This window comes from Culex quinquefasciatus, chromosome 2 (genome assembly GCF_015732765.1).
Source record: "Culex quinquefasciatus strain JHB chromosome 2, VPISU_Cqui_1.0_pri_paternal, whole genome shotgun sequence".
Taxonomy (NCBI): domain Eukaryota; kingdom Metazoa; phylum Arthropoda; class Insecta; order Diptera; family Culicidae; genus Culex; species Culex quinquefasciatus.
This window is the reverse complement of record NC_051862.1, coordinates 65,188,209-65,324,868: the sequence shown is the minus strand read 5'-3', so window position 1 is coordinate 65,324,868 and position 136,660 is coordinate 65,188,209. Positions and strand designations below refer to the sequence as shown.

At 36.6% G+C, this 136,660-nt stretch overlaps 5 protein-coding genes and 1 long non-coding RNA gene across 7 annotated transcripts; 3 read left to right on the top strand and 3 right to left on the bottom strand.

Moving 5' to 3' along the window:
- The first annotated feature begins 44,026 nt into the window (after window positions 1-44,026).
- On the top strand, window positions 44,027-44,870 carry LOC6049084 (39S ribosomal protein L21, mitochondrial). Its single transcript, XM_001865865.2, has 2 exons — window positions 44,027-44,182; window positions 44,267-44,870. Exons 1-2 carry the CDS (start codon window positions 44,125-44,127, stop codon window positions 44,812-44,814), a joined length of 606 nt encoding a protein of 201 aa, XP_001865900.2. The 5' UTR covers window positions 44,027-44,124; the 3' UTR covers window positions 44,815-44,870.
- Window positions 44,871-45,315: 445 nt separating this feature from the next.
- On the top strand, window positions 45,316-49,609 carry LOC6053964 (POC1 centriolar protein homolog). Its single transcript, XM_038256975.1, has 3 exons — window positions 45,316-45,414; window positions 45,476-46,353; window positions 49,002-49,609. The coding sequence occupies exons 2-3, from the start codon at window positions 45,484-45,486 to the stop codon at window positions 49,275-49,277; spliced, it is 1,146 nt and encodes a 381-aa protein (XP_038112903.1). The 5' UTR covers window positions 45,316-45,414; window positions 45,476-45,483; the 3' UTR covers window positions 49,278-49,609.
- A 67-nt stretch (window positions 49,610-49,676) lies between these two features.
- Window positions 49,677-50,627, bottom strand: LOC6049082 (copper transport protein ATOX1). The gene is made up of 3 exons (XM_001869924.2): window positions 50,386-50,627; window positions 50,103-50,181; window positions 49,677-49,994 (listed from the first exon to the last, which is right to left on the bottom strand). Exons 1-3 carry the CDS (start codon window positions 50,392-50,394, stop codon window positions 49,861-49,863), a joined length of 222 nt encoding a protein of 73 aa, XP_001869959.1. The 5' UTR covers window positions 50,395-50,627; the 3' UTR covers window positions 49,677-49,860.
- Window positions 50,628-54,427: 3,800 nt separating this feature from the next.
- Window positions 54,428-87,881, bottom strand: LOC6053965 (bestrophin-4). 2 transcript variants are annotated; one of them, XM_038253438.1, is made up of 5 exons: window positions 87,725-87,881; window positions 70,201-70,311; window positions 64,800-64,971; window positions 63,304-64,209; window positions 54,428-55,642 (listed from the first exon to the last, which is right to left on the bottom strand). In XM_038253438.1, the coding sequence occupies exons 1-5, from the start codon at window positions 87,793-87,795 to the stop codon at window positions 54,710-54,712; spliced, it is 2,193 nt and encodes a 730-aa protein (XP_038109366.1). In that variant the 5' UTR covers window positions 87,796-87,881; the 3' UTR covers window positions 54,428-54,709. The 2 variants fall into 2 exon arrangements, with proteins under 2 accessions (XP_038109366.1, XP_038109367.1); XM_038253439.1 differs by having other exon boundaries at window positions 63,379-64,209.
- A 128-nt stretch (window positions 87,882-88,009) lies between these two features.
- LOC119766925 lies at window positions 88,010-108,255 on the bottom strand. Its single transcript, XR_005277211.1, has 3 exons — window positions 107,992-108,255; window positions 107,769-107,930; window positions 88,010-88,665 (listed from the first exon to the last, which is right to left on the bottom strand). It is a non-coding gene; the product is annotated as an uncharacterized LOC119766925 (long non-coding RNA).
- Window positions 108,256-112,239: 3,984 nt separating this feature from the next.
- Window positions 112,240-134,210, top strand: LOC6049079. The gene is made up of 6 exons (XM_038250391.1): window positions 112,240-112,729; window positions 115,810-116,278; window positions 126,581-129,198; window positions 129,258-129,864; window positions 132,170-132,929; window positions 132,963-134,210. Exons 1-6 carry the CDS (start codon window positions 112,702-112,704, stop codon window positions 134,178-134,180), a joined length of 5,700 nt encoding a protein of 1,899 aa, XP_038106319.1. The 5' UTR covers window positions 112,240-112,701; the 3' UTR covers window positions 134,181-134,210.
- Window positions 134,211-136,660: the final 2,450 nt, after the last annotated feature.

Below are 136,660 nucleotides of genomic sequence, written 5' to 3'. Positions count from 1 at the left end.
GTGGCTACCAGACCGCAAACTTTCATGAATACTACATCGTTATCGTATAGCAAAAGAAGACAGAAGACTATCTGTACAATTAGTATATTCCAAATCGCCATCAATCTACGGTTACACCTAGAGAGCCAGATCTCTCGATGTGAGAGACCCGCTGGGTATAACATTAGGTGGCACTACCCGCGATCAGAAAGGGATACTCCACGGAGGTGGTGACGGTAGACGGCCGGCCTGTGTGGTGACAACGTGTGGGGTGTGGAGCGCAGCCGGATCGCAACTGGATCTGGAAAATGCGTTGGTGTCAGAATTGCCCTCGGCGGTAACTCCACTCTGCTCTACCTGGCTCAGGCTTTTTGGATGGTACGCCCCAATATTATGGCCACAGTTTAGCGTTGTCTCCGTACGTGAAGTTGTCGATATCGGAGCTGATGGGTATTGTAGGTACTTTAAAAATGTGCCTGGAACTCTTCAAACAAAACTCGAGAAATCAAGAGCTGAACACTCGAAATGAGGCTCCGAACGGGACACTCGACACTGGACCAAACAAATCCTCCAATTGACTGGGTAAATATTTACTGGCTTAGTCGATGGCTCAAGAAGAGGATCGACAGGTTACAGGTTTGGAAAGGGATTGGGACTCTGTCGTGGGCTGACTTCTACTTATAAGGAGATTGAAACGCTATTTTGGTTGAAACCTTGTTGCTTTCAAAGTATGATCATGATTCATGAATAATGATTGGCATACTTGCTTAAATTCTACGCAGTTCTGAAAAAACATTAGGGATTTTTTGAAAAAACTTTATGAAAATTGTAAAACATCTATAGCCCAAACCCTCTAGATTAACATCGATTTAAAAAATCACCAAACATCTATTTTGGAAAATAATTTCAAATATCCAAGAAGCATTGGAAAGAAGAACTTCTTTATTTTTAAATTAAATCTTGGGTATGATGATTTCACTTAGGCTAGTAAAAATGTTATAGAAAGTTTTTGTCCCTCGGCTTTATTTATGATTCCAAGCCTAATTTAAGTTTATTTCATAAAAAATTATCACAAAATGCTTTTACATTGTAACAGTCGTGCCACAGTAAAAAAAAAAAAAGAAATGTCAATAATGTCATGAACATATTGTTTTCCTAAAAGTGTTGTGTCTATTTTTCAGTGTGATCCCAACGGTAAATAAAGTGTGAAAAGCCTAAAAATGCCGTAACCCGTAAAAGTTTTTATAATTTATATTTTTAAGTATTAATTATTTTTGCCCCGATTTTTTTCTGAAAATTTTAGAGGGGAGGGGAGGGAAAAAACTTGGTATAAAATAGCAATGGCCTTTAATGTGACTTGGGCAATGTTTAACCCTCTACAACCCAACCCCGTCTCTAGACGGTTTTCGATCTACAAATTCACCAGAAATACATTTTTCAACCAATTTTTGATCTTTAAAAAGCATTTGACAGAAGAACTTTGGGGTTGGAAGTTTGACTTGTTTTATGTGACTTTGACAATGTTTTAAAAAATGTAATTTTTTTAAGGGGGTAAAGTTTGGCTGCATTTTTTACTAACATTTCCTATATTTTAAGTAAAAAGAAGTATGCAGTAATTTTTGTAGTGTCCCAGACTATGCCTCTACGCATTTTTTTTTTTACAATTTAAATAATAATGAGGCCATTCTATAGCAGAAAATGTCAACAACAAGCAAAACATTTAAAAAGTGACTGTAAAAACATGAAAAAATTAGATAGGCCAAATTTAATGATAGGTAAGTGGCAGAATAGGCCAAATACTATCAAAAACAAACATAAACAAAACAAGATAAATGCAAATTAAGATACTAAAATTAAATCAAGAAAAACATAACACAAAAGAAGTCAAGTTTTTCATAGAACAAAAGTTGCTCATAATGAGCTCCTGAACACGGGAAAAATAACTAAAATTTGCAATTCTTAGTTTCATGAATTTGTAAGTATTGACGAATAACTTTTTTTTTCGTAAAAAACAACTTTTTGTGGTACTGTACTACTGTACTAAAAAAATAAGTTTTTTTTTAAAACATATCATTTGCCCTCTGATTATCCTGGCCGATTTTGAAGGAGGCAGTAATTTTTATTATAACTCACTTTTTTGCGACTGGTTTAAAATGATATAAAAATACTCAAAAATCGAAAAAGTGACGAAAAATAAAAAAACAACTCAAAGCCAACAATAGTTTGTTGAATAGACTTGTAGGCTACAAAAAATAACAAAACTTAACTAGATAAATGTAAATAATTTTACCAAATAAAGTAAAACATAAAACAAGAGAAGAAAAGTTTATCGTAGAACAAAAGTTGCTCAAAATGACCTCCAGAACATGAGCAGTAAAGAGGTAAAAATACTGGAATCTTGATGAACACGTTCATAATATTAAAATCCAAATTCTTATTTAAAATCCTCACGATTTTTTGTTAAATTTTGTTTTTCAATTTATTTATGTTTTCTGCGCTAATGTTTACATGAAAGTACCATGCTTCTCCATCGAAATGAGTACCCAGTATGTTTAGGTAGAGACGCATGATGCTTCATATTCAATTAATGTATCGAATTCCGATAAGTTCTTTTTAAAAAAATCATATCTAAGAATCCAATTGATAAAGGATGTTGACTTTTTTGAATATGTTACGTAGAACATCCTGAAAATCATAAAACAATATTAATAGTTGTGAGCACTTTGGTCCCGAGACCTTCAAATCAGCAAACAAAGTTGTCATTTGATCTGTAAGTGTATTCAGCTATGTTTAAGATGTTTTAGTATTTTTCTTTAAAAACCCAACTTATAACCAGTCTTTTGAAACAAGTTGAACTTAAATTGGTTCAGCCGTTAAGGAGATATGTTTTTTTGAAAGTGGTTTTTGGGGAAATCGTTGAAAAGCATCATTTTTTGGGCCACCCTATTTCGGGTAGAACCACCCGAATCGCCAAACAAAAAAAAAAAAACGGGTTTTATTATTTTGGCTATGGAACCCCGTTGTGAAATTTCTGAATTTAAAAAAAATCCTGAATTTTTGAATAATTATGCACGTCATATTTGTTTTTATTCTGTTTTAAATTTAATTTTTTAACACTAAATTCTGCATTCTTCAAATAGCTGTGATCAGCGATAATCAAGTCCCATTTCTATATCGTCCAACTTCACCTCGTTAGCGGGTGTGACCCTTAATCCTGACCATCCATCCACAAACGGAAACGATAATGAGCATCACCCCATTCTTGCTACAAAGTATTCCTGAAATTCAATGATATAACCACATTAATCGGCCAAATCCCGCCACCAAAACCGAGCCGAGCGCAATTGTGCGAATCGCAACTCTATTCGCGACAGAGAGCACACACAAACACACGTACACATGCACACGTACGCGGTGGCTTTGGCTTAAGGTGCCGGTGGCGATTTTGCGGCTAAATTTGTAATGCAGGAAACCTGAACCCGCGCGCGATCCAAGAGCAACAAGAACAGACACTGAGCAAAACGAGAGAGAGAGACCAAAGAGAGCGAAATGGCAACAATAATAAATGCACGTGGGTGTCTAGCTGGTTTGCATCCTGCCTCACCTCCTGCTCGGGCGGATCGTCACCGTGTCAGGTTTGGATTTTCTTCACGGGGAAAGAGAGAGCGTGAGGAGAGGAACCCAAAGAGACTCGTTATTACCATATACGAAAACAAAAACGACAATCCACGTACGCCGCCGCAGAAATAAACGCAAGGCACACGTACAAACACACATACATACTTGTACGTAAGAAACATACAAGATACACAGCCACTCCCGAACAACGGTAAAGTGAAACAACTCACTCACTGGATTATGGGAAAAAAAATTAAAAAACAAGAAATGATTTGAAAATAAAAATATTTGTCAAGTTGTATATAAAAGAAAATAAAACAGGACAATGAAAATTGCCTTTTAAATTAAGCAACCTGTATCAACAACAACATTATGAAACAAAGTCAAAATAAAACAACATAATAAAAAGGTTGGTGTCAAAGAGTTTATTTTATAATTTCACTTTTTATCACACAAAGTTAATTCCCAAAAAGTATTTTTGCAATTCCGTCGTAAAACTACTTACTTTTCCTGTCATTCTTGAACGACGAAATAGCCTACTTTTCTGTACCAAAAATAACAGAATCGAATAGCAACACATTTCAAAATAAATGCTGAAAAGTTCTACTTTTCAGCACTGAAATGGGTGCTGAAAAGTTGAACTTTTCAGCACTTGTTTTGAAAAGTAATACTTTTCAACATTATTTTGTTTTAAACGGTTAATTGATAAAATACATGAACATTTGACTTATAATTCCACTCAAAGGGTGTTTTTCGGAATTGCAAAAAATGTTGTATAGAACTCGTAGCAAAAGTTGATCTTTTCAGCACTTGTCATATTTATCCAACTCGGTGAACCTCGTTGGATAAATGTATGACTCGTGCTGAAAAAATCTTCTTTTTGCCACTTGTTGCATAATAGTAGTTTATGCAACAAGTTGCAAAAAGAAGATTTTTTCAGCACGAGTTGTACATTTATCCAACGAGGTTTACCGAGTTGGATAAATACGACGAGTGCTGAAAAAATCAAGTTTTGCAACGAGTTGCCTACAACATTTTTTGCAATTCCGAAAAACGCTTCTTTAATGGAATTTTATGTCAAACATTCATGTGTTTAGTAAATTCATCGTTCAAAACAAAAAAATATTGAAAAATGTTACTTTTCGATACTAGTGCTGAAAAGTTCAACTTTTCAGCACCCATTTCAGTGCTGAAATGTTGAACTTTTCAGCACTGTTATTGAAAGGTATTAATTTTCCATTCTCTTATTTTTGGTAGGGAAAAGTAGGCCGTTTCGTTTCTTCAGAAGGACAGGAAAAGTTGTCAGTTTCACAGTGGAATTGCAAAAACTACTATTTTGCAATTCCGTCGTGAAACTACTTACTTTTCCTGTCATTTTTGAACAACGAAACAGCCTACTTTTCTGTACCAAAAATAACAGATTCGAATAGTAACCCTTTTCAAAACAAATGCTGAAAGGTTCTACTTTTCAGCACTGAAATGGATGCTGAAAAGTTGAACTTTTCAGCACTTGTTAGGAAAAGTTATACTTTTCAACATTTTTTTAAATTTAAACGATTCATTGACTCATTGACTCGGTGAACCTCGTTGGATAAATGAACGACTCGTGCTGAAAAAATCCTCTTTTTGCAACTTGTTGCATAAACTACTATTTTGCAATTCCGTTATGAAACTAAATACTTTTCCTGTCATTCTCACATGTCGAAAAGGCCTACTTTTCTCTTTTAAAAATAAATGAATCAAAAAGTAAGCACTGAAATGGGTGTTGAAAAGTCGAACTTTTCAGCACTTGTATCGAAAAGTTATGCTTTTAAATATTTATTGTTTTGATTTTATCGGTTAATTGACTAAACATGACTTAAAATTCCATTCAAAGGGTGATTTTCGGAATTTCAAAAAATGTTGCATGGAATTCGTTGCAAAACTTGATTTCTAGAGTTTTTTTTTGATTAGGTTTTATAAACATATGAAAGACAATAGTTTATTGGTCCTTTTAAAAAAATGGATTTTATCAGCACTCGCCGTATTTATCCAACTCAGTAAACCACGTTGGATAAATGTACGGCTCTTGCTGAAAAAGTCTTGTTGCATGAACTACTATTTTTGTAATTTTTTCTTTTTATACATGTTTTAGGAAATCAAAAGGGAAACTTTTGCGCTAGAGTTAAGGGGTTACATACATGTAGAAAATCAAAAATAATCATTATGCGGAAAATTTATTAAATCCGCTCAAAAGATGATATTCAATAACTCCTCAAAGTTTCATGAAGATATTTCATGACTGAACAGAGTAAAAGACGAGTTAAGCTCAAAATTTTGCCAGGCGCAAAGCAAACTGTCAAACCTTGTAAGCGTTTTTCTCTGAACACCAAGTTGATTTACCCTTCGTCATGCACACGGGACCGGTTTAAGGAGTCTTCACCAAAATTTTGAGCCGATTTGGTCAAAACAGTGTTGAGATATAGCGGCACCCTTTTTTTGAAACTGCAAACTTCAAAAAGCTATATTTCGGCGATGGTACTACCAAATGTCTTCAAATTTGTTTTGTTAATAGAATAGATGAAAATGTATATTTTAATGCCATGAAAACAGATTTTAAAAAATGTTTAAGTATGTACTCAAAACAACCTCTGAAATTTTTGTCGATTTACATGTATGTAACCCCTTAAGAATGGTGTACAATTTGATACCCAAATTATTGAACAGGCTTTTTTTCAAATCATTTTTTTTTGTGACATGACATGAAATAATATTTAACACATCTGCAAAAAAAAAATATTTAAATTGAGTTTATGAACTGAATGCTGAGATTAGAGGGTGACGATTCTCGAGATTTCCAATTTCCCGGGAATCGAGAGTTGAATTTGGAAATTTCCCGGGAATTCCCGGGACCCGGGAGTGTTTTTAACTATGCCAATAGTGCCAATAATGTATAAAGAAAAGTTATAAATATGTTTCTTTTCAATGAATTCAGTTACGATTTATTCATACTTATTCTATGAAACGATAATTAGTAGCCTCATTATTTTTGGGAACTAGGTTTGATCTACCTTTTAATGTTTTCCTGAATCTGCAAATACAACTTGTTGTTCGAATTTATTATTACATTTTTGTGAAGTAAAAAAATAGCTAATATAATTTCCCAATATCGGGATTTTTGCAATTTGATAAATAGCGACTCAAAACAACAATTTCAGAGTTTTTTTTTAAAGGACCAATAAACTGTTGTATTTCATATGTTTATACTGCCCATGATCGCATAAATGTCCCATATGCATTTCCATCACTTTTGAGTTATTGATGCAGTTTGGTTCAAAATCGTGAGCTCTTTCAAAAGAGCCTATAACATCCAGTACTTTCTCCTAGAAATCAGTAGGAAATCCAGTTTTTTCGTGAAAACTTAACACGTAGCCTTATGTGTGGGACAAACTTCCCTCGCGTTTTTCTCAGCTTGCTGTTTTTGCATATGGGACATTTATGCAAACATGGGCAGTATAGCACCTAATAAAAAAAACTCTAGAATTTAAAATTGTTTTTTTAAGGTCAACTGTAAATATTCATTGAAGAAATAGTAATCAGGAAAACCCGAATGTTCACATTTGGCGGACCTTAACTTTACAAAGATTGCCAAAGTTTTTTTCTTCCAAAATATAATTTAATATTGAGGTTGAAGCGAAACACAAAATGACTTATTGACATGAAAGAAGGCGAAATTAAATTAGTAAGAATTAAAAAAAAAACTAGATTATAAGGATTGCTATGCTTTAAAGAGGATATGGAAATTATACTGATCTTGAAAAGGCTTTTCCCTCTTAGAAATAATAAATAAAAAAATATATTTAAAAAAACATTAGACTTCCTTCCTGGAGTCTAACTGCTAAATATGCTTTAACCCTCTACTGCCCAAATTTTTTTTTCGAAAGTATTTATTTTTCCCGTGTTCAGGAGGTCATATTGAGCAACTTTTGTTCTACGAAAAACTTTACTTCTCTTGTTTTATGTTTTTCTTGTTTAATTTTTAGTATTTTAATTTACATTTATCTTGTTTAGTCTATGTTTGTTTTTGGTAGTATTTGGGCTATTCTACCACCTTATATAATTACATTTTGCCTATCTAATTTTTTCACGTTTTAACAGTCACTTTTTCAATTTTTTGCATGTTTTTCACATTTTCTACTGTAGAATGGCACCATCATCATTTAAATTGCAAACAAATGCGTAGAGGCATAGTCTGGGACACTACAAAAATTACTGCATACTTCTTTTTTACTGAAAATATAGGAAATGTTAGTAAAAAACACAGCCAAAGTTGACCCCTAAAAAAAATACATTTTTAAAAACATTGGCAAAGTCACATAAAACAAGTTAAACTTCCAACCCTAAAATTTTCTAAAATTTTAAGAGTTCTTCTTTCCAATGCTTTTTAAAGATCAAAAATCGGTTGGAAAATTGATTTTTGGCGATTTTTTAGAACGAAGCCCGTCTAAAGGCGGGGTTAGGTTGTAGAGGGTTAAGGTAAATTATAGAATCCACATTATTTTAAGTTCTCTCAATTATAGTTATTGGAATTTTTGATAAGTTTCTTCTTTCTGAATAAGAAGATAAGAGAAGCATTAATGCCAATATTGGTTCATTCGAACTTGAACATCTTATATTTAACATTCAATGTTCTAAACAATTTCAAAATTTCAAATGTTTTTTTCTGGTTAGCTTCGATTTGCATTTAATTAAAATTTCTCGGGAGTCTCGACCAAATTTCCCGGAAATCGAGAGGTCCAAAAATGGCCGATTTCCCGGGAATTCCCGCTCGTCACCCTCTAGCTGAGATACAGCCTCCAAACTTAAAAAAAATGTGCAAAATGAGTTTTCTCAAAAAATCAAAAAATCAAATTATTCGCTCTACAGCTTTGCCTTGGCATTCTCGATTGCGAGATTCCTACTCGAAACTAGGTGTCCGAAGGCTTGATTGTTGAGGCGATTGCAAACCTCTTTTAACACCTTAGCTTCCATCCATCCCGGGATTTGAACTGACGACCTTTGGATTGTTAGTCAAACTGCCTACCAGCGACTCCACCAAGGCAGGACCCAAATCTCGACAGACAAATCTCGTCTCGAAAAATGCCACCGGGATCGAACCCAGGCCGGCTGGGTGAGAGCCAATCACGCTTACCCCTACACCACGGTTACCGGCAACTCAGTGGCACCTAATTAGTTTTAATTTTTCAACAAACGAAATCTCGTAAATGCTTGTAAAGTTAAAATATCGTGAAATGGTGAGCTCCTGAAGATTTTAATGGGAAAACTTAAGATGCAGAACCTGTTTTATTATGTCTATGTGTAGTGTTCAGTCTGAATTTTTTTTTTCAAGGTTTTGATTTCATTGCTTCAATTTATTTATGACACAGAGTTGCACTCCTCTCCCACAGTGCACCCAAAGCAACGAAACGCTAAACTCTACCTGTAAAGATCGCAAACAGCTCTAGTAGATGTAGGGGGGAAACGAAATCCGAATGGCTTCGCTACACATTACCGGCCAAATACCTCATTGTACACAAATGGCGTTGATTATGGTCAATGGACATTCCCGTGTTCACCTCCTGCGGCCACCCCTCTCGATGAGCATACAGCTTTGATCGCACCTTTCGCGCGCGATTTTGCGATGATCATAATAATTGTTCGACTCAAAATCCTCGTTCAAGGTTAGCCGCGAGTTTGACCGTTTAACGATCAACGCGGGAGGACGGACGGACAGGGGGATACCCTTTTTCGCTACGCCCCGGCGATTAATACCAAGTTTGGCACTTCCTGGACGCGGGATTTAAGTCGATCTCGGCCTGAAAAGAGCTCTGAGAACGTTGCGTGACGATGCTGTTCGTGATCGCGCCGGGTTTCATTCGCAAATCGAACGCGATCGAAGCTGCACTTTCTTATCGAGAGACGCTTCTTCGTTTAGGGTTGGTTGGGGTCATTGGTAGACGTTTGGACGACGTAGAATGATTGTCATTTAAAAAATTAAAACAATATAAATATTGAAATAGCGAGCCATAGATTCAACATGTACAAAGTGTTTTAAAATGCATTTTACACTAGTTTACTGACCCTGATCGCATAAATGTCCCATATGCATTTTCATCGATTTCGAGTTTTTGATGCAGTTTGGTTCAAAATTGTGTGCTCTTCCGAAAGAGCCTATAACATCCAGTACTTTGTTCTAGAAATCAGAAGGAAATCCAGTTTTTTCGCGAAAACTGAACACGTAGCCTTATGTATGGGACAAACTTCAAATGCGTTTTTCTCAGCTTGCTGTTTTTGCATATGGGACATTTATGCGAACATAGGCAGTTTAGTTGTTTTGCAATCATTAGTTTTCAAAAAATGAAAAAAGAAACATTTCGTGATAATAAACAGCGAAAATTTTTAAAAATTCAAAAGATTTGTAAATCAACCCAATCATGCTAAATATGATTTTAAACGCAGGGGAATGCATTTTAAATTGAATTTAGCTGATTGCAGTTCAATTTCCATTGAAATTTTGAAATTCTTTGAACAAATAATCCCGCCCGTGTGGATCAATCGGACCGCGCACAGGACTCACAATCCAGAGTTCGCTGGTTCGAATCTCGCGGCGGGCGCTCTAAAATTCTTCGTGTTAATATGGGTATTCGGCGCCGTCGCTCCGTGCAACACTCTCGTACACTTAGGATCCCAGGGCGGCGAAGTCCTTGTAGATAAAAAGGAAGACACTAGTGAAGACACACTTCGTTGAACAAATATTTTTTTGCCCCCTGATTTTTGGGCCAGCTTTGAAGGGGGGGGGGGGAGGGGGGAGACAAAAACTTTAAATAAAGTTTGTACCAGACTTATAAGATTCTTTTTTCTGAATCACATTGGACAAACAATTGGAGTTAATTTAAAATCCAAAGCACAACAAGGTACATAAAGAATCAATTTCAATTGCTTTTAACCTACACAAAAACTGCTGTCCATGTTCAGATTTTAGTCTAGATTATCACCAGTTAATGGAAATCAACTAGAGCGTCAATTTCCCGTCCCTGAAATTTTTTTTCCAGGGTAAAAGTATACATTTTCTTAACTTTTAACAATTTTTTTTCTAATTTACAAAAAAAATAATGATAGAACTCAATTTTATTTTATTCAATTTAATTTACTGTTCTTTTTGAACTTATCAGTTCTTCTGAAAATTTCATGTCAAGGTTAATTTAAGATGATATTAGTTTCTGTAGTATTCACAACTGGGAATAGTTTTTGCTTATTTTTTTTGTATAGTTTTTTAAACATAAAATGTTGTTTTATCACTTGAAAATAAGGTACCTCTTCCCGCCAAAATCAAAATTGAGTCTATTTTTACGTTTTTCTATACTATGACAAAATTTGATGAAAATTGAATTGGTATCATTAAATATCTCAAAGATGGTTGTGCAAGAAGATTTAGGTTAATTTGTATTCAAGTGTTCGAGAAATCACAGAGTCAAGCAGAAAAGAACTTAGAGCACTAAAGCTACCAAGGGCGTTAGAGGTTTCAATATGAAACCACCAAACTACTTTTTTTTGCTTTGAACATTCTTTTAATCGAAGTCATTTATTAGGCTGAATCATTAAACAATAGGGTGGGTACGTTTTTCAAAAAGTTCTCCGATCAAGTTTTAGTATGGTTCCCCTTGTAGGGCATGCCCATAGGGACTTTCATGCCAAATATCAGCTCATTTGGTTGTAAACTGGCTGCGCGCATCAGGGTTAAAGTTTACATGGGAATTACTATGGGAAATTGGAACTTTTTGTTCAAACGCTCCTACAGGTCTGGGAAAATCACGCGCCAACTTCTGGTATGGTCAGGCCTGAGGGGAATGGTCTGGAGAACACTCTCCCGAAGAGAGCACACGGATTCGTTGTCCCTAGACCTGGCGCATCGGCAAACAATCCGATGTCTCCGGAATCAACGGTTTTCCCAGAAAAAGCATCAAATTTTCCTTAGCATGCTATGAAAGCTTGATGCACACCGCGACGCCATACGTCAGGCAGCTACCACGTGGGAGAAATATCATCAACAAAACACAAATTAGCTATGCAAAGATTCTGAATTCGACTAAATACTATCAGGATTGCTCGAAATGACCATTTTCTAGTTAAAAGAAGGTTTGCAATTGAATATTCCAGCCGTTTCTCACCCACGTGGTAGCTGCCTGACGTATGGCGTCGCGGTGTGCATCAAGCTTTCATAGCATGCTAAGGAAAATTTGATGCTTTTTCTGGGAAAACCGTTGATTCCGGAGACATCGGATTGTTTGCCGATGCGCCAGGTCTAGGGACAACGAATCCGTGTCTCTTCGGGAGTGTTCTCCAGACCATTCCCCAGGCCTGACCATACCAGAAGTTGGCGCGTGAGACCTGTAGGAGCGTTTGAACAAAAGTTCCAATTTCCCATAGTAATCCCATGTAAACTTTAACCCTGATGCGCAGCCAGTGAGCTGATATTTGGCATGAAAGTCCCTATGGGCATGCCCTACAAGGGGAACCATACTAAAACTTGATCGGAGAACTTTTTGAAAAACGTACCCACCCTATTAAACAATCATTTATAACTACTTTGTATTATACATAAACTCGATCCAAATATTTGAAAATTTTGAGTTGTAATTTGCATAAAAATGCTTTTTCAAGTGAAAATGCAGATTTTTATGGTAAATACAATGCTTATATATTTATTCATGAGCTCAAACCAGTAAGATTTGCTCTGAATTTTATTTTGCCATGAACAACATATTTTATCCCTTATTTTTTTCTGCCTCATTATCAATAGTACTCTCTCAAACTAATCACAGAGGCAAATACAAAAACAATTTTATAGTTTTTAAGCATGAATTTATTTTAATCACTGTCACAAATAAAAACCCCGGGAAATTGGACGCTCTAAAATCAACTGATTTTATGAATGCTTAAAAATCTAAAAAATAATTTGATATATGTTTTTGAGATCATTTTAAAAATAGCCCAGGATCCCGGGAATTCTCCAAGGATTTTGAAAATATTTTTCTCGTTTCCTGGGACATTAAAAACTCGGGAAAATTGTACACCCAAGTTTTAGAGATATCGGCATTTGAATATTAAGTGTAGTTAGGTAGGGTGACAAAAACTTCAAATGTATTATTTCTTTATATGTATTTGATTGGCTATATCTTAGAAACGAAATGACCAATCTTTCATGTTTCTTAAACAAATTTATAAAACATTAGACCGATTCTTAGCACTTGTTTACCAAGCAGTAATTTTTCAAGTTGAACTTTGGATGGTTCTGATAATTTTCCATGTTTTCCAACTATTTGAACCACACAAAAAACATATTTCCACACCAAAGTTCCTATTCTAAACATATATGTGAGCAGATTTTGTAAAATGTATAAACGCTGGGAATTTTTAATTTTCCCAACTGTTTTTAATAATAGCTCAAATTAATGGAAGGAATGCAGATATTTAATCAATACGTATTTTATAGTTAAATGACTCTTTTATAAGCCCTCTTATTGACAGAAGCAGATTCTGTAGGTATAAAATTATACAGGACATTTGAAAAGGGGGTATATGGAAGCGTTGTCCCGTCACGAAAAATGACAATTGTTTAATTTGCAATAGTTCGTGAAATCGGTTTTGCATCATATTTTGGATTCTCTTCGTACTCAAAAAACCCTTTAAAATGCTTATTAGAAATCGAAAATTGGCCAAAAGGATCCAGAGTTACGGCTGACGCAAGTCAGTGCTGAAAATGTCAGGGGTCATGACGCGAAAATCGGCGACGCTGACACGAATTTTTCAGATCCAGTCACTGAACCGCAAAACCGTGACATAAACAAACCCGGCGCAGTCGTGAGTGCCCTAGTTCATTGAGCAGCTGCAATGCGAGGCAGTTGTCGACCAACGCTCATTCGACGTTGCACGCACACACATAAAGAAACAAGTTTTTACACAAAAAGTTTGTATTTATACTTGGAAATGTATTTTTGAATATAAGTTATGGTTGTTTTAAGTGTTTTGCACAGTCTTGAACCATTCAATTGTTTAAAAATAGTCAAAATAGTGTTTAAAGAGGATTTTACGAGTCAGTCATATGACACGAATTGAGTGAGTGTAGCTCATTTTTTCACGTCTCGCATTCTCCAGCAGCCGACCGGCACGAGTCAGGTGGCAGTGGTTGAACGGACACAGTAGGTTTACAGTCACATGCTAGCAGTGAACTGAGTTTTGGTTTGCTTCATGTGTACGCTGGGTTGGAAACTTTTTGCAGGCCTGACGCAAGTTTGCGTTGTCCCGTCACGCCAATTTTTTGGTCAAGGCACGAATTCAAAAAAAAGATGCTCATTTCTCGTGTCTAGAAGCAAATCGTGTAACAGGCCAGAATTTGATCGATCTAGACTAAATCGACCCTCCAGAATCCAAATTTGCCTGTTGATTTTCCTGAGTCTCAAAGGGAAGCGAGATATTCAAGATGGCGGCAGAATGGAAAAAAACACCATAAAAGGATTTTTAAGTTCAATCAACTAGTCAAATTTAACTAATCTGGGGTCGCTGAACTCGAATATGAGCCATATAATACTCCAAAGTACTCAGAGAATGTGCAATCCAAGATGGCGGCCAAGATGGCGAACCTAGAATATTGGAAATTTTTATACAGAAATGTAACAGGCAGTCAACAGGTCAAATTTAATTAATTTGGGGATGCTGAACTCGAATATAATCCTTAGAATATTCTAAAGTCCTTAGAACAGTCTGTGCGGCATAATGTAATGCCAAATACGATGACAAATAAATAAATAAGTACTCAGGGAATGCAATTCAATTTTCTAGCTTCGCCATCTTGGATTGCACATTCCCTGAGTACTTTGGAGTATTATATGGCTCATATTCGAGTTCAGCGACTCCAAGTTAGTTAAATTTGACCCGTTGATTTCCTGTTACAACCCTGAACTAAAAAAATCAAATTTTCTAGCTTCGCCATATTGGCCGCCAACTTGGATTGCACATTCCCTGAGTACTTTAGAGTATTCTATGGCACATATTCAAGTTCAGCGACCCCAAATTAGTTGAATTTGACCCATTGATTGCCTGTTACACATCTGAAAAAAAATCAAATTTTCTAGCTTCGCCATATTGGCCGTCATCTTGGATTGCACATCCCTGAGTATTTTGGAATATTCTAGAGCTCATATTCGAGTTCAGCAACCCTTTGTTAAATTAGACCTGTTCATTGCCGGTTACATTTCTTTATAAAATATCGAATATTCTAGCACCGCCATATTGGCCGCCATTTTGATTGCACATTCCCTGAATACTTTGGAGTATTCTAGGAGTCATATTCGAGCTCAGCGACCCCAAATTAGTTAAAGTTGACTAGTCAGTAGAGATTTTCACAATTGCTTCATTTCGTGACGGGACAACGCGAGCAAAACCCTCTTTTGCAAAATATCTGCGTTGTCCCGTCACGAAAAAGTACCTGTCAAATCAACAAAATTTGACGAAATTGGGTGATCCAGGAAGCAAAATCTTCGTTTTTCATTTTAGAAACAACTGTAGAAAAGGGTTTTTCCAAAAACTTACTAGGAGAGCAGAGTTCTTCACTTTTGTGTATGAAAATCAAAATGATCCAATTGTACGATGTTGTCCCGTCACACTACATTTGTAACTCTCTTGACTCAAACTTTGTGTTTTTAAATGTTTGCTGGAGTGAATCTTATTGGAAATTTAATGTACTTTCCAAATTTGTATAAATATTGGTACCTTTTCTCACAGATTTTGAAGTTATCAGCAAAAAACTGAAAACATATGCGTACAAACGTTGTCCCGTCACGAAAGAATCGGTCATTAGCACATCTTTTAAAATTTATAAAATTGATGATCTTTTTCCAAATTTAAATGAAAGAGGCTATAATTGCAAATTATTTACATTAAAAATCGTTAAAACATTTTTAAATTCGATATTTTCCTTAAAAGTTTATAACTTGGAGCCATTTTTTTCTGAAATGTCCTAACCAATACCTTAAACTTCGCCAAATCAAATTAAATTCACCCTACATTAATATTGTATCATTCAAAAGCTGTGTTTATGGTTAAACTAGATCCCCACCTTCCCTGAAGCTCTCTGTTTTGGAATGCTGCTGCAGTTCATTATTCAAAAGAACATAAAAAAAACAGCGCGTGGTGGCACGGTGAAAAACGGAAATTTATCGCCATGCCACCATAAATTTTCGCTGCTCCAATATTCTTCGCATTATACGCGCGTTTAAGGCCTTCCAAACGATGACACTGTGTTTAGCTCGAGAGAGTGGCCAGATTTCATCAACCCCGCAACTATGGAGAGTCGTTTCTTTTTCACCTGCTCCAAGCCTTTTTTGTGTGCTGCGGCACCGTGCTGGGGGTGTGAAAAAACAGCTTTGATAAAAAGAAATAATTAATTATCCAATTAGTATTTCCGCGATAAATAGTTTATGGTGGCTGGGCTGGTTTGGTGGCTGTATTAGAATATATGACCAAATTTGGGTTCGCGACCGCTGATATGGAAATCAGAGGTAGAAAGAGGTGGGCTATATTTGACATAGCGGTTCCCGGTGACAGCGGGATATGAATGAGCATTCGGGGCGAAGAAATTCGGGTTGTAACCTAAAGACTCAATTAGCAGCTCATCCGTGTAAGGAAGCAAAATAAATCGTTAACATTTATAGCCATTTGTGACATATGAATTCCAAAAATTATTAATCTTTTTTTCAGATTGCGTTCAGATTAAAAGTTTTCAGTATATATAAAAAACATAGGAAATGCAAATACAATAGAAAAATGCTATTATAATTAAAATTGCGGGATTTAAGAACAGAACAATATCCAAAATATTTATGTTTAGCAAAAAAAAAAGACGCAAAAATACAAAATAATGTCTCATTAGTTCTCAACAGAAGTGAATTTAATTGAATGGCCCAATCAAACTTCGTTAAAGCCAACTCAACCAACCTCCAAACAACAACTCTCGGCATCCACCCTTAATTGCCACCTGAAACGCCAAACAGAAGAAACTCCCACGCCGTCTGGGCGAAACACGCCATTCAAGTTATGGTGTACCACGTATGTGTGCTGTACACCACGGATTGAAGAAGTGATATACAGCAGAGCTACCTTCGCTACCTCCAAGACTCTCAAGATGGATTAAAAATAATTACCAACCCGAGGCCTCGCGACCTGCGACGTCAAAGATAACAGCGCCCGATGTGACTTTGGTGAGCAACAATTAAGCAACACGCTCGAAACATACCACCTTTACTCAGGACGGGACAAAACTGGTTGAACTGAATTCTAGGCTGGAAACCTTAATTACTAATACCACTTCTCCTGATGGGGTCTTGATTCAAATTAGTAGCCGACAGTAATTGAAATAAATTGCAACTAGCACCTGGCGGACTTGCGGAGCAGAGCATTACGACCACGAGAAAGTGGTCACAACGATATTTGCATGTTTTAAGTTAAGGATAAAGGCCAGATTGCATACGTAAAATGTCATGAATTCACGAAATCCGTGTAAATTACTCCTGTGGAGGATTTAATAAAAAGATAAAAAACATTGTTTCCGGCTTGAAACTATTGAAAATACTAATCAAAATAAAGGAAATGTGACGAAAAATTCGTAGTTTAGTTTTCTGTCACCGTGAAATACCACAACATCCAACAAATTTGCGTGCAAGCTGCAACTTAGAGCAAACAGAGTACTCCCAAGACTTGATCTACTGCAAATGTTCATGACATAATCCTAAGCCGGCACACCACGCGGCGATGTGGTGAAGCAGGTGTCCGTTAATTTGCTGCAATTTTTCAATCCGTTCTCCTTGGGCTGAGCAAACGAGTTTGCCCCCCTGTTGTCGGCCCAATCCGCCTCGCAGTTAGGACGTGCAAAAATTATGTTATTAATTATATTAGATAACATTAATTATGATACTTTATGATGATATTCAAATTTTATTCGATGAACTACTTCTGGGCATGGACCATTAAAAAATATTGAGTCGTATATTTTTTGCGAAAAGAGGTTGGTGTTTCGTATTGAAGTCACCGCCAGGATGCAAACCTCGAAAAACCGGGTCCACGGCGGTGCGTAATTGTTCGTTAAATTGAACATTTATGACAAATATGATTACGTCACCCTCTGAAACGATATATTTGCACTTTCCCAGTTCACTCAGGTACATGATGTTTTTTTTAAATCTTGTAATTTAGATTTAATTTGAATCAACTCAATTTTTCTGATTGGTTAATCATATATAATTAAAATTAAAACAACATAAATAAAGAAGCATTAAAGCAGAGTTGAGGATAATGATGTGTTTTACCGTATCATCAGTAAAAATACCACCAGTCAAGCTTTCTTTTTAAATATGAATTGAAACAAGTTGTCCGATTTTTGCCAGCGATTTTCTCGAATCGCGGTTTTTGGTTTTGTGCCCTAATGAAATGTTTGGCTCGATTTTATCAATGGCATCAAGTTAAAACTATATTTTTTTAAAGAGATTAAAAACAATTTATTGATGAGATGTTCTCTACGATTTCGCAAATGTTTTCACGATTTTTAAATTTTTATTTTTTGATTTGGAATAGACTTTGTCCTTGCCATCCCTATATCAAAAGAATTGCATCAATTTTGCATCATTCGTTTTTCCATACAAGTCTCCATACAATATTGGGAGCTGGGCAAACATAATTGGTATGCAAATGTATGCAAATGTATGTATCTTGAGACGCGATATTTTGATCGATTTGGTATCTTCGGCAAAGATATATGTTATGATTTGAACTTTTCGTAGAAAAATTGGTACACGGAAAAACATTTCGATTGTTGTTTTTTACCTTTCATCACTAAAATTCTCAAAATACATATTTTTCATTTTCGATTTTTTTGTAAGTTTTACGTCAGGGGTGACCAAAGTATGGCCCGCGGGCCAAACGTGGCCCGCGAGGTGATTTTTTGTGGCCCACGGGCCCATTTTGAAAGATCATGTAAAATGGCCCTTTGACCCATTTGTAAAGTAGTTTTATAATTTTTAAAAATTAAGGTTTAGTTTTATTTTTTGTGAACATTTATATTGATGGTATCGTCATCAGAGGTGAAATTATGTCTGGGGGTGAGATTGAGTCATACAAATTTTTGTGTGACCTAATCTCACCCCCTAGACCCAATGTCACTCCTGATGACGGTAATGTAAAAGTCGACACAAATAATTTTTGTTGAAAAATTTATCTTAAATGTGATTGAAAATTGTTATTTAGTCTAAATTTTCATCAAACATTTCTGAAAATGTGTAATAAATCGTTCAAACTCGATTAAAGTAGAAAACTTTAAAAATAGCATTCAATACTTATTAACATTTAATTGAGGCAGACCAAAATTTATTCAAATTTTATTGAAATTGAAGGAATAATTGTTAAAAATATTCATTTGCAACGATTTATCATTATAGTTGCACTTTAGGCCGTTGCAATTACTTTTTAGTTTATGGGGCCTCCTTCAAAATCGGCTCGAAAAATCAGGCAACAAAAAACATGTTTTTTTTCAAAAACTGCTAAATTTAAATGGACCTAGACGTGCAATCGATTGAAAACAAATGAAAATGCATTTTCCTGTGTTGCTAATAATTTTTAGCATGATTAAACCATTTAAATTTGTCTATGTATTATTGTTAAATTCAATGTACAGTTACTGTTCCGCAAAAAAAATCCTTCAAAACTTTTTTTAAACATAAGATTGAAAACACTGGCCTACATAAAATGACAAAAAATACGCGCAGGCTCAACTCGAGGGGAAGCATAAAGTTTTTGGTCCCCAGAATCACACGCATTTTGATTTTTTCAAAAATAGTTTATCTGGATCGAATGGTTTTTCTCCAAAGTTGTATGGAGAATTAGGGCGGTTCGTCGCTCTTCCATACAACCCAAAAATTGCATGCAATATGTAGGAGAATCCCACTAATTCTCCATACAAACTTTGGAGAAAAACCATTCGGCCCTGTCTAACTATTTTTGAAAAAATCAAAGTGCACGTGTTTCTGGGGTTCATGCTTCCCCTCGAGTTGAGTCTGCGCAGAAATTTTGTTGGTCGGTGAAATCAAGTGCACTGGTGTGTCATGATCTTAAAACACTTTTATTCATGGAAATGTTGATTTCGTGGCTATTTCAATTTTTCATTAAAAAACTGTTGGGAGAATGTCTTGTTATGTTCTCTAATATTTAAATGATGAAATTTTTAAAAATTATTTATTTCATTCAAATAAACACAATTTTTCACATATGGCCCGCTAGCTCATGTTAGCTTGAAATTTGGCCCGCTATTCAAAAACTTTGAGCACCCCTGTTTTACGTGATGGTGCCAAATTTGATTTAGAAGATATGATTTTTTGGAATAATCGTGTTTTTTGAAAATTTCGAAAATCTGGACAAAAAAAAATACTTAAAATATTTTTTTGCAATTCCGTCGTGAAACTACTTACTTTTCATGTCAACGACGAAATAGTCTACTTTTCTGTACCAAAAATAACAGAATCGAATAGCAGCACTTTCAAAATCTACTTTTCAGCACTAAAATGGGTGCTGAAAAGTTGAACTTTTCAGCACTTGTTTCGAAAAGTAACAATTTTCAATATTTTTTTGATTTAAACGATTTATTGGCAAAATACATGAAAATTTGACTTAAAATTTCACTCACTCATTTAAAAACAAGGGTTTTATAGAAAACCTGGATGCTTGGGTATCAAAAGATCGGAAATTTTATGCCCTTTCCGATGCCACATAGGTTGACTTGTAAATCGTGGACCGGTTCGGATGCCGGCAGATTTTCCGACGACGTGATTCCGGGTTGGTACGAAATTCCAACGAAAAATCTATTCTATCGATACAAAGACCCCCAAAACGGTGTTATACCCACTCCAAAATGTTTATTTAGCAATTCTATGGTAATATATTAGCATTTAGTTGAATTAAAAGTTTGCAAAATTAAGTTTTGATAAGTTTTATATAGAATTTCCAGAGTTATATAAACTTTTATATTAAGTTGTTAGTAAACTTTATATTCAATCCAAATTATTTTTTTAATTAGTCAAGGATGCCTATTTGGAGTTCGTAGACTGGATTTATGGTGACTTGTCAACAAATAACTTTATTTGTGATAATTTTTCGAAAGGTGTACAATCTTTTTTTGCACCTTTTTTGATTTTTGTAATAGTATTAGTTATAGAACTTTTTATAGAAATCATCTATTTATGAACTTTTTGTAGCAAAATGTTTGGCATGAGTTTCTGAACAAAATGTAGTACTAGGCTTATGTCAAACTTTAAATTGTTTACATGTTTCATCACAAAATGTGCAGAGTGCCCAAGGGGTGTAAATACTTTTTTTACATACTGTACATACTCGTTTCCCCTCAAGAATGACCAAATTGTTCCCAGGGAAAGCTTTAGAAATAGTCATCTTGCGTGTCAATCCATCCAGCAGGGTAGTCTGGCCCAGTAAAAAATCTAATTTAAATATTAAAAATAATGAATTTCACAGCAATTTCGAGGCACTCAAAACCAAAACCAAACCAAAATTTGAATCTGGCAATTTTTAACAACTGAGTTCAGTGTCAGTAAACTCGCTTCTCACCTTCTGTGTAACCGAGTCCTCTCATCGCGTTGAGCCCCGTCGACTGACCGACCGTCGCTGATTCATATCGGTCATTTCCTCCCGCGCGCATCGCAACCGAAAAGGTTCAACGCGGAGAAAATTATTAATCGAAATGAATTGGGAATAAAAATAAATATAAAAATTAAGCTCAATAAAATAAAATATCCTGCCTCGCCATTTCCATAAATCCGACGACCCTTGGGCCCGTCTTCGGCGCGGAATTGCGTGAAGTTGATATCGTGGCGATGGCCCCGCCTCAGGTTCCCAGTGAGAGAGAGAGAGAGAGAGCGCGAGATCGAGCTTATCGAAGACCACAACCAGGCCAGGTATCGCTGACGCGGTTCATGGTATCGTGGGTGGACACACCATGGACGGATAAAAGGACGGACGGTCGGTCGGAGGGGACAGATTAACTGCCTTTTATGGAATTGGCAGTCATATATACAAGATGTTGGGAAGTCATCCTACACACAAAACGAAGCACTTTACAACTTGCTTGTTTATGGAATGAATGGCACCAATGAATATCAGAGTCTCAACAACTTCGAGGTTTGAGCCTGAGAAAGACAAATATACCTCGCGATGTGACTTGGGACTGGGAGTTCAACGAGGAGTTCGACGGGGTTGGCGGAAGGTGCAATCCTACAGTTCAGGGCAAAATGGTGAAGTGGGTATACGGAGGGGTGAAGATTGCTTCTGGGCAATGAAATTTTAATTAGTTTCGAGCGAATAATAATTGCCTTTGTAGTTTTATTAAGCATTTTACGAAGTTACGGAAGATTCGGAATGTTATTGTATTTAATCCTCCTTTGACGCAAAGGTGCTTTGTGCTCTATCGGTATTATACAAAAAACTATTTGTTTGCTTTGTATGGAAGAACATAGCGTAGCAGGGAGCAGAACCGACTCTCTATTGGAAACTTATGATTCATTCAAAATTCACAACTCGGTGAAATAATATTCTTCAACACTATTCTTATGCTCAAAATATTTGTGATTAAACTTGACATGCTTAAAAATGTTTATGAACGCAGAAAATGCTATTAAAATAGTTTTTATTTGATTGCAATAAAAAAAAAATCAAACCATCCACATTAACGACCCCCGGGTCTTTTGTGGTCTCTATTGCAAGTTTCTGATCGAACCTAGGAGTCCGAAGGCTTGAATGGGGAGAGCACCCAAACCTCTTTCTACTCCAAGGAACCTTCCACCCCAGTGTTTGAACTGACGACCTTCGGATTGCGAGTCCAACCGCCGTCAGCAATTCCACCGGAGTAGGCTTGGTTTGGTGTGTTGTTTGTCTTTATAGCAGGGAGACGACTTCCACACCTGGAATGACTTAACGGCCTAACATTTTACTTCCTCATCCGATGGAAGGTTGGAGCAGATGGGAATCGAACCCAGAATCATCCGCTTACAAAGCGGACAGCGTAACCATTCGGCCACGCACTGCCACATCTTGCACATCTATTTAAATATTTTTTGTGATTTTTTTGTTTTCTGAATTTTGTTGCGACAACTTTATATTCATATCGGAAAAAAAGTTTTTGAGGATTTCAGTTTTTGTGAACACTTTTCAAATGTTTTGTAGGCATCGATTTCATTGCTAATCAGAAATAGTTTTGTTTGTAATTTTTCAGAATAGATGTGTTTTATAAATTGAAAAAAAAAACTAATTTGAAACATGAAATGATTGTCAATGTAATGAAATGTTTTCCAAATTTATCGCTTTCGGTTTAAACCAAGCATTTTTTTTTAATTTTTTTTAGCTTCAATGTTTATTTTATCAGATATTAACTGGCAAAACTTATACTTAAATAGAGTTTTCTGTTCTATTTGGATAAACACTATTTTTATTTGGCGAAAATTTCAAAATTGTTTCATAAAAATGTTAATCAAAAAATCAAAATCAAATTATTCGCTCTACAGCTTTGCCTTGGCGTTCTCGATTGCGAGATTCCTACTCGAAACTAGGTATTCGAAGGCTTGATTGTTGAGGCAATTGCAAACCTCTTTTTACACCTTAGCTTCCATCCATCCCGGGATTCGAACTGACGACCTTTGGATTGTTAGTCCAACGGCCTACCAGCGACTCCACCGAGGCAGGACCCAGGGAGACGACTCCTACACCTGGACTGAGCTAACGACCTAACCTTTTTCAGGTTAGTCCGGGGCCAACATTTACTTCCCGTCCGACGGAAGGCGTGATCAAACAAATCTCGTCTCAAAAATGCCACCGGGACCGTCTGGGATCGAACCCAGGCCGACTAGGTGAGAGGCAATCACGCTTACCCCTACACCACGGTTCCCGGCAATGTTAATCATAATATTTAAGAGGCAGTATTTGTAGAGTCTGCTCGGTTTGTTCTAGAGGTCGTATAGAGGTGCTCCGATTTGGATGAAACTTTCAGCGTTTGTTTGTCTATGCATGAGATGAACTCATGTCAAATATGAGCCCTCTACGACAAAGGGAAGTGGGGTATAACGGGCATTGAAGTTTGAGGTCCAAAACACATGAAAAATCTTAAAATTGCTCGCATTTCCGTAAAACTTCATCAATTCCAACTCTCTTAGATGCATTCGAAAGGTCTTTCGAAGCCCTTCAAAATGTGCTAAAGACATCCAGGATTAGTTAAACTTTTTCTCATAGCTTTTGCAAATTACTGTTAAAAATTGATTTTTCTAAAACCTTAATATCTTTTTGCAACAGCCTCCAACAATTTACGATTTTTCTAGAACAAACATTTTACAACGTTAGTTTTTGCCCTGTAGGCTAAGAAGACGGCACTTTTTGGTCTCAATTTTGTCATATTCGGAATCCTCGGTCAATTTCACGTTAGTTAGAAGTATTGGAGTTGTAATTTTGATTTAAAAAATAATTAAATAAAACATTTTTGAAAAAAGAAATAGATCTTATTTACCCTATGATCAATACGTCAAATGCTGTATCAAGTAGGCGAAAACTTGTTTTACCCTTAATCCGACAAAATTCTAAATAATATTTTAATTAATTCTAAATGGCATTTTTTCCAATCAAATTCAAAACTCCAACACCTCAATCTAATGTAAAATTTTCTGAGGATTCCGAATATGACAAAATTGAGACCAAAAAGTGCCGCTATGGCGGCCTACAGGGCAAAAACTAACGTTGTAAAATGTTTGTTCTAGAAAAATCGTAAAACTATGAGAAAAACTGCGATTGGCCAAAAAGCTAATACCGTAGGCTTATAGTCCATGAAATTCCCTAACTTTTGACCTATGGGAGTATGGGTGTTGAAGGCTGTTGCCAAAAGTTATTAAGGTTTTAAAAAAATCAATTTTTAACAGTAATTTGCAAAAGCTATGAGAAAAAGTCAAACCAATCCTGGATGTCTATAGCACATTTTGAAGGGCCTCAAAAGACCTTTCGAATGCATCTAAGAGAGTTGGAATTGATGAAGTTTTACGGAAATGCGAGCAATTTTAAGATTTTTCATGTGTTTTGGACCTCAAACTTCAATGCCCGTTTTACCCCACTTCTCTTTGTCGTAGAGGGCTCATATTTGGCATGAGTTCATCTCATGTATAGACAAACAAACGCTGAAAGTTTCATCCAAATCGGAGCACCTCGATACGACCTTCACATCGGTGAAAAACTCGCTCTTAAATTAAATTTGTTTTAGAGATATCACTTAAAAGTATCGTTGAATGAAAATTTAATACTAGTTATACTGCCGCTCTAATCGTGTCCGTCCCATATGTAAAAACAGCAAGCCGAGAAAAACGCAATTCAATGTTGTCCCGCCCATAAGGTTACGTGTTAGAATTTTTCGAAAAAGTGAATTTTCTACGGTTTTCTAGAATAAACTACTAAATTTTATTGGTTTTTCTGATAGTTCAGATGATTTTGAACCCGACTACATCATTAACACAAAATTGACGAAATTACATATGGGACGGACTTGATTTGAGCGGCAGTATACTACTATACTAAAACTATTTTTTGACATCATACAAGAATATGGGGTGGGGATATATTTGTTTTCACTCATATCGCAGGCTGATAACAAAATATGTAATTAAAACAATAAACTTGATTGAATTAAGATTCTTAATAATAAAAGAAGAATACTTAGCAAGAGGTAGTTTCCGAAAAAAACATCATGCTTAATTTAGCTGGTTGTTGTTTTATAAAACGCCAACTAAACCTTGAATGATCTAAAAAACAATGTCAAATATCTAAAAATATTACTGATCATTATGAAGTCACCGCAGCTCCAACACTTCTGTTCAACGGGTTACTAATGGTTAGCAATAAATCAGACCACCAAGTAAAAGTTTATTATGGCCATATATGACAGTCATATTCAATTAACACATCTTATTTCAAAACTCTGTTGAACTTCCCCGGCTTAGTTCACAAACGTGATTTATTGTTATAATCTGGTATGTACACTGTAATTCATGGGTACCAAGAGAGAGCGAGATCTTCCGAGCTCCAACATCACCAACCTTCAGCCAGCCGGTTGGTTGGTTGAATAGCCGGGCGTTTCTCGCATTTGTTTGTTTGTCCGTCGCGATTGTCGACTCTTGAACCAAATACGACCAACGCAATGTTAACACGCAAAGGACCATGTTAGGCCACCCTTGGTACTAGCCGCCGTCGAACTGCCATTCATTGAACTGTTTGTACAGGGACTCAGGGCAGCCGCAGACCAGGTCATTACCGGATCGTATTGTGGAGAGGAGTGCACAAATCTACGCGCCTCTGGTCAGGCCGGGACCACCCAGGCTATGAGCGCTGGAATTGTACATGTACATGAACTGACCGCCACGGACAGACTCCGATGTGTTTAAGTCGTGGTCGCGGTCACACGATTATTAATATCGCTTAAATCGCGCACACTTTTGTCACAGATTTGGGAGAGAGCTTTTCATTTGTAGAAATTCGAAATAACGTGCAAATTTGACAGCTAACATTTCCTGTCATCTTTCCACGTTTATTTCGATCTTCTTATGATGAAGGTGTCACAAAAAAAATCTAATCTGCTTATCTATGGCATTACCTCCGCGAAGTCTCCCATAAGATGCCGTTTCGGAACCAGTTCCCTAAAGGGAAGAGAGCGTTATGGTTCGCATATTCTTGCAATAATAAATGTGCGATCAGTTGTAAAAATTGTCATCGTTTCCACTTCTTTAGGGGAGAGGTTATATCAGTAACGTGTAGTTTTGCATTGCGTTTTGATCATCGAGGATGCGGACCAATATGGCAAAATCCGTATTATAAAGCCCTCAGAATCCGCGGGCCCCTGGTTGGGCAATTCATAAAAATGGCAAAGACTCCTTATTGAGGTCCAAAAAGTAAGAATTGATTCGCGCAAAATGAGCTCCCATTACGGAATGCCGATGGCTGCTGCTGGCCCGAACAAACGAGTCCGTGTTCAATGAATGTTTGGCGGGGGAGGATTGGCCGAGAGTCCCATTTTCGGATTCATTTATTTTAAAACCCCGCGGTTCAGGTAACGAGGAACCGCCGTTCCGTTTTTGGGGCACTTGAAGCACGCTGGTTTCGCTTGTCCATGTAGCGGGAATAATAAAATTTTCTGGATTACTATTTGGTCCCAGCTCCACACTGCGAAAGCGAAACAGGAAACTTTGAATCAGTTTTGTGAGACTATATCCCGGGTTGTAGAAGATTGCCGAGGCAATATCGTTACCATAAATGAAATCACAAAATATAAAGACTAAAGGCGAGGTTTGATCTTGTACCGATCGAGTGTTGGAATCTGCAAATAAACTAAGATGATTTTTGTTTGCTTAAGGGGTTACATACATGTAGAAAATCACAAAATTTCATATTACAGAAAATTTATTAAATCCAATCCATTTTCAATCACTCCTGAAAGTTTCATGAAGGTATTTCATGATTTAACTGAGTTAGAGACGATTTAAGCTCAGAGTTTTGCCATGCGCAAAGCAAACTGTCTAACTTTCTGAGCGTTTTTCTCTGAACACCAAGTTGATTTACGGGTGCCACGATATCTCGAGATGGGACGGAGCAAATTGGCTAAAATTTTGGGTGAAGACTCCCAAGACATATCCTGTGTGCATGACGAAGCCCAATTTTGAAATTTTGAATTTTCAAAAAATACAAAGATCAAAAACTGGCGATTTTTTATATGAAAAACAGAAAAATATTTTTATCTTTTCAAAAAATGAACTTTTTGAAAATCAGCCTTCGTCATGCACACGAGACTGGTTTCACGAGTCTTCACCAAAATTTTGAGCCGATTTGGTCGAAGCAATGTTGAGATATCGCGGCACCCGTTTTTTGAAACTGCTAACTTCAAATAGCTATATCTCGGCAATGCTACAACCAAATGTCTTCAAATTTGTTTTGTTAATAGATAAAAAGGAATATTTTAATTTCCTGAAAACAGATTTTGAAAAAAGTTTAAGTGTGTGCTCAAACCAACCTCTGACATTTTTGCCGATTTACATGTATGTAACCCCTTAACAGTCACTGGTAAGGTTGGTTTCATTTTTGTTTGTACTTTTTGTTTTGTTTATGTAGTCCGATTTGTTCCAAGGTACAAACTAGTTCTAAATGGTAATATTCGAGTTAACACAGACGCTGATAGAACTATGAGAAAATTCACGTTATTTTTGAATGTTTCCCGACCAAATCAATACAAATTTACAAATTTATGTTAATTTTTTTTTTTTTGGCAATCTGAACATTATTTTCTAGGAATTCTTCATGTTTCCATCAATGACACACAAACAAGATTTTATCACAGACTGTCTGTGGTTTTATTTTGATCAATTTTCTGAGACTTCGGACAAGAAATATTTTTTTAATTTTTTAGATAAATTTGTGTGTACTTTTTCTATGACCAAAAAGTCATTTTGCATCATTTTCTCATACCAGCCTCCATAAAATTTCCTTTCTTACCAAAAGTCTGTATCTTGAGAACGGTTTTCCTGATCAATTTGGTGTCTTCAGCAAAGTTGAAATTTGAACACTTTGCTTGTGGTTCTCAAATTCATGAACGCCAACCAAACCTCGACTCTTGACGGGCTTCGATCTAAAAGTTCACCAAAATTCATTTTTTCAACAAATTTTTGATCTTTAAACGGCTTATAAAAAAAGGAAGAACTCTTAAGATCTAAGGGGTTACATACATGTAGAAAATCACAAAATTTCATATTTCAGAAAATTCACTAAATTCACTAAAAAGATGATTTTCAATCACTCCTGAAAATTTCGTGACTGAACTGAGTAAGAGACGATTTAAGTTCACAATTTTGCCATGCGCAAAGCGAACTGTCAAAATTTGTGAACGTTTTTCTCTAAACACCGAGTTGATTTACGGGTGCCACGATATCTCTAGATGGGATTGATCAAATTGGCTGAAATTTGGGGTGAAGACTCCCAAGACATATCTCGTGTGCATGACATAGCCCGATTTTGAAATTTTGCTTTTTTAAAAAATACAAAAATCTAAAACTGACGATTTTTCATATGAAAAACATAAAAATATGTTAATTTTCTTAAAAAAATAAGTTTTTAAAAATCAGCCTTCATCATGCACACAGGACCGGTTCAACGAGTCTTCACTAAAATGTTGAGCCAATTTGGTCAAAGCAGTGTTGAGATATCGTGGCACCCGTTTTTTGAAACTACTTACTTAAAATAGCTATATCTCGGCAATGGTACGTCCAAATGTCTTCATATTTATTTTGTTAATAGATGAATGTGTATATTTTAATGCAAAAAGATGTTTGAAAAAGTTTAAATGTGTGCTCATACCAACCTCTGAAAGATTTGACGATTTACATGTATGTAACCCCTTAAGAAAATTTAAGGGTTGTTTTATGTGGCTTTGAAAATGTTTTAGAAATTTTGAATTTTTTGCAGGGGTCAATTTTGGCTATATTTTTCACTAACATTTCCTATATTGTGATTTGATTTGATTTGATTTGATGTTTTAACCAACAGGGCCACAAGGATGACCTATGTAGCGGTTGCCTAGACTAACATTTCCTATAGGGTATAGATATTGTATACATAAATAAGTATACAATATCTATACCCCATATCCTATACACTTAAAAAAATGCTTGGTTTTCACATTTTCTACTACAGAGTGATGCCATTATCCCTTAAATTTAAAAAAAATATGCGTATAAGCATGGTATGATACATCACATAAATTACTGCATTAATTTATGTGATGTCTCATACCATGCTTCTACGCATATTTTTTTTTTTTAATTTAAGTGATAATGGTATCACTCTGTAGTAGAAAATGTGAAAACCAAGCATTTTTTATGTGTCTGTAAAATTTTGAAAAAAAGGCAAAATGTTATAATAGGAGGGGGTAGAATAAGCCAAATACTATCAGAAACGAACATAAACTAAGCATGATAAATGCAAATTAAAAAATATTTAAACATTAAACAAGAAAAACATCAAACAAGAGAGGTGAAGTTGCTCAAAATAACCTCCAAAACACGGAAAAAATGTGCATGCGCATGTTCATGCATGTACAGGGCTAAGTGACGAGTTGTGGTTGATTTAAATGTTTCGAAAAAGTTTTTTCTTTATTTATGTTAAGTGCTATTCGATTGCAAATTTAATTTCACGCTTTTAAAAAATCATGATTGACCAATTTGTGCGATAGCTCAAAAGATGGCAATTGTTGTCATCGAAATCAGAAACTTAAATTTCGGTAAGAGATTGAGGCCTCTTCAGAAAATCTTGTTTCTTGAATTCAATTAATAATAAATTTCATTTCTGTCCCACTGCAGAAACATTCCAACCCAATACGAACCGATCCGGCGCAAACCTCCTAGCCTTCGGCTGACAATGAACATATCGAGGATCCGGCGTGCCATCGCGACCAAGAGATGTCTCTTTTTACCCCGAGGCTGCGCCACAGCCTAGCTCTGGCTTCTGGTCGGTTCCTCGCCCGGTTTGATATCCAATCCGCGAAACTCGAATCGAATCTCGCAGACATACACACATATACAAACTCACTCACACGTGGGGGACATAAAGAAACATGTTTTTATACAACAATTTTACCGTCGCACCTACGCACGGTTGCCCTTATTTGGCAGAAAAGTTCAACTTCAAGAATGTATAATTTACCTACGGACGACGGCCGACCGACAGGGTAATATTCGTAATAAATATAGACGACAAACGGAACTGGTGAGCCGGTTTAGGATTACTTCTTTGCGATGGGTGGTGTGCGATGGTTCCGAGGTGCTGTTAAAACGTAAGATTTATTACATTTGCTTGCAATTAACTAGGAGTTTGGCTTTTAAGGGGGCTGTACAAACATTATTACAAAATTCGTGGAAATTATTGATGAACTCTGTTTCTTGCTATCTGTTTTTTTTTTCTATTCTTGGCAATTGCAGCACCATTTCACATTGCTCTTGAAAATCATCAAAATGAAAGTAGAAATTTTCAAAACATTTCAAAATTTGAACTATTTATAATTTACACAACAAACCATCCACATTAACGACCCCCAGGTCTTTTGTGGTCTCAATTGCAAGTTTCTGCTCGATCCTAGGAGTCCGAAGGCTTGAATGGGGAGGGCACCCAAACCACTTTCTACTCCACCCTACTCCACCCCAGGGTTCAAACTGACGACCTTTGGTTTGCGAGTCCAACCGCCGCCAGCGATTCCACCGGAGTAGGCTTGGTTTGGTGTGTTATTTGTACTTAAAGCGTGGAGACGACTCCCACACCTGGAATGACTTAACGGCCTTACAACAACCAAGGCCGGGACCGACGTTTTACTTCCCCATCCGATGAAAGGTTGGAGCAGATGGAAATCGAACCCGCATGATCATCCGCTTACAAAGCGGACAGCGTAACGTGGCGTAACCATTCGGCTAAGCCTGCTGTTTATAATTTATATAGAAATAATTAAAAAACATAGCTGAGGTTACTTTTTTCTTCTTAAAAAATTTTGGCCAGCCTTGACGAACATGGATGCATCAAATGTTAAATAATTAAATAATTTAATTTGCGAATATTAAGTGTCAAAGTCTACAAATCTGCAATTATATTACTTCGTTTTTCACTTCTTGTTAAATTTGGATCCACACTAAAAAAAAACAAAAATAAAGATTAGAATGTCCTTAGCACATAAAAAAATTGAAAATCGGCTGGATTACAAACTAAGGTTTTCCTTTTGTTTAAAATAAAAATAAAAAAGGCTTTTCCTATCTGCGATTTTTCTTATTTTTCAATCTTAAAAGTAGATAAAAAATAGAATCATAGGGGAGAGTGGGGAGACTTGATCCCCGGGGAGTCTTGATCCCAAGCCTGTATCTCGTCAGCATGTGGGTAAAACAATTAGCTTTGCTCTAGAAAGTTGTGCGAAATTAACTAAAACTCATTGTAGAAAACAAAGAAAAAAAAATAAAAAATGTTTAGATTGACACATTTTTCTAAAACAAACTGCAAAAAACTTCCAAGAGATCTTTTTTTCTTTGTTTTGATATGTATAGAAAACACTCAAAAATTATTCAAAAAAATATGTTTTATACATGAATTGTTTGATAAACTTATCAACTCCAAAACCCTTACGCATTTGATGTTAAATTTTTCGTCATACTATTTTTACAACCAATTGTTTAAAAAAGTGCGTTTAGGGAGACTTGATCCCTGCATTTTTACATTCACTGGAATCAGCCTCAAGATTTATTAATTGGTCTGGGTTTTCATACATAGTTTCCTTTAGTATAGTTGTACATAACTTACTGCAGTTTGAACTTTTTTTCAAAAGTTTTGTAAACAAAAATTCCCAGCTTTTGTTAACATGCTTAATTTTGGTCTAAAAAATAATATATTATGTTTTTAAATATTTTACATACTAAACTTGTTATATTTTGAACACAAACGTACAGGTTTTATGTGAAATTGCTGTAACTTATAGATAATTAAAAGTTTGGATGAATAAGAAACATTTTGCTTAAGATTTCTTCAAAATGTTGAAAGGGGGATCAAGTTACCCCTAACATTTTTTTTAAAATGCCGGTATAAAATATTTTTTTAAAACGCTTGGCATGATTCGAAGAGTTTATCTGATGAAATACCCTTATTAGCCAAACATAGATGAATGTTTAAGCTTTCAATTCATGCAAAAAGTTTATAGTTTTGTGAGAAATTGACAGAGTTATTTGCGAAAAAAGGGAATGAAGTCTCCCCACTCTCCCCTAAATGCTTTAAAACCCATCATGAATACTTTAATTAAATTGTAATATAACTTCAAGGAAAATTGTAATTTTCAGCAAAATAAATTTTAATATGTTTTCTCTATTTTTTTCAATTTTTGTCTTGTTTGTTGTTCACGAAAAAACGGGATTAGTCTTTAAAGACTTATTTTTAGCCTATTTTGAAGTTCGGTCAGAATTGTCAGAAATAGGGCTAAAATTTAGTCTCTTAAGGCCTGAATTTTAGGCTTTTTTTAGAACAAGGTAGGAAACTATGAAAAAGACTAAAATAAAGGCTTTTTATTAGAACTTGAAATTTTGTTCGAAACTTGACTTGTCAGAGTTTGTTTGGTTGTTGCGGGGTGTGAAGTTGTTGTTGTCAGGAAAGGGAGCGTTCTTTTATTACGTAACGCAGTTGAGGGGAGGGGGGTCGGAGGCTGTTTGTTGTTTGTTGTTTGTTGTTTGTTGTTTGTTGTTTGTTGTTTGTTGTTTGTTGTTTGTTGTTTGTTGTTTGTTGTTTGTTGTTTGTTGTTTGTTGTTTGTTGTTTGTTGTTTGTTGTTTGTTGTTTGTTGTTTGTTGTTTGTTGTTTGTTGTTTGTTGTTTGTTGTTTGTTGTTTGTTGTTTGTTGTTTGTTGTTTGTTGTTTGTTGTTTGTTGTTTGTTGTTTGTTGTTTGTTGTTTGTTGTTTGTTGTTTGTTGTTTGTTGTTTGTTGTTTGTTGTTTGTTGTTTGTTGTTTGTTGTTTGTTGTTTGTTGTTTGTTGTTTGTTGTTTGTTGTTTGTTGTTTGTTGTTTGTTGTTTGTTGTTTGTTGTTTGTTGTTTGTTGTTTGTTGTTTGTTGTTTGTTGTTTGTTGTTTGTTGTTTGTTGTTTGTTGTTTGTTGTTTGTTGTTTGTTGTTTGTTGTTTGTTGTTTGTTGTTTGTTGTTTGTTGTTTGTTGTTTGTTGTTTGTTGTTTGTTGTTTGTTGTTTGTTGTTTGTTGTTTGTTGTTTGTTGTTTGTTGTTTGTTGTTTGTTGTTTGTTGTTGTTTGTTGTTGAAATTATCGAGAGGCCAATGGATGTAACAATCAAGTGTAGTAAATAAAACATTTCTTTAAAGTTTTTGTGAAAATTCAAGTCACAATTTTGGGAATCTTGCAAAATTGGCTCTTAACACAAATTTAAGTAACTTTTAGTTATGCATTTTACTGTGAAAAAATAATGCATTGATTATTCCCCTCGGCATTTTTCGTTTAGCCCAGTTAGCGAACAAGTACTGTAGTTCAACAAATGTTAAAAGTAAATCAGTTTAAATTTACTTCTTTTCTCATATTGTTTCCTACTCATTTCCAAATCCTTTCCGCGTTATTCACAGCCATTTTTTTCGCAGCCATCTCCTTTCTGGGACACTTCTTCTAGTGTTTTTTTGTTTAGTATACCGTTTCGGAATAGGATTAGGTGAAATTTGCGATGAATGAATGGACGTATATGAATGAATGTTTGTTTTGGACCGCCGCTCGCTCCGCCGAGTTTGTTTGCACAGCCATTTGGCAGAGGCTTGCTTCCTTTTTGTTTCTCTTGAACGAGCGCGTCTTGCACCTATTTTGGAGGATTTGATTTATTGAGACACAAACGCGAGCACTTTTGCGCGACTGGTTTGAAATGCCAACCAACCAAAAAATTTCGTTAATGATCTGACCGTGTGTGCGTTCTCATGAGAAAGTCAACCATTACCGGGGAGATCGATCGATTGCTAGCCCAGGTACGTATGGGGTTACACACAGAAAGAGAGTACAAGTTTGGGTGTCGTTAGATATCACGATTACACGACTGGAAGACGAATGAGTAATGTCTCTCAAGTCCCCTTTTAGTTTCGACCCCCTTGACTGAGGTCCAAAGAACTTGAATGCCAACACAATGTATTTCACAAAACGCAAGCAAAGTTGACGAACGCGTGGGTCGCACCGCGGTGTCATTTTTGGACAAGTTTTTTGGAGCGCCAAAAGTTGAACAAAGAGGGTCCAATTTCATTAAGGCAACACTTATCGATTGTTCCGTCAGCAACACACACACACACACACACACACACACACACACACGTTTAAAGTTGCTCTAAGGAGAGCTTTTTTAGTCGTTGCTGCTGCAAGTGTTGTGTACCCGGATGATTGATGAATGTCTCACTTTGCAAGACCTCCCTGTACTCGTCGGAATCGTTGAGGAAAAAGAGCGGTAATGGCCAACGATTTATTCCGTTGATGAGGTGAGTTTTTTTCTTCACTTTTGTGGAACCACAAAATTGGGAAACAAAGTTGACAGTTAGTGATTTGAGCAATGAGATTTTAAACAGATATGTATCGACTGTGCGAGGGAGGATGAAAACTTGTTCAGAAGGAAACGGATGGTATTTTAAAAAGAATTGATTATGCTAAAGATCTACCCGTGGACCAGATTCAACCAAGCGATTAAACCGAGGGATTGAAAATGTAGGTATGTAATACAACAAGTTAAAAAATATTATGTTGGATTCCTTGTGGGTTGTCAACTCAAATATCACTTTTCAAGACTCAACTTAGTGCAATCATGTACTTTAAGTATAAATGTAATTTGTCATGAATTTGTTTTTTGAGTTTAAACTTGATTCATCCTAAACTACACAGTTTAAGTAAACATGAACAATCCTCAAAAACCCATGATCACGGTGTCCCCATTGAGAATTGTCACTGACTCAGAGAAAAAAAAGACTGATGAATGAATTGGCTTTATGAATGAGTAAGCACGTCCGTAAGCCCATGCTGGTGGCCGGCCCACCACTCCCAGCATGACCCGCCGGACCAGCACGTGGGGTCACAGTCGCTCATAATGTTCACATTTTATGGGAAATGACCAAATTTCCGGAGCGTGCATTTCGGTGCCCAATTTACCGCCAGGTGAGAAAAGAAGGTGAAAGCAAAAGAACCAAACCCGCAGAGTAGAGTAGCAAAATGGTGCGGGAGTGGCGATTTGCTCACTTCATCGGATTAAGTATGACAAACTACCGCGCGATCAGCTGGACGCTAATGAAGATTTATCTCCGTACAAGGGGTTCAACCAGCGGGCATGGCGCATAGATAATTTAAAACGGGCTTTCACAGTTTGGTGGAGGCGCAAGCACGCACGCGCGGTAAATCCTCGAAAATAATGCAAAATCTGTGAATTTATGGGACAAGTGTGTCGTCAGTGCCGGGTTTGGACCGTAAACAAATATCGCGTAAATTTAGATTTTAAGATGAACAGCTACGAAATGGGCCATTGATTAGATGTTTGGTAACATTAGCGTTTAATACTGATAAATTTCTCAATCAAGTAGTTTTGTATATCAGATGTAATCATGATATATCTATAACGGCGACATGAGCACAAAGGTGGTCCATATGCTGGTAAAAAAAAGTCAAAGTAATTATGTCACAGACATAACCGGAATGGCGTAGACTTACGTAAAATTTAGATATGTGGACATGTGGGTTTTCCATATATTAATTTGAAGAATTAGCTATATATATTGGAAGGAACACCCATTCGAACGGCAAAGAGAGGAAAGAAAGAGACGAAGGAATTTTAGCGAGCCGAATGGGGGGAGAGGGGGCATAGGGGTTGGGGGCGAGATCAGCCTCAGAAAGCTGTGCAACCCGTCGCCCCCGAAGACCAAAATTTGTTCCTGAAATTTAAATTCAAATTAGCTCGCTGCCTCGTCCCGGGTGGGACGAGGGCAACTCTTTCAACACTAGAATTTGATGAGACGTAAATCTTTCAGAAGCGCTCGCCGCGAATGCGACGAGCTAGTTGGATGTCCCGATTGTTTAACAACCAAGGCTTGACCCACGAGAGGCTTTTCGGCGGAAGGCAGCAGGCGCGCGCCTCATCTTGTTGATGCCTCGTCCCGGGTGGGACGAGGGATGGGGATTGAAGCACCTCCGAACCACAGCAACCACGAAAGATCCTAACGGTCCGGCCATCGAGAGGCAACTGGCTGACGGTGACGACGAGAAGGCGATGCGCACTTCTTTTCCAGTTCTGGTCCCTCTCTCTTCTGCTGCTGCTGCTCTGGTCTCTCTCCTGCTGCTGCTGCTCTGGGCTGAGCTTTCCTGCTGCTGCTGCTGCTGCTGCCAGCGTTGCCAGGTTTTGCCGGAGATCATTCCGTAGACTTTTATTTTGCAACGCCACCTATATTTGAAATATAGTACTCGCGCCAAATGCCACCTATATTTGATTTTTGATACTTCATGCATGACACTTAATTTTTTAGGATTTTTAAAAGGATTTTTTATCTTTTTTTATACTATTTGAAATATTGCATTATGCCATTTGAAAGAACGGTTTTTTGTCATTGATTTTTTAATGTCATACTCATTCGATCCGTCTTGGGGTCGCTATTAAAAATTATGAAGTTTAGTTAAGTACTTCAAAAGTTATGCTAAAAAACGATTTCAACTAAAGTCCAGAAAATTGTAAAAGGGTGGTTTTCGTAAGAAAACATTTCATGTTATACAAACATTTTATAAAAAGTTACTTTAAAGACCTTTCTAACGAGCCCAAAATATTGAAGATCTGGCCACCCTACTAATAGTTATAAGCACTTAAGTGTTATTTATACACTTTTTTGAGGCTGGATCTAAAATATTTTGATAAATGTAATGTCCGGATCTATAAAATCAAAAGACCTTTCAAACGAGTCCAAAAGATCTGACCACGATATCAAATATTATATGCACCTAAGTGTTATTTATACATTTTTTATGCCGGATTTTGAAAACTTTGTCCGGATAATCAAAAGATCAACCACCAAAAGGTGGATTAAGTAACGTTTTTCATGCCATGTCGGTAAATTTAAAGAAACTTTTTTTTAGAATTTTCTAGACCATTGTTTTGCCAGTCTGCCCTTGCATATTGAATGAAATTTTAAAGGCATTTTCAAAATGGGACCCCAGTCTGCACTGCGAAATCCTAAAAAATCACAAATACTTAGATATTTTGGAAACTAATGATTGCTGAACAACTGGATAGGTGTATAATGCATTTTAAAACACATTTTTAATTAAAATGTTGAGGCTAAGGCTCGTAATTTCGGTTTTCATACTTTTATTTATTTATTTTATGTGCAACTAAACATAAAAACGTTTAACTTATTTTGTACTAAAAATCGTAATTGAAATACGCAACTTTTAGTACCCAAAAAAAAGTTATATTAGTGAAAAAATCTTGAAAGGCCAAAAATATAATGGTTTTTTTTGGTCGGAATAAAGTAAACCAGACAGAAGGGCAAAGAAAAAGGTCATTTAATGTTTTGCCAACAAAAGTTTTATGTCTTAAAAAATTCTAAATTATTACAAAAAAAAAAAACCTAAGCATCACGAAATCTTAAAATTCGAAAATTCAGCAGCGAAAAAAAGATAACATAAAAATTATAAAAAAGGATTTAATATTCAAATTGAATTAATTATTAAAGTCCTCGCCAAAATTTCACATTTTTTTCCATAACTTCAACTTAAACCAATACTTTAAAAAAACTCTAATGTGATCTGAATTTTTGTAATCTTAGGTGGCGGCATTGGAATACTGTGAAATATTTTATTTTGTAATATATCAAGCAACCAACAGGTCTAATAGACTTATTTAGAATTACCGAACTCTTTTGATTTTTTTTTAATAATTTAAGAATTAAAAAAAATAATTTGAGAATTTCAGAATTTTATAATTTTATAATTTTATAATTTTATAATTTTATAATTTTATAATTTTATAATTTTATAATTTTATAATTTTATAATTTTATAATTTTATAATTTTATAATTTTATAATTTTATAATTTTATAATTTTATAATTTTATAATTTTATAATTTTATAATTTTATAATTTTATAATTTTATAATTTTATAATTTTATAATTTTATAATTTTATAATTTTATAATTTTATAATTTTATAATTTTATAATTTTATAATTTTATAATTTTATAATTTTATAATTTTATAATTTTATAATTTTATAATTTTATAATTTTATAATTTTATAATTTTATAATTCTATAATTTTATAATTTTATAATTTTATAATTTTATAATTTTATAATTTTATAATTTTATAATTTTATAATTTTATAATTTTATAATTTTATAATATTATAATTTTATAATTTTATAATTTTATAATTTTATAATTTTATAATTTTATAATTTTATAATTTTATAATTTTATAATTTTATAATTTTATAATTTTATAATTTTATAATTTTATAATTTTATAATTTTATAATTTTATAATTTTATAATTTTATAATTTTATAATTTTATAATTTTATAATTTTATAATTTTATAATTTTATAATTTTATAATTTTATAATTTTATTTTAAATTTTATAATTTTATAATTTTATAATTTTATAATTTTAGAATTTTACAATTTTAGAATTTTAGAATTTTAGAATTTTACAATTTTACAATTTTAGAATTTTAAATTTTAGAATTTTAGAATTTTAGAATTTTAGAATTTTAAATTTTAAATTTTAGAATTTTAGAATTTTAGAATTTTAAATTTTAAATTTTAAATTTTAAATTTTAAATTTTAGAATTTTAGAATTTTAGAATTTTAAATTTTAAATTTTAAATTTTAGATTTTAGAATTTTAAATTTTAAATTTTAGAATTTTAGAATTTTAAATTTTAAATTTTAGAATTTTAGAATTTTAGAATTTTAAATTTTAAATTTTAAATTTTAAATTTTAGAATTTTAAATTTTAGAATTTTAGAATTTTAGAATTTTAAATTTTAAATTTTAAATTTTAAATTTTAGAATTTTAAATTTTAAATTTTAAATTTTAAATTTTAGAATTTTAAATTTTAAATTTTAGAATTTTAGAATTTTAGAATTTTAGAATTTTAGAATTTTAAATTTTAGAATTTTAGAATTTTAGAATTTTAAATTTTAAATTTTAGAATTTTAAATTTTAAATTTTAAATTTTAGAATTTTAGAATTTTAAATTTTAAATTTTAAATTTTAAATTTTAGAATTTTAGAATTTTAAATTTTAAATTTTAAATTTTAGAATTTTAGAATTTTAGAATTTTAGAATTTTAGAATTTTAGAATTTTAGAATTTTAGAATTTTAGAATTTTAGAATTTTAGAATTTTAGAATTTTAAATTTTAAATTTTAGAATTTTAAATTTTAGAATTTTAGAATTTTAGAATTTTAGAATTTTAGAATTTTAGAATTTTAGAGCTTTAGAGCTTTAGATCTTTAGAACTTTAATTTAGTACGATATGTCCACGCAACCTTCTTCCCCTATAGGTTCTGTGAAATGTGATTCGTTCACATTTCTGCGTTTGATGCAAAGAAGCAGGCGTGTCCGCTTCAATGAGTGTAATACAGTTCGGTATGCTCGAATGTATTAAAATCATTTTTTGTTGACAAGAAAGAATATGGGACGTAATATAAACACATGTTCTTCCACAGCATGATGTTCTCACAGCATTCTAGCAGAAATGTTCTACCGGCCTAGCTGGATTCTGGCAGAACCAGCTCTGCCAGAATATTTCGTGACTGGGATTAAACACTCGCAAACCCTTTCCGCAAATTTGAATTCCCAGTCAACTCAATCGGAATTCTGAAACGGATTTCTATTCGAAACCTTCACGTATTCCGTTTCAAACGCAACTACCGATACGTACACGGAATCGGTTGTTGCGTTTGAAACGGAATACGTAAACATTCGAATTGAATTCCGTTCAGAATTTCGATTAAGTTTACTGGGATACAGCATATAAAACTGCTCACAAGTCAAAAAGGACAAAATTAGGTTTTACGCCGGCTCGATTCAGAGGTTAGAAAGGAGTGCACTGTTTACATGGGCATAGCACAGTTCGATGCGGTCGTCAATTTTGTTCGGATAAATTCATAAAAAATCGACGAAGACCACTTAAACAATGCACATGAGCTGTCAAATGACGTAACGGCGTAAAACCTATTAGGGTAATAGCATCTAACTCTATAGCAGGGGTGCTCAAAGTTTTTGAAGGCCGGGCCAAATTTGAAGCTCAAATGAGCTTGCGGGCCAAATTTACAAAAAAGGCTGTTAAAAAATAAATTACGTTATTTTAATGTAAAAGATCGGACATTTCTGTTATTTAAAAAAATATCTTTTCAAAATAATAGAAACCACAAAATAACGAGTTTCTATCGGTATTGTTGTTTCTGGTATTTGAAAAAAAAAGTTCTTAGCTGAATGTACTTGTGTTTTAAAAAAAATAATAAAGTTTTGTGTTTATGTTTCGAAAATTGATGTGACATTACATGTTGAACAATTCTTCTATAAGTTAAGTGTGGTTAATGAAAAATCGTTGAGATTCCAAAATTTTTGAAAAATGTTTTAAGCTTCCGTATAGTTAACCTGCAATCATTATTTAAAAAAAACGAAACAAAATTTATTTATTTCATCGAAAATTCACTAAAATTCTAATTATTTTTAATAAACCCAAACATGCTCAAATGATTTTAAATGCAAAGGAATGCATATTTAATTAATTTCAGCTGAATGCTCTTAAATTTATTTTTTTTTTTATTTTTTGAAAACATATTTTTGCTCCTGGTTTTTCGAGTCAATTTTTGATAATGGTGGAGGGGTGGGTTGATCGACGAAAGCTTTGTAAAATATTTGCTGCAAACTTGATCCACCGATTTCCACATTTTGTCTGCCTGAATCATTTGATAGTCAATCAGATTGGTTATCTAACTGTAATGAGTTCGAATCCCTAAGGAAGTGCAATGTAAGTTTGGGAGTGACTTGCAAATTAATAAAGAAAACTTTTATTTTTGCAGCTATTATAGAATTCTACCAAAATCAAACTTGAACGTCTTTTTGATATTGTTTGATGTTTGATGATAAAAATGTTTGATGAAAGTTTTGACGACATTTGCTAGTTTCACTCACATTGAAACGTGTGAAATTGTTTTGTTTATAAAATATTTTGAACATATTATTTGTATCCTAAAGTGGGGATCAAAATATTGATAAATCATAAGTTTTTTTTATTAACAAAAAAATAAAAAAGATTAGCATATAAAAGCTTAAAGTAAACCATAATTTTTAAAAAGTATAAAATTACTTTACAAGTGGTCAACGGGCCATTTTACATGATCATTCAAAATGGGTCCGCGGGCCACAAAATATCATCTCGCGGGCCACGTTTGGCCCGCGGGCCATACTTTGGGCACCCCTGCTCTATAGAGTTATCTATGCCCGCTTTCACGCACATCATTTGTTTTTCGGGCCGGTACAAAATTTAACCTCAATCATGCGCACGTAGATAACTCTATTGTGCCTCTTATCTGGCCATATCAGCATTTTGACGTTCAATTGAAGCTGATTAAAAGCCTTTTCAACTGAAATCGAGTACTAAGAATTTCTCCTAAATGCTATGAAAATCAACATTTTGAAAAAGTTTGTAGGAAGTAATCGCCCAACATTCTCAAGAATGCTTTCAAAAAGATGAATGCGCAAGGGTTAGATTAGATTAGATGAAAATCATCATTCTGAAACAAAGAAATACTTGCAACGTGTTCTCTCTCATAAAAGTCAATTAAATATATAATTATAAAATATTACAATGATTAAATAAATACAAGTAATTATTTAAATCAAGAAGAAAAAAAAATCCGTAGATTTTGATCTTCATTCCGTAGTTCCGTAGAAATTTGCGAAATCCGTAGATCTACGGAAGATTCCGTAGACCTGGCAACGCTGCTGCTGCCGGTCCGACGTCTGAGACGTGAATGATGGAATGGGCTCTGGCGCACGTTCTTATGTATGATTTCGGCCCGCTACTTCCCCTCCTTTTTCGCGACCGACACTCGGTCGCGTTGCTCGGATGATTTTCCCCTCAAAATAGGTACTTGACATTCCCGTCCGTGAGTGGGAAGCGCTCATTTTGCTTGCAAAATCTCTGCATTTTGAAAACATTTTAAAACATTCAATTGTTTCAATAGTTAAACTATTTTGCCAACAATGAAAGTTTTATAGCAAATTGCTGAATAATTTTCGAATCGAATGGCACATAAATCGTGTCGATTCGATTAGAGGGAAGGAAGATATAAGCGTTTGACGGATGACGCAGTAATCCAGGGCCTTCGGCCCGGGTTTTTTGGAATGACACCCCAGTACCTTCGACAAAGACGTAAGTCTACGTCAATAAAACAGTGGTTTTCTTTATGCATTGTTCCCAACAACGAGGGCTTAGTTTTTAGTTTTTAGTTTTTAGTTTTTAGTTTTTAGTTTTTAGTTTTTAGTTTTTAGTTTTTAGTTTTTAGTTTTTAGTTTTTAGTTTTTTGTTTTTTGTTTTTAGTTTTTAGTTTTTAGTTTTTAGTTTTTAGTTTTTAGTTTTTAGTTTTTAGTTTTTAGTTTTTAGTTTTTAGTTTTTAGTTTTTAGTTTTTTGTTTTTAGTTTTTAGTTTTTAGTTTTTAGTTTTTAGTTTTTATTGGGTCGTAAAATTAAGCTTTAATTTACAATATAATACACAACGATTAAGCTTATTTTTCTGAGAACAATGACCTTTTGTACGACCACAAAGGATTTAAAGTGGATTTTTAAATCAATTTAAAAAAAATAACATCGCGGCCCTTCTTGACAGAAATGATACTGACACCAACTGTCAAACGAACTGGGTCACTTTTTAGTTTGACACCCCTTTTACATGAAGTTCGTACACACTACCATACGTTCGTTTTGATCGAGGTTTAGATAGTATGTGTGAGCGCCGTGTAAAAAGTGACAGTTCGTCACTTTTTAGTATGACTTTGTCAAACCAACGGGGTACAAACTAAAAAGTGTCAAACGAAAAAGTGACCAACCACCGGGGGATCAGTGTACTTGACAGCTCTTTCCAAGAAAACCATAATTTGTTTGTTCCGGTGGGTATACTAAGCCCAAATCCAAAATATGAGCTTGATTAATAGGAACTGGCGCTCCGCCTTTCAATTTTGAATGGGATTTAACCCGTAATAAAAGATTTTTTTCAAAAATGTCACTTTTTGAGGCATTTTGGCCACTAAAAGCGTTTATTTTTAACATCATTGGCGTGTAGGCCAGATTCTTGCGCATCTTTTGGAATATATAACATTGCAATTTGAAGCACCCTGGAGCTCGGTACAGACCTTCAAAGTTTGGCATTTTTTTCAAAAAATTGACCGCATCAAAAAAAAATCTTTTTTTTCGGGGTAAAAGTAAAACCCATTTAAAATTCAAATGCAAAGCGCCAGCTCCTGTTACGTTCAATCAAGCTCATATTTTGGATTTCGGCTTAGTATGCCCACCGGAACAAACCCTTGAATGCCCGCCAAAAAGTCATTTTTGTTACATCCTACTATTTATCTTTATTGATTTGCTTGATTTCACCCTAATAACCCCGATTGCCCCAGAAGTTGTCGACCTAATTCAAATGACATTTCCAGAATCAACGGTGGCAAGTAATAAGCGCACTGACAGTTAGTCCTTCAAACTTCAAAACAAAATAACATTGCCGCATCGAAATCGGCATGCTGAAGAAAATTAGCCGATTTTGTTCAATAAAATTTGTGTAAATTGCACCAAAAAGCATTTCAAAATGTTTTTAAATAGGCTAGCACCTTTAGCCCGACCATCCGGTGTAGTGTCTATCGCAAGTAAGTTGATAATTTACTATTACTTTTAGTGACTGTTGTTTAGTGCGTTCTCCTGCTCATGTAATCACTGTTTTGCTTTTACAGATGCCTTCAAATCATTATCACTTGGCGCCGCCATCCCCCGAGCAGCTCCCGCCTTATCTACGCTGGTCAGAAACACCCGCTTCAACTCATCCCTAGCCGCGCCCCTGCCGTCCGGTTCCGTAGTGAAGGCGGTCAACGCGCAGCTGGCCAGCGCTTCCGAGGGCCGCCTGTTTGCCGTGGTGCAACTCTGTGGCAAACAGTTCAAAATCACCTCCGGCGACATCATCATCGTGGAAGGCTACTGGCCACCCACCAACGGGGACCGCATCCGGCTGGACAAGGTGCTGCTGGCGGGTGGGAAGGATTTTTCCCTCATCGGACGGCCGTTGGTTCCGGCCGGACTTGTCGACGTGCAGGCCACCATCATCGAAAAGTCCCTTTCGCACACGAAAACGCACTTCCGCAAGAAACGAAGGAAGCAGTACATGAGGATCAACTTTTTCCGCGCCCAGCAGACGATGATCCGGATTAACTCGATCGAGCTGAGCGAGAAGGGCGTTCCGGAGCAGCCGAGGGCAAGCCGGGAGGAAGGGGAACGGTTTTTCTGAAGTTTTATGGGAGGCGTTGCGTTGATTTAGGAGAATAAATGGTATAGAAATCGTAATCGAATTGTTTTTATCATATCGTTAAGAATTCTTCATAACTTATTTTACTGTCATAAAATTTTACAGAAAGTTTGACTCGGGCATTTACATGTGACAAAACGTCCTTTGCCCGAATTTCCTTTGGCCAGTTGTCGCACTATTGTGACAAAATAGCACGATCAGCAACTAGGTACTTTCTCATGTAGAGTGAAAACATTGGACGTAATTTTTACGATTTTGTTGAGAAGTTTGAGAATAATAATGAATCACTCTTATAAATGTTGATTCAAAATAAATTGCCTGAAGAAATAAATTTCTGCAGATTTCTACATTTTTTCTGTGTGCATTTTTTTGTCGACCTAAATTTCGCTATATCGCATGTGTCGACCTAACTGCGCACTCCCTCTTCAAATTGCCACAGTTGATTAGAAGAGAAGAGAGAGGGGAGAGAAATCAAATTTCCAACGAACAAAGTGACATCCATGTTTTCAAACTCAGTTTGTGTTGTTTCGAATAAAAAAAGGTGAATTTTGCTTAAAATTACTTCAGTAATCACAGTAAACTGTAAGTTTATCTTCAGAATACATTTCCAGGAAGATTTTCATTGAATAAGTGTCAATTTCAGCCGTAAAAATGACCGATCCAGTCCTGCTGCGACACCTCAAAGGCCACAAAAGCAAAGTAACGGGCATTTCGTTTAATCAGGAAGGGAACCGTTTTGCGACGAGCTCCTCCGACAACACGGCCATCGTTTGGAATATTAACGAGCAGGTGCGATGCATGCGGTTCGAGGCACACACCGACGTGGTCAACGATATCTGTTGGTCTCCGGCCAACGGTCAGATAGTGGCCACGGCGTCCAAGGACCGCACCGTTAAGATCTGGACGCCGGCGCTGATGGGCAACTGCGACGAGTTCCGGGCGCACACGTCCAACGTGCGCTCGGTGGACTTTGACTCGCGCGGACGGAAGTTGATTACGGCCTCGGATGATAAGTCGATCAAGCTGTGGCGCGTTTCGAGGAAGCACTTTATTTCGTCCTTCACCGGTCACACGAACTGGGTTCGGTGCGCGCGGTTCTCGCCGGATGATAAGCTGATTGCGTCGTGCGGAGATGACCGCACGCTGAAGCTGTTCGATCCCAACTCGGGCCAGTGCGTGCACAGCTTCGTGGACCAGAAGGGTGCCGGCAATAAGGTGGCCTGGCATCCGGACGGATCGCTGGTGGCGATTGCGTTGGACAATGCACGGGTGAAGATCTTCGACATTCGGATTAGGAAGCTCATCCAGTATTATCGGATATTCGAGGGTGCCGTGAACTCGCTGGACTTTCACACGTCGGGCCATTACATGATCACGGGAAGTGACGATGCGGCGGTGAAGGTTATCGATCTGCTCGAGGGACGACACATTTACACGCTGACCGGTCACACCGGACCGGTGACGGCGGTCAAGTTCAGCAAGGATGGCCAGTTGTTTGCGACGGCGAGCGAGGATCGGCATGTAAGTGATGCGATAGTTTACTTTAACCTGTTGTTGCCAATAATTGAAACAACTGCTATATTATTCATGATGATGATTATTCCGGAGGAATTGGTCGGCGGACTATGTTCCATCCCGTCAATTGACATCTGTCAAGAATATCACGTTTGCAGCTCTGCAATGGAAAAAAAAAGCTTAACCAAACGAACTTCTGTTCGCCCTCTTTGTACAAACATCAACCAACGAGCCAACATCTTTAACCAAATCCGAAACGGTCTTCTGCAAATTCTTTGAGGAACAGATCATACTGCTGCTGGCGGAATAGCCGGAATCGTATCATAGGATGATCGTGGCCCTGAAGAATTCTGGAACGGTGATTCAAATTCAATCAAAACGATGTTGCTGCAGAAACTCCCGGTGACATCAGCGGGCGAAGCAAGGCTCCGAAGTACACACGCTGTCAGAAATTTGGACACATTGCGAAGGATTGTCGCTCGAAGGACTCAAATCGGAGAGATTGTGGCGTTTGGTGTACCGTACTGTCAATCGTCAACGAGGACGACCACTGGTACTCCGCTTCGAGGGCTTCCAACCACTTTGCGAAGTCGAAAGAAACGTTGAACAACCTGGAGAGCTACAGTGGTACAGTCGTTGCTGCGAACAGAGATGCCTTGAAAGTCGTCACGAAGGGAAGCATGAAGCTGTGCACCACGGTTTAACCCACCGGGAAGCCGATTGAAGGCAACGATGTTCGGGTAATTTCGGACCTTATAACGAACCTATGCTCGTTAAGCCAAATCGTAAAGAGAGGGAACACGGCGGAGTACTTTTTGAAGCAGAAGTCGGCGGTTTCGTGGATTTTCGTTGCATGTCCGAGAGGCAGGCTGGTTGGAAGTTGAAGAATTTTCGCACGGAAAACGGTAAGGAGTTCACCAAGAAGAAGCTGCAGGACCTGCTCAGCCGCATAGGAATACGCCTTCAAACGGCGGTATTACACGCTGGAGCTAAACGAGTTTGCTGAACAAGTGTCCACGTAGATTCGTATTTTGGGAACCCCAATCATGATGCATATCCCGAAACAGAAGCGGAAGAATCGAATCAGATCATCAAGCGACCAGACGAAACTTATCTCCGTGAAGGAGGAGTCCCGGCAAGCGCTCCTATCTCTTAAACGCAACCGATAGTATTCCGTCTGAATTTTGAAGAAACCCATCCCGTGTGAGTAAGAAGGAGACGAGCCGCCGGTGCAGCTGGAAAATGCTGAACCAGTAGACGTTGATGATGCCCCACAAAACCTGAAGTCACCGCTTAACTTAAAACGGCAACGCTGGAGTTGATATTGAAGTATAGGATGCCGAGCCAGGTCCCAGATGTGACGTGACATCTATTGCGCTCCCCTCGCGACCATTACATCCGCCTGGGTCATCGGCGTTGTTGCGCAGCGGTCGGTAGCGCAGTCTTCCAGACGAGGTTCAATGATTTTATTCTATCGAGCAAAGGCCTGTCTTTCCCATCATTTACAGCCAACTCTTTATATGACGAGGTCGTTTCGGACTCGGCAACATGTGGAGACGAAACTTCGGATGATACAATAGTGAGAACAGCCAGATCCGATACACCGGCAGAATCCACGTAGAACGGCACGTTGGAGCTGGTCCAGATGCCTCCGGATCGCAAGGCGATCGGATGTAAATGGCATCATGCGGCACAAGGCCAGGTTCGTGGCGCAAGGCTTCACTCAGAAGTTTGGTGTGGACTTCGACGAAGTCTTCGCTCCTGTGGCCAGACAAGAAAAGTTCCGGACAATCGCTAGCCGTCGGAAGATGGTTTCTAAGCACGTGAACATCAAGACAGCGTACCTTCATGGCAAGTTGGAGGAGACCATCTACATCAGCGATTCTTAACCTTCTTCTAGGCTGGTACCCCCTTTCATGTAAAGTAGGCCTCGTACCCCCGTTGAGAATCGCTGATCTTCATGAACACGGAGAAAAAAGAGTTCCCAAAATCGTGAACAAGCGTTCATGAAAATGGGAACCACGAATAAAGTGTTCAAATCCCATGGTACGATTTTCAAAAACGTACCATGGGATTTGAACACTTTGTTCGTGGTTCCCATTTTCATGAACGCTTGTTCACGATTTTGGGAACTCTTTTTTCTCCGTGAAGCAGCCTGCAGGATACACAACCGGAATCGTTAATACTGTGTGTCGATTGACCAAGAGTCTGCACGGACTAAAACAATTCGCTCGAGTTTAGAACCACTAGATCGAAGCAGTTTTCAAGAAGCTGGGATTCCGCCACGCAAAGGCTAACCCGTGCCTCTACGTCCGGAAAGTCGACTGTCATCTACGTGGACGAGTTGGTAGTCGCTGCCGAGACTGAGGCGGAGTTCTCCGGGAAGGGCGTGAATACCTGGCATGAACACTCAAAGCGTGTCCCAGAGTGTTGCTCGTACTGACTCAAAGCAAGGGTGAGATGTTGGTGTAAGGGCAGTTCTATTGTAACCTAGTGCTTGATATAGGTCAAGGTCCGTTCTTACACTCGAAAATAGTCTTTGACTTAAAATATGACTTCATAATTGCTGATTTATTTTATAAATTTTTAATGTATCCAAAATTAGTTATTTTTGGTAAACTTAGATCAATTTTTCAAACTTTTGTTTTCTCCAGATCATGCTATGGAAGGTCAACTTTGCCAGCGAAACGTCGGACAACTCGCTGTACTCGTCCGAGTGCAGCGACCTGCAGCCCCAGGATGCTCCCAAACAGCTAGCTCCTCCGTTCAGCAAGAAGCTCACGTACGACGAAAGCCGCGGCACCGACGACGACGACGAGGGCTCCCGCTTCAACGAAAACAAGGAGAACCACCCGGACACGAGCATCCTGGTGGACGCCCGCAAGACGGACAACTTTCACCTGACGGACGCGATCGAGGTTTGCGAGTGACTCTCTTTACCTCTATCTATTTGTGTGACTTTAGGTTTAAGCTTTTGGTTTTCTAAGGAAATTGTAATAAGACTATGCAAGAGTCCGCGGGTGCGCTGCCGGTCCGAGTCGTGTCTGAGTCCGGCGTCCCCCGGAACGGTTCAGGAAGCGGACGTAGCGAGTCCGGTGGAGGCGGTTGAGAGGCGATTTTTGCGTAAATTTAGGGCGCTTGAAACGGTCGTGGCCGGGCTCGAACGCAGGATCGCGATGCTTGAAGATGTTGTGCTGAATCGAAGTTGAGGGAAGTTTCGTTCATGATTGTTCGTTCATTTGCGCGTGTACATAATTTCAAAACAAGTTTATATTTCTACTCGCACATCATTTTTTCTTTTCGCCCATTTTCAACGCACGTGTCACAGCTTTTCACTTCTGTCGACGCTACCCATTTTATAATATATATTAAATTTTAATTAGTTTATTACATACATAGAATAAAGAACCATATTTTAACGAAATTAGAAATACTCGAAAGTCGATTCGCGAGCAAGAGTCGTTTTAGCAGATTGAGAACGAATCCCTGAGTGGCGTCCCCTCCGCGGTCAGTTCAAGCCTTGACGCCGACGTAGCTCGTCTCCTTGCCCGTTTTCTTGATGGTCTCCAGCAGCTCGTCCGCCGAAAGGGCCGACGTCACGAACACCTTCTTGTTGTCCAGGTCGATGTCCACTTTTTCCACTTTTTCTGAAGAACAATACACAATTTTAGAGATTATGTTTGATTGATACACTCCAACAGCGGCGGAGATAGCGTTGAGTCGGTTGTCAACGCACCTGTTGGCTATTTGCTTACCTTTGAGCTTGCCGAGGACTCGCTCGACGGCGCCCGAGCATCCCGTGCAGGTCATTTCCACCTTGAATTCGTGAGTTTGCTGTTGTGGTGGTGGTGAAAGTAAACAGAGACGGGAGAAATGCTTATCAACACTTTTGAAGATGTGGTCGAAGATGCTAATAATAAGCAGGTACATTCAACTGGGAACTAATCTAATCTACTTGAATTGGTTGATGTACTGAAAGTGGGACGATTTCTACCTCCTCCAACTTCTCCTAATCCCTTCTTTGAATCGTCTACTTACGCTGGCCATTGTACTCCGGTAATTATCCAATCTACGAACTTCTTCCAAGGTTTGACCTAGCGATCTTGCGTTGATCTTCCACCCTCGACAAACTAATCCGGCTAAGATGATACGACGACTTCGGACGGTGCGAGATGACTAGATGCGGAACGTAAGCCTCCCCAAAGTAACGGGGTGACACTTCGGATTTGCGCTTGTGTATTGGTGGCCACCTTTGTCTGTCTTTTTAGTCCAAGAAGAACCGCATCAAAACAACTCGGAAGCTCTGATGGTGGTGGTTGTGACAGTTGCGGTGATTTTTTGGGTGTTGGTGAGTTCTCTCGCGTAGGTTGCTGAGATTGTAATCCGTTTTTCAACAGGGACGTTATCTTGGACGTTATTTGTTTCTTTGATTGATTAGCTTGTTGCATATCTTCAGGATTAGTCGGTGGTCACGAGATTATTGAACGTGAGGACTAGAACTGTCTGAAAAGTGAAGTGCACTTAACAAGGACGCTGCTTTCTACGTGCTTCTTGATCGCGAGTACAGGAAGTGTCCAAAACACGACGTCAAGATTGTCATTGGCGACATGAATGCTTAAGTTGGCCAGCAGACGAACGAGAACGGCTTACGACTCATCGATTTTGCTACCTCCCGAAACATGGCCATACGTAGTACCTTCTTCCAGCACAGCCTCCTCTGCAAGTACACCTGGAGATCACCAAACGACACGGAGACCCAAATCGACCATGTTCTCATCGATGGTTGGCAGTTCTCGGACATAATCGACGTCAGAACCTACCATCGGACGCGGACATCGACTCTGACCACTACCTGGTGGTGGCAAAGCTGCGCCAACGACTTCCGAGGTCAACAAAATCCGGTACCGTCGCCCGCAGTGGTATAATCTGGAGCGACTCAAGGACCATCAGGTCGCTACCCAGTACGCGCGGGAACTCGAAGCGGCGTTGCCAGGCGAGGGTGAGCTCGCTGAAGCCCCTCTGGAGGTCTGCCGGAGCCATATGGAAGCAGCCATCAACGTAGCGGCATCGATCGCTATCGGGTACGTGGACCGAGTTCGACGGAACGGCTGGTTCGACGAGGAATGGCAGGCGATTTGGGACGAGAAGAAAGCAGCGCGAGACGGTTGGCTGCATAACTCCCGTGAGTACAAGGAGACGTACAAAAAGTTGCGAAGACAGCAAACCCACCTCTTCCGGGATAAGAAGCGTCATCTGGAAGCGGTGGAGTGCCAGGACATGGAACAGCTGTATCGCTCCAACGAAACACACAAGTTCTACAAGAAACTCAGTTAATCCCGGAACGGCATCATGCCGCGAGCCGAAATGTGCCGTGATTAAGACGCTGGAACCTTTTCAAAATAGTCGCAGTTTTTCATTTTTTAAAATTAGTGCACATGTTTGCCCACTTTTGAAAAAAATATTTTTGAAAAGCTGAGAAAATCCTCTATATTTTGCTTCATCGGACTTTGTTGATACGACCTTTAGTTGCTGAGATATTGCAATGCAAAGGTTTAAAAACAGGAAAATTGATGTTTTCTAAGTCTCACCCAAACAGCCCACCATTTTTCAATGTCGATATCTCAGCAACTAGTGGTCCGATTTTCAATGTTAATATATGAAACATTTGTGAAATTTTCCGATCTTTTCAAAAAAAATATTTTCAAAATTTTCAAATCAAGACTAACATTTTAAATGGGCGTAATATTCAATGTTTGACCTTTTTGAAATATAAGTCTTGATTTGAAAATTTTGAAAATATTGTTTTCGAAAAGATCGAAAATTTCACAAATGTTTCATATATTAACATTGAAAATCGGACCATTAGTTGCTGAGATATCGACATTGAAAAATGGTGGGCTGTTTGGGTGAGACTTAGAAAACATCAATTTTCCTGTTTTTAAACCTTTGCATGGCAATATCTCAGCAACTAAAGGTCGTATCAACAAAGTCCGATGAAGCAAAATGTAGAGAATTTTCTCAGCTTTTCAAAAATATTTTTTTCAAAAGTGGGCAAACATGTCCACTAATTTTAAAAAATGAAAAACTGCGACTATTTTGAAAAAAGTTACATAAAAATGGCTATAACTTGAAAACGGTGCACTTTATCAAAATTTCACTAAAGTACTTTTTGATTGCAAATTCAATTTTACATCGAAAAATGAAGTTGAAAAATTTTTGCGACCAAAATTTCGATTTTTTGAAAAAATCAGTATTGATTAAAAAATTCATAACTCGGTCAATGATTTTTTGCACAACCTGGAAATTTCTGAAAAGTTGGCATTTTATGTCCTCTAAAACATATCAAAAAATAAAAAAAATTAAAAATAGTGTTTTTTTGCAAATCAAGTTTTAGTGCTAAAAAGTTAAATAAAAAAATCACAAAATTTTTTTTACCGTGTATTATTTTTTTCCAGTGTAGTCCGTATTCATACCTACAACTTTGCCGAAGACATCAAATCGATCAAAAAATTCCTTCGAAAGATACAGATTTTTGAATTTTCATACATCATTTTTGTATGGACAGCTGCCAAATTTGTATGGAAAATTATATGGACAAACTAATGATGCAAAATGGCTTCTTTGGGCATACCGAAGGCACCAAAAAAAATTCAGTCGGATTAAAAAATACAAAAAAAAATCGAATGACCGAAATCCTAGAGAACTGCTCAGGCGCATCATCACCGGTAGTCGTGCCGACTATGGACTTCACAAGACCCTACGGTCTGGTCATCTTTCCCGACGTACAAAGTGCACCATGTACGAAACGCTGATAAGACCGGTCGTTCTCTACGGACACGAAACGTGGACGATGTTCGAAGAGGACCTGCAAGCGCTTAGGGCGATCTTTGACGGCGTGCGTGAGAACAATGTTTGGAGGAGAAGGTTGAACCTACATGAAGGCAGCACCAACCCGAGACAAAGTACATGAGTGGTAAGGGCTCCGAGGACGTACAATAGCCAAGTATTTACTAAGTCGAGAGAGATCCTCATTTTTACTGAGTATGTGATATTAAAAAATAAGGCAGCCATGTTTATTTTGATTTGAATAGTCTTTTATTTGTGTCTTTTTCGCATTTGTTGTTCACTAAAACTGTATATTTTATTTCGGTAGTTTTAAATAGTGGTAAAACAGTGCATTAAATTTACACCAAGCACTTTTGTCATCACCTAGATCCGAACCTTCTCCTCTATCGGTTACGTTCCACTGTAAGCATGTTTTGAGTTTAAGTTTATTTTCGCTGGTAAAATATCTAGGTAATATTTCTGTTCATCCTGACACAACACACACTAAAAGCGCGCGCGTTTGACTATTTTTGGTTTATGTACATATCGCAGATTCGTATCCTACAGTAGAAAACACGTGTCCGTTTGTTGCGCTAACTTGAATAAAGGCTGCGTTTTTTTTGTGTTTTCGGCACTTAGGGGAACAGCATCTAATTCCAGCGTGCCTCTAATGTTGGCAGGTCAGAACTTTGACATTGAATTAAAGCTAATTAAAAGCGTTTTCAACTGAAATCGAGTGATTAATATCTCAATAAGAAGTGAGCAAGCAAGTTTCTATCAAAAGTTTTGCAAAATCAGTTGTTTAAATAGTGAAAATTAGCAAATTGGATGGAGTTAGGAGCGAGATCTTAACCTGCCAAACATACGAGAATTTCCCCTATATCAAGAAACTCGACGGATTTCACTAAACGCTGTTTCCGCTGCTAAAAAGCAAAGGCCCCGTTCTCTTTCTAAAAGCTAAAGCTTCGTGCTTGGTTTTTGTTCATTTCGGTTGTGCTACGATAACTTAATATCACCGGACTTTGCTTGTGCGCCTTTCGATTTCTTTTTTAGCAACTCTCTGAAAATGTATCAGCGATTTGTTTTTGATTTTTCTACAATTTTGTGAAGCCAAATAAAATCAAAAATTAACCGCTGAGCCATATTTCAGAGAATTGTTTTTTTTTTTCAAATGCTGGTATGCTGATTGAGAGTTGATTAGCAAAACTGGCGAAACCTAATAATTTTGGGTACAATGAAAAAAACGAAAAACGTAATAATTTTTAAATATCGTCAAATACTGATGTTTTAATAGAACAAACACGTGTGCGCCTTCGTAACGATTGTCTTACAACTAAAAAAAAGAATACTTTCTCTCTCGTTCTCGTCAATGAGGATTTAAAAACGAACAAAAACAACCATGATCACAACTCATCCACTCCACTCAGTGCCAGTGCCATCCGGGAACGGAAAGGTTCACAAACGTCGCCTCCCGTCACTACTAGCTTCCGTCGCGGACGTTGAACACAATGTTGTCGGCCTCATCGGACACGTAGAATCATAAGGTCGTGTCCGCCTGCCCGGGTGCTCCGGAATGTCTTCGGTTGTCCGGGGTGTCTGCACCGGACGGGCCCGCTGTTTGGCTGCCCTGCTCGTGCTGCTGCCCGTCGGCCGTTTTGGTGAGCTTCTCCGTCAGCAGGTCCGGATCGACGGGGCCGAGTCCGCTGACGGAGCGCGCCAGCTTGAACTTTTGCCGCTCGGCGCGTTCCTTTTCGCGGGCCGCCCGCAGCTTCTCAAAGTCGTCCGCTTCGCTCATGTCTCCGTCCGGACCGTCCGCGTCTTCGGCGCCGACACTTTTCTGCGAGTCTTTGCTGGTCATAAAGTTGGCGTCTTCCCGGGAGGTGTTCAGCGGGACAAAGTCGCGCTCAAACTGGCCGCCCGCCGTCGGAGCAGATGCGCTCAGCAGCGAGTCCACTCCGCCCGGAGGATACAGTCCCGAATGTTCAAACTGGCCGCCGTGGGCCACCGCCGATTGCGTTCGCTTGTACGCCGGCTGGGGCACATCCATCGGTTCGCTGGGCTTCGGTGGACCGTGTTCCCACAGACTAGCCGCCGTTGGCCGCGGGTCCACGTTTTTGCCATGCATCGACGTGATGGTCATCTGCTGTTCGTCCACCTCCTCGATTACCTGGTCCGTGATGCGAATGCTGCCCTGCGCCCGGTCCGGTAATCGCCCCGTCAGGTTGGACGAACTGGCCGACCCCGGGAACCGGAACGGACCCGTCTGCGCTTCCGGCGTGGCACTCGTCGGTCGACTGCTCACACTGCCGCCTTCGTCCTTGCTGAAGAATCGCTTCAACGCCGACGCCACCGTGTTGACCCGGGTTATCTGCTGCGCCACGCTGGCCAGGCTCGCCGACGAGGGGCCGCCCCGGTTGAAGGGTTTGTTGTCGTACGCCGAAAAGTGGATCCCGCTGGCATTGTCGTCGACCTGAGGGAATTGTTGGGAAGAGATTAGCTATGGATGTAAGGGATACTGAGAAGCATGCAACCTGAACCGATGCATTTTGGCTTTGCGAGGGACACAAGAATGGCCTTTGAAGCGAACGCACAAATTTTTAGCTCGACGGGACATGGATCACTAGGGTGTAATATGGTTGTATGGAAAAAAATAAAGTTGTCCAAATTTAGCGAGCACAGCAATTTTTCAGTTCCTTTTGGGGTCCTAAACAACTCCCCAAAGTTTGGGAACAATTGGTTTAGTCCTCACATTGCGCAAAGCGATTCAATTTTCCATATAAATTTGTATGGGAAAAACCATTTTTTTGGATTTTGATATTTATAAAATCCACGTTTCACGCTGTACTAAAACCGGATTCATATTCGGATGCTCTGGAATGTGCTCTACAACTTTCCCGAAGAGAGTATGGTGCTAGCTTGTCGCTGAAAGAAGATACAGCGTTTTCAAAACTCGTCTAAAACGTGTTTTTTGATCGAAAATCACGTTTTAGACGAGTTTTGAGGACGCTGTATCTTCTTTCAGCGACAAGCTAGCACCATAAATTGTTAGCACATTCAGAGCATCCGAATATGAATCCGGTTTTAGTACAGCGTGAAACGTGGATTTTATAAATATCAAAATCCAAAAAAAATGTTTTTCCCATACAAATTTATATGGAAAATTGAATCGCTTTGCGCAATGTGAGGACTAAACCAATCGTTCCCAAACTTTGGGGAGTTGTTTAGGACCCCAAAAGGAACTGAAAAATTGCTGTGCTGGAAAATCGATTTTCATATTACACCCTAATGGATCACACTGGATTGGCAGGTGAGCAATTCTCTAACTTTTCTCGATTTTGAATTTTGTATTTTTCTTTTTGGCTGAAACTATATCCATCGATTCCTTAATTCCAAATTAACTGTTTCGCATAATTGAATGCTCCATTTCAATTTGGGGGTTGTTTATACAAAAGAACTAGGAAAATGTTCACACATCAGTATCATGAGAAGCAATTTAAATCGATTTGGTAGGTATAAAGCAATCCGATGGTAAAATCGCATGCAAAAGCATGCACATCACATTCGTGAAAAATAGCAATTTCTATTACAAACTACATGTACAATTTTTGTAAACACAAAAAAATAGTTGCAACCGACGGGATTCGAACCCAGCACCAACAGTAATGGCTGGTGCCTTAGCCCACTCGGCCATAAGACCGATGTAAATGGAGAGGATAAACGCAAACATCAGCTTGACATTTCGGTCAAGTAGCTTTCCATACTGATGGGCTAAATACTTCGGGGTGTAATATTACATTACATTTCATAAAATAATGCAAAAAAAATTTCCATCCAGGACGTAGCTGGATTACTACTTTTTTTGCCTTTTTGGGATAAGAACTTTTCAAAAAAATAGAATTTTCAATCGAAAAAACTTAAGAGAAATATTTATAAGTACATCGTTTTCGATGGTAAATTTTCCGAATTTTAAAAATGGTAGTCATCATAATCTTTTTCATTGGTGTGGGACCATCCATAAACCACGTGGACACTTTAGGGGGAGGGGGTAAGCGAATGTCCACGCTCCATACAAAAAGTTTTTGTATGGACAATTGTCCACGAAGGGGGGGGGGGGGGTTGAGATTCCTAAAAAAGTGTCCACGTGGTTTATGGATGGTCCCTGTTTAAAATACTGAAACGGTAAACTTTATCAAAAGTTCTCGCAAGAAAAAATTATGGTTAAAAATATGTTTTTCGATTTTTTTCGAGTATTCTATTGACAATCACCAAATATTTCTAAAGACACCAAATCGATCTGAAAATGTCTTCTCTTGATAAGGATCTTGTTATTTTTTTAAATTTATTTCTTTAAAAAAAATCGATGATGCACAATTGCTTATTAAGACTTAAGGAAACGAATGACAATGTGCCAACAAACTATAAAAAATACAACATAAAGTCTATTTGCAAAATCTTAGAGAATTGCTCATGAGTGTTGTTGTTTTTTTCCTCTAATAACTCGTTGATAACGTGCAGTTAGTTGACAAATAAACCTTGGTTAGATGGTTAAATCGGGTAGTTTATAAAAAGTTCATTTAAGAGTTTGTACATTTGAAAGAAGTGTGTTTTAAAATTAAGATAACATTGCTGATATTATTGTTAACAACGATAAAGCTTACTTTTTCTGAGTCCTAAGACCCTTTGTACGACCACAAAGGGTTTACAATGGATTTATAAATCAATTTTAAAAAAATAACTAACGACCCATCCTGGCAGAAAATGTCCTACTTGACAACTCTTTCCAAGGGGACTATAGTTGATCCACCGTAAAATGTTGTCTTGTCATTTGTTTGCATTAACCCACCGGAGGTCGCGTACGTGTACTTTGTACACATTTTGTAAGGGCACTTGTAAGAAAGGCGAAAACACGCGACTTCCCGAAGGTTACGTTAAAAAAAGGGATAAGAAATGGTTTTAAAATGTGTGTGTTTTTATGCCTCTAGATCAGGGATGGAATAATCGCAAAAAAATCAATTTCGCTTGCGAACTTTCTTCACCCGCGAAAGAGAGAGGAGGCAAATCACGCAAACAAAAATCGTTCCCGAACTTCTCCAAGAAAATCAATCTGCTGAAGATTTTTTGTGAATTTCCTTGTTAGCACCACTTAAAAGTATTTATTTCACTTTGTTTACACACATTATTCATCAACAAAATGTGACAGGTCGTTTTTTGACGTGTGATGTTACACTTGCAAGTGTAGTAGTGAATAAGATGTTCCGCCGAATAATCAAGATGATGATTTTTTTAGGTTCCTTTTACCGATCTTTCGTGCGCGAGAGAGGAGAGCCAAGCTCCCTTTTGATTTTTTCTCTTGATGAACGTCCAATGATTTTCTTTTGATGATGATTATTCCATCGCTACTCTAGATAAAAATTCACTGAGATAAGGTTATAACCTTGCTCTAAAAATTAACTTTTAACAGAAAGCTCGAAGGCCAACCATCATGAATTCCGTCGACTCAGAATAATAAACTGAACAAAATGTCTGTGTGTGTATTAGGGTGCCCAGAAAAAATGACCCCCTGAAGTTGGTGAAAAAAATGTTTTTCATACAAAAATGACATTTTTAAATCGCTAATAACTTTTCAGGATGCCAAAACTCACTTATCGCTATGAAAAATATGTCCGGATCGATTAATCAAAAAACCTTGAAAATTTTAATGAAATTTAAAACAAATCCGCAATTTTCTTCTTTCCGCGATGGAATAATCATCATCAAAAGAAAATCATTTGATACTTTAGGCCGTTGCAAATATTTTTTGAAGTTTATGTCCCTCGGCTCTGACCAAAGCCGAGGGGGGGGGGGGGGGCAAAAAATAAAAAAATATAAAAATTGAAATTACAAGCCTAGGTTTCAACATTTGGATGAAAAAAGTGTTTCAAAATGCATTTTACAGGCGTACAGTTGCTTTCCAATCATTAGTTTTGGAAATATCGAGGTATTGACGTAATTTTTTTTTCGCAAAAAAAAACTTTTTGTGGGACATTGGCATTTCATGAAAATTCAAAATGTTTTCAAAGGAGTTCAAACATGCTTAATATGATTATAAACGCGGGAAATGCATTTTAACTGGTTTTCAGTTGATTAAACTTAAATTTTCATTAAAATTTTGAAGTTTTTCGAAAAAATATTTTTTTTTGCCCCCCGATTATTCAGGCCAACTTTGAAGGGGGGGGGGGGGGGACATAAACTTTGAAAAATATTTGCAACGGCCTATCAAGAGAAAAAAAACGAAGCGGAGCATGGCTCTCCTCTCTCGCGCACGAAAGATTGTCAAAAGGAATCTAAAAAAAATCAACATCTTGATAATTCGGCGGAGCATCTATTTCACTACTAACTTGCAGGTGTAACGTCACACGTCGAAAAATGATCTGTTACTTTTTGTAGATGGACAGTGTGTGTAAACAAAGCGAAATTAATAATTTTAAATGGTGCTGACAAGGAAATTCGCAAAAAATCATCAATACATCAAATTTTCTTGAGAAGTTCGGGAGCGATTTTCTTTTGTGTGATTCGCCTCCTCTCTCTTTTGCTGGTGAGAAAAGTTTTTTTTTTGCGATTATTCCATCCCTGATAAATGGTTAAAACTTTTCAATCCAAAATCACAAATTATTTACACTATTAACAATTAATACCAAATAATTTTCAACCTCTCTTTTTATTTTTTCACATATAAGCTACAAATGAAAGAGTACATAATAAAACCATTTATTGAACTAAAACTTATTTTAAGGTAAATAATACATTCAAGAAAAATCAACACTAACATCAAAATTTGATTATTCTTGGAGTGAAAAGTAAAGTCGTCTTCTTGAGTTTTGAGCCTGAAAAAAAGTTTTAATAAATTTAATATAATATTAACATTATATGAATGTAATTGTTCCAAACATTCAAATTTCAACAGTTCATCATAGTCCACTGCCGTTCTACGCATAATTGTCCCATGTTCAAAAAAGGGCAACTGAGAAAAATGCGATTGAAATTTTTCGATCGATTTCTGTGTTTCTACGCATAATTGTCCCGTGGGTCCCTATTCGCCCTATATGTCCCTAATCACCCCGGTTAACATTGTATCACCCTTAATTATAATCCTCTTGTAGGTGAACATGTAAACAAGATAAAATGCTTCGTAAAACTCATGATTTTGCGATAGAAAATACTTGGTGGGACAATTATGCGTAGAAGTACAACGATGGGACAAACAGACTTGGTGTTGTTTTTAATGATTTTCTGAACAAAGTACTAGATTTTATGTGTTTTTCTGAAAGTATACGTAAAACTAAACGATTGTGTCACGTTCCCCAGAAAACCCTTCCCCCGAAAACCATTCCCCAGAAAACCATTCCCCAGAAAAGTTTCTTTCTCGAAAAATCAAAGTAGTTTCAAATATTGGTTTGTTTGAAATTTCTTAGAAAATATAAAAATTAGACAAGGTTATTTTATCCATGCCAAGAAATTTTCCTTTTTTGACAACAATTCTTGAGAAAATAACAGAAAATGTTAATTCGGCTTATGACTCGTTCTATTATTCTAAGAAATTTTCCCCTTCTTTTTCAGTCATGTTAAATTTGTTATACAAATGCCGAATATTTTTTATTTCTTGCTTTCCGTGAATGCTATTTTTATTTTGCAAAGAAGAAAAATGTTTGTTAAAATTAAAATATGATTATGGGTGTCATTGGTATAATTCCATTTGACATATTGGACCTTTGGCATATTGCTCATTTTGCATGATGATTTAAATTTTCTAAATTTGATTTAAGGTGACAAAATTTTATTTATCATTTTTGGAAGAAGAAAACTTTCTTGACTTACAATAACTGACTAATTTTTCCTTCTTTTAAGGTCTTCTGACACAAGTTGAATTTCACCTTCTTTAAAGAAGGGAAAAATGTCTTGACTTGTGATATCTGCTAACAGAAGTTGAATTTTCGCTTTAAAGTTTTTTTCTCTTGTATTCTTTCTTGTTTCCATAAGGAAAAACTCTCTTGACAAAATACTTGATCACTTACACAACTTTTTAAATTTGTTATCACTAGATAACAAATTTAAAAAGTTGTGTAAGTGATCAAGTATTTTTTTTCCCTTACTTAAAGAAGGGAAAATTAAACCCGTGTCAGCAGTTATAATAACAAGGCTATAAATTTTTCCCTTCCTTAAAGAAGGGAAAACTCTCCTCCCTTTTAAAGGTAAAATTCAACTTGTATCAGTCAGTAAAGTTTTTCTTTCTTTAAAGAAGGGAAAACTTTCTAGCCTTGTAATAACTGCTGACACAAGTTAACGTGATGATTATTGCACTCGAGCGTAATATTTCAATCTTTATTTCTCGCATCACGTTCGAGAATTTTCGATCTAAATATTATGATCATAATTTGTCATTGGTAAGTCAAAAAGTCAAATTAAAAACATTTTCAAAATTCTCAAAAAAAAAATCAAAAAGTTTGGAATTCAAAAATCAAAATTAAAGAGAAAATAAATTTTAAATTTAAAAAAAAATCAAAGATTATGATTTTTTTTTTAGCTTTTTGAAAATTTGAAATTATGGAATTTTGACTTTTTTGAAATTTTTGGAAATTTGGAAAATTTAGAAAATTTTGAAAACATTCAGAAATTTTGAAAATTTTGGATTTTTTTTTAATTTTGGAAATAATTATAATCACCACGATAAATATTTCTGGGGTACATTCTGGGGAATGGTTTTCTGGGGAATAATACATTCTGGGAAATGGTTATCTGGGGAATGGTTCATTCTGGGAAATGGTATTCGGGGGAATGGTTTTCTGGGGAACGTGACACAATCAACTAAACTTAAAAATGATAAAAAGTTAGAATCGTCCAAAAATGACATGGGACAATTATGCGTAGAACGGCTGTCCAGGTCTTGAAAAAGTTTTCAACCCGCAAACGCAAAACCCCTCCCCCCACTTCGTAACAAAAAACAAAAACGCTCCAGGGAAGAACAACTTTTTTATGTTGTGGCCTTCTTACATCCTCCCTATAAAGGAAAATATGTTATCATCTCTTTTTCATGTTCCTAAATTTGAGAAACTATGTTAATATTATTTCTGTACAAGTTAGTACCATCGTTATCCCTCACTGTCATGAGGCCACATATCTACATTATTTATCACAAATAATTATCCACGAGTCATTAGAGGGAAAAAGCACACACAAAACTACGCGTTGGCTGCGGAGGAGGAAAGCTTCACAAAGGTCACAAATTCTACGCGCATCTCGTTATCTCAATCCGGCGCGATACGTGCCACTTCGAAAGCATTCTCGGCGTCTTCGTCGGGTCACCAAAAACTGGTTATCTGGTTAGGTTGTTAAAATCGTGTTCTCGATGGTTGCAATATCAACAGTTTGTTGTACCGTTAATTGGTGTGTTTAGTGCAGTGAAAACTACTGTGTGAACGTGCACCACCTTGAACGTTTTCCACATGGCGACCCCGCCGCCTACTTGGGTTGGCGGCAAAATTTATCTAATCAGCAGTGCCAATTTTCAATTCGATTGAACGAGGAGAACCGGTGACGCCACGTGGAACATCTGCGGTGCACGCGAGCGTAATTATAATAAGTTAATTTATGAGGTGTGTGTGTGTTTTTGTTTGAAGTACTCTCAATGAGAGAGATTTCACCAGATTAGTAAGCGAGTGCTCGGGTTTTGGACGTGCGCAACTTGTGAACGATACAGGACGCGTTGATTTCGATAACTGGTTCCAATTGAACTGTAAAATAAATAGTAAAGGTTCAAATTGAAATTAAAAAGAGAGAGAGATATTTTTTTTGGGAAGCGGCTTTCTACGGACGACAATCAACTGCTGCTGGCGTCACTATGCTAAGAAAATGTGTGTAAATTACGGTTATCACAGACATTGTTTATCCTTCCACCGTTAACAGAGGGATTCGGTTAAGGTTTTCAGGCATGTTGAGAAAGTGCGCGAATTGTTTTTGCAAGGAATAATTTGGATAGATCTGCACTTGCTCAACATGCCAAGCCGATTATACTAAGTAAAGTGAAGTAAAAGGTAAGATAAAATGGGCAAAAATTGAACAGATGTTCACGCTCTGCTCAAGCACTCGTTCGCTAACCTCGTCGTCGAGCATACCCTGCTGTTCAGCAGAAGGATATGCCGCATAGTCATAGTTTTGACCTCTTTTACCGACCATTTCGTCTACCCGCACGGAGGACGGTATCACCGGGATCACTTCGGCGCCCTTCCGCGACACCTCGATGTTGGCCGTCGAAGGCTGCGGTTCCTCCTCTTTGTACTCAGCCGAAGCGACCGTGTGGGGCAGTTCGATCGGCAGCACATCGTCCCAGTACTGATCCTTGACCAGCGTCGGATGCTCGTGGTGCATTTCGTCCACGATCAGGTACGCCACCTGGATGTTCCGGTCCACCATCCAGTTCACCTCGAAGTCATCGTCATCCTCCCCGAACGGATTGATCAACGACTCGGCCACCTTCAACCATCCCATATAGAAGAAGAACTGCAGCGTCGTAAAGATCGGGAAGTACTGGTCAATCTTCACCACCACCCCATGGCCCACGTCCTTCGTCTCGATCCACTGCTGGCCCATGACCGACGTCAGGAAGAACGAATACACGGCCAGCGTCACCACCTGGGTGTAAACCAGCGGCACGCTGATCGTGTCGTACGAAATCAGCAACCCGCACTGACCCCGAAACTTGTTCAGCTCGTCGATGATCGTCTTCACGGCGAAATCGTCCCGGCATCGGCCCTCCTTCCGTGCCCGCGTCACAATACTGGCCGCCCACACGATCGGCAGCCAGTGCTTCGAGTGGCGCGGGAACTTCTCGTTTAGATCCTGCATGATCTTGTGCTCGTTCTCGTTAAGCAGACCCGCCTCCACCAGGTGGTCGATCGTGGGAAAGCGCTTCTTCACGCGCGGCGAAATGTTCGTGAGGACCATCGTCAGGCAGAGGCACACGTACCGCATGATCGTCCGCCGCATCACGCGACCTCGTTCGTCCTGGGTGGGAGAAAAGGAAAATTTGTTTTTTTCATGAAACGTTTTAAATTCGCGATCGTATTTTTAGTTGGTAAAAAGTAATCAATGGCATAAAAATTACTTTTGAAAAACATAAAAAAAAAGCAAAACAATGATCTACCCATGAATCACTAACCCACTTTAGCTAATGTCGTTGACCTATGCAACAACCTATGAAGCATCGCAATTACACCATCCCTATCAGCTGTAACTACCAGCAAAACCCAAGCTAAACTCAGTGGCTCGCGGAAGCTCTAGCATTTCCGATTGCAACAGCAGCACCAAATGGCTTGCATTATTGAAAGGAGGAGCGCTCGCGTTCGCGGTAGAACGGCGCCAGCCAGGCTGTGTTGAATGGGGTGGGGTTATGTTCTATACTTTATTGTTAGCTAGCTTTATCGTGCGATTCTTGTCTCTGTTTGAACAGGGCTAAAAGGGGTGAGGATTTGCGAGCATAAATCACAAGCTTTTCGTCACTAGCGCGGCTACCCACGTCTTCTTCTTTTTGCAAAACGAATGACTTAATTTATCCTGAGTGGGAAGGACGATTCGAGTGTAATTCCATGACTCACCTGACCGTGAATGTTGGCACTGACGAAGACGGCGATCGGGTCCGGCCACGGGATGCTGGTATACTGGTTCCACCACCGGGTCATCACGATCGTGACGTAGAAACCCAGCACGAACGAAAGTGGAATGAGGTTGCTGTAGGTGGCACAGTAGCGGACAATGTCCTCGAAGATTCTGGAAAAGAGGATTGTTGCATGGTATTATTTTCTTTATTTATGTTTTTCTGATTTCAGTTTAGGGCCTAAAAAATGTTTTCAAACGGTGAAAACAATTAAACTCAAGCTTATTTATGGTTTCGTGAGTAGTCTGAGAATTTATTTTTGTGAAATTTTCAGTTGTCAGTATCCTTATTGTGAGAGGTCTCAATTGGACTATTTCAAATTTATTAAATTTGTATTTTCTTCAGCCATTATTCTCTATATAGAGTCATATATTCTCTTCAGAGATAAAAAATAAAAAAAAAAAGATGAGGCAAAATTATTATGATGCTCTTGTAAATTGTTGAAATCAACAATAATTTAATACAATAGTATAATACTAACATTTCAAAAGGGCAAAACATTCAATATTACGCCCTTTTGGGATGTTATTCTTGATTTAAATAAAATTAAAATGTCCTGTTTTTTAATCATTGCATGGAAATATCTCAGCAACTAAGGGTCGTATCAACAAAGTTCAAAGTAGCAAAATATAGAGAATTTTCTCAGCTTTTCAAAAATATCTTTTTACAGAGTGGGTCCTAATTTTAAAAAAATAATAACTGCAACTATTTTCAAAAAGTTACCTGAAAAAAGGCTTTAGCTTGAAAACGGCGCACTTTATCAAAATTCCACTAAAGTATGTACTTTTTGGTTGCAAATTAAATTTTACATTGAAAATGAAGTTGAAAATTTTTTGCGACCAATATTTCAATTTTTTGAAAAAAAAATGATTCAAAAATTCATAACTCGATCAAGAATTTTTTGACCATTCTGGAAATTTCTGAAAAGTTGGCATTTGATGTCCCCTAAAACGTATCACAAAATGAAAAAAAAAATAAAAATATTTTTTTTTTGCAAATCAAGTTTTAGTGACAAAAATTGAAATTAAAAATCACCCAATTTTTTTTACCGTGTATCATATTTTTTCAATGTTGTCCTTATCCATACCTGTGCCGAAGACACTAAATCGATCAAAAAATCCTTCCATAGAACAGATTTTCGAAATTTTCATAAATCACAGCTGACAGCTGCCTAATTTGTATGGAAAATTATATGGACAAACTAATGATGCTTCTTTGGACATGCACCAAAAAAGTTTCAGCCGGATTAAAAAATACAAAAAAAAATCAAATGACCGAAATCTCAGAGAATTGCTCAAATAGATTCTACAGCACGAGTCATACATGAGCAATTCTCTAATCTCAATTTTGCAAAATCGGTATTTTTTTATTTTCGAGATTTTTTTTATGTTTTAGAGGACCAAAACCCGAAACTTTTTAGCCATAGAAAAGTATGGTCAAAAAGTTTGCCTCCAAGTTATGATTTTTTGAAAAAATAGTAATTTTTAAAAAACAAAACTAATTCTATGCATAACATAACAAGCTCCGTTTCATTTTTTAACATTGAAAATCAGACCATTAGTCGCTGAGACATCGGCATTAGAAAATGGAGGGTTGTTTAGGCTAGACTTGGAAAACTTCAATTTTCCTACTTCTTTTTTTTATGCCGCTATATCTCAGTAATCAGAGGTCTAATCTTCAATGTATCTTAGACAATTTTATAGCAAATTTTCTGCCCTTTCAAAAAACAAATCAGAAGTGATAACTCATGGTAACTATTTTTTAAATCGAAAAATTGCAAATATTTCTCTAAAATCAAACTGGCTTTATCTTCAAAATTCGATTTCGATTTCAAATTCAGATTTACATAAAAAATGCGGTCAAAAAACTTTATGTGTAAAATTTAGATTTTTTCCAAAAACCTTTTTTTTAAATTTTGATTTCCTAAACATATTAAAAAATCTCGAAAATAAAAAAACGGGAAATTTAGTTTTTGTGAAAAAAAATGATACTAAAAAAACGGCTTTTTTCTGTATATTCCTCAACAATACCAACAACTTTGCCGAAGACAACAAAATGATCAGAAAAATCCCCAAAAGTTACAGATTTTCGAATATTTACGTACCATTTTCGTATGGTCAGCTGTAGAGGTGGGCAAAAATAGAGCGAGCCGCTCAAGAGCCGGTTCACTAAAAAGAGCGAGCAAACCATGGCTCACAAAGAAACACCGGTCTTTTGAAAAAAAAAAAACGTTCCAAGATGGAATGTTTTCAAACATGTTATAAATATAATTTATTGAATTTTCAACAATTTGTAGTATTAAATTTTTGATTGAGAATTGAAAATGCAACTTCATGTATTTCAATGCTTATAAAAAAATAATCCCAAAGTCCCACGGTATAAATTTTCAAGTTCTTTAGATAAAAAACGGCAGGTTAAAGAGGGGCTTTTCCCGACATTTTGAGAGCTGAACCGTCATATTTCATTGGGGTGTCTAATGCAACTTTATCACCAATATATATTGAATGCCTCTAAATAACATTGATTCCCATATTTGAAAACCACTTCAGTTTTCAAACTCATATTTTCAGTTTTAGGGTAGGGTAGTCATCAATGAGACACTTTTGGTTTTTAAACTTCAACGATTTTTTTTATTTTTTTCATTAGCATATTTTGAAGAGCTTTTTGTTGCATTTTTATTCTTTTAGTTTGTTGTAACATTGACCAAAATATGAGATCGATCTGACGTCTACAGCCAGAGTTATTCAACTGTCTCATTGTAGACGCACTTGGCAGGAACAATGAGACAGCTGGGGAACAATGAGACACTCTACAACAATCAATACTTTTCTAGTAAACATCATGTTTTTGTATTGTTCCATTGCAGCTGACTTGCTTTGAACATTTTCAAGCAATTTTGTCAACATGAAACTTCAATTAACAAAAGTTATATTAAAAAGTATTCAAATTTTGTAAAATTCCTATATTTTATCAAATAACTTTATATTTTTGGTTAAATGTAGTTCAAACTCAATAAATATTCCAAAAATCACTTCCAATTCATGTTTTGGAAGATTTCCATAGATTTTGAAAAGTTTAATGAAGAAAAATCAAAGTGTCTCATTGTTACCCATGGGTCGAAATGAGTGGGGAACAATGAGACAGCCCTGGATTCTGGGTACAGTCATCCCACATATTCGGAACACCCACAAATTCGGAACACTTTTGTGGTAATTTGTCAATAGAATGCAAAATGCAACTTTTCTGCCGACTCTGCTATTTTTAAGGCCTTTAATTGGACATTCTCTTGCTATTTCACCAGTAAAAGTAATACTTTTCAAACAAAAACTGCATTTCAAGACTATTTTATCCAGAGCAGCAAAATACTGCCTCCAAATTGCCCGTTCCATGATTGTGGGATGTTATTGTGTCTCCCACAATTGTGAAACACCTGAATTTAACTGATATTTTCAAAAAAAAAGTTATCAGACCATTCATAAAACATCACTAACCATGAGTTATATTGGTTTCAGAGTGCAAAGTCATTATTTTGTAAAAAATATGTACACCTGGAGAGAAAAAAAGTTTGTTTACGTCGTAAGAAAAAAGTGTTCCGAATTTGTGGATTTCAATGGTCAATGTTTTTCTTCGAAAACTTGATATAAATCGTAAAAATGTACAGCCGGTCTATACATCAATCGAAAGATCGCAAGAAAAGCTTTCACATGAAGGTAAAAGCAAATCATTATGTTCAATTATCGATTTTATATGATTTATTGAACATTGGCCGATCTGTATACTGTTCCGAATATGAGGGATGAGTGTATATTCTAATTTTTGGTCAAACCTAATAAAAGGACATTGTAGCCCAACTCATGCCCTGTGAAATGACGAAAGAAATTTGGAGAAATGTTAGTTTTGGTGTAATAGGCAGCCTACGAGCGAAAAAGTACTTTTTGTCCAAAATTTACTTTTACACCCCGTAATCAAATATTTATGAATAACTTTCCAAGGGAGCGTCCATAACCAAAGCCACTATTATGGCAGACTACTCTACCCTATATTTATTTTTCCTTGAAATTCCAAAAGTAAATGATTTTCCAAACAAAATGAAAAAACTTTTAAATTGTACAACTGAACATACATTAAAGTATTACTCGAAAACAAATTTGATTATTTCAGTTTGCTTAACCTGTAAAATATTGCCAAAAGTCAGCTAAATAGCTTAGCGATTTTGGGTCCGATTAAACTTTAGCGTTTATAGACTTTATCGATTAAATCAGAACGTTAAAAAAAGTTCACAGAATTTTTATCGAAATAAAATATCAGTATTAGTTCAATTTTGGCAAAAATAATCGCAATTTTAAAAAACAGCAATTTCTCCAAAATTCAAGATTTAAGTTTGGATGCCATTCAATTACTAGAACGTTGAGGTTCGAGTAGAAAGCTTGAAATTGAGACCGCCAAGACCTGTGGTCATCAAATAATTTATAAAAGTCCATTGTGAAATAACTTTAAAATCACACCATTCTTAAAAAAAACCTTTTCCTCTAAATTTTGAAAAGAGCGAAAGAGCCGTTCAAAAGAGTGGCTCTTTTTAATGAGTGAACGAAAATGAGCGGCTCCTAAAAAGAGCGGTTTTGCCCACATCTAGACAGCTGCCAAAATTGTTTGTATTTGTTTGTATTGTATTTTGGCAATTGTTAGTACCGTAAACTGGGGTCAATCGGGACACATGGGGCGAATTGGGACAGCAGTTTTAACCATGTTGGAGCACAATATTTTGATTTTTCTGGTTAGTTTCGGTTAGAACAGACTTAGACCAACAAAATGTGTACATCCATTTCCAAATATAAAAGCTTTAAGTGCTCTAAAAACTGCTGTCCCTATTCAGACTGAAGTCCCGATTCGCCCCAGATTACGGTAGTAACAGAATTGTAATTATGTATAAAGCTTTTTATTATACTTTTTGTTGTAAATTTGGTAAAGTTTTGCTTGAAATTTTGTACTTTTTTTATTTGTTCAATAGTTTTTTTGTTTTTGTTTATTTTGTTTGGACTCTTTTTTGAGAATCTGTAACCCCCCCCCCCCCCCTCCCCCTCCCCCTTCGTGGACAATTGTCCATACCAAAAATAACTTTTTTGTATGGATCGTGGACAATCGCCATTCCACCCCCACCCCCCCCCTAAAGTGTCCACGTTGTTTATAACTCAATATTCAAATATTGATTTTTAAACATTTTTATTCTGTTGACCCGAAAAATCAGGGATTGTTTGATAAGCACTTTTCCCAAACTATAATATGAGATGTCTCGAAAATACTTGACAATTTCTAAAAACATCAAAAAATCATGCAATACTCACTTTTTCTGATCCTCGTTTAATACTAATCGGTACGTAATATTCAGCATATAATAGAGCAGTAAGAAACAGCTGAGATCTAGCCACACGAGCTTGTAAATACTGCCGCGCCATCTGGAAAGAGTCAAAAACGGGGAGAGAGAGAGAAGAAAAATCAATTTAATATATTTACTACCCACTTAAATCGATAGCTGTCCGAGTAGAGAGAATCGGCTTGAATGCGTGAATGTCGCACAGTTTCCACCAGCAGCCCTTGAATGGGGTTGACCCTCGGAAGTAATGGAACTGGCGGCGGCTCCACTTTCAAGTGACTTTTAGACACTTCATGCTGAATGAACCAACTGTTGTTGTGCACAGCAAAAAAAAAAATGTTTTTTTGGGAATTCGCTAAATTATTTGATAAAAAAAAACCTAATTGCTTTTCCAAAAAAGTTTGTTCTATTTACTATCGATTTTTTACAGTGTTCCTTGGCTTGGCGAAAAGTTAAAATCGATTTTCAAAAACTCGCGTGACCGAAACGTGCAACCCCGGCTTTTCAGCTACGCGGCCAAGGCGTTTTGCCAACACCGCGGACACTTTGTTTACAACCAGCCACTCTGGTGTATTTACGCCAAATAATTGGGCTTCTTTTTGGTTTTTTTTTTCGTTCAGCCGGATGGTGGGATTACCCCAGCTGAACGGAATTCACGGCCGCCACGTCACGCAGGGCCAAGCCGCCAGAGTAAACGGACTAATGAACTATGGAGGATGTTACGTCACCCTTTTGCCGGCAAATCAACTTGTCCGGTTAGAACGAAGAGACTGATGAGATGGCGTAATGTTCATTCATAATATTGTGGTGGTGTGATATGGAATGGAATGATGGGAATGAATAACAAAAATAATCAAATATTTGACGACCTAAGCGCGAAAGTTATGCGTGTGTTTTTTTTTGCCTTTTTGGCTAATGAAAATAAGATTGACACGCGAGATTTACTTTGAGGTACTCCTCAAATAAAGGACGTGATTGTCGCCATTGAGACGATTTTGGTTGTGTAAATATTTCAGGCTTAGTTGGCCTAAAATAAGTTTACCAGTATTGACTTCAACTGAAAACAATTTGAAATGCATTTTCCTGCGTAAATATTTTTTTTTGAGTCAAATAATTTACACAGTAAAAAAAATCATGGTAACATTACATTATGGGAAGGGGTACATCTTTTATGTCAGAAAAAATGTGCAATTTTACCTCTGAAAAGGTGTAATTTTACCATTTTTCTGGTGTAATGAAACTTTTTCAGCATAAATTGAAGAAAAATTACACCATAAAAGAGGTAATATTTAACCTTCCAAAATTACACCTTTCGAATTTGCACATTTTTTTAACAGTGTACAGTGGGCTCGGTTATCCGAAGGCCTTGGAAATTTTAACTTCGGATTATCGAATTTTCGGATAATCAAATCGAGAAAAAAAATATTTTTTTCGTCGTAATTTTTTTGTCGAGCTTAAGAGCGAGTTTTTCACCGATGTGAAACTGGTCGTATCGAGGTGCTCCGATTTGGATGAAACTTTCAGCGTTTGTTTGTCTATACATGAGATGAACTCATGCCAAATATGAGCCCTCTACGACAATGGGAAGTGGGGTAAAACGGGCATTGAAGTTTGAGGTCCAAAACACATGAAAAATCTTAAAATTGCTCTCATTTCCGTAAAACTTCATCAATTCCAACTCTCTTAGATGCATTCAAAAGGTCTTTTGAAGACCTTCAAATGTGCTATAGGCATCCAGGATTGGTTTGACTTTTTCTCATAGCTTTTGCAAATTACTGTTAAAAATTTATTTTTTTAAAACCTTAATAACTTTTGGCAACAGCCTCCAACACCCATACTCCCATTGCTCAAAAGTTAGGGAATTTCATGGACTATAAGCCTACGGTATTAACTTTTTGGCCAATCGCAGTTTTTCTCATAGTTTTACGATTTTTCTAGAACAAACATTTTACAACGTTAGTTTTTGCTCTGTAGGCCAAGAAGACGGCACTTTTTGGTCTCAATTTTGTCATATTCGGAATCCTCAGAAAATTTTACATTAGATTGAGGTGTTGGAATTTTGAATTTGATTGGAAAAAATGCCATTTAGAATTAATTAAAATATTATTTAGAATATTGTCGGATTAGGGGCAGGGGTGCATGGAGCGCGAACAAGAGCTGATTCAGCGACAATCATGGGTTGTAACAATCTGCGATCGTAACAACCTCTGACTGAAAGTTTATTTTTAATCTCGAGAGAGAAAACCCTCATGACTCTCTCGAGTCGTCTCTTGTAACAACCCGCGACTCAACTTTTGCTGTCGCACAGAGAGCGCTACCGATTGCTTTTCCTAGCAATCACTGAAGGTGGAACCCAGTGAGCGCCGGGGTGGTCTTGTCGGCGCGAATTTCCTCATTGGTTACTGTGATTTGCGCGCCACGTGTTTTCTTTTTGCTTGCTTACGCAATGCAATTCTAGCAAGAGTTTCAATGTTTCTTTTGAAAGCTTCTATAAGAAATTGGTTTGCTTGTTTACAGGACATATAAAAAACCTCACGATTTTTATGCAATATTCTTGAAAAAGGCGAGAAAAGATAACTTTTAAACAGCACCAAGGAACGAATTCAGTGTACAGGGTGTATTTTATAGCACATGTTAGCCTTTCGGAAGCCTACAAACCTCGTGGCTCGTGGTCATGACCACTTATAGTACCAATGGCTAGCATCTTGTATTTTGATACAGACTTTCACACCCGGGTCACCTAAGTGTGAAAGTATGGTTCGGGGAGATGAAGCCGAATTCTTGCGCCAAAAACAACTTATTGCTTTAAAGATTTCCAAAACGATCTTTAAAAATCCCCTTCCCAAATATTTGAACCCTAGCATTGTTGTTAAATTAGAGGCATTTAAACTATTCTCAGTATCGTACATATCAATTTATCAAAAAGACGAAGTTTAAAGTTGTGACCATTTGATGCAAATCTACACTCAAAGTTAAAATTACTCTTTGTACTAAAACAGATATAAAAATATTAAAAAAAACTTATTTTCAGAATAAACCCAAATTATCTAAATACGCTAAACTTTAAAAAAAGTATTTATGATTGTTTCCAGATTATTGTTGTTGTTGTTGTTGTTATTCCGGGGTGACTTTGATAGTCAGAGTTTTTCTTGTTAAAATCATATTTAGGATGTTTAAACTTTATCTGTACGTTGAATGTACCATTACTGAAGTTGCTGATATTGTTTTTAAGAAAAAAATCAATGTTTATATTTATTTAACAAAGTTTATAAGCTTTTTAACATAATAAATATAAATTTTAGGTAAAATTGTTAAAAAGTCGGAATTTTGCCTGAAATTTGCAAAAACTAGTTTTGTTTATAAAATTTTCGATTTATATTGCAATTCGAAGCACTAATCGCAAGTTTTAACATTATACATGAAATTTGTTCAACTGAAATTGCCTATAAATTTTAAGTTTTTTTTAAATTGTGTTTCAAAAACACATATTATTTATTATTTACAAACTTATTTTACCTTCTCCTAGTGGAAAATTGTCCAAAAAATCCGAAAATGCATTCCGTTTTCCGATTCAAAATCATGTTCATTGAGAAAATCAGGACACTTTGAGAAGTTTAAAATAATGAGTTTCATCACCATTTTCTTAACTTTAGTTTACTAACTTTTTAAACTTTTCAAAATTTCATGAAAAGTTCTTTTTGAGGTTCTTTGAACACTTTTCTACCACGGTCAGAATGATTCTAAACAATTCCGTACGTATTTTAATTGTATTCTTCATTTTGCGGAAAAATCGCAAACCTATCAAAGTCACCCCGGCTATCAAAGTCACCCCGTTTTACGGTACAAAAAAAACCCGTTGCTCTTTTGTTGGGAGGTAATTCTTGTCGAAAGCGTTTCACCACATCACGCATTTTTATGCAGTTAACAGCTTGTGCAACTTTGTTCAACCTTTACTTCAAATTTAACTGCATTAACACACAAACACGAACACGTTCTTTGAGCTGAAACAAACGGAAACGCATTCAACGTGCTCATGCAGTTTCAATGAGTTTAACCAAGGGGGTTGACACATCAAATATTTTCATTTAGATTATTCTGTTCATTCTAGAATAATTCTGGAATGATGCTGGCCATACGCAGAATTATTCCGTTTCTATTTAATTTTGTTTAAGCGTGTTAACCAGCAAGAGCTGTCATGTTCTCGAAAAAAAAAGTAAACATCAACGCAAACGTCGCCGCTTGTGGCAAGTGGAAGCTACGCCGAATTGCTTCCAAACGCGTATCCGCAATCCGGAAGCGGACCTCACGGAATTTGCCAGTAGAACGGAAGCCAGTAACAAGCCAACGCAGTTTTTCGCCGCCACGGACACGACGACAAAACAGCGGCTCGCCTGGACACGATTAGACTTTTGGTGTTTGAAAACAATCCGCGGAAAACGCGACCTGGTCCAGTTGAATCCGGTTTGAGGACACGTTGTTTGCGAAGGCGTCGACAGATTTGGAGAGTTCGGTGGAGAATAGGGAACTGAACCGGAAGTTGGACGCCAGCATCCGGGAGTTGTTTTTTTCACTTGTCGCCGTACTTTATGCTGCAACCTTAACCTCAAAACAAGACGGCACTCGAACACAATCAGAGCGTGGTATAAGAGGCCGCTCCTGGTGCCAACCAATATCGCGGCCACCATCAGCACGATCACCGCCACAACTCGGAGACGGTCCAGATGAAAGACCGTCTCGTGATAAACAATTCAGCGAGGAAGTACGTAGTGGTCATACTCCGAGAGTACGACACGGTGCTTCTGCCACTTCAACGGCAGTGTCACCGACGAGCACCTGGATCACGACGGAACTCAATGATCAGCTCTGTTCCTTTTGTTGGAAGGGATGAAACCTGGGTGAGTTTGTTAACAATTCCGTTTAGTGGAACTTAATCTAATCGGTTTATGTTTCCCTCAGGTCCTGCAACTGTACCAGGTCTCCAACCTTAAACACGGTCTCATGATGGCAGATTCGTCCAGCTTTGGTATTAATCTGGTGTATGCTGTTAAAATCGCCGGAATACTTCGAGGGCACCAGTTGCCCAACCAACTCGAATACTACCTGTAGGTTTCAGCACCGATGTGGAGGGCGGTCTGCTAATTCACGCAACTTGATCTGGAAACAAAGAAAAGTGAGTTTCGAATTCGTACCTTTTCCGGTGCATTTCCACACAAGCTCATTTTTCATCCTTTTCCGTTCACAGGAGGGAAACAAGGACAAGGCCTAACCCGCGGCCAGCGATGCCCCGAAAATCAACGAAAAGTAAATCTCGTCGAATGAACCCCGAAAGACCCCGAAAATGCACCGTTATCCGCACAAGTTTTAAGTCAGCAGCTTGCATTGCGGTTTGAAGGACGGGGACGTGCTGGAGTGTAGGTCGCTGTCGGTGGCAAGAAGGATTCACGCGATCTGATGGAAAGAATTGTGTGGGCCAAGTTGTACGAGAGTGAGTCGGCTTTTGTCACCCTTAAGCGCGTTTCCATGAAAGAAGGCGCCCTGGAAAGATCCTCAAGGTCAAGTTTCCAGCCGTGGATAAGCTCACACGCCAGAGGCGAACAAATTTCTGAGCGAACTTTGTCCCATCTACTCACCTCTGGGCAAACTCGTCGACGATTATTGCATCAGCCCGACCTTCATCTGCGGCCACCCTTAGATCATGCCCCCGCTCGCAACACTACCGGCCATCGAGTTAAACGATCCGGCCGTCTTGCGCTAGCGATTCGAGCAACAGGCTGCCGACACAGCAACCGGCGATGACGAGACTCAGCTGGACGACGAGAACTTCTGCAACGCCCTGGGGTACGGTCTTCCATAGACTGGTGGCTAGGGCATGAGAATCGATCAGCTGACCGTGTTTCTGACCGACAACAAAAACATCTGCTCTTCCCAGCGATGGAACCGGACGATCCTGAAAAAAAAGTTGCTGCGGCTGTGACGAAAGGAGCTGCGCTCAGTGTTTTGTTTGCTTAATTACAATAAAGATCGGCCTCTCCCGAGGAAGACCACCAGAAATCCCGATGCGAGACGCGTTATCTCAACTAGACCTTGATGTTCTCTATCCGACCTATCAGTTCCTCGTAGATTCCAAAATATCCATTTAGTTTTCTTCCAGTTAGTTTTCCTTCAGTTAGTTTTCCTTTTGTTAGTATAACTCGCCTTCGCACAAAGCCGTCGTTTCTGGATTGCACCGGAAGCAAAGCAAGAACGCCCCAGCAGCTGGACACCGAGTTGCGGCTGAGGACAAAAGAAAAGGCCAGCAGAGCCAACCAAGACCCCTACACAATCCCCCTTCCCATCCCACGCCTTGTCTTTAACATCAATCCCTTCCCCACTAACCCCGAGTAGGCCGCGGGTAATCGGCTTCCCTCCCACTAACATTTACACACAAGATCCTCTGTAATTATTAAGTTTTTTGTAATTACAAATGCCGACTCGGTCCTAACCAGGTCCCAGTACCGAAAAGGACCTAATAAAAATAATTTTAAGAAAAAAAAAAAAAAAAAAAAAAGATCGGCCTCGTTTGTGATCCTAGTTTCATCGCGTGCACCCGCTGCAGGAGTCCAACAACAGGCAGGAATTCGTCGATGATTGTAGGATTCAGGTCGTCAACCTGCCGACGAGGTGGCCCATCAACCCGGCGGACGTTGGTAACAGGTTCTATCGAGTATTCTCCCTGCACTGATGGACTGATTTTATTTGTTGCCAAAAATCCAAAAGTTCAATTCAGGTGACAAAATATTCGAATACACATAAACTGCATTTAATCGCTAACTGACAAAGGTAATTTTCGTCCGCGTTTGGTCGTTGTCCTGCTATACGTTTAGCTCCTCTTACTCCTCGATGCAGGCGTCCTCCTGGCCCAGCTTGGTCGTGCAGCGCTTCATCACGTCTGAGATCTTGACCGTTTCGCTCGCACCGACCAACTCTCGCGTGAGCGGAAAGATCTTGTCCGACGTGTTTTGGGTGCCTTGAGTTTAACACACTCCAGAAATAAGTAATCTATTAAATTAATTTATTATAATCGTTCATATTAAAACTAATCGTTCTAGAAAACATTAAATATTCAATACAATTATTCTCAATAAAACCGTATAATCGTGGTCCTGCCCTTAAACACCAAAATCGTCTCTTGTAACAATCATGGATTGTTACAAGTCGCGATTTTGGAAATCGCTCTCCGCTCGCGATTCAAGATTCGTTGCGGTCCCAAATAAACAAACCCCTTGACGACGCGAATCGGGTGAGATCCACCCAGTGGATGATTGTGAACGATCGCTTTGGTGTGAGTTCCTTCTTGGTTACACAGCGGGACTAGCAACGCGTTGTTTTTCTTGAGAACAGTGGCGCTTACTGTGTGTGTATACCTTCACTCATTGATCGCGCGATGTGATTTTTTAGCGACCCTGATTAGGGGTAAAACAAGTTTTCGCCTACTTGATACAGCATTTGACGTATTGATCATAGGGTAAATAAGATCTATTTCTTTTTTCAAAAATGTTTTATTTAATTATTTTTTAAATCGAAATTACAACTCCAATACTTCTAACTTACGTGAAATTGACCGAGGATTCCGAATATGACAAAATTGAGACCAAAAAGTGCCGTCTTCTTGGCCTACAGGGCAAAAACTAACGTTGTAAAATGTTTGTTCAAGAAAAATCGTAAAACTATGAGAAAAACTGCGATTGGCCAAAAAGTTAATACCGTAGGCTTATAGTCCATGAAATTACCTATCTTTTGACCTATGGGAGTATGGGTGTTGGAGGCTGTTGCAAAAAGATATTAAGGTTTTAAAAAAATCCATTTTTAACAGTAATTTGCAAAAGCTAAGAAAAAAAGTTAAACCAATCCTAAATGTCTATAGCACATTTTGAAGGGCTTCGAGACCATTCGAATGCATCTAAGAGAGTTGGAATTGATGAAGTATTACGGAAATGCGAGCAATTTTAAGATTTTTCATGTGTTTTGGACCTCAAACTTCAATGCCCGTTTTACCCCACTTCCCTTTGTCGTAGAGGGCTCATATTTGACATGAGTTTATCTCATGCATAGACAAACAAACGCTGAAAGTTTCATCCAAATCAGAGCACCTCGATACGACCTCTAGAACAAACCGAGCAGAATCTACAAATACTGCCTCTTAAATGTGACCCCTAAACTTCTCTACAGTGATTTAGAGTTTTCAAATCCAAGATGGCGGCTAACATGGCGGATTTAATTTAATAGATAATCAGTCACTAAAATTTTACTAAAATGAGCTCGCAGAACTCGAATTTGATCTAAAAAGCATGAAAATAAAAAAAAAACAAATATTTTTTTTCTGCTCATGATTTGATTAAAAAAATATTTGTAACGGCCTAGAAATGCAAATGTGTTGTTTTTTTTGCGATTTTTTGTTTATCTCGCTCAAAATCGATCCAAAAATCAGGGGGCAGAATTTAAAAAAAAACGAAATTAACAAAATATTGAGTGCAATAAGCTGAAAACATTTAAAAAAGCATTTCCCTGTGCTTACTATATTTTTTTTACATATTTAAGTTCGTTTAAAATATCTCGATTTTTGTGAAATTTCCTTTTACAGTACTGTTTTTGGCGAACAAAAAATCGTTAATACTTAGATATTTTGAAAACAAATGATTGCAAAACAACGGGGCAGGTGTAAAATGCATTTTAAAAGACTTTTTTCATTCAAATGTTATTACCATGTCTTGTGATTCAAAAAATATTTCCAACGGCCTAATTTAATTAAATTAAATTAATTTTACTAAGCCATTGCAATTATTTACAGTGGACTCTCTCGTTGTTGATATTGAAGGGATCGTCGAGAGCGGGAGTTATCAAATTATAGATCGAAAAATCAAAGCCATCTTTTGGAAGGGACTGCAACATTACGATGCCTCTATGCTCTCTTATGCTAGCTAGATAGGAAAACCAGCAAGCTTAGAACAAGAGAGCACAGAGGCATCGATTTATTGACAGCTGGAGCAATATTGATTCTTCCATCGCAAATTATGAGAGCTTTAATTTTTTTTATAGATTTTTTATCGGGTTTCTATTTTCAGTGTAATTTTTAACAGTTTGATTCTGGTAAAATTATTTAGAAATATTGTTCGATGGTTGAAATAGAATTTTCATTAATATTTTTTGATTTGCATTCATTCTTTGTTTAAGGGGTTACATACATATAAATCGCCAAAAATGTCAGAGGTTGTTATTAGCACACACTTTAACTTTTCATAAATCTGTTTTCAGGACATTAATATATACATTTTCATCTATAAACAAAACAAATTTGAAGACATTTGGTTGTATCATTGCCGAGATATAGCTATTTGAAGTTATCAGTTTCAAAAAACGGGTGCCACGATATCTCAACACTGCTTAGACCAAATCGGCTCAAAATTTTGGTGAAGCCTCATTAAACCGGTCCCGTGTCATGCAGGCCGATTTTCAAGAAGTTTATTAAAAAAAAGATAAAAATATTTTTAAGTTTTTCCGGGCTTCGTCATGCACACGGAATATGCCTTGGGAGTCTTCACCCCAAATTTCCGCCAATTTGGTCCATCCCATCTCGAGATATCGTGGCACCCGTAGGGGCAGGGGGGGGGGGCAGAATGGACCATGGGGGCAGAACGGGCCACCCTTGGTGTTGGGCTTTAGAATGGATTTAGACCAACTATGAGGCAAGGGTCTAATAAAAGACGTCAAATAACATAACCACACCGAAAACGACGTTTGAATTCATTGTATTTTTCGAATTATGAGCAAAAATGTAATTTTATTGACAAAACCACGCAAATGTAGTTTATTTCGAGGTTCTTAAATAAGCTTTCTGAAAAGTTGGATTGTTTGAAAAAGTTTGCTCAATGCTTATAACGTTACTAGATGCTACTACCAAAATATACAAACAACAACGGAACCTTAAAATCATTTAGAGGCTTGGTGGTGGAAGTGTTAAATTAAAATCCACTTGGGGGCAGAATGGACCACCCTTTTCCTGCCTTATAAAAACAATCAAAAGTTAAAAAAAATTAGCTAAATGGATTATTTCACTCCTGGTAGCTTCACAAATCACGTTTAATAAAACAAAAGTTGATTTTTTAGTTGTTTCGACGCTTAGTTGTAAAAATAGTGTCTTTTTCGACATATTTACACTATTTTCGAAAATCTTAGTTTTTTTAAGTTACTATTTTTATAAAAGTGATCAAATTTCATGGAAACTATAATGGAAAGGTCCCTCAAGTAATTTCTTATCACCCTTCAACGTTGTATTAGAAGAAATGGCTTTTTTTCTAAGGTGGCCCATTCTGCTCCGCAGGGTGGTCCATTCTGCCCCGCACCCTGGAAAGTAAGTCGAAAAAACTTTTTTTTAAGGTGGCTCAAAAATAGTTTTAAGTCAAAAATTTTCATCAACCAAGTATACAACATTGAAGAGAACATTCCAAAGCATAAGCCACACTGGATTCATAATTTTTTATGTTTTTCTATGGTTTTTGGTGCATTTTTCTTAGGCGGTCCATTCTGCCCCCCCTGCTCCTAAATCAACTTGGTGTTAAGAGAAAAACGGTCGTAAAGTTTGACAGTTCGCATTGCGCATGGCGAAATTTGGAGCTTAAATTGTCTATAACTCACTTAAATCATGAAATATCTTTATGAAACTTTCAGGAGTGCTTGAAAATCATCTTTTAAGTGGATTTAATAAATATCTGCAATATGAAATTTTAAGATTTTCTACATGTATGTAACCCCTTAAGAAATGACTCTTTTAGTGGTTCTGGAAAAGTCGAGATTAGAAAATGGGACTTGAACGGTACCCTGTGTTTTATATATTTTCAAATTTCTATTGAATGATATACATTTTCTATAAAAAGCGTATACTATGGATGATTATGTTGAGAAAAGAAACTTCATCAACTTCGTGAATCATTTCTTTAAATATCTATTTTACATCCACCTGTTGACCAGACTTTAAATTCCCCAAATTACGAAATGAGTTCAAACATCAACGCAAACCACGCAGCGATAACACATCACCTGAAAGATAGCTCTTATCAGTGCTTTTGTACCGCGACCACACCAGCGTGATTGTGGTCTTGATTCGAGGAAATCGTCAATTTATCTTAATTTCAATGTCACTACGCTGTGATTCATCGGTTATATTTTTGACAACAATACACCTCGAACAAACTCCACTTATCTGAATCATTTGTGTTGACGTTTGCTGTTACCTTGTGAAACTGACGTTGGTCACAGATTATGCCCATATATTGACCATATCCGCGAAGTGATGAATTCGTTAGCATTTCTCACGATGGCTCTCGCGGAATTCCCCGATACGCGTCTCGTTTCTATGATTTGCACAGAAGTCGCAGTTGACTGCAATTTTCAAACAGTTCAAGAATTTTACCCTGCGGGAATTGATTATGGCGATAGGAATAGGGTTACAAACGTGATTTTTGAAACTTTTGCGAAAAAAATATTGCATTGCGTACTTTTTTAAATTTCAGTTACACATTTCTATGTTGAAACGTCCTGATAATTCATCTAAACTTATGAACATCAACCACTGTTGAAGGGAAGCAATTTGCTTGATAAAGCACTTGCCACTCATGTAAACTGCCTTTAGCGGCTTATAATTGTTTGGATATATTGCCAGAGTAAATATCAACAATTTAGTTCCTCTTGATAGTGATCAGTGCATTGTAAGCGTTAGTTAAGTGGAGGTGATTTTGAATAATGAAATGTTATCAAAGTGGGTTAAGATTCTGTTGATAATTTATTGTAAATAACAAATTGTAATTAAAAACGTTAGTTGCTATTAATTTGTTTTAAATAAATTTAAAGATGATGAATGTTTCATTTTGCAGTGAAAAATAACTGTAAAAAAATTTAAGAGATATGTGTGCAACATGTGACTTCCACTTTCAAGTATTTCACCGAGCGCTAGCATACTAGAAGCAGTAGTATCTGCCACAATCTTCTCTAAAAGATACAATCTTAGCACGCGATCGGAAAAACCGCGTGGCAAGCTTCAAGGTGAACGATAATAATTGGCCTCTGGGCTGGCTGAATTGCAGTTGAAATGATACAGCCCATGCCAAGTACACAGAGAACTGAACAGCAAACACACACAGCACTTACAACAAAAACACTTAAATTATAGCGCCACGATGTAAACAGAGAATGTCTCTCTTGCTCTTGTTGCTTGTTGAGTGCTTGCGCTTAAGTTGTTACTAGTGACAAGTATCTTCTTGGTGGATCCACCGATAGCGTTCACGCGGACACATTTTCTTTAGAAAACGTGTTGATTGTACTTATAAGTATCGTATTATTGCAAGTTATATGAAATTTTGGTATAGAATGTTTAAGATTTTGTTTTGTTTTTTGGAAATGTTAATCTTTATGTTATTTAATCAATACCATATATAATCTCAATATTAGCTTTAAGCTATTAAATCATAAAACATATACATTTAAAAATACCTCAGTGAATCATTTACTCATTAAGAGCCGGTGCCATGCACCATGAGCAGGTCGCCAACCGTCACAACAATATCCTTACGCATCGCTAGCCGCGTAAATTCACTATGTCCACGCGATGTTTGGTTTAGAGATCATGAGCAATTTATGGGACCAGCAGAAGCAGCAAAGTCTGTCACGCTGGTTAGCGCACAAAGCAAGCAATTTAATTGAAGGGAAGCGCCATTAGCATCCATTAATTAAAATTATAATTTGGATTTCAACGTGTGTCCCCGTCCCGAGAGGAAATCATGCATGTATTATTTTTTTTGTCTCGTGTGTGATGACTTTATCATCGCCGTGACACGCACGAATAGGTTCCGCCAAAGGGGTGAAATTTATCTTTATACAGCTTTGCCTTTTGTCAACGAATTGGGGGTATTTTAACTCTTCATTAGGGTGCCTAGAATATGGGTAATCAAAACCTAAACATTTTCGAATAGATTTCTATAGAAAATAATTGAGAAAAAGGAGTTAATCTATAAAATCGTGTTTAAAGTCAAAATATCGTCAAATGTTTTAATATTTGAGAAAGTTCAATGCTCTTGTAACTTCTCGAAAAGCAGAAAAGAGGACGACAGGATCGATGCATTTAAATCACTGAAGACAAATGAAGTATGAGAATCTTTCTTTCCAATTTCAAACTCAACAATCAAAAGGTTAATTTTGAGCAAATCTTCTTAAATTTTGAAGCATAAATAAAATCTAATAACGCATCCATGATTTTCCTTACATAGAGCATGGGTTCATTATCTAAAACCCACCATCTGGGTACCCATACTCAAGGCGGAAGTTTTTAGGTAATACGATCCAACCAGTCTTTATTTGAGTTGGATGGTATTACTGACAGACGGTAATCAGTGAACGGATGATTTATGACATAAGCTGGTTTAATCTCCAAAAACAGCTGATTGAAACGATATGTTTAGGCGCCATCTATATAATCTACGGGTCATTCCTTCAGAAGTGACCACGCGTCCGGCATCGACCTTCAACAAATCTGCTCATAATTGGCATGGGGTTTTTATTTGCCTCAAAAACAAAGAATCCCAACTTTAGTGACATTTGGTTCTCTTTTTCATAGAATTTTGGAAAACCATATTTTAAAAATGACTCAACTCAACTCAACTTCTGGGTGAAGATTCAGTTTCAAGATGGCGGCAAAACTCGTTTGGAACTAGCGCGAGTACTTGGCGAGTACCCACTGAGAAATGTAACGACCCGATCAGTCTGATGGTAGAATAAAATAGGGCTTACGAAGGCTAATCGGGGCGTTACATTTCTCAGTGGGTATCTCCAAAAAAAAAAAAAAAACTTTGACAGCTCTGAGTGCGGCACTCAGTGTGAAACTAGCCCTCAAACGAACGTGCCAACAGTTATAGAAACGTTTTTTTTAAGTTATGATTTTTATCGTTTTGACCAGTTTTTCGAAGTAGAAACTATAAAACTCAATTGAGTGCCTTTGAAAGATTTTTTTCCGGAAAATCCATTAAATTTAGCATAAGAGCAATTCTCTACGAAATCGGCCGATTTCGACCATTTTTATTTTTTGTATTTTTCGATTTGGCTTAAACTTTGTTGGGGTCCTTCCCTATGACCAAATAAGCTATTTTGTGTCATTGGTTCACACATACAAGTCTCCATACAATTTTGGCTGCTGTCCATACAAAAATGGTATGTAAATATTCAAACAGCTGTAACTTTTGAGTGAATTTTCTGATCAATTTGGTGTCTTGGGCAAAGTTGTAGGTATTGTTGAGGACTATTGAGAAAAAAATAGGTACACGGAAAAAAATGCAAATTTTTTAATCAACTTTTTTTTCACAAAAACTCAATTTCCCAAAATACCCAAAAAAAAATGATTTTCGAGATTGTTTGATATGTTTTAGTAGTGGACAAAAATGCGCAACTTTTGAGCCATAGAGAAACATGGTAAAAAAATCTGCCGCCGAGTTATGAATTTTTGAAAAAATAGTGATTTTTGGAAAAACAATCGAAATTTCATCCAAAAACAATTTTGACGTTATTTTTTAATACAAAAATGAATTTGCAATCGAAAACTACTTTACAGATTTTTTGATACAGTGCTCCGTTTTCAAGATATAGCCACCGAAAGTTTGATTTTTGCGAAATTTTTGCAGTTTTTCGATTTTTAAAAATAGTGACAATATTTTTTTTGAGAAGTTCAGAAAATTTGCTATAAAATTGTCTAAGAGACATTGAAGATTGGACCTCGGGTTGCTGAGATACAGCCGCTTTAAGAAAAAGAAACACGAAAATTGAAGTTTTCTAAGTCACATCAAAACAACCCACCATATTCTAATGTCGATATCTCAGCAACTAATGGTCCGATTTTCAATGTTAAAATATGAAACATTCGTGAAATTTTTCGAACTTTTCGAAAAAAATATTTTCGCTCAAACCAGTAAGGTTTATACTGGAAAAAATATATGCCATGAAAACAGATTTTCTAATTTTTTTTTTTCATTTACATTTTTTGCCATGATTAACATATTTACTATTTTTTCATTTCAACTTAATCATCAATATTATTCTTTATCATATTTTCTCCAACTAATCAGAAACAAATTTTAAAGCAATTTTATGGTTTTGGAGCATTGATTAATTTTACTCCCCCCTGTCCAAACACTGTGATTAAAAAAATATTATATACTTCTTAACAAAAAATACATACTAATCAACATTTTTTGATATTTTGAACGAATTGAAAGACAGCTTATAAATTTAGAAAATTTAAATATTTTTTTGAAGTTGTATGTTTTTTACAAGCAGTCAATGCACTTATTGATCCTCACACTTGTTTTGACTATTTAGGTTGCTATTCTATACAATTTTGTTGCAAAATATTAATCAGAACCAGGGTCAGAAATTTTTGATAAGTTTAAAATTTCCCGGAAAATTTGTTGAAAATTTCCCGTTTCCTGGGAATTTTGTAACCCCGGGAAATCGGACGCTCTAGATAAACGGCAGTATCTGTTTTGCCTTCCTCACTGAGGTAAGGCTATAATCCTGCTCTAAAAATGAACTTTGTATAAAAACGTCGTAGACCCACCTTCATGTATACATATCGACTCAGAATCGAAAACTGTGTGTGTATGTGTGTGTGTATGTATGTATGTGACCAACAAACTAGCTCATGTTTCTCGGCACTGGCTGAACCGATTTGACTCAAACTTGTTGCATTCGACTTGGTTTAGGGTCCCATAGATCGAGTTTTATACAGATTGAAGTTTCGATAAGTAGTTCAAAAGTTATGTATAAAAATGTGTTTTCACATATATCCGGATCTCACTTAAATGTATGTAAACTATGTCCGAATCCACTATCCGACCCATCGTTGGTTAGGTTATCAAAAGACCTTTCCAACGAGTCCACAACATTTATGATATGGCAACCCTGTCTCGTGATATGGCCACTTAAGTGATATTTATGTACTTTTTGGAAGCCGGATCTCACTTAAATGCATGTAAACTATGTCCGGATCTACCTTCTGACTCATCGTTGGTTAGGTTATCAAAAGACCTTTCCAGCGAGTCCAAAACATTGAAGATCTGGCAACCCTGTCTCGAGATATGGCCACTTAAGTGATATTGATGTACTTTTTGGAAGCCGGATCTCACTTAAATGTATGTAAACTATGTCCGGATCCACTATCCGACCCATCGTTGGTTAGGTTATCAAAAGACCTTTCCATCGAGTCCAAAACATTGAAGATCTGGCAACCCTGTCTCGAGATATGGCCACTTAAGTGATATTGATGTACTTTTTGGAAGCCGGATCTCACTTAAATGTATGTAAACTATGTCCGGATCCACTATCCGACCCATCGTTGGTTAGGTTATCAAAAGACCTTTCCATCGAGTCCAAAACATTGAAGATCTGGCAACCCTGACTCGAGATATGGCCACTTAAGTGATATTTATGTACTTTTTGGAAGCCGGATCTCACTTAAATGTATGTAAACTATGTCCGGATCCACTATCCGACCCATCGTTGGTTAGGTTATCAAAAGACCTTTCCAGCGAGTCCACAACATTGAAGATCTGGCAACCCTGTCTCGAGATATGGCCACTTAAGTGATATTTATGTACTTTTTTATTCCGGATCTCAAAAATAGATGAAATTTGTGTACAGCCATTGATGGTAATGAGTGAGGAAGGCTCCAACCACATAGGTGGATTAGGTTAGTTTTTTTTCTTTATCTAAAAAAAACTCAGAACTCACAAAAATCGCTCAAAGGATCATTCTTATGCAAAAATTTAATTAAATTTTCGGAAAAAATACTTTGAAAATCAAACGATTCAGTTTCAACGGCTAAAACTTCGAAAAAACCTGTAAAAATGATCAAAATCATCGCTTAAAAAACTGTTCCGTAAATATTCGATAACTTTTGAAGAATACCTGCAAACCCTCAATTTTTAAACATTTGTTTTGTTTTTTTTCTGTTCTACAACTTTGCTGAAAATTGTCACACTCTAAAAAGTAGGCCTGCAAAGTTACAAAAAACACGGCCTGCAAAGTTACAAGCACAGAAATAGTGTGTGGAAAAAGTTTACTGTTCAAGAACCAAGAAAAGGCTAAAAAAATGAAGAGAATGAAACAAGGAATGAAAATTTAAATCTTTCGGCAAATCATTTATTACTGGTTGAAATATGTATTCCTTAATTCATCAAAAATAGACGAACAGACAAACAAACAAAAAGGAAAATTCTCATATCTCAATCAGGTTAAGAATTTAGTTCTATTTCCAAGACAAAATATTTGGCAAAACTTTTGATAGAAACTTGCCTGCTCACTTCCTGCTAAGTTCACCGCGTACTTTGTTCTATAAAATCAGCTTCAAAGCATTGAAAATTCTGACAGGTGTTTATTGAAATATTTGATAGTCTACCCAAGTTCTACCCATAAAAACATACCTAAGCAGCAGCTTTAGGAAGCAGCCAAACCCTCGACAGGTCGCTACTTCGGCAGTGTAGGTGACGGTCATTCTGGGTGTTTAACGGTTTCTTCACAATTTGTGCCGATTACCGGCTTTTCTTCTGATGGCTTCGGCTAGTATCCGCTCACACGCTAATGGATATTCTACTCCACCTCCACTTCAACAGCAAAGATCAGCTTCTACTATTTGTCGAACCAATTAGCTGGCAGCGAATGACCGAAAGGTTAAAACTGCCGGAAATAAACCAACTAACAACAACAACAATTAGCTGGCGCGATGATGTACACGGCTCTCGGTATGAACAACTCAAGGTTGACACTAAACACGCTTACATCTTTCTGAACAACACTCTTTAGGACGATTCACTGAATAACACTTTTCATGGACTGGACACGGACAATTCGCGGATGCTTTCGCCTTTTCCTTTTATAAGGTTGTGACTTTTAACGCACTGACGTTTCCTTTCTTCGTTTAACAATTCAACTTATTTATTTCTCTTTTCAAACTTTCACTCAATTTCGCGAACTTTTGAACTTGCAACAGCTGCTCACAGCACTGCAGATCTTCGTTGGAGGTTACTTTGGCAAAAATCACCCAACTTCGAGACAATCACATCACTTTTCCGCAGAATTTCGTTTTCTCTCCCTCTTGATTGTTTGTCACGAATCACGTCATATTACACTTTTCAGCTGTTGCTGCTGCTGCCTCCGCTCGACCTGCCTGCTCTTGATGGACTGTTGCTGCTGCTGGCTCAGACTGGCAGTCGAAGTCGTTGTTGTCGTCGATGAGCGTTTTGGACAAGAATGACATCACTTTGGCATATCATGAAGATACCAACTCGCCTGGCACTTTGGACGCGCGGACTTTAATTAGCTTCGGTGGTTTTCCGCTGGTCGGAGACTTCCAAGTCGACGTGTCCTAAAAATTAAATTTAAAACATAGTTTTAATACGCGGTTTAATTTAATGAGATTTGCGAAAATAGTTTCAACAGGAAGTCTCGACTGGCGCGACGCGACATGCTGCTCGGTTGAGTCGCGAACTCACTCAACAGAGACGGATTTTGTTTTGGTTTTATTGCTTGGGCAGGTTGGAGGCTACAAGTTGGCCAAGCTTGGGCGGTTTGGGGAATTTTTCGGTTCATTCTACCGATTCGGCCACAAAGAATAAGCGAAGGGAAGTGCTAAAACCGGTTTCGACCGCGGTTTGTTTGGTTTGAAAATTATGTTTGGTTGTGGTAAGAGGAATTTAAGTTTGCTGGTTATGTTATCCTTTGGATCTTTGTTGTACACTTTTTGCTGCATCTTGACTGAGTGCAAAATAAGTCATGTTCTCCGAGTTGAATGCAGTTATTTTTTGCAATTTCGTAAAATACTGTAATTTTACCACTAGTCTGGTGTAATGTCCCTTTTTCAGTCTAAATTGAGGTAAAATTACATAATAAAAGAGGTAATATTCAACCTTCCAAAATTACACCTTCTTAATTTACACAATTTTTAACTGTGTACACAGCAAAATTTTACCTCAATTTAGACTGAAAAAGCGACATTACAACAGAAAAGTGGTAAAATTACATATTTTCAGAGGTAAAATTACACATTTTTTCTGACATAAAAGATGTACCCCTTCCCAGATGTAATATATTAGCATAATATTTTTCTGTGTAGCATAAGAGAGCACAGAGACATCGATATGTGAATATTTCTACATTTTTTAATCTTCATCTCTGCATAAATTTTATATTTTGAAATTTCACATATTTCAAGTTTTCGTCCCTTTGCCTACAAAATTTTCCCAAAAAATTATAGGGCAACTTTAATTATTCATTAAAATTGAAATTAATTTGATTTTAAAAAAATCGATTGTAAAAAAATCAGAACACATTGTGAATTTTGGGATCACAGATTTATACAAAACATGTAAGCTTAATAAAAACATTACTTAATCCGCCTTTAGGGGATTGATGCCTTCCTCACATTCATATATTGAATACACAGCAAAAAATCCGATGGTAAAATCGCATGCAAAAGCATGCACATCACCTTCGTCAAAATAAACAATTAATATTACACACTGCATATACATTTTTTGCAAGCACAAAAAAAAAAGTTGCAACCGACGGGATTCAAACCCAGCAATAACAGTAAGGACTGGCGCCTTAACCCACTCGGCCATCAGACCAATGAACAGCTGTAAGGATAAACGCATATATGAGCTTGACATTTCGGTCAAGTAGGTTTCCCACTGTGTGGTGCGTTTTCACACCAGCTCAAACTGTCAAAATTGCACCAGCGTTTCAAGGCTTTAAACGCTCATGGTATGGCAGATTTTCAAATCAAAATATATTTTTTCAACGTTTTTTTTTAATTTGATTAGCCTCTTAATGAATTTTGATACTTATAAATTGGAAGTTGTCAGATTTGTTTATGTTAAGCTTCGTGTGTTTACCGGGTTCGAGTTAGCTTTGAGCTATTCAGATTGACAATTCTAAACCGACCAAAGAAATTGTTTGAAAAAATCGTTGTTTTGTGAGTTATTTTAATTTTGTTTAGTCTTTTGTAATTTGTGAATCAAATCTGGATTTGTTTCAGATTCTTGATGGCCGTGATCTGCGTTAAATGTGGTTTCAATTTTGTGAAATTCAATCAGTTGGAAATGGTGGAGAAAAAAAAACAACTTTGTGAAAACATTTTAATATGATCATAAATAAATTCATAGTTAATAAATTCAGCCCCTTCAAAAAACATTAAAAAAGTATGATAAAATTTACATGATATCACTACAATATCTGGCATACCATAATTTTCTATGTACCTTGACCATAACTGACAGCTCGCACGACCTAGGTTTCCCATACTGACATAACATTTCAATGATTAAATACAATTACGCACACACGTGGATGATTAGAAGTACTTTTCCGTATTGTTGTTTCTTACTAACATTTCCCCTATTTTATGTGAAAATAAGTATTCAGTAATTTTTGTAGTATACACAGAAAAAAAATCATGGTAATATTACATCTGGGAAGGGGTACATCTTTTATGTCAGAAAAAAATGTGTAATTTTATCTCTGGAAATGTGTAATTTCACCACTTTTCTGGTGTAATGTCACTTTTTCAGTCTAAATTGAGGTAAAATTGCATCATAAAAGAGGTAATATTCAACCTTCCAAAATTACAGCTTTGCAATTTACAATATTTTTTACTGTGTACCAGACTATGCCTCTAAGCATTTTTTACATGATTCAAATGATAATGGTATTTTTCTATAGTAGAAAATGTGACAAACAAGCAAAAAAATGAAAAAAGTGACTGTAAAAACATGAAAAACTAGATAGGCAAAAGGTAATGATTGGAAATTGTAGAGTAAGCCAAATACTATCAGAAACAAACATAAACTATAAACTAAACACGAGAAATGCAAATTAAATTACAAAAAAAAAAATAAGCAATAAACATAAAACAATACAAGTGAAGTTTTTCGTAAAAAAAAGTTGTTCAAAATACCCTCCTAAACACGGGAAAGATCAACATTTTTGAAAAAAAAAAATGGGGTAGACCTTTGCAAATATTTTTTTAAGTTTATGTCCTTCGACTCCGGCCAAAATCGAGGAAGGGGATCAGAAAAAATATAAAATTGAAATTACAAGCCATGGTGTTCACACTTGAGTGAAACAAGTGTTTTAAAATGCATTTTACACCTATCCAGTTGGCCATGGCCATATTTTGGAGGCAGAGTTTTTTTTTTGCAAAAATTACGAAAATTGCAAAACTTTAGGGCTGTGCCGAAAAAGAAGTATAAACAGCTCTGTCAAATTTGAGTATGATTGGAAAAGTTGATTTCAAATTTGTACTTTTTTGAGTAGTTGGGGTGATATGTTAAGATTTATAAATATGTTTGGACTATGAATCACAGATTTGATGTTTAAATTTTATTTATTTAGTCAGTTTGTTAACCGATTTCAAAGATGTCATTTGTTTTTCAACAGACAACAGCAATCAAATTTGTGCAAATTAAAAGCTACATCTCTTTGACAACATCGCCGAAACCGAAGAACGACACCATTAATTTCCTTCACATTCGAAATTTCCGCGAAATCGTAAAAACCTTGAACGTGTGCACTTTCGCCGAAGAGGGGGTCCAAAGAATCGAGCTCACATAAAAAAAGTAAGACGGCATCAAGTCTCAAACAGTCTGCCGATGCCACACCACACAATCCAATCGTTGACGGCGGTAAAATGAGAAACGACTTTGAACTTGGCGGTATGACTCGCGAAAATAATATTTACATACAACAATATTTTCTTTTGCCACAGCAATACAACCAATATTATGATGAGTAATGATAGTTGGTAGATTGAATGTGTCGATCAGAGTTTCGAGCTACTGCTTTGAGGAGTGTTTGTGGGTGGAATCTATCATCATGAGAGCGTTTGTTAGAATGAATCGCACCAACTGTATCTAAAAAAAATGATACGCTCAAGCAATAAATTACTGTATTTTCACAGTTTTCCCTCTTTGTGAAGGAAATCACACTCAAACCATTTCTCCACGTTATGGTGAGCGAAATTGTCACGAACAGCTGCACCGCCGTTCCCTCTGTCATCACGATCATGAATTTGACACGGGTAAAAAGTTGCGGCGAACGAACGAAGTTTTTGTCATGGTGCCAAATTATAAGCTCGGCAAGTGCTACGTTGAATGAAAAAAATTAATACTATGTGCAATATTTGGGTTTCTAGTGAAGAAATTTATTGGGTTTTTCTTTGTGTGTGCACTTGCACTGAAAATTTAATGGCATGCATGAAACACTTCTTTGTTCCAGATGTTATTGATTTGTTGAGTTTCCACTTTGAGAGTCTTTATGAAAATCTGAACGGGTTTTTTCTCTTTTTTTTTGTTTAATGGTCCTTTTACAATTTTTTGTTCAGTTAGTTATTAACAGTTTTTTTTAAGTATTTGGGTTCGGGTCTTCATATAAGATGTTTTTTTGGAACATCTTTTATGTCAAAAATGTATAAATTCACCACTATTCCAATGTGTTGGTACCGTCAACAGGGGTGACATTGGGTCTGGGGGGTGAGATTGGGTCATACAAATATCGATATTTTTGTATGACCCAATCTCACCCCCTAGACCCAATGTCACCCCTGATGACGGTACTTTTTATGTCTAAATTGGGGGAATATTACATTTTCAAATTCACCCCTTCCAAATTTACACATTTCTTTTACTGTGATCCACAAATTTGGAACACTTTCTCTTAACTGATGTAAACAAACTTTGATCCCTCCAGGAGAGCATAAAAATCTAATCGTTTGGCCTTGATCTCTTCTATTGCCAGATTTCTGCTCAAAATTTGGTGTCCGAAGTGTCAAAACATTCAATATTACGCCATTTTGAACTGTTATGTTAGAAAATGGTGGGTTGTTTGGGTGAGACTTAGAAAACATCAATTTTCCTGCTTTTTTCAAGCTTTGCATGGAAATATCTCAGCAACTATCGTATCGTATCACCAAAGTTCAAAAAAGCAAAATATAGAGAATTTTCTCAGCTTTTCAAACATATTTTTTTCAAAAGTGGGCAAACATGTGTGTCCTGAAAATTTCTGAAAAGTTGGCATCCCCTAAAACATATAAAAAAATAAAAATAAAATCAAAATAGTGTTTTTTTGCAAATCAAGTTTTAGTGACAACAAGTGAAATAAAAAATCACCCATTTTTTACCGTGTACAGTCATCCCACATATTCGGAACACCCACAAATTCGGAACACTTTTGTGGTAATTTGTCAATTATAAGCCAAATGCAGATTTCCTGTCGACCCTACTATTTTAAGACCTTTATTTGGACATTCTCTTGCTATTTCACTAATAAAAGTAGTACTTTTTGAACAAAAAACCTTATTTCAAGACTATTTTATCCAGAGCATAAAAACTCTGCCTCTAAATTGCCTGTTCCATGATTGTGGGATGTTATTGTGCCTCCCACAATTGTGGAACACCTGAATTCGACTGATATTTTTTTACAAAAAAGTTATCAGACCATTCAAAACACATAACTTAGTTTGAGTTTCGTTGGTTTCAGTGCGTGAAGTCATTATTTTGTAAAAAAATGTGTACTCCTGGAGAGAACTAAAGTTTGTTTACATCCGTAAGAAAAAAGTGTTCCGAATTTGTGGATTTCAAGGGTCAAAGTTATTCTTCAAAAACTTGATTTAAAAGTAAAAAAAAAAAGCAAGTTCGATACAGCATTCTAAAAATCGCAAGAAAAGCTTTCAAATGAAGGTAGAAGCGAATCATTAAGTTCAATTATCGATTTTCTATGATTTTTTGAACATTGGCCGATCTGTAAACTGTTCCGAATATGAGGGATGACTGTACCATATTTTTTCAGTGTAGTCCTTATCCATACCCACTACTTTGCCGAAGACACCAAATCAATCAAAAAATTCCTTCAAAAGATACAGATTTTTGAATTTTCATACATCATTTTTGTATGGACGGCTCCCAAATTTGTATGGAAACTAATGATGAAAAATGGCTTCTTTGGACATACCGAAGGCATCATAAAAGTTTCAGCCAGATTAAAAAAAAAAATCGAATGACCGAAATCTCAGAAAATTGCTCTGTTGTCAAACGAACGGGGTCACTTTTTAGTTTGACACCCCATTTACACGGAGTTCACACATACTCACAAACGTTTTGTGCGTGAGCGACGTGTAAAAAGTGACATTTCGTCATTTTTTAGTTTGACTTTGTCAAACCAACGGGGTACAAACTAAAAAGTGTCTGTCAAATAAAAAAGTGACCAACCACCGGGGATTGAGTGTACAATCCTTTGAAAAATTTGAATATACTTGGCTTTGGATAATCGTTTCGTATCAGAATTAGATCGTTTGTATTTTTTATCATACTATTTTTATTGGAACTTAGATTTACGTTAATAAAATACTATTACCTTCATGATAATTACAAATACCGTAAGAAGGAGTGACATTGGGCCTAGGGTGAGAGGTCATACAAGTTCACATAAATATTAATGATTTCAAATATATATGGGGAACATCTTTTTTTTTGTTTTTTAATTGGAATTTTGTTTGTAATATTTTTTTGCAATAAAATGCTTTGCAAAAATTAAATTGATGTAGCAAAATACGGCTACAACCATTATGTATCCAGACTACCTGAAAACTTTGGAAGCCAATTTAGATATAACTTTGTTCTAAGAATCTCGACTGACCTTTAAAATTCAATTCAACCACCGCCTCTCTTCTTCTATTCATGAATCCATTAATCTCATATGTGCCCCAAACCAGATAATTCGCAAAAAGGAAGCCATCAATATTTCCCGGATTTTAAATGTCAAAGTTGGTGAGCCGCATCACGAAAAAGTTCACTAACCTTTTCCAAATCATACACATAACTTTTGCTGTATATTCCTTCCAGTAAAACCCCCTCTGTGGGGTGAGAAAAACCATCGCCAGAGCGCCAAACCGAGGAGGGGTGCCCGAAGCTATGCTCAACCCAATTGGTGCGAATGAACCTGCCCTCGCGGACGGACGAGTTCAAGGCCACGTGCGACCTCCATGATTTGCTTTATTATGCTCCAGTCCCGTCACACAGGAACCAACAGATTCTACAACACGGTTGGTGGCGGATTTCGCTTGTGACCACACCGAAATGCTCTGTAATCATCATTATGACTGGTTTTTTCTTTCTTTTTTTGGGGACGAGATTGAAAGACTTATAAATTGAATTTTGTTTTCGTTTGTTATCTTCTAAAACAAGAATTGAGTTTTCGCATCTTAATGAGAACCAGCAAGTTGGCAGAATCCGGTTGTTTGGTTTTCCGTGAGATCAATCTCAACCAGATATCCGCTTAATAATTTAAAATTTGCTGTAGGAAATCAAATTTCATATTTTCTAGCCTACAACTCAAGACGGAACATCAAAAGTAACGCAAAGTTAGCTGCCTGTACCATTTAGCTATAATTAACGGACGTCGATGTGAGAAATTACCCTCAGGCCACACCACTGTAGTCACAGTAACTTACCGGATCACTAACCCGCCCCAGGCAAATTAGTGCGTTCGCCAAGAAGCTTGCCGTTCTAATTCATCTCTAGATGAGAATGTTTGAGACACGATCTGCTCCAAGTGTTTGCGGCGTCCACTTGCGACGGTGATGTAAAGTTTCGCATCGTGGATTTTATCATGGCAATTCTAATGAATTCAACGGTAATTTAACGTGACTCAATAATAGCAACAGATTAGATATCGGCACGAAGATTGATCTTTTGAGTACCGAAGTAAAACCACGTGATAGCTTCTATACTAATGGAATGTTGTCAAGCAAAAAAATAATAAGCAGGGTATACCAAATATATTTCTTATTATTACTTATATTTTTCACGAAATTCTTGATTGATTGATGATTTTCCTCTTCTTTGTAAAGTTTTGAATTGAAATCTTTTCAATTTCTAAAATTTTATTTTTGTGTCCCCGCTCTCGTACTTTGCCAGACCCGAGTGACATTTTTTTTAATATTAACATCGGCCTTAGTTTTGAATATTTAAGAGCGTTTGTTTGTCCATACATGAGATGAACTCATGCCAAATATGAGCCCTCTACGACAAAGGGAAAATGAATTACTATGACCGTCCACGTGGTTGGGCACTTTTTTGGGAATCTGTTCCCCCCCCTCCTCGTGGACAATTGTCCATACAAAAAAACTTTTGTATGGATCGTGGACAATCGCCAAATCACCCCCATGGATGGTCCCGTTAACAAAACGTACATTTACATAAATTGCTACAACATTTATAAATAAATTACCATTTAATGGTTATCATAAGTTTCAATTAAAAAAAATCATGCAAAACATAAATATGCAGTGGAATAAACTACAATTGGTAGTCCAAAATTGTTTGAACTTTCTTCCAGAGATATTTTTCAAATATAGTTAAAATAATTTGGCTGTGAAACGTTTAAAAGTTAAAAAATTATTTGAGCAAACTGATTAACTGATCATATTTATGATTATGAAAAAATATTTAAATTATAAGTGATATCTTCAACAATTGTATTTTTTATAAACTAACTGATCCTGATTGAATTAATGCAAATGTTTCATTGAAAAAAATATGATGATCTTTTCGTGTATGAATCTATACAAAACTGGCGATAATCAAAATACTTGAAAAGAGATGAGAACATTCACAAAAAAATATAAAAACTGCTTTATAAATTCAATCTTCCAGAATTTTTTACTGCCCATAATTGAAAATTCGGCTATTATGCCAAATCAAGCATTCCGAGGAAATCGCGTTTTAGTGTTTGTCACAAAATCTCCGTCAAGGCAATTTCCCATAAGAGTGGCATATTAGCCGTTTGGTTTTTCGCATCGGCAGCCAAGTCTAAACACTATTTCAGTGAAATTCAAGTTGCAGGAGATGCGTTGGAACATCCTCAACCGCCTGGTGCTAATATCTCGTTTTTGCCAAAAGTGGATATTAGCCGTTTTTTCAATGGTGGGCAGTTTAGTTCAATTTAGTTTTTAAAAGAACTCTTAAATTTTAGGAGATTATATCAATCTCTTAAAAATAGAACAAAAACTCATACAAATTTGTTAAGAAAAACATTTCTTTTTTTTAAACAGCTTATGTTTGAAAGGGTATAAAAACATAAAGGACTATTATTTTTTAAGTTGAAACATTTTTTCCAACTCGATAGTTTCAAAGAAAGTTTCAGACATGGATTATTTTTACAAGCTCGTTCAAAGGCATTACATTTCTGTTGCATCCTCATTCCCCAAGAATGGCCAAATTCCAGGGGGAATTCCTCACCGGTTGAGAAACACTGATATATTGTATCATAATTTAAAAAAATGGCCGCTAAAATCAGGTTTTTCTAGCACATCACAGTTTTTCTGACTCCCGTTCAATTTCACGATTTTTAATGATTTGGTTGAAAGATTGCAGTTTTTTTCGAGTCCCGTTCAATTTCACGATTTTTAATGATTTGGTTTGGTGGTTCTTGTGATATTTTCGAATTTCCAGTGTAAAAATCAATAGAACTTATCGTTTTTGTTAAAAAAGAAAAAAGAGAAGATTTTTTTCATGTTTTTTAGCCTTTTTTTTGTTTCTTTTCCGATCTTGAATTTGTTTTTTGAAGATTTGGCTACAGATTATTTTATTTTTGCTGTTATCTATTTTTTTTTGTTTTTTTTGAAAAGGGAGATGAAAACTTTTTAAAATATATGTACAGGGGCGCCGACTAGTCCAAAATGTTGGGGGGGCACGGTTGTTTTCCAAAATCGATAGGTAAGAGTGGCGATTAGATGTTAAAGTTTCTTGTATATCACGTATTTTAATAATTTTATTACGATGTGATACGATTAATTTTTCATCCGTTTTCATTTTATTTTTAACAAAAAGATAATTTATTAAAACGTGATTAGAATGTTGATTGGGGGGAATTTTTTATATGATTGGAAGGTGAATTCCTTCTAATTGGCATATTCTCACTTATTTTCTAGAAGTAGGTAACAGTCAATAATAAAAATAATCAGATATTTAGAAATTTAACAATACAAATATTCTAAAAATAAAAACAAAAGAAAAAGCAAAAATTTAAAAATACAAATACACATTTATAAAACATCCATTTTTCAAATCTGCAATTTAGAAAAAAATAACAGATACATAAAATTCAATATTCCAAAATAAAAAGAAATTAACAGTATAAAAATATTCTGGAGATAATTTTTTTTTAAGAAATCAAAAGCGGAAATCCAGAAATTAAAAAAATCAGAAATTTAGAAATAACAATAAAATTCAATGTTTAAAAAAATCGAAAATTTAAAAATTATGATACATGAATTAATTTTTTAATAATTTAAGAATTTAAGAATTTAAGAATTTAAGAATTTAAGAATTTAAGAATTTAAGAATTTAAGAATTTAAGAATTTAAGAATTTAAGAATTTAAGAATTTAAAATTTAAGAATTTAAGAATTTAAGAATTTAAGATTTAAAATTTAAGAATTTAAGAATTTAAGAATTTAAGAATTTAAGAATTTAAGAATTTAAGAATTTAAGAATTTAAGAATTTAAGAATTTAAGAATTTAAGAATTTAAGAATTTAAGAATTTAAGAATTTAAGAATTTAAGAATTTAAGAATTTAAGAATTTAAGAATTTAAGAATTTAAGAATTTAAGAATTTAAGAATTTAAGAATTTAAGAATTTAAGAATTTAAGAATTTAAGAATTTAAGAATTTAAGAATTTAAGAATTTAAGAATTTAAGAATTTAAGAATTTAAGAATTTAAGAATTTAAGAATTTAAGAATTTAAGAATTTAAGAATTTAAGAATTTAAGAATTTAAGAATTTAAGAATTTAAGAATTTAAGAATTTAAGAATTTAAGAATTTAAGAATTTAAGAATTTAAGAATTTAAGAATTTAAGAATTTAAGAATTTAAGAATTTAAGAATTTAAGAATTTAAGAATTTAAGAATTTAAGAATTTAAGAATCCGGTTGTTTGGTTTTCCGTGAGATCAATCTCAACCAGATATCCGCTTAATAATTTAAAATTTGCTGTAGGAAATCAAATTTCATATTTTCTAGCCTACAACTCAAGACGGAACATCAAAAGTAACGCAAAGTTAGCTGCCTGTACCATTTAGCTATAATTAACGGACGTCGATGTGAGAAATTACCCTCAGGCCACACCACTGTAGTCACAGTAACTTACCGGATCACTAACCCGCCCCGGCAAATTAATGCGTTCGCCAAGAAGCTTGCCGTTCTAATTCATCTCTAGATGAGAATGTTTGAGACACGATCTGCTCCAAGTGTTTGCGGCGTCCACTTGCGACGGTGATGTAAAGTTTCGCATCGTGGATTTTATCATGGCAATTCTAATGAATTCAACGGTAATTTAACGTGACTCAATAATAGCAACAGATTAGATATCGGCACGAAGATTGATCTTTTTGAGTACCGAAGTAAAACCACGTGATAGCTTCTATACTAATGGAATGTTGTCAAGCAAAAAAAAAAATAATAAGCAGGGTATACCAAATATATTTCTTATTATTACTTATATTTTTTCACGAAATTCTTGATTGATTGATGATTTTCCTCTTCTTTGTAAAGTTTTGAATTGAAATCTTTTCAATTTCTAAAATTTTTATTTTTGTGTCCCCGCTCTCGTACTTTGCCAGACCCGAGTGACATTTTTTTTAATATTAACATCGGCCTTAGTTTTGAATATTTAAGAGCGTTTGTTTGTCCATACATGAGATGAACTCATGCCAAATATGAGCCCTCTACGACAAAGGGAAAATGAATTACTATGACCGTCCACGTGGTTGGGCACTTTTTTGGGAATCTGTTCCCCCCCCTCCCCTCGTGGACAATTGTCCATACAAAAAAAAACTTTTTTGTATGGATCGTGGACAATCGCCAAATCACCCCCCCCCCCCCATGGATGGTCCCGTTAACAAAACGTACATTTACATAAATTGCTACAACATTTATAAATAAATTACCATTTAATGGTTATCATAAGTTTCAATTAAAAAAAATCATGCAAAACATAAATATGCAGTGGAATAAACTACAATTGGTAGTCCAAAATTGTTTGAACTTTCTTCCAGAGATATTTTTTCAAATATAGTTAAAATAATTTGGCTGTGAAACGTTTAAAAAGTTAAAAAAATTATTTGAGCAAACTGATTAACTGATCATATTTATGATTATGAAAAAAATATTTAAATTATAAGTGATATCTTCAACAATTGTATTTTTTTATAAACTAACTGATCCTGATTGAATTAATGCAAATGTTTCATTGAAAAAAATATGATGATCTTTTCGTGTATGAATCTATACAAAACTGGCGATAATCAAAATACTTGAAAAGAGATGAGAACATTCACAAAAAAATATAAAAACTGCTTTATAAATTCAATCTTCCAGAATTTTTACTGCCCATAATTGAAAATTCGGCTATTATGCCAAATCAAGCATTCCGAGGAAATCGCGTTTTAGTGTTTGTCACAAAATCTCCGTCAAGGCAATTTCCCATAAGAGTGGCATATTAGCCGTTTGGTTTTTCGCATCGGCAGCCAAGTCTAAACACTATTTCAGTGAAATTCAAGTTGCAGGAGATGCGTTGGAACATCCTCAACCGCCTGGTGCTAATATCTCGTTTTTGCCAAAAGTGGATATTAGCCGTTTTTTCAATGGTGGGCAGTTTAGTTCAATTTAGTTTTTAAAAGAACTCTTAAATTTTAGGAGATTATATCAATCTCTTAAAATAGAACAAAAACTCATACAAATTTGTTAAGAAAAACATTTCTTTTTTTTAAACAGCTTATGTTTGAAAGGGTATAAAAACATAAAGGACTATTATTTTTTAAGTTGAAACATTTTTTCCAACTCGATAGTTTCAAAGAAAGTTTCAGACATGGATTATTTTTACAAGCTCGTTCAAAGGCATTACATTTCTGTTGCATCCTCATTCCCCCCAAGAATGGCCAAATTCCCCCCAGGGGGGAATTCCTCACCGGTTGAGAAACACTGATATATTGTATCATAATTTAAAAAAAAAAATGGCCGCTAAAATCAGGTTTTTCTAGCACATCACAGTTTTTTCTGACTCCCGTTCAATTTCACGATTTTTAATGATTTGGTTGAAAGATTGCAGTTTTTTTCGAGTCCCGTTCAATTTCACGATTTTTAATGATTTGGTTTGGTGGTTCTTGTGATATTTTCGAATTTCCAGTGTAAAAATCAATAGAACTTATCGTTTTTGTTAAAAAAGAAAAAGAAGATTTTTTCATGTTTTTAGCCTTTTTTGTTTCTTTTCCGATCTTGAATTTGTTTTTGAAGATTTGGCTACAGATTATTTTATTTTTGCTGTTATCTATTTTTTTGTTTTTTTGAAAAGGGAGATGAAAACTTTTTAAAATATATGTACAGGGGCGCCGACTAGTCCAAAATGTTGGGGGGGCACGGTTGTTTTCCAAAATCGATAGGTAAGAGTGGCGATTAGATGTTAAAGTTTCTTGTATATCACGTATTTTAATAATTTTATTACGATGTGATACGATTAATTTTTCATCCGTTTCCATTTTATTTTTAACAAAAAGATAATTTATTAAAACGTGATTAGAATGTTGATTGGGGGGAATTTTTTATATGATTGGAAGGTGAATTCCTTCTAATTGGCATATTCTCACTTATTTTCTAGAAGTAGGTAACAGTCAATAATAAAATAATCAGATATTTAGAAATTTAACAATACAAATATTCTAAAAATAAAAACAAAAGAAAAAGCAAAAATTTAAAAATACAAATACACATTTATAAAACATCCATTTTCAAATCTGCAATTTAGAAAAAATAACAGATACATAAAATTCAATATTCCAAAATAAAAGAAATTAACAGTATAAAAATATTCTGGAGATAATTTTTTTAAGAAATCAAAAGCGGAAATCCAGAAATTTAAAAAATCAGAAATTTAGAAATAACAATAAAATTCAATGTTTAAAAAAATCGAAAATTTAAAAATTATGATACATGAATTAATTTTTTAATAATTTAAGAATTTAAGAATTTAAGAATTTAAGAATTTAAGAATTTAAGAATTTAAGAATTTAAGAATTTAAGAATTTAAGAATTTAAGAATTTAAGAATTTAAGAATTTAAGAATTTAAATTTAAGAATTTAAAATTTAAGAATTTAAGAATTTAAGAATTTAAGAATTTAAGAATTTAAGAATTTAAGAATTTAAGAATTTAAGAATTTAAGAATTTAAATTTAAGAATTTAAGAATTTAAGAATTTAAGAATTTAAGAATTTAAGAATTTAAGAATTTAAGAATTTAAGAATTTAAGAATTTAAGAATTTAAGAATTTAAGAATTTAAGAATTTAAGAATTTAAGAATTTAAGAATTTAAGAATTTAAGAATTTAAAATTTAAGAATTTAAATTTAAGAATTTAAAATTTAAGAATTTAAGAATTTAAAATTTAAAATTTAAGAATTTAAGAATTTAAAATTTAAGAATTTAAGAATTTAAGAATTTAAAATTTAAGAATTTAAGAATTTAAGAATTTAAGAATTTAAGAATTTAAGAATTTAAGAATTTAAGAATTTAAGAATTTAAGAATTTAAGAATTTAAGAATTTAAGAATTTAAGAATTTAAGAATTTAAGAATTTAAGAATTTAAGAATTTAAGAATTTAAGATTTAAGAATTTAAGAATTTAAGAATTTAAGAATTTAAGAATTTAAGAATTTAAGAATTTAAGAATTTAAGAATTTAAGAATTTAAGAATTTAAAATTTAAGAATTTAAGAATTTAAAATTTAAGAATTTAAAATTTAAGAATTTAAGAATTTAAGAATTTAAGAATTTAAGAATTTAAGAATTTAAATTAAGAATTTAAGAATTTAAGAATTTAAGAATTTAAGAATTTAAATTTAAAATTTAAGAATTTAAGAATTTAAGAATTTAAGAATTTAAGAATTTAAAATTTAAGAATTTAAGAATTTAAATTTAAGAATTTAAGAATTTAAATTTAAGAATTTAAGAATTTAAGAATTTAAGAATTTAAGAATTTAAAATTTAAGAATTTAAGAATTTAAGAATTTAAGAATTTAAGAATTTAAGAATTTAAGAATTTAAATTTAAGAATTTAAGAATTTAAGAATTTAAGAATTTAAGAATTTAAGAATTTAAAATTTAAGAATTTAAATTTAAGAATTTAAGAATTTAAGAATTTAAGAATTTAAGAATTTAAGAATTTAAGAATTTAAATTTAAGAATTTAAGAATTTAAGAATTTAAGATTTAAGAATTTAAGAATTTAAGAATTTAAATTTAAATTTAAGAATTTAAGAATTTAAGAATTTAAGAATTTAAGAATTTAAGAATTTAAGAATTTAAGAATTTAAGAATTTAAGAATTTAAAATTTAAGAATTTAAAATTTAAATTTAAGAATTTAAGAATTTAAGATTTAAGAATTTAAGATTTAAGAATTTAAGAATTTAAGAATTTAAGAATTTAAGAATTTAAGAATTTAAGAATTTAAAATTTAAGAATTTAAGAATTTAAGATTTAAGAATTTAAGAATTTAAGAATTTAAGAATTTAAGAATTTAAATTTAAGAATTTAAGAATTTAAGAATTTAAAATTTAAGAATTTAAGAATTTAAGAATTTAAGAATTTAAGAATTTAAGAATTTAAGAATTTAAGAATTTAAGAATTTAAGAATTTAAGAATTTAAGAATTTAAGAATTTAAGAATTTAAGAATTTAAGAATTTAAGAATTTAAAATTTAAGAATTTAAAATTTAAGAATTTAAGAATTTAAGAATTTAAGAATTTAAAATTTAAAATTTAAAATTTAAGAATTTAAGAATTTAAGAATTTAAGAATTTAAGAATTTAAGAATTTAAATTTAAGAATTTAAGAATTTAAGAATTTAAGAATTTAAGAATTTAAGAATTTAAGAATTTAAGAATTTAAGAATTTAAGAATTTAAGAATTTAAGAATTTAAGAATTTAAGAATTTAAGAATTTAAGAATTTAAGAATTTAAATTTAAGAATTTAAGAATTTAAGAATTTAAGATTTAAGAATTTAAGAATTTAAATTTAAGAATTTATAAATTTAAGAATTTAAGAATTTAAGAATTTAAAATTTAAGAATTTAAGAATTTAAATTTAAGAATTTAAGAATTTAAGAATTTAAGAATTTAAGAATTTAAGAATTTTAGAATTTTAGAATTTAAAATTTTAAATTTAAATTTAAATTTAAGAATTTAAGAATTTAAGAATTTAAGAATTTTAGAATTTTAGAATTTTAGAATTTTAGAATTTTAGAATTTTAAATTTTAGAATTTTAGAATTTTAGAATTTTAGAATTTTAAATTTTAGAATTTTAGAATTTTAGAATTTTAAATTTTAAATTTTAGAATTTTAGAATTTTAAATTTTAGAATTTTAGAATTTTAGAATTTTAGAATTTTAGAATTTTAGAATTTTAAATTTTAGAATTTTAAATTTTAGAATTTTAGAATTTTAGAATTTTAGAATTTTAGAATTTTAGAATTTTAAATTTTAGAATTTTAAATTTTAGAATTTTAGAATTTTAAATTTTAGAATTTTAAATTTTAAATTTTAGAATTTTAGAATTTTAGAATTTTAGAATTTTAGAATTTTAGAATTTTAGAATTTTAGAATTTTAGAATTTTAAATTTTAGAATTTTAGAATTTTAAATTTTAGAATTTTAGAATTTTAGAATTTTAGAATTTTAGAATTTTAGAATTTTAAATTTTAGAATTTAGAATTTTAGAATTTTAAATTTTAGAATTTTAGAATTTTAAATTTTAGAATTTTAGAATTTTAGAATTTTAAATTTTAAATTTTAGAATTTTAGAATTTTAAATTTTAGAATTTTAGAATTTTAAATTTTAGAATTTTAGAATTTTAGAATTTTAGAATTTTAGAATTTTAGAATTTTAGAATTTTGGAATTTTAGAATTTTAGAATTTTAATTTGTCGGTTTCTCAGTAAAGCGGGTGCACTAGTTTTCAAAAATTTACTTTTTTTGAAACAATTGTATTTTTTGGCTAAAATTGGTATAGAACGGTTAACGGTTAACAAATGTATATGAAATCTTTTCAAATCCGTTCTAAAATTACCCAAAAAATTATCGAATTTATCAGCATTTTTGTAAACGTAAAGCAGTCAACAAATTACCATTTTGAAAAGTGTTTCAGCTTATACTCGCTAAATCCTGATCTACAATGGCAAATCGCAGAATGTTGCGTTTGAAAACTTGATGATTGTTTTCGCAAGAGTTTGCGTAAGTTTGATTGTAGATGAAGTGCTTTGGGAAAAGTACATTGGTTTTGTTTTTGAAACAACATGCTCAGATAGAAATCTTATGAGCAAATCCGTAAAATCTATGTTGACGACATCTCTCAAATTATTCACCGATGCCTCTGTGCTCTTATACTAAGCTTACTGATTTTCCTAGAGAGCACAGTGGTATAGGTAAAACGATGTCGATTTAGAAAAATAATGCATCTAAATCCAGAAAATTGTTAACGATTTTGTTCAAAAAATTTCAGCGATTTCGAAAACAACAAATGTTTTTGAACTATTTTACGGATTCGCTTACAAGATTTCTATCCGTGTGTCAAACAATGTTCCATTTATGTTTTAGATATTATTTTCAATTATTTTTTTTTTTATATTTGATATAAGTATATTTTTCTTCCAAAATTTCTGGGGGGGCACAATGTATGGGCTGCCCCCAGCCAAATTTTAGGGGGGGGCAAAAAGTACCGTGCCCCCCCAGAGTCGGCGCCCCTGTATATGTACATATTGGGTAAATTTTGCAGAATTTTCAAGTTATGTTTTAATCATTTTGGCTAGACAAGACTTAAATCGTGTATTGATATGGAATTCGATAAAATACATAAACTAGAAGCATATCGAAAATAAAACTTTAAGGTTAATAAATCGAATCATTTGAGAAAAAAAACAACAACAATTTAATTAATGAGAATGCACCAGCCCTACATTTATTGATGTTAAGGTTTCTTCATTATTATAATATTTAAGATCAAACTTTTTTTCCAGTGCCAGTTCTAGTTCATCTTAAGAACAATCTTACGCGACTAAAAAAGCAAGTACCGTTCAAAATTGGTGAAGAAAGCTTATAGTTTATTGAAAAATTATATTTAAAAAAAACGAAGTTGACTTTATAGCTGTCGACCACCATTGCTAGTACCAACCACTAGTGTCTTCCTTTTTATCTACAAGGACTTCGCCGCCCTAGGCTCCTAAGTGTATGAAAGTATGGCACGGAGCGACGGCGCCGAATACCCATATTTACACAAAGAATTTTAGAGCGCCCGCCGCGGGATTCGAACCGGCGACCTCTGGATTGTGAGTCCAGTGCGCGGTCCGATTGATCCACACGGCGGGACGATTATATAAAATGAAACATGAAAAGTAGTTTCCGTTATTTTAATATTACCTTTTCAAGTTTATTATAACATTTTTCATGTTCCGTGAAATTTCCTAGAATGGAGCATCAAAATGAAAAGACTTTTCTTCGAGGTGCTTCCTATGGATTACTTCTGGAGCAACATTTGAAAGGGGCGGTACGACATTGCTCTTACGGCCTTTCATTACACGCGTTTAAATGGGACAAAAGGCCGTAAGAGCAATGTCGTACCGCCCCTTTCAAATGTTGCTCCAGACTTTGTGCACAAGTTGTTCCTTCCTTCCATTTCATTAGCACACATAACTTTTGTAAACAAGAGTGTATTTATTACTCCACACCTTATGAGAACTGTCATTTGAGTTATGTGCCCTTTTGAAATGTAAGGCTCCAAGTAATGTATGTTTTTTTTTCTTTTCAACGCCAACCCTCGCCATTATTTTGCACAACTGTAAATGTTTTATGTTTGTCTCAACCAGTCCTCTCACGTAAATTCCATTACAAAAAAGGTACAAAAGGAAGACACCGCATCATCAGCTGACATCGGCGACGCAACATTGTTCAATGAACCACGTGAAATACATTATTAAGTATTAACACAATTAAAACGCAGTGGGAAGTATTGTTATGTTAACAATTCTAGAGTTTTTTTTAAAAGGACCTATAACCTATTGTCATTCATATGTTTGTAAGACCTATTATAAAAAACTCTAGAATATGTGTTTCAAATCTGACATATATCAACAAGGTTCAAATGTTGAAATTGGCGATAAAAATAATTTCGGTCAATCGTTAAACTGATTTTATTTCAAATTTGCACAAACATTTAAAAAAACATTACACATTAGATAAAAATTGGGCTACTTTGTTTAAAATTTGAAAAAATGGCTATATGTACAAAAAACTTTTGTATTCTTAATTTAAAAAAGTCCTCAAGCCGAACTCCATGGTTTTTAATCATTATTTTCAGTATTACAAGAGAGCAAACATACCTTCTCCAGGCAGCTACTTCGATGTTTGTTTTTGCTTTTGTTGATCGTTACTCAGCTCACTTTGATGGCCCAATTTTAGTTTTTGTCGATTTATTTCAATTCACTACAAAGGAAATGACTCATTGGTGATCCCAAAACCAGTAACGCGTTTCTCGTCACACTCTGTTGTTTTGGAAAACAAAAGGTGAAACAAAAAAAAACATTAAAATTTTACTTCAAACACTCTTATTTGCCAACTTCAAAGACGCGCAGACGAGAATCGATAACAATGCGAATTTTAATGTGCACATGTGAGTGCGCACACAATAATATCAACTGATTTTATTACACACTTCTATCGGCTCACACTTCCTCACATTATTATTATAACGATAATAACTGCATCCTACGCACCACCACAGCACACAAGCACATGAAATATACAACGCCACACACGTGTCTCCGCGTACAGAGCGCGCGCAAAACACAACCGTTCCCGTTGAACTTCTCACGCCAACTGAACACCGCAATCCGCATTGCATCGAATAATATGCTCAAGTGGACGCTCTCACTCTCTCAAATTCCTCAACATAACTCTCTAAAACTGCTCTTGTGAGAGTTATGAAGGTATCGTAGAAAATTCACGGCAGTTTAATGACAATGTTCAACAATTCAATGAATTTTGCATTGTTTCTTTATTTTATCCAAAATAATATTTTCTTTGTCTATAATATGGAATTTACTTTGAATAAAATTAAAAATTTGATTTCATCCAATCTTCATAACCTTCATTCTTAAGCTATTTCAAACAATACATTTCCGCATTAAATAATTCAACATATACTATAATTTATATGTTTTAGCAAAACAACGCCGAAGAACAATAAAATGCCATATAATCATCAAACATTTTAAATCAAATTCTTAATTCTCAACTCAAAATAATACCTGTAACGTTGGAAAGCTCTATGTGAAATTTCTTTTAATAAATATGTTCAGTTATTTCAAAAACATTTCAAAACTATTTTTGAAAACGTGAATTCGCACTGACGTTATGTTCCAAAACGTAATCTCTCTCACTCGGAGCATTCTCTCCCCATGCTGAGAGAATTTGCGCAATGTCCTCAAAAAGCCGGCTGTTTTTGTTTACGTTTTTGGATAAGCTTGTGCGATGGGTGGGGTGGGAGGTGGGGTTGGCCTGGCGAGGGTGTTATGATGCGGCATAAAAAGCGCGAAGCCAACGAACGCCGACCGGCCGGTTGTTGCTGTTGTTGGGTGAGAGCAAGCTCAAAGAGCGAAGAGAGGAGTGTAGCATAATTTCTCGTGAGAGCTTTCCTCTGAGTTTCCGCTGAGTTATTACTTGACAGCTTATTGTTTTGACGTTTGAGTTGTGATACACAACTTGTTTAGCCATTATTTTATGTAGAATTTAACCAAATTTGATTCATTTATTTAAATTTATTTAACATCAATTGGTAAACCCATAATGTACATGTAGGCGATTTTCAAACGGTCGTTTTAAAAATTGGCATACCCAGCATTAAACGTCACTTTCAATCCACCTAGCGGTGAGTGACTGCAGTTGGGACTCAAACAATAAAACGGAATGACACCGATAACATTTCATTAAAAAAAGAATTTTAATTGAAAATTTAATATTTACTACTGAATTGTATTATTATCAACAAAATATAATGCTTAAGGGATATCCGAGGGCTTGGAAGTAGTGTCTCCTCATTGACACATTTAAACGGCTTTTATTCTAATTTGGGCTAATAGGACAACGTACAATATTGTCCTGTTTACCCTATGTACATGCAAAACAAATCATTTTGAAAATAGCAATTTTTATGTGGGTTACATGAGCTAGTTTGGGAACTTTGAAAAGTAATAGTTGGTCTATAGAGCTTTATGACGTTTCGCATACGCACACTAGCGCACCATTTGATTTTGCTGGCCGGACAAAATTTAACCTCACTTTTTTTCGTGTACGTACACGCAATACATACGCACGTAGATTACTCTATTGGTTTCTTCCTCAAATTCAACCAGGCAAAAATTTACATAAACGTTAGGTACATTTTTTTTATTCTTGTATTTCTTTCTACGGGTTTTTTTTTTCTTGTTAGTATGTGTGCGCCGAATGTCACACTTGTGTATGAGTTTGACGGGGGGTGTTTCAATGAATGTTGTGAAGCTCATGAAAATTACAAAATATTTGTTTTTTTTACAAACAAGAATTTAGAAATAAAAGATTTAAATTTGTGATTAGACATTTTGCGAGCTATGAATAATCCTCAGGATGACGTCATACTAACTATATCTGTATCGCTACCTGTATGCGCATGTATTGCGGCGAGGTTAAATTTTGTATTATTCAGCCAAACTTGTGGCCTCGCTTGTGGCTCGTTTGTGTGCGTGAGATCGGGTTTGGTACCATCCATAAACCACGTGGACACCATAGGAGGGGAGAGGGGGGATACGGCGATTGTCCATTAGGGTGTAATATCAAAATCGATTTTCCAGCACAGCAATTTTTCAGTTCCTTTTTGGGTCCTAAACAACTCCCCAAAGTTTGGGAACAATTGGTTTAGTCCTCACTTTGCGCAAAGCGATTCAATTTTCCATATAAATTTGTATGGGAAAACCATTTTTTTTATTTTTGATATTTATAAAATCCAAGTTTCACGCTGTACTAAAGCCGAATTCATATTCGGATGCTCTGGAATGTGCTCTACAACTTTCCCGAAGAGAGTATGGTGCTAGCTTGTCCCTGAAAGAAGATACAGCGTCCTCAAAACTCGTCTAAAACGTGATTTTCGATCAAAAAACACGTTTTAGACGAGTTTTGAACAAGCTGTATCTTTTTATAGGAGCAAGTTAGCAACAAACTCTCTTCGGGAAAGTTGTAGAGCACATTCCAGAGCATCCGAATATGAATCCGGTTTTGATATAGCGTGAAACGTGGATTTTATAAATATCAAAATCCAAAAAAAATGTTTTTCCCATACAAATTTATATGGAAAATTTAATCGCTTTGCGCAAAGTGAGGACTAAACCAATCGTTCTCAAACTTTGGGGAGTTGTTTAGGACCCCAAAAGGAACTGAAAAATTGCTGTGCTCGCTAAATTTGGACAACTTTATTTTTTTCCATACAACCATATTACACCCTATTGTCCATACAAAAAAGGATTTATTTTGCATGGGAATTGTCCACGAGAGGGGGAGGGGTGATCTGAGATTTCAAAATTAATGTGTTAAATTTGAAGTTAAATTTTGGAATACAGCTAAATCTACATGCGCATGTATTGGGAGTACACGAAAAATTGAGGTTAACATTTGTACCGGGCAGCAAAACTAATTGCACGCTAGTGTGCTTAGATAACTTTATAAAAGCAAAATGAGAATTTTTGACAAGGGGTCATCCATAAACCACAAGGACAACAAGGAAAGGGGTAGGGTTTCGGTTGAGGGACTGTTCTAGGTCCAAAACGACAAAATATACATATACATGAGGGCAAAAGGAAGGGTCAACCCATTTGATTTCGCGTCATTTATGGACAGCCCATTTAAAAACATTTACCTATTTAAAAAATTATTTCGCAAAATAAAACCGAGATCCCAAAACTTTTAAAAAAGTATTGTAAGGAACTAAAATAAATCCAAAGTAAAACATAGATCCATCAGCTTACCCCTCGGCAATCTACGAATATTGTTTACTTTTTTTTCAAACAAAAATCTTGAAAAAGTCTTGAAAATATTAAAATTAAGTTGTTTTGGATTTATTTCAAAACTTTAGATTGTGTGATAGACGAATTACAATAAAAATGTCCAACAATATTTATGAAAATCATATTATTGTTTATAATTGATATATTTTTTCATAAAAAAAAAGTTGTTTCGAACAAAAAGTTTAATATAAAACTGTAAAAACAATAGATGTTATAGGAAAAATTTCAAAAGAATAGTTATCTTTTTGAACTAAGCCTGCCGAATAATTTCAAAAAGACACACAAAAGAGACCAAACAAGCACCAATCATCAAAGATGTCCTCCTCCAGGTAGCGTCAACCTCGCAACTTTGCCTGCCCATATCTCAGCGGATACCTAACGTATCGCAAAGGTTCGAACGGCAAACGAAAGAGCAAGAGTAAGCATGCAAGATTTTCGAACTTTCATCAAAAACTATTGAAACAATTGGGAGTATTGGTGAAAAAACTACTTTTTTGACAGTTCGTTTTAGTGCGCTGGCGTAAAAATGCAAAAATTTCCGAGCACAAGCAACAAAATGGCGCCAGTTCGTGACGGCTCGCCAGTTGCAAGCACTGACAAGCTCACCAATACAACCGTGCGGAGTGTGTACTACACGCGAGCGCGCTCTCTCGCTCTCGCCCGTGTGGCCCGTATGTTCCATCGCATTCTGGCGGGCTCTGATTGGTCGAGTGCTGCTGACGCCATCTGGGCCAGCGGATGGGTGTGTTGGTGCCGTCGCAAGCGGAACGTCCGGGGTTCGAGCCGTCTGCGTGGATGGAAAATTTTTCACCGTTCAAATCTAGCGCAGTGTTCGGACGAGACGGTCGCACTTGGAATCTCGCTCCGTGAGGGTCGCGTTTTTTTTGCTTGCTCTCTTTCGCTCTCTCTGGGGTGAAAAGAAATTCGTCTGCTGTGTGGACGCCATATTGGTGAAGTGTTCAGAGGTTGATTGATATTGCCGAGTGTGGCCTACTGTGAGTGACTCGCGCGAGGGAATCTTGGAGGTTGTTAATTATTTCGCGTGATTAGCAAGCGATGCCATCGTAGAGTGCCGTGAGTGAATGAAGTAATTTGGACATTCTGTTCGCGGGAGGTGACATTTGTGCGGCGTTTGCGGTTTTAAGCTTTTGTCAAGTGAAGTGGTGCATTTGGTGCAAGTTTCTGGTTTAGTGACAACGGGTTTTCAAAGCACGGCGGAACGATGTCGGAGGAGTTTTACGATGAAGACGGTGAGTGGATGGTCTGTTCTGTGCTCTTGGCTTTAATTTTCTCTCTGGTGGGCTCGTACTCTTGGGGTAATAAACAATCTGGGTTGCTTTGATGGGAGGCAAGGAAGGTGTATTCGTGTTGCTAGCGGCTTCTCCCGCCGAAAATGCTGATTGTCGGGAATTTTTTGAACTCGTTTGGGGGTTTCGGAGGGATTCGAAATAATGTCGCGTAAAGCGAAAGTTTTTCAATAGTTTGTTGTTGTTTTAGTATAGGGTAAAGGTGCGCTGGTTGACAGTTGTATTTTACAGAAGTTTTAATTAAAAATAGTAAAAAATAGTTAAAAACAGTAAAGCAACCAATGTTTTACAGCAATTATAATTTTAAATTTGTTTTTATAAATATTTTTATAATTTTGTTTTCATCAATATAATTTTATCTTAAATTAAGATAAAACAATAAAACTAAGGAATAGAAAAGTGAATAAACATTTGCATTAGCTTTACCATAACAAATGTGACAGCGTCTTGAATGTCTCAATAACTTTTTTTTGCTGTTCTAGTTTAATTTGTTGCTACTGTAGCAAATCCTACCAGATCTTATACTTCGAAATTATAAATTTTCCCCTTTTTTCAGAAATTCCTTGAAGAGTCAAGGGACAAACAAGATACTTAGTGCTGAAAATTCAAATTATCATTGTAAAATCTTGTAAAAATTATTGTAAAATATTAAAAAAATCCATTTCCTAACGTTCATTCATAAAATTATTTTTATGAGGTCCTTTTTGGTATTGTGACCTGGTTACAGCTTTAAAGTTGTGCTTAAGCCTCCATTATACTACGGCAAACAAAAAAACTCGCACTTTTTGACAGTTTGTCAGTTTGCTTGCTAGATTTGTTTGTACAAACGTCAGCCTGCATTTTGCCTTGTTTGCGAGTTTGGCAAACTGTCAAACACAAAAAAGTGCGAGTTTGTTTGTTTGCCGTATTGTAATGGCGGCTTACGTTTTTAGTTTTTTTTTAATTTAAACTACAAGCTAGAAATTCTACATGTCACTGGTTTTTTTTATGTTGCATAACACACCCGTACAGTTGAAAAAATAGTAAAAAAACTTTTCGCAGTACTGTTCGAAGAAGCACAATGAAAACCTTCGGATAATCAAACCTTGGATAATGAATGCTACGGATAATCAACTCTGGACTGTATATCAATTTTTGGTTATGGAAACCACTTCCTAATTCTATATCATTTTAGAGTAGTTTAAGGGTCATACTTAAGCTCAAACATAAAAATAAGACAATTTTTTTTTTTTTGATTCGATTATCCGAAGGGACTGTATAAGCGTTTTTAATACAATTTGTGTAAAATATTAGTTCTCATAATGTGATAAATGATATTATAATTAGACAATAAAAATACTAATCCAGAATAAATGAATTATGTTGAAGTAATAAAAAATTGGAAGTACTGAATTTTGTATCATCTTGTAAAAGAATGTTTATGAAAATGAAAAATAAATATTTCATCGAGTTCAATTTCTTTTTCTGGTTTTAAATATCTACCGCTTAACAGAATTTTTTTTTTAATTTCATTGAATTACCATTGTGTCAAACATAACACAGTGGGTCTGGCCACTGAGGCAATAAAGTATTTTTACACCTCTATGCAAGATTATATTCATAATCCGTTTGGTAGTAAGCAATGAGAGAATCTTCATAAAAACAGATGCACTGCACAGTCCAAACCTTGTGTGACATTATGTCACGTCACTTTATTATCGGTAAAATGGAAGCTCAAAACTGGACCCACTTCAGAAATATCAATTTAAATATTTTGAGTTGGACTGTATGTAAAATAGCAATGTAAAAATAATCAAATCCAAAACCTCATAAAAAAGTGTTTTGGAAAAAATCATTTAATCCTGTGATGTTTTTTCGACCCAACATGTCTTTCGTCATTTTTCACCACGTTTCGCTTTTGTCCGTGAGGTTCAGAGCCAATGTGGCTATCAAAGCAACTCCGGTTGGCACGGTATGTCCACGCATCGTACCTCACCTAGAATGTTGGACCGTCCATGTATTCCGTCTAACTGCGGGTAATGAAATAAAGTTACCTTGGCATTCGGAGTGTTTTCGCAGGTGACAAGCAATAATGACAAGAAAGAACATGGAGTATAATTCAACAACAAGTACATCCTAGGTTAGCCTTCGGGAAGTCGCGTGTTTTCGCCTTTCTTACAAGTGACCTTACAAACTGTGTACAAAGTACACGTACGCGACCTCTGGTGGGTTAGATAAGGATTAGGTTGGCTTTTTGATCGGTGATTTAAAGATCGGTAATTAAGTTGTTTGTTCCTAAAATAATTTTGGATTGAGATTCTTCTGGAGGATTCTTGAAATGAGTGAAAAATTGTAAGAAGGAATTGAAAGAAATTAGGTATTACTGGATAGAAAATATTGAGAATATATTATAATGTTTTTAGTACCTATGCATATCCAATTCTCACTAGAGGGTTAAGCATAGTTTTGAAATGTCAAAACTTTATGGGTTAAAACAGATTTCACCACAATACGATATTGCCATGCAATGCTTCCAAATAACGTCCTGCTATTTAGCACTAGTTCTTTTCCTTTAAAATACCCGGTTCACTCTTTGATTTTATATACCTATAAGATTGTTTGGATCTTATGGGAGCTTTGTAGATACCGTGATAAATAAATGACGGCTTTTATATATTTAAAATCGTCACTATCATAGTTTGATGTTTGATAGATTTCTTTAAGACCCACATCTTGTCAAAAAAAATCTTTATTGCTTAAACATAATCTTTGCATATTAAGATGAATCACCACGTTGTTAAGACATTCTCGTTCAAGCTCATCCCAGCTCAACGAATCATCTCTGCGGTGAAATTTTAACAGTAGGCCTGGTCAGGCTTACTTTGCTGTAATAACTTGCTGAAAATGTTAATATTGACAAGAAGAATACAATGCTTCATTTTACCTAGCTGCGCTAGGGTTCGGATAGACTTGCTGAAATTATACATATGAAAAAAAAAATCAAAATTTAACACAAAACATCTCTTGCATCTGTTCTATTTCAGGGTTCCGGCTCACGTTCGAGGACGAAACGCCCGACCAGGAGAAGCAATTCTTCATGCGGGCCTTTCCCAACGTGAACAAGATCGCGGAACGCAAGGTGCACTGCACCTCGTGCTACATGCACATCGGAACGGCCCCCATCTCGGAGGCCGTAATCCGGATGCACCCGGTGCTGCGGGTAACGCACTGCCGGAACTGCCACACGTTCTACAACAGCGGCGAGTTTGACAAGGGCGAGGACGGCAGCGAGCTGTACTGCCGGTGGTGCGGCCAGGGCGGCGAAGTGTACTGCTGCTCCAAGTGTCCGTACGTGTTCTGCAAGAAGTGCATCGTGCAGAACCTGTCCCGGGCCTGCGTGCAGGACATTTCCCGGAACGACAACTGGCAGTGCTTCAGCTGTGCGCCGAAGATCATGTGGCACCTGCGCGCCCAGCACTGGGCCCTGTCCAACTACATCGAGAAGCAGAAGAAGTAAGTAGAATGATTATTTTTATTTTGTATTGACCATGGAACCATGTTGCAAAGTTGGGATTCGAGCCGAAGACCTCTGGATTGTTACAATTTGTTTTGTGCGATTGACGACAGCTGATAATCGCAAAATTATAGCAAAAATATATAAGTCTACCCTTTAAACTGTCATTATCATCGGTAACAATGCTCTTTGTTCATGTTTTACCAACAAAAAATCATCACCTTTACCCTATTATTTCATACAAATTTGTTTAAATTTAATTATTTAACCATTCTTGCGACATTTTGTTACAAGATTTGTTTTCTCAATAATGAAAACCCTAAAGAAGATTTTCTGCGAAAGACCGAAACGTCAATTTCCTTTTGTGCGTCGTAAAACCATGTGAAACCCAAATCGCACGAATTGAAACAAAATGGCCGACGCAGCGTAATTTTCATCAAGCTCGACTCTTTGTTCAGCTTGACAATCTTTCTTTGGCATCTGTTACGCACGCACACAACTACCAAGAATCGCCATACACTGACGTACGCGATACAACACAAGTAACCTTTTCCTCTCCACATTCGTACAGCAATCCATTAGCCAAGCAGACCGTCGCGCGCCGCACACTACGATACTTTCCCACACGCGCTTGGTCGAAACGTCAAGCAGACAGTTGACGGTTCAAGCAGGCTTTGCACGCAGAGCCGGGCCACCACCAAAGCAGTGTGGAGAGCGCCGAACGAAAATAAAGTACAGCTAGCAACACGATAATAGGGCAAAGCACCCGTTCACCAGTCCACCGACGGCAGCAGAACTGGTTTTGTATGAGCTCCTCGTTGGCACATGCGCGCCGTGAAGTGACTTTTTTTTGTGTTCTGTCATGATCGCCTGGTCGTTGGGGCGATGTCTGCCTGAGTGTCGGGCCGAGTTTGGGGGTCATTCGAGGCTGGTTGGGGGTCGTTCATCACGTTGTTGAGTTGTTCACGTTGTTTACAGATGGCCCATAAAACATCTGTTACGTCATTTGTGAACGGCGCCTTAATATGACTCCTTTAAAATTAAGCTTTTTTTTTAATTTGAAATCTGGAAATTTTCAATTTTTGGGCGTTTTTGAAAGTAAAAAAAAAGAAAAAAAATTTCAACTTTACAAAAATAGTAGGCGTTATTGGAAACATCAGACTTTTTTTGACGTTGGAATTAATTTTTTTTATCGATTTTTAGACTTAGGCCGAAAATTCGTCATATGGATGATTTAGTATCACTTAGAAAAACGCATCCAGAAAAAAAAATCTTTATACGGCTTAAAACTCTCCAATGAAAAATAAAAAAACTGTATAAGAAATAAATAAAATCATGCCGGATCTTTAAAAATTCATTCTGGATTCAAAACTGTATCATTTGAACACTCATGCCCAGGCTCAATAAAATTCAATGAATTCTCTTTGCGGTTAACTTTACGCAGTAAGTCTGGCCATTGAATTGAAAGATGTTGGATGATTTCCAAAGACTGTCAGCGCTAGGGTAACTTCAGCTAAATATCATGCAAGGTTCTGGAAAAAATATGAAAAAATATGACGCCCGATTTTACACTAACATTTTTTTTTAAATTTAACACGAATTCTTGTCACAAAAAAAAACATTTTAAAATAGGATGACTGCAGTGAATGGTTTTTCAGTTTGTTTAAACGGAAAAAAATACATCTGAAAATTTCCTATTTAAATTTTTTTTTTTAACATCAAAGAAGACACCAATTCGCTCAAAAAAATGTCCAGGATTAATTAAAAATTTTGCCTTTTGGTATGCCCTTCGGGATAATATACTAAAATAATAATGCAAAATGGCTTATTTAAAGTCAGATATCGCATGGAACGAAACATCTTCAATACTACTTTTGGTACGGTATGTCCACGCACCCTTCTTCCCCTGTAGAATCTGTGAAATGTGATCCATTCTAAGAATTCTCTCTGCGTTAAACACAACGCAGTAGGGCTGGCCGCTTTTATTTTTGTACTACATTTTTGGGTTTTCTCGGATGTACTGTAATTATTGAGTATAAAAATGCTTGTGGCGTAATCTAATCACAAGACTTTCCAGCATGCTTTCATCGGACTGGCTGCGTTTGTGCTAGATAAGATTAGATTGGATATGATTGGCTTTCTGTGAAGTAACGTGTCATCTAAAAAAATGTAGTTTTTGGACTAGTTTAATCTAAAAGAGTTTTTTTTAGTTTTCAAATCATCATTTGTGTTATAATTTATGACACTAACCCATCTCTTAACATCAAACCAACAAAATGGCGTCTACCACCCAATGACGTCACTAATTTTATGACTCTCACTTTACCGACGCTCCCTCTACGTGGCGTTGGTGCTCTATCTGTCGAACGACCGTGTTGCGAGCGCAAACGAACGAGCGGAAAGAGAATGTCAAAACGTGTCAGCGTCAGTGAGCGCGCGCTGTTGCCACATTTCCAGCATCGCTTGGCAACCAGGCCAAACCGAGGAGAAGAGGAGGCGAGAAGTGACTAAAAAACGAGCTCGCGCTGTTGCCGGTTTTCAGCTGCTGCTCTCTCTCTTGCTCTCGTTCGCTCTCTTTTGCTCTGTTGGCTCTTTGGTCGCGAGGGAGCGCGCGCTTTGCGAGCGTCATTTTAAGACAAGAATTGATTTTCGGCCTCGGTCTGTGGTGCCTGTTTTTAGCACTCGCAGTCGCCAGATGCAATAGGGTAAATCGATGTTGATGATACGCGCGCATGGTGTGCGGTGGATGGGTAGACGACCGTATTGAGTGTGTGTTGTAGCACAGCACAGGGGCGCGCAGATGGATCGAAGAACATGCTAACAGAAAAGAGCGCACCTTTCGTGTCCACTTGGCTGTGTGTTGGCCGGGAAGTGTGGGCAGATTTGGGGCCTCTGGAAATAGCCGAGTAGGCTTTGCGGTGTGGGCTTCTGGGTGTGGCTGTCGTAGATGGCGCTCTTTAATGAATTGTTTTAGTATGAAAACAAATTATTGTATGTAAAAACTGAATTTAAAAATTCTCTTAATAGATGATATTATGGGTTTTTACTTACTGATATTTTTGAAGACAACAAATCGATTGCTGCTCTTTGGCAAACCTTTTTTCAAATGCACTCTAAATGATAAACCTTCGCTCTAGTTTGATGCATGGCTCCGCTAAGCATGATTCAAACTGTGTAGATTGTGCTTCCTGTGGTTGGAACCGATGGGAATTTTTAACACATGTGTCGAAAATGTGACAAAGATGTCTTTGGGTGAATTTATTGAAGGTCAAGTTTGGTGATAAATAAGACCACAGACAGACAGACGCACACATTTTTTTCCATTTTCGACATACTAGGTTTATCGATCTATTCTCGTCAAGTCTCAAGTCGCCACTTGACGCTCCGAGATTTGATTTATTCGTTGGGAGCACCATGCTAAGAAGGTTTGGTACTCCGGGACCCTCTGGGATGGGACATTGTATTTCCACGAATAGGGCATTCGACACATGTGCCGTGGTTATATCGCCACAAGTCGCTCCCATGTTCGCATAAATGGCCTATATGGGTCATTCCATCTGAAGCGGAACAGCATTTGAAAATTACCTTCTCCGATCCAGCTCAAATTTGGCAGGACTGCTGATACTGCCAAAACATGCAAGAATCCACCCCCTCAATTTTGGTACCTCTCAAAAAATCAAGTTTTTGGCGATTTTTGAGCGAAACCCCTATTTTCAAACGGTGATAGATCAGGAAACACAAACCTTAGAAGGTCGGCCTTAAACTCAATTTTGGTGGTTCGATTTGGTTGAAATTCGGAATTTTTTTATAGTTTTTTTTAAATACTTGAATTTCCACAAATTTTTTTTTTTCGAAAGTTCTTAAAATTTTAAAATTTGCAATAGGATGGTATCATACGAAGCAACATTATTCATGCTTTTTCACCTTTTTGAAGTATTTTTGTAGAATACTATTTTTTTCACAAAATACCGTATTTTTTCGAAACTACTCAAATTTTCAAAATTTGCTATATGGGTATCAAACGAAACGAAAGTGAAATTTTGCATGCTTCATGCACACATTCAAACTTGGTATGCTTCATATAAAATTTTGCTTCGTTTGATGCCTATTTTGAAAATTATGGAAATTTAAGTATTTTAGAAAAAAAACTATGTTCTGTTAAAATTTTAATGATTTCTAAAAAAAATTAAGTGAAAATGCAGTCAACATTTCGCTTCCTTCAGGATTTTTTGAAAATTTATCCGGCTCTGTGGTTTAATGGTTTTGGTTACGGCTTCTGCCTCACAAGCAGAAATTTCAGGGATCAAATATCTCGGTCGGTACTTTTGAAATTTGGAATCGTGAATTGGAACTTTGAATATGAACAAAACCGAAACAGAATCAGGTGCACAGCTAAAAAAGTAGTATTCTAGCTGCGTGTAAAAGGCATTATTTTATGCAATTTTATGTAATTTTACACCCTGAAACACGTAGCCCATCAGTATGGGAAACCTACTCGACCGAAATGTTAAGCCCATATATGCGTTTATCCTTTCAGCTATACATCGGTCTGATGGCCGAGTGGGCTAAGGCGCCAGTCCATACTGTTGGTACTGGGTTTGAATCCCGTCGGACGCAACTTTTTTTTGAGTTTGCAAAAAATGTACATGCAGCGTGTAATTTTAAGTGTCTTTTTTGACGAAGGTGATGTGCATGCTTTTGCATGCGATTTTACCATCGGATTTTTTGCTGTGTGGGATTCGAACTCACACCTTTGGATTGATGGTCTGGGACTCTAACCAGTCGGCCATCTGCAAGTTATAAAACATGTTGTATTCTTCTCATATTAACTACGCTCTGATCCCTGATTTGCCTGAAGGGATTGGGATTCTTAAGATAGATCAAGGATCCGTCTGGTGCTTGCTTCTATGTTAAGGCGGGACCAGACAATGCCCAACGACCTCGGAATTGGGCTGCTAGAATCTCTAACCACACCCAAACGGCGGTCGCATGATTGTGATGCATGGCGGCATGAAAGTATATCAGAATCTGCATGAAAACTGTCCTCATGCATTTTTTGCGATATAGGGGTATGACATTTTTGCCCGTTACCGACAATTATCAACATTAACGACGGCTTTTTGGTTGTATTTCACAAAAAAAAAAACCCTTAACAGAACGAGGATTGAACCACTAACTTCTTGGTTATTAATCCGACACGCTACCACCGCGCCATGGACGCTTGATGAAAAGTGAGTGAAAGAGCACCAACATTTGCTTCTCTTTGGAGTGTTGCTCGGGGACGGGCCAGCGTTATATGTGTTGGTGAGAACTACAGATCGCTGAAATGTTTACACGCGGGCAAAAATGATATAGGGGCTTGCTGCAAAAATGTTATAAAATATGACATTTTCTGCAGCAAATCCACTGTTGCAAATTTTGAGATAAATTTTTCCTTTGGGTGCATTCTGAAATGGGTCGTTGGAAGCAGCGCGAGAGCTATCACCACCTAATACCCGGGACTGAGATAAGTTGTATCAGCATTCGGCATATACAAAATCTGATACAAATTATACTTTCCCATAATTTCGCTACCGGTTAGCGGGTATTGGATTGAACCACACACACAAACACACACTTCAGAATTTTTTTAAAATTTGAGTATTTAAAAAAATACGGTATTTTGTGAATATTTTAGTATTTTTCTTTAAAAAAATTAAAATGCATACAGTCATCCCACATATTCGGAACACCCACAAATTCGGAACACTTTTGTGGTAATTTGTCAATAGAATGCAAAATGCAACTTTTCTGCCGACCCTGCTATTTCTAGGGCCTTTATTTGGACATTCTCTTGTTATTTCACTAGTAAAAGTAATACTTTTTAAACAAAAGCTGCATTTCAAGACTATTTTATCCAGAGCAGCAAAACACTGCCTCCAAATTGCCTGTTCCATGATTGTGGGATGTTATTGTGTCTCCCACAATTGTGGAACAACTGACTTTAACTGATATTTTCACAAAAAAAAGTTATCAGACCATTCATAAAACATCACTAAGCATGAGTTTTATTGGTTTCAGAGTGCAAAGTCATTAGGTCTATTCCCGTACTGCAGAATTCTGCAATTCTGCACAAAAACGGCAGCAGAGCGTTCCCGTACTTTTCTGCAACAAAAGTAACTTTTCTCTCAGGTAGAACTTCTGCAGTGAGAGAGGTAGAAGTTGCAGCAAAACCGTTCCCGTACTTTTCTGCAAGCTCTCTCTTCTCTTTCTTGTTGAAAAGTTACTGCAATTCGGTGTGATGGATGTTGAGTACACGCTTACGTAAAATTTGCAAGTTGGGTGAAATCATCAATTTAATTATTAGTTGCAATAAACTTTATGTTTTATTATTACTAAATTAAAGTAGTCTTTTTGAAGGGAAGTTTGTATATTTTGAATTAATGGATTTTTGGGGTAGTTTTTTTAATGTCTGTTTTTATTGAGAACGGTTTCAGGCTTAGTTCATTATGATATAGCGATTTTTGTAGTGTTAATATTTTAACCTGACAAAAAAAAAAGTTAACTAAAGTCAGTATTACAGCACGGCTAATACCTCAACAAAAAAAAATATTATAATAACAGATTGTTTTAAACATCTTTTAAAAGACACATTTCTTTTGTGTTTAATAATTTCAAATAAATATTTGTTTAGAAATAATTTTTGATCTTCAATTGTTTGTGAAAAGAATAAATATGTGTGTTTAAATAATAGGCAAATAATACATTGTACCTTTAACGGTGCTACCAATTTGTATTCTTATATGAACCAAAAAAATTTGATGTAGTTTTGTCGAATTCTTTTATTTTAAGAAATTTAAATTCTAAAATTCGGAAATTTTTAAATGCCGCCATCTTCAATCATAAAAAGTACAATTTTTATTGGAGTCATATTTTAGGTTAGAAGCTCAGATTAGAGGTTTTAGAGGTTGGAAATTTTGACAAGTTCTTCGGAAAATAAAGTACTAACTGTTTCTATTTTTTTTTAATATCTGAAATTTAAAATTTTTGATTCACAGAATTTTAAAACATTACTTATTTTTGAAATTTTTTAGCAGCTTTATTTTTTTTTAATGTAGCTTTTGAATTTTTGGTGTTCTGGACTCTGAAATATTCAAACTTTTGATTTTTTTATTCAGAATTTCAAAATATAAGAATTTTTAAGTTTATTTTGAATTTTTAAAATTATGATTTTTTGATATTTTGAACATTTTGATATATTTATTTTTTAATTATTTGTATTTTTCAAGCTTTGAACGAGGCTTTGAATTTGTGTTTTATTTTTTTTTATTTTTCTGAGATAAATATTTGCATTTTTAAATTCTCAAATATCAGGATTTTTTTAAGTTTCTCAATTTGAAAATATAAGTTTTTTTGTAAATATTTTTAATCATAAATTTCTAAATTTATGAGTTTGTGATTCACTTATTTTTTTTTAATTTGTCAATTTCGCTGCGTCACCGTTGTTCTTCCATGTGACATCCATTTATAATTTATTTATGTTTTCCTGAAAAATCTTTCAAACATTTTGCTATTAAAACGTGTATTTATGGTACCTTTGTTTGTCATTTTTTAATTATTTTTGTAAAACGTACCTGTAACCCTCACTATTTTTTTACCTAATGTAAAAGTTTTGAATAATTTTTAATGAAATTTTCTACCTAAGCATAATTAATTTCTAGTTACCTAATAAATGGTAAATGCTTTTAAATAAAATATTAAGTTGAATAAAAAAATAATGCCCCCGTTCTAGAGGCAAACTCCTTTCAATTACTATTTTTCTCAATCCCCTCGTCAATCCCTCTATTTTAATTTTTTGAAATAATTAAATAACTTTAATACCCAATTTGAGTAAATCCACTCAACTGTATACAATATTGCAGAAATAGTACTGGAACGCGCTACCCAGGCAAAATTTTTGCTGCTTCTCTCCTTGCAGAACTTCTGCAAAAGAGAGAGATGAAGAGAGCGAGTTGAAAAGTACGGGAACGTGCTGCAAAAAAGTGACTTATGCGGGCTGCAGAATTCTGCAGAAGCTGCAGAAATTCTGCAATTCTGCAAGTACGGGAATAGACCTATTATTTTGTAAAAAATATGTACTCCTGGAGAGAAAAAAAAAGTTTATTTACATCGTAAGAAAAAAGTGTTCCGAATTTGTGGATTTCAAGGGTTAATGTTTTTCTTCGAAAACTTTATATAATTCGTAAAAATGTACAGCCGGTCTATACATCAATCGAAAGATCGCAAGAAAAGCTTTTACATGAAGGTAAAAACAAATCATTATATTCAATTATCGATTTTATATGATTTGTTGAACATTGGCCGATCTGTAAACTGTTCCGAATATGAGGGATGATTGTACCAAATCTTGCTTCGTTTGATACACATATTGCAAATTATGAAAATTTTAGTACTTTCGAAAATACGGAATTTTGTGAACAATTTTGAGTATTTATACTTTGAAAATATCGTTTATTATCGGCGATAAGATCATCGCCGATAGAATTATCGAAATGACGATAACGATAACGACGATTACGAACTATCCTTATCTTTATCGAGCCTTGATAATTTTATCGTTAACCACTTTGGTGCAAACTAATTAGCCTGCCGACCTCCTGTGGCCGAATGGTTACGGGTTTCGCCTCATAAGCGGAAAGTCATGGGTTCTTCTCAGGGTGGCGGCCTTAGGTTTAAGTTCAGAGGTAGCAGCAACCGTATGAGTATAAAACGGTTGCTTCACGTGCTCTTCAAGCATGTGATCGATCTTGGGATATTCCTTTGCGCCTCTTCCCAAAATACTTTCCTCGTGTCTTCGCATGTAAATAATGCCCAGCCGATCGGTATTGCACTGCAGTCCAGTCGCTTTGTCCAGATCAGAGCAAAGGAACACCGCAAAAGTAGCACCGCAAAAGACAATTGTCTTTACAAGACCCCGCGCGGCAAATAATAGCTGCTGGGAAGAGCTTGAAAAATGACACGAAAAAATTGTCACCGCGGTTCTAGCGATACATAGCGCACAAGGCACAAGGAAAGGAGTTTACAGCATCTAGATGGAACAGCACTTTCCTTCTCAATAGGGACTGTGTTATAGATCTGGAAATGCTTAATAACAGTAAAAATGGGTAACACGATACAATAGTCCTTGTAATCAGGATTCCGTGTCTTAATACTCAAACAGGAAAAAAACTAATTAGCCTAGATTTTTTTTGAAAAGTTCATATAAGCATATGAAACACAATAGCTTATTGAACCTTTAAAAACACTCTAGAAGGTTCAAACGAAAAAGTGATAAACCACGATGGGTTGAGTGTACCAGAATGGCCAATTTAGTTTCCTAGTGGATTTTTATACCGAATCATACGAGTTTAGGTAATATAGGTATCAAACTTCTTGGTTTTTTATACTGGACATGAAAATGGCCATTTCGACAATGGTGGTCATAACCTGGAGTGGCCGGTGCCCTCATGGTAGGTTTCCCCGGGTAACCATACGAGTTTTGGCAATATGGGTATCAAAATTCACTGTTGGATATGAACATTGTCATTTCAATAGTAATGGCCGATGATCACAATTTAATAAAATAAAATTAATTTTAAGACATTTGTGCAAAGTTCTTTGTCATTTTGGTGATGTGTAACACCTGTACTTTAAAAAATATATATATTGAAGTTTTTATAGGGGGAGTCAAAATTCATTTTTTACGTTTTTTGGTTTTATCTTTTGCTACAGGCCATAAGTGTGAAGGTATGGTAAGAGAAGAGTGCGGCTATTATCTAGGGACCATCCATAAACCACGTAGCCACTTTTTTAAAACCTCAACGCCCCTACCCCCCCCTACCCCAAGGTGTCCATGAGGTATATGGATGGTCCCCTATTAGAGTTGCAACATTGAATTTAACGATCGCCTCGGGATTCGAACCAGCGACCTCTTAATCTTTAGTCCAGTGCGCTGCGCGATTGCTCCACACAAGTAGAAGTATAATGACGAAAAAGAAAATTTAGCTATTTTTCTAAAATTAGGTAATTGCTGGATGAAAAATCTTTACGGGTTCGGGAGATAATATCATTGAAATATTTTCGCAACCATGACAACTGTTGCTTATCAATCGTCCCGCCAAGTTTTGTCCAGTAACAAATCATATCACTTGACAACGGTTACCATGGTTAATAACACAAATCAGTACCACAAAACTATCGCTATTTCTAATAAAATAAGTGAACATACGTGGTAAATCAAACTTATTTTTAACAATGTCCATTTTCTTTGCGTTCGCTTCCAGGGACATGAAGGACAAGAACCTGTCCGTGCAGGCCATCAACAACATGATGAAGCAGGACAACACCACGTGTTGCACCAACAAGGGCGCCAACAAGAAGGCTACGACGCCGGTGGTGAACAAAAAGGGCCAAAAGCGGGCATCGGACGCCGCGGAACTGCCCACGCTGGGCACGGCCAAGATACCGGACAAACGACCGGGGCCGCGACCGATGTCGATGTCGCCACAGGTGGCCACTCCACCGGCGGCGAAAAAGGCCAAGACTGACAACAACGAGGTCGTTTGTACGCCGGACATTATGAGCATGTTTATGAACCCGGAGGAACCGCCACCGTTGGTGACTGCTGGCCGGCCTGGTGCCCCTGGGGCTGCGGCTACGAAGCCGGTTGTTCCGGCGGGTGCTCCGGTGCCGGTGCAGAATCGCCAGGTCGTGGTGCGACCAGCAGCTCCAAACGCTGCTAATCCGGTGCCAATGAGGATGCCAGCGGGAGCTCAATCGTCGAATGCCGTTCCTCCGCCCGTGTACCACACGATTAATGGGTACAGAATCGATTTGCACACAGCGGCACAGCAGGGCACGTACCGATTGCCGAACGGCAAGTTGATTCAGGTTAGAAAACAAGCTCCTGCTGTTACACCTCCGGTGACCAGTATTCCGTCGCGCAATGTGACGATCGCCCCCAAGCCGACGACTGTGATGTACAATCCGGCTTCGATGGCCCAGAACCAGCGAATTGCGAACGGCGGTGGAAACGCGCACTTGAACTACGCCATCCAGCAGCAGCAACAGTTGCAGGAACAGCGACTTCAGCAGCAACGCCAACAGCAAATGATGCAACAGCAACGCCAGCAACAGCAGCAGCCCCAGGTTACGATTCAACCTGGCCAACCTCAGCCCACCATCGTCGCCGGGCAGATCAATCCGGCACTACAGCTGCCGACGCTTGCCCTACTCCAGGGTATGGTCAACGGACCGCACGAAGACTCCCCGCTGGGCCGATCACGCAAGAACTTCGAGGGCAAACTGCTGTCCGGAGTTGAGATCTGTCAGCACATTGTGAACAAGATCAACACGCTCACCAACTCGAACTCGTTCAAGAACATCCGCAACGTGCGCGATCTCAAAGAGCTGTACATCCACGTGTCCTACCTGCTGACGTACGCCATCGGACGGTTCAAGACGCTGCAGGAAAAGTGCGTCGACGACGTCAAGAAGATGGGCTTCACCAAGGAGTCGGACTTTGTGATGATGGGCGAGCAGATCAGCAACCGCAACCCGGAGGAGGACAAGAGCGACGACGAGGATGACTGCGAAATCATCGAGCAGAACACCACACTCATCGAGATCGACTCCGAGGATGAGGACGAAACGGCGGCGGCCAAGAAGAAGAAAAAGGATGGCGAGGCCGAAACGGAGGCAGCGGTCGCGACTATTCTGGACGACGACGCCGGCAACACTTCCGGCGAACCCATGTCGATGGAGGACTTTTTGCAGGTCTCGATCAACGAGGCGGATCAGTCGGCGGAGAAGAAGGAGGCGGCTGAAGGCAGCACCGAGAACGCTGCCGCCGAAGCCTCCAAGAAGGAGGACGAAGAAATGGTCGAGTTGATTGAGATGCGAGGCGATGAGGATGGGGCGGCCGAGTCGGACAAGTCGTTGGAGAAGAAGGAGTCGGCGGTGGAGGAAAAGGATTCCAAGTCGGAGGAGGTGAAGGAGAAGCCAGAGCCGTCGAACGATACAGAGGCAAAGGTTGTGGAGGAGCCGAAGGACGAGACCGTCGAGAAGGCTGAAGGTGAGGTTCCAAAGGAAGAGGGCGACGCTGGAAAGGTCGAGGAAACTGCTGAAGTGTCGGACAAGAAGGAAGAGCCTGCTGAGGACGAAACGAAAGATGAGACAGACGCAGAGAAGCCTACCGAACCAGAAGCTAAAACTGCTGAGCAAGAGAGCACAACAGAGGCTGTAGAAGATGGCGCTGATAAAACGGATAAGGTCGATAAGTCGTCGGAACAAGAAGCTGAAAAATCTGAAGAATCTGTCGAAGGTGGAGCTGAGAAAATGGATGAGGTCGAAAAGTCGTCGGAACCTGTTGAAACAATGGAACAGGAAGCACCTGCAAAGTCTGTTGAAGCTGTTGACGAAGAGAAAGATGAGGAGGACGTTCAAGAGTCAGCTGATGCTAAGGAAGACGTCGCCAGTGATGTTGCTGAATCAGCCGAGACTGTTAGCGATGAAAACGTGAAAGAGTCAGAAGTAAGTGCGGATCAGGAACAAGACGTTGCAGCGATGGTCACCGACGAGCAAACCGAATCCAGCTCAGCAGAACCTGAACCTTCGGACGTCGTAGACGAGGAACCGGAACCAGTAGAATCGGAAGCAAAGTCGGAAGAAGCTACTGAAGAGAAAGTAGTTGACGGCGAGGAAGCAGAACCATCCGAACCCGAGCCAACGGAAGCGATCGCCGAGGAATCGACCGGATCCAAGGACGGTGCCGAACAAGCTGAAGAACAAGAACATGTGTTGGTCAGCAGCTCGGAGGGCGCGATGGACGTTGACGGCGTTAGCTCGGAGATCATCGAGGCCGGAAGCATTCCCACGGAGGCCAAATCGTCCGAAACCGAAGGTAGGTTTTGCACTAATCGAATCTGTTTTCCAGAACTAACCTCAATATGTCTTTTACAGAATCTTCACCAACGGTTGATTCAGCCGTCAGCGGAACCATTCCCATGACCGACGACACCACCGAGACGAACGAACCGGCCAACGATGAAACGCCAGCAGAGCCAATCCCAACTGAAGTCCCAGAAGATTCGGTCGCCCTCGAGCCGGAGGTTCCCTCGCCCACGGCTCTGTTCGCCCAGATGGAGGACTCGCTCCAGAAGGTGCAGGAGATTTTCGCCGCGACCAGCGAAGTCGTGAACGCCGAACAGGAGGACGAGGAATCAATCGAACAGGAGCAGAACAAGATTTCCTACCAGGATGATGGGGGCGAAGACGCGGAGATGACCGAGGCCGCAACTCCGTCGTCAAATCCCGTCGCCGAAGAAGAACAGATGGAGGTCGATGGTGAGGACAATGTCGCGACAACGCCGGTCACCTCCGAGGAACCGCTGGAAGCTCCTGCTGGCACGGTTGACACGACAAAGCCGGACAGCGACGAAGGTTTGGAGGAGATTGTTTCGGCGGAAAACTTTTCCAGTGAAGAGGTGGCGCTGAAGGGCGATGGTGCGGCCGAAAGTATAGAAGGTTCCGCCGAGGCCACGAGCGAAGTCGTCAACGGAGACTCCTAAACCGGGGGTGTGAAGCCAGCGCAAAACTGTACAAAGCGTGTTACGTTAGATGGGAGAAGGCTGGGCCGAGGGAGCTCAGAGATGCTTCTCCTTTATTTATGTTTTGTAAGAATCAAAATTAAGCCCCTTCCCGCCACGCTACTTTGAGAGGCGTGGTTTGTGTTCCCCTGCACCCCACAAGAGTAGTGCAACACTACGCAGAGAGGGTGGACAACCTTTGTCCGATGCACATTTTAGTCTTTTTTTCGTTGAGATAAACGTTATAAATTAATTGAACTTTGAGCGAAGATTAGCTGGTAAGAGAATTGATGCATTAAAAATAATTATAGTTTACACGAATCGCAAAACTTAGGTATTGATCTTATCTATATTATTTGATTCTTAGAAAGCTTCGCGCTCGTATTTTTTTTTCTAATTTATAAGACAACTCGTGAATCGTAGAATCAAGAGTGCGCGCGAAGTTGTATTTAAAACACACCCTTGATGGATTAGCGTTTGTGTAAGAGATATGATACATAAATAAAGTAATAAATTGATGAACAGTAGTAAACTAAGTAAAGTTTAACTTTATGAAACAATCCGAAAAACATTTCCCTGGTGGCGTTATGGGAGCAAGAGCGTCCATGCGAAGTGTCCCTACATCCACTGCAAATTTTCGGCGCTTGGAAAGGAAGCCATATATCGCTTAATCTTAGAACCCAATTTAGTCCTTAAAGCAGATCCAGGTGTCAAAACTGAAAGATGGTACAATAGAAGATGCTGAAAAACAGGAAATGATTTTCATCTATTGAAACTAAACTATCCTGAAGGATTTCTTTCCCAATGCTAAACCAAATCTTTTCCGTGGCTTTCTGATGAAAATCGATGGAACGGAACAATCAACATTGATGTCACTGCATGTTTGATGCACCACACCTACTGAAATCATGCCGAAAAAATTCCAAAAATACAACGAGGCCTGGTAAAACATGAAGAGTTTCCAGGATATTGTGGACCATTGTAATGAAGCTATGATGAACTTGTAAGTTGTCTCAAAATGAACTAAAAACATGTTGAATCTGCGTATGTTCTGTAATATTGCGATTATTTGTAAAACATAACTTGTAAAACAATCCAGAATGGATGAATATTTCACCTATGATCCGCTGGTGAAATGGAAATAACAATCATCCAGATCCATCAAAATCTCTATCGCAATAGTTGTTATCAACCAGCTGCTGGTACCAAAAAAGTGGGAAATGTTTGTGAAGCTGATTGTTGATAGCAAATCGTTCCAAATGGTCATGCAAAAATTCGCAACGAAGCATTACATATAATGATTTCCTGGTTATTGAAATTTCAATTCAGTTTCAGAATTTTATGCATTCTGTTACTTGGCATTGATGTCTGTGTTTGGGAAGCGCATTATTGACAAGTCCGTTTCGCTTGGGACGGGCTAAGGGACGCCCTTGAAGAGTACCGGGTCCGGAATTAACAAGGGGAATCACAGGCGTGACAAAATGTGACGAAAAGGTAGTGTAAACAGTGGGTTAGGGTTAGAAATTAAACAGCTAGCGTGAACTGTTTACATTTTTGCTACGCACCCAATACATTTCGATGTAATTTTCAACTTCGAAACCAAGGGATGATTCAAATAGGGGAAAATCAAAGTGCAAACCTTGATGCTCGCGTGAAATCCTTTCGGAACAAACGTGAAGGGGTTCTCGCAAGCAATCAACTGTTTCTGAATGATTTTCACATCCAATTGAAGGCTAGTACGCAGATCGGAAGGACAGGGGTCAAGAAACAGCTTTACGAACAGCAGAACAAAGGAGAGGGAACGAATTCTTGGGGCATTTCTTCACCCTATCTGGCTTGCTTTCGCTGCCGCTGCTGCCCATTTGAAATTTTTCTTGACCGATTCCTTCCGAAGTGCGTATACCGCTTGAAGGCTAGTATGCTGATCGGAAGGAAAGGGGTCAAGAAACAGCTTTACGAACAGCAGAACAAAGGAGAGAGAGCGTTTTCTTGGGGCTTTTCTTCACCCTCTCTGACTTGCTTGCGCTGCCGCTGCTGCCCATTTGATTTTTTTCTTGACCGGTTCCTTCCGAAGTGCGTATACCGCTTGACAAGTGAAACATGCGTGATTTTTTGTAAGAAAACGCTTGTTAATTAATCTTGATAATATTACATTTTGGTGTTCGATTTTTTTTCAGTGTAGATAGGAGTGATGGTAGTTCGATCGATCTGTCAAAACAGCTGTTGATTTATTATGATTCGTGTTTTGTTGTTTGCGAATTTGGCCGTGTACTTTCGATAATTTAGTATCAAAATGGTTGCAAGGTGTCTGGTGAAGTCGTGCCGCGTTAGAATTTCTGACAAACGTTATAAATTGCATAAAATACCGGCGATAGACCCGAAGGCCCAGTTTTTGGCGCGACAAAGAGGTGAAAAACGTCAACAACTGTGGAAACAAGCGTGCGGATTGCCTGAATCCACGGTCGTCTCGCGCTACCACTTAATCTGTTCCCGTCATTTTGTCACGGGAAAGCCGGCACCTCAAAGTGACGTTAAACATGTTGACTGGTACCCAACCCAAAATCTTGATCCGGATCCTCATCAAGGCTCATCAACCGCTGAAAACCTTCAAGAACAATCCGGCGTGAGTGAACCGGTCAGCAGCACCGCCGGTGGACCTAACCAAGATTGGTGGACCACAAACGCGGCCGTCTTTGACGTGTTGGCATCTGGTGCGTCGCTGAACCCGGAGAAACCGACACCGTTGGCGACTGCTCCAAAGCAGGCTGTTCCGGCGATCGTCGATTTTCGATTTCAGAAGGGTACGTGCCGCAAGACGGTACCCAGTGCTCCGTCGCGGAATGTGAAAATCGCTCCCAAGCCGACGACGGTGGTTTACAATCCGGCTTCGAGGGCCCTCCAGCAGCAACAACAGTTGCAGGAACAGCGACTTCAGCAACAACGCCAACAGCAGATGCTTCAACAGCAACGCCAACAGCAGATGCTTCAGCAGCAACGCCAACAGCAGATTCTTCAACAGCAACGCCAGCAACAGCAGCAGCCCCAGGTTACGACTCAACCTGTCCAACCTCCGCCCCAGGTTACGACTCAACCTGTCCAACCTCAGCCCACTATCGTCGTGGGGCAGACCAATCCGCAACTGTCCACGCTTGCCGTACTTGAGGGTTTGGTCAACGGACCGCACGAGGACTCCCCGCTGGGCCGGTCACGCAAGAGCTTCGAGGACAAACTGCTGTCCGGGGTTGAGATCTGTCAGCACATTGTGAACAAGATCAACACGCTCACCAAATCGAACCCATTCAAGAACATCCGCAACTTGCGCGATCTCAAAGAGCTGTACATCCACGTGTCCTACCTGCTGACTTACGCCATCGGACGGTTCAAGACGCTGCAGGAAAAGTGCGTCGACGACGTCAAGAAAATGGGCTTCACCAAGGAATCGGACTTTGTGATGATGGGCGAGCAGATCAGCAACCGCAACCCCGAGGAGGACAAGAGCGACGATGAGGACGAATGCGAAATTATCGAGCAGAACACCGCGCTTATCGAGATCGACTCCGAGGACGAGGACGAGACGGCGATTCTGGACGACGACGCCGGCAACGCACCCGGCGAACCCATGTCGATGGAGGACTTTTTGCAGGCTTTTATCAACGAGGCGGAGAAGAAGAAGGAGGCATTCGTAGCTGATAGTTGCACTCGGATCGCCGATGCCCCCAAGATAATGGAAACGATAGCAGAATCTCCACCAACGGTTGATTCAACAGCCAGCGAAACCATTCCCGTGACCGACATTAACACCGACACGAACGAACCGGCCAGCGATGAAACGACAGCAGAACCCAAACCAAGTGAAGTCTCGGAAGGTTTGCCCACGGCTCTGTTCGCCCAGATGGAGGACTCGCTCCAGAATGAGATTTACACCGCGAACGTGTTCGCCGAACAGGAGCAGGAGACAACCGAACAGGTGCTGAACAAGATCTCTCACGATGAGGGTGAAGACGCGGAGATGAACGGAGAGGTCGCTCCGTTGTTAAATCACGTCACTGTAGAAAAACAGATGGAGTTTTATGGTGAGGACAGTGTCGCGATGACGCCGGTCACCTTCGAGGAATTGCTGGAGGCTCCTGTTGGCGCGTTTGACACGACAAAGCCGTACAGTGACGAAGGTTTGGAGGAGATTGTTCCGGGGGAAAACTTTTCCTGTGAAGAGGTGGCGCTGAATGGCGGAAGTGCCGCCGAAAGCATAGCAGGTTTCGGCGAGGTCGTCAATGGAGATTCCTGGTATCGAGCTTGATGGACTAGCGTTTGTGTAAGAGTTACAGAAAGTTCGTTAAAAAAATCGAAAAATAATTTCACTATTATTTTGTATTATTATCTTCCGAAATATTCCAACTTAATCCACAATTCATTTTAGTCATCAAAGCAGGTTCCAGGTGTTAAAACTGGAAGATGGTACAATAGAAGATGCTGAAAAACTGGAAATGATATTCATCTATTGAAACTAAACTATCCCGAACGCATTTTTTCCCCAATGCTAAATCAAATCTTTTACGTGGCTTTCTGACAAAAAAACATGTACTGTTTTCAGGAGATCGAGGACCCCAATAATGAAGATTGATATACGTGACAAAAGCTATTCCCGGATCAAGATAAGAACACATTCGACTTTCTCAGTCCAGCGAGATGAAAGTCGGACTAGCAGTACAGACCCGAAGCCAATCGGTAGTTGTCGGCGTGGAAGATTACAGCATAACTGGCAAGTGTTCTCAAAAATGAACTGAAATAGAGCGTCCAATTTCCCGTCCCGGGAATTCCCGAAAAATAATATTTCCCGTTTACAAATTTCCCGGGAATTCCCGAAATTTAAGCGTTTAATTTTCCTAACTTTTTGGTCTCAATGTTTTGAAAATTCACAATAAAAAATAATAGCTATTCGCACGAATGGAAAATGGAGTGGAACAATTACTTTTTGGAAAGACTGATTTAACATTAAGGAAAAGAAACTGCATCAAGTAGAGGGTGACGATTCTCGAGATTTTCAATTTCCCGGAAATCGAGAGTTGAACTTGGCAATTTCCCGGGAATTCACGGGACCCGGGAGTTTTTTTTACTACGCCAACAGTGTTAAAAATTTAAAATGAAAAGTAATAAATTTGTTTCTTTTAAATGAATTCAGTTACTGTTAATTCATACTAATTCTATGAAACGTTAATTTAAACAGCCTCATTGTTTTGAGGAACTCGAGGAACTATATAAAACTTTTGATTTTTTTTTCTGAATCTGCAAAAACAAAATCGTTTCTTGAGTTTTTTAAGACTCAAAATTGTAGTTTAAAATATTTACGAATCTTAATTCGCACTGAGTGATTGTGAAACTTGTTATTAATTTTTGTAAAAAAAAATAACTAATATAGCTTATATATAATTTCCCACTATCGGGAATTTTGCCATATGATAAACAACGACTCAAAACAACAATTTAATTTTTTTTAATTTTTTAGTTCAACATTAAATATTCATTGAAAAAATATTTACAGTTATCAGGAAAACCCAAATGTTCACAAAAAAACTAGATTGGATTGCTATGCTCAACAGAAGATATGGAAATTGAACTTAACTTGAAAAAGCTTTTCCCTTTTACAAATAATTCGAAAAAATAATATGTGAAAATAAAACATTTGATTTCATACTTGGGGTGTAACTGCTAAATAATTTTTAAGGTAAATTTTTGGGTCCACCTTTTTTTTTGCAGGCCAAGGGCGAATGATACTGATAATACCTCTTCAGTTGACGCTTAGGCGAGGAACATCCTGGAAGGAGCGTCACTGACTACGTCCGTAGTCCTGTTAGATCATTCTTGATCAGGACAGTATAGCTCTGGTTCCTTGCAAGTGTCCTATTTTCTTACCTCCACGTTGGCTTGGTTTCCTTGATGACCTAGCTGGTGGCCTGTGGAAACGGATCGTAAACCTTTGACCAGCGAGGGTCAGAGTCGAGACGGCTAGAAGAAAGGGGTGCGTCAATGTGGGAAAGGGAAGTTATTTGTGATTGTAGACGGTATTGTTTTGATTCGCAGTATGTTGAGTCAACTGCTGTGGATGTACCTGAACGTCGCAGAACGGGGTTTCTCTCCTTTCCATTTCCAGCTACCATCTATCTCCTGTTTTTATTTTGCTCTACTGATTCGTACTTCTTCACTAATTCTTCTGTTTACCATTTGGTTTTGATTTTATTAACTCCTTATTCTCGTATCTCTCAATGCTTGTCACTCTTTTTTTTTCCAAATAATGCTGCTTTAACAAACTGTGTGTTTTCTTTAAAATAAACCTTCCCCTAATGTACTAGTGGTACCAAGTCTAATTATCATTTGCCTTTTCTTTGTTGATTTACTTCTTTATTTATTTATTTGAATAATTTTTTATCTTGCCCATCATAACAATAATCTAAGCTTGTTTGTTATCTCTATTTATTAACTATTTCTACATCTACTACATCAAGCTTATTCTTTTTATTTTTCAACATACAATTATGATTCTCTTACTATTGCTTCTTTATAAAGAATATTCTCCTTTACTGTCTATTGTTTTCTAACATGTGAGGTTCGAGCCCTTACTCAATTAATCGAATGATTGAAGGGTTAACACAAATACTACTATTGTATTTTTGCTAAACTTTTGAATAACATGCTTAGGTCCAAAAAATTGTAACAAAACACCGCGACATAAGAAATATCAACAGATAAACACGACTTAACATTAGGGAATATTTCAGGAGA

Excerpts from the sequence above, each read along its gene's own strand:
- LOC6049084 (XM_001865865.2), top strand. The coding sequence starts at position 44,125 with ATGTTTTTAAATAGGCTAGCACCTTTAGCCCGACCATCCGGTGTAGTG. Across the intron at positions 44,183-44,266 it reads CGGTGTAGTGTCTATCGCAA|ATGCCTTCAAATCATTATCA; the intron begins GTAAGTTGATAA and ends TTGCTTTTACAG.
- LOC6053964 (XM_038256975.1), top strand. The coding sequence starts at position 45,484 with ATGACCGATCCAGTCCTGCTGCGACACCTCAAAGGCCACAAAAGCAAA. Across the intron at positions 46,354-49,001 it reads CGGCGAGCGAGGATCGGCAT|ATCATGCTATGGAAGGTCAA; the intron begins GTAAGTGATGCG and ends TGTTTTCTCCAG.
- LOC6049082 (XM_001869924.2), bottom strand. Across the intron at positions 49,995-50,102 it reads AGTCCTCGGCAAGCTCAAAG|AAAAAGTGGAAAAAGTGGAC; the intron begins GTAAGCAAATAG and ends ATTGTTCTTCAG.
- LOC6053965 (XM_038253438.1), bottom strand. The coding sequence starts at position 87,795 with ATGACCGTCACCTACACTGCCGAAGTAGCGACCTGTCGAGGGTTTGGC. Across the intron at positions 70,312-87,724 it reads TTCCTAAAGCTGCTGCTTAG|ATGGCGCGGCAGTATTTACA; the intron begins GTATGTTTTTAT and ends GACTCTTTCCAG. Across the intron at positions 64,210-64,799 it reads GTGCCAACATTCACGGTCAG|GACGAACGAGGTCGCGTGAT; the intron begins GTGAGTCATGGA and ends TCTCCCACCCAG.
- LOC6049079 (XM_038250391.1), top strand. The coding sequence starts at position 112,702 with ATGTCGGAGGAGTTTTACGATGAAGACG. Across the intron at positions 129,865-132,169 it reads GTCGTCAACGGAGACTCCTA|TATCAAAATGGTTGCAAGGT; the intron begins AACCGGGGGTGT and ends TCGATAATTTAG. Across the intron at positions 132,930-132,962 it reads AGCAACAGCAGCAGCCCCAG|GTTACGACTCAACCTGTCCA; the intron begins GTTACGACTCAA and ends CCTCCGCCCCAG.